This window comes from Lemur catta, chromosome 7 (assembly GCF_020740605.2).
Source record: "Lemur catta isolate mLemCat1 chromosome 7, mLemCat1.pri, whole genome shotgun sequence".
Taxonomy (NCBI): domain Eukaryota; kingdom Metazoa; phylum Chordata; class Mammalia; order Primates; family Lemuridae; genus Lemur; species Lemur catta.
In genome coordinates this window covers 68,653,113-68,765,020 of record NC_059134.1, presented here as the reverse complement: position 1 = coordinate 68,765,020, position 111,908 = coordinate 68,653,113, and the positions used below count along the sequence as shown (strand labels likewise).

At 38.8% G+C, this 111,908-nt stretch overlaps 1 protein-coding gene across 3 annotated transcripts; it reads right to left on the bottom strand.

Moving 5' to 3' along the window:
* Positions 1-51,614: 51,614 nt before the first annotated feature.
* Positions 51,615-111,131, bottom strand: FAR1 (fatty acyl-CoA reductase 1). 3 transcript variants are annotated; one of them, XR_006736460.1, is made up of 13 exons: positions 110,982-111,098; positions 88,962-89,157; positions 83,881-84,056; positions 76,940-77,119; positions 74,401-74,578; positions 73,429-73,473; positions 73,189-73,307; positions 72,181-72,248; positions 70,500-70,671; positions 63,255-63,384; positions 56,872-56,999; positions 55,844-56,038; positions 55,293-55,370 (listed from the first exon to the last, which is right to left on the bottom strand). XR_006736460.1 is itself a non-coding variant. In XM_045557578.1 (12 exons), the coding sequence occupies exons 2-12, from the start codon at positions 89,148-89,150 to the stop codon at positions 55,208-55,210; spliced, it is 1,548 nt and encodes a 515-aa protein (XP_045413534.1). In that variant the 5' UTR covers positions 89,151-89,157; positions 110,982-111,131; the 3' UTR covers positions 51,615-55,207. The 3 variants fall into 3 exon arrangements, 2 of the variants coding, with proteins under 2 accessions (XP_045413534.1, XP_045413535.1); XM_045557578.1 differs by lacking the exon at positions 55,844-56,038 and having other exon boundaries at positions 51,615-55,370; positions 110,982-111,131; XM_045557579.1 differs by lacking the exons at positions 55,844-56,038; positions 70,500-70,671 and adding an exon at positions 70,023-70,194 and having other exon boundaries at positions 51,615-55,370.
* Between the last annotated feature and the right edge of the window lie 777 nt (positions 111,132-111,908).

Below are 111,908 nucleotides of genomic sequence, written 5' to 3'. Positions count from 1 at the left end.
AAGAATTCTAAATTTGAACCTGGCCTTCTGGGTTATTATGAAGATATAATTGTCAAGATATAATAGGACATATTTTATTTTAGCTTATTAGCTTGATTTTAGCTTTTAAATACTTAGTCTTATGGTAAGTAAACCTTTATTTTTACTCTTGCCCTGGGCCCCACAGATGTTAAGAGTGATCCAGCCCACCTCTTCCAGAGTTGGCACAGGTGAAAAAACAAGAGCAGACTCACAAATACAGCATGAATAAACACATGTGAAATGTATACATGTGTATATATACTTACATGTATACATACATATATGTGATGGAGAGTGGCTATAGCAGTTAGCTGTTGCTGTACAACAAGCCCCCCCAAAAATCTCAGTGAGTTAAAACCGGAATTGTTTGTTTTTGGTCGTATCTGGAGATTGACCCAGCTTTGGCTGATTAAGACTAGGCTTTACTCCTTGTGTCTCTCATTCTCCTGAGCCAACAGGCAAGCCCAGCGTGTTCTCTTCACGAGGATGGCAAAACCTCCAGAAAGCAATTAAAAATATGTGAAGCCTCGTGTGCTGAGGCTCGAAACTAGCACACCACCATTTCCACCTCATTCCGTTGGCCAAAGCAAGCAATGAGGATGGAAACAACCCAAATGTCCATGAGGAAATGAATGGATAAACAAACTACTACATATTTGTACAATGGCATGTTATTCAATTATAAAAATGACCAAATTGCTGACATGCACCACATGGAGACTGGAAAGTGATATTTGAAAATGGACAGAAGAAAAAGTCCCCAGAACCTTCTCCCTGGAGGCAGTGCACTGAATGCAGAGCAGGACCATCATCTCAGTTTCTATTGCTTCCCCTCCTATCCTGGGCTGCCAATCCATAGAGTGGGGAACAAAACAAGGTCCACTCTCAGACAGCCCCACTAGCAACTAACTTTCTTTCCTGAATCACTTCCTCAACGCTCCAGCCCCGACACTGTTAGCTCCCCTGTGTAAAAGGGAAGTAAACTTACTCTACAACTATTTTTCCAAACTTATTGTTAAAGTTCAGACTCAGCTTTAAAGTCTCAAAGCCAAAAAAATTACTTATGATGACTGTCTTTGCATTTCTGCTACAACAATCCACCAGTTAGGGCTGAGAATGCTGAGATCTAGTTTGAGAGAGGCTTAGGGGCAAAAAAGGGAGGGGAGAGGAATTGCAGAGGGAAAACATGTCAGTTATTATTTTAAAATATTAACCCATCTTGTTTACTTCTTGGAATAAAATGGTTCTTTTAACAAGAAGTTTTAAAAATAAATACTCTTTCTTAGGGATGGAAAATGAATCTTCCTTAGGCTTTCCATCTCATGGGCAGACAATCAGGTCAGTGGGAGATCCCTGCTTAGCACTCTTTGGGTCCTTCTACAAAGTCATCAGCCCCTTCCATAAGCTGTGTTTGCCTCTCTTTCCCCCAAGAAATGGTATGATTCATTTTCAATGAGCAGCCTCATGGTAATGGAAAGAGACAACAACCAGTCGATGTTAATTGCTTCCCATAAACATCCCACCGACCCCCAATATGTCAGGTTTCTTAGGTATCCTGAGCTGTAAGTCCCTGATGGAGGGGAAGGGTGATGATATTTCAAATACTCCTCATCAAAAATACAAAAATTATTCCAGAACCAAAACAATCCAACACCTGAAACTAATTTTCTTGACACATTCATGGACTTTAATGACAGCTTCATTAATTGAATATAGTCACATGGGGGCAAAAAATCATGTTTTTCTTAATGACCTGCCAAATGATGGATTTGTGTGGTTACTTACTGTGCTCTGAAAAATTTCTAAGGAAGGAAAGAAAAAGAAGGACAAGTTCTGGGAGTCACATCATAACTGAGCTGGACCAAGGGGCCCCCTGGGGTTTCGGTGGTGAGTCAGTGTGAAAATGATGGGGCGGGCTTGGCAGATTAGGGATGCAATATGATGATATTGCCAGGAGCCTTGCTTCTCAGTGAGGCTTATGGACCAGTAGCATCAGCTCACTGGAAGCTTATTAGATAGGCAGCATTTCAGGCCCTACCCCAGATCTCCTGAATAGAAATCTGCATTTAACAAGATCCAGAAATCTGCATTTAACAAGATCCCCAGGTGATTCTCATGCACATTAAAGCTTGCCAAGCACTGGTTAGGAGAACAGCCTTTCTGATAGATTTAGGTGGGAATGCCGTCTTGACTTACCGATAGCTGTGAATAAGGCACATTATTTAGCCTTGTCTTAGCCACAGTTTTTTATCTGTAAAATATGTGTAATGGTATCTACGTCGTGGAATTTTGAGGATTAAACAAAATGAGCACTTAGCATAACTCCAGGTATGTAATACATTTTGAATAAATGGTATCAGTACTATTGGAGATACTCTTATCCATTCATTTTTGGAATCAGACAGAAGCGACTTCAAATCCAAGTTTTACAACTTAATAGCTGGGTGATCTTCATCATGCCACTTAACCTTTATGAGCTTTAATTTCTCCTTCTGTAAAATGGGCAGAATTTAAATGTCGGTTAGGGCCTCAAAGCCTTAAGATATAGACAAAATACATAAGAGAAGTCATAAAACTTCCAGAGACTTCCGCCAGCACACGGCTTGCCCTGTCTCACTCATGTGCTGCATCTACAGATGCTGCCCATTCTTCTCCCTGTGTCTCCCCTGGTGCAAAGTTTGGATCTGTTCACAGTTCCCACAAGCAATCCACTTACTCCAAACACTCTGTGAGTTGGGTAGCATTTCCTAAAGATTTGGGGAGTGGGTCACAAGGAGGGATCATGCTGCATGTGGGATAGCCTTATGCCACCTCCCTGGATCTCTCCTTTCCTCCCTCTCTCTTCCCGCATCATGGCCTCCTTCAGAAACAAGAAAGCTCCTCCCCTGTCATCCCGAAGACAGCTCAACTGTAGCAGATGCAGTGGGACAAGCAGCGAACATGATGCGAGAGGATACGTGTTCTCATTCTGGTGCCAATGCAATTATTTACTCTCTCTGGGCCTCCACTTAGTCATCCCTAAAATGGGGCAAGAGCTCCTTAACCACACGGATGGCACAAAAACTAAGAGAGTTCTGGAAACACTTATGGAGTGCCTGGTAGCCAGTGGGTTGTTGGTCATTAAGCTATTGTGTCTGGGCTCCAATTTCCCCCTCCTCCCCACTCTGCTTTCTGGGGCTGGAGCTGGCCTTTGCAAACGTTTGCCCTTTGCCAGCTGGCTCCTGGTTAGGCTCCCCTGTCAGGGGTGCCACGGGGAGCTTGAAGGCTGGAGGAGGGGAGGGAGGCCTCCTCCTTTCTGTTTGCCTCCTGTTCCTATCAGCGTTGCCCCAGCAACTGTGCCTCACCCTGGCTGCAGCAACTGATTTCAGTAGTACAGGTGGTTCCAGTCTGCAGTCGTTGCACACTCTTAGAACTTCCATACTCTTAGAACTAGCTTCATCGTGCCTTTAGGAATACAGCACCTCCTCCTCTGAAGTCAGAATCTCTGCAGGCCCCTCCTCTAAGCTTTTACATTTTAGTAATCCCATCATCTTCCCTTTGTTCCCCCAGTCCTAAAAAAGGCAGCTGCTTGGGGCAGCTACTACTTTCATGATACCTCAGCATCCTCCTTGTGTCTCTTCAGTTTCCCTCTACCTGGTAAACAGCTCTCTTTATATTAAATTCTCTCTGCTGAAATAATAACCCAGTTTCTGGCTTCTAACGGGACCCTCTCTGAGACAGAAAGTATGTAAAAGATACTTGTTTCCTTTCAGAAAATAAAATCTACCTTCTAAACACCAAGTTTTGCCACCAAGAAGGATATTCAAAAGAATATGTCAGTAGCTTTGAAAGCAATTTTCAAAGAAAATTTTCCAAACTATTTTGGGTTCTGACAGCAATGTTGGAAAAGAACCGTAATCCTGAGCATTTGGAACAAAGAGTCAAAACATGTTTCTAGAGAAAGAAATGCAGAATTAGACTTAACACACATGGCAGAGCTAATGCACAATCTAGAGAAATGCTACCTGTGTAGATGCCAGTGTAGGCGAGGACAGAAGCAAGGAGAAGTAAGGCCAAGCAAGAGCCCTGATGCACCAGGTGCAGGATGTCATATTTCCAGAGGTTCAAAGAAGTCACAGACCAAAGTCAAAATGGATGGGATTTAAAAGAATCTGGAAATAGCAGTTTGGTTAGTGATGCTGAAAAGTCTGAGTTAACCATATCTTAATGTTCATCATAACTTAAACAGAAATTAAAGTAGAACTGAAAATAATGGCTTATATTTATCTGTAAAGGTAAATTGAAAGTTGTAGCCCTTCAATGTTGGTGATCGTGCTTTAAAATTGGCACCTGCACATAGTTGTTGGTAGTGGTGTCCGTAAAGCAAGATGATAATTAATATCTTGAAAGAGCCATAGCAATAGTCACCTTTGACCCAGTCGTTCCATTACTGAATATTAATCCTAAGGAAGTAAGTCAAAAGGAGTTTTTAAAACTTGTGTTTTTTATACAGTTATATTCATTGAAGTGTTATATATAAGAGTGAGAAATAACATCATATAATTAGTAAATAAAAGGAGAATAATTAAAATATAGTCATAGTCCCTTGATGAAATTGTAATAACAATTGCTAAGATCATGTGAAAAGCATAGAAGATTTTTGAGGTGTGATATTAAGTGGAATCAAATCAGGATATAAACTATAGAGGAGATAAAAGAAGAGGATGCAAGAAGGAAGGTTCAGTAGCATTACTCTCTGTAACCACAGGGATGAGCATTTGGAGCACTCTACAAGTCTGGTACCAAGGCACCAGGCCAACAAAAGATGGCTGGAGCAAGTTAAGCAGAATAGAGGAGCCACTCGCGAACCTTTGCCACCTGTGGTATAGGATGAACTAGATATCTTGACTCTAAAATGAAGAACCATTTTAATAATCTTCAAGACTGTTTGTGTACTTGACTAAAGGTAAGACAATTTTGTTACTGTGATCCCTCCCTTCTGTAGTCAGCAGCAGAGTTTTAAGGTGACACTAAATTCTGTCTCCCATTGGATCAACACTTAAGGTGGTCTTGCTCCGGGAGGAGGAGGAAGGAAAGAGAATGAAGGGTGGAACCTAAGCCAGGCAGAGCAGACACGTGTGGAAGATTTACTATATCTCAAGTAGGGAAGGAAGTGATAGACCACTGAGTTTAACAGCTGGTCAGTGAAAAAAGCTATTAACAGTTGGCCAACCAATTAGTTCAAGAGAGAATTGGCTGCAGGTGGTAAGTTAAGAGCCGAGCCTGGCCTCTGACCAAAGGGGATTTACCAGCACTTGGTGTCTGACCTTCTAAGGGCTTTGGCTTGCTGTAGAAAAGCTTGGAGAACTGACTTCCTGTGAGCCTTAGTGACCCCCAGAGTTCTAGAAGCTGTGTCAAGTTGGACTGCTCTATATGGCATACAAGAAGTTATTCCAAATGGAAGAAGGGATGAAGTTGTGGTTACCAACGACAGAGAGAAATCTAGTTTTCCTGGTGATATTTGCTGTTGCTGCAGAAAGTCCATGAGGGTCAATTTGCTAATTGAGATTATCCATCAGCTTTTAGAGATGGAGAATAACCAAGGCTGGAGGACTCCGTGGCAATAGGCTGATTTTCTTGGTTGCAGAGGGATGAAGAGGATGAAGGGAGCCCCCTGAGTGAAGAACCTGTCAAAAACACTTACTTGTTCAGCAGGCATTGGCAGAGTCTCTGTTCTACACGAAACCCACATTATATTAGGGGAGACAAAAACTAAGACAATTCCAGTGGAAGGTAACTGCTTGCTGTGGTCTGAATGTTTGTACCCCCCGCAAAATTTCCATGCTGAAACCTAATTCCCAGTGTGATGGTATTAGGAGGTGGGTCCTTCGGTGGGTGATTAAGTTATGAAGGTGGAGTCCTTATATATGGGATTACTGCCTTTATGAGAGAGGCCCCAGAAGCTGCCCTCTTTCTTCCACCATGAGAGGTGAGAAAGTGTCATTATGAACCAGAAAGAGGGTGCTCACCAGACACTGAATCTGCCAGTGCCTTGATCTTGGACTTCCCAACCTCCAGAGCAGTAAGAAATAAATTTCTGTTGTTTATGAGCCACAAAGGCACTAATATACTCCCTTTATTGTCATGGATTCAGAAAAACAAGAGTGGCTAACTTTTTAAGGGAGAATTTCTGGGGAAACTTCCTAGACGAAGTGCCGTCTGAGCTGAGTTTTTTTGTTTTTGTTTTTGTTTTTGAGACAGAGTGTCACTTTGTTGCCCTGGCTAGAGTGAGTACCGTGGCATCAGCCTAGCTCACAGCAACCTCAGACTCCTGGGCTTAAGCGATCCCACTGCCTCAGCCTCCCGAGTAGCTGGGACTACACGTATGCGCCACCATGCCCAGCTAATTTTTTCTATATATATTTTAGTTGGCCAGATAATTTCTTTCTATTTTTAGTAGAGACAGGGTCTCGCTCTTTCTCAGGCTGGTCTCAAACTCCTGACCTCAAGCGATCCACCCACCTCAGCCTCCTAGAGTGCTAGGATTACAGGCGTGAGCCACCGCGCCCGGCCTGAGCTGAGTTTTGAAATAACAGAAGGCATTTCTCAGTGTGTTGGAGAGAACAAAAAGAGTTTTATGCAGCTGGAATGCTTCATATGAGGAGAGAAGTGTCAGGAAGTGCTGTTGGAGACGTGGCCTTGCCCAAGGTCAAGGATCTTAAATGCAGAGTTAGGGAATTAGACTCTACCTAGCTGGTGAAAAACAATAAACAGTTTTAAGCACAATAACAAGGTGGTTAGACTTGCATTTTAGAGAAAGAACTCTGTTGTCTGTTTGGGGGATGAAATGAAGTGGGACAAGGCTAGGGGCAGAGAAAGTAAGCAGAGGACTCTTCCAACAGTCAAAGCAAGAAATAGCGAACACCTGAATTAAGGCAATGCCCATGCAGCGGGCACCAAAGTCTGGCTTTTCCACTTCTCTGCCCTTCCTTCCCCATTCTGCAGATGATAATGTGTTCCTCCCAGACTCTAAGATCAGACAGCTGCCTGCTCTGGGCTTGCTGCCAGTGGTCTGGTCCTAGCTCAGGGAATGGATGCCAGTGTGTGTGTGCGTGTGTGTGTGTGTGTGTGCACGTGTGTATGTTGGGCGTGGGGAGGTGTCACATCATGGGACAGAAAGAGCAGACTTGGGAATCAGAGGAGAGGAATTCAAATCCAAGTGCTTCTATGTTATGAACTGAATTGTGTCCTCCCAAAATCCATATGCTGAAGCCCTAACCCCCAATGTGACTGTATTCAGAGAGGGCCTTTATGGATGTAATTAAGGTTAAATGAAGTCATAAGGGTGGGGTCCTAATCTGTCCTTACAAGAGGAAGAGATACCATATCTCTCTCTCTCTCTCTCTCTTCTCCCTGCCCCCTCCTCTCTCTCTCCTCCCTCCCCAACATGCATAGAAGAAAGACCATCTATAAGCCAGGAAAAGAGCACACCAACCCTGGTAGTACCTTAATCTTGAACTTCCAGCCTCCAGAACTGTGAGATAATAAATTTCTATTGTTTAAGCCACCCAGTCTGTGGTATTTTGTTATAGCAGGTCTAATACATACCAATGCAGCTAAGTCATCTTGAAAAAATCAATTAAGCTGACTGAACCTGTTTCCTTATCTCTAAAATAAATAATGGTAAAATAATAATAATCTCTACATCACAGGACTCTTGTGAGGATTAAATGAGCTACACGATTATCAAGCAAAGCTGATAGGAAAGCTCTTTGTAAATTGTGCATACACAATAAGTGCCCTGAATGAATGAAACATTAAAATATTTTCAATCATAATATTAGTTTAGTTATTATACTTAACTTTATTATCTGTCTCTTGGATATATTTAAAATGCATATAATTAGCCAATAATTAAACTCTAATTGATCACAGATGTCTAAAGAGCTTTCAGTTCAAATTCAGTGATGGTAACCAGTGCCAATAAAACCATTTGGGGAATTTCTATGTTTTCATAAAAAAGAAAATAGAGTTCCAAATATATGAAGTACCCAAAATATAACCTATATAAGAGGCTCCCTTGAAATTTTTAACATCTGTAGATACATTCTGAAACAGAAGTCTCAATATCTTTTTACTTTACTAATATTTCTGCTGAATGGTAACCTATGAATAAGTATGGACAGAAAGATAATCACATAGAAAGTATATCTGTAATTGATCTAAATATTCCTTTTGTCCTAGGACCTTAAGAGTGCTTCTCAACCTTTTTTCAATATTGTCTCCCTAAGCAGCCTTTTTAGGCATTATTTTTTTCTGTTTATCCCCACGATGAAATTTTAATACCACAGGTATACTTTATACCTGTTTACATATGACATGTATGTCTGCATTTTGTACATATAGCACATAACCAAGAGCCAATTATATTGCCCCTGAAGAGAATGCATGGCCTTAAGATGACGCATACCATAAAGCATCTGATTGGTCTTCACAGTACATCGGATGGAAAATGCGTTCAATGTCAGAAACGAACCCATTTCTCAGAGGGCACACCGGACAAAAAAAAAAACATGGCTGGGAGTCCCAGCTCGAGGCCACACTGCAGTTACTGTAGGAGCCAGGTATGACTAGACTTAGAGGGGCCAGTGTACTGAGAACCTATTTGCAAGAGAAGCCAAGGAGTCTCCTGGGAAGAAATTCACCCTATGGAGACAGAGCACAAGTTTGGTTCAGAGACAGCGGGCCAGTGGGGGAGGTGAGCAGAGGTCTGAACATAGCATGGAATATGTCCCATGGGTAGTCCCAAGGGACTCATGCTGAATCCTAAGGCAAAGGTGCTGTGGTCTGAGAGAAATAAAAGCTAAAATATCCTATGCTGCCCTCCCACCTATTGTCTCTGTGGCATACTGAGAAACAAGGCACCGCAGCCTCACTACAGCTGGTGGAAGAGCCCCCGCAGGTGCTGCAGCGAGGGCGGGGTGTGATTTGTGACTGTTACCCTAATGCTCCCCTCAGCTCTGTGGCCTGGGAGCCAGAGTCATACCCTTATGACAACGGAAGTGGAAATGCCTGCCCAATAGCGTCTCAACCTCTTAGCACATCAGTCAAAGGATCTTCAGGGGAGAGGCATGTGCCCTCTGAGCTTATCTTTTGAATGCTAGCTTTGGACTCAACTAGATCCAGATTTTCCTTCTATTTCTTCCATCACCTGGCTGTGTGATTAATGGCACATTAATTAACCTTTCTAAGTTTCAGCTTTCACCTCTGTAAAGTGGGGATGAGAATTCTATTGAGGGGATTGCATTAGATAATGCACAAGACATGCCCTTTGCAAAATGCCTAACCCATGGTAAATCCTCAATAAATGTCAGCTGTTTTCAACCTTTGTCCATGAATGTTCCACTCAATATGCAGCCACATGAAATTGAGGACAATCCTTCAAATATCACTCTGTGCCTTTGTACACGTTTCCTCTGCTTGGAATATTTTTTTAAGGGCACATCTCTCCTTAAAACATCTATCCACCCTTTAAGCCCTAACTTAAATCTCATCTCTTCTGAGGAGATTCCAGAAAAGAATCGGTGAAGCTCTCTGGAACCCTTTACTAATCCCCTCTCAGAGCCCTAATCACACCATGGGCTAATCCTCTCTCTCTTCCTCTCCTTCTGTGCCCACCAGACTATGAGTCCCTTGAGGGCAAGAGCCTGCCTCACTCACTTTCACTTCCAGGAGCCTGACACAGAGTCTAGACCAAGAAATGATGCACTGATGCATAAGCTAGTGATTATATTTCTAGAGCCATTGCTAACCCTGGATGCCCCAGCCTTGCATAGCTCACTTTTGGCCTCTCTTCCAAAGACTCATAAAGCCTAAGTCATGGGGTTTACTACCAACAGGAAGTCCTCAGCCCAACCAAAAAGTTCTTCTTCTTTCAGATCTGGATGATATGCAGATGAATGCTGCATAGATATTTTTGTGAATGTTAGACAGTCTCTATGATAAACAGGTTGTAAAAGCTGTATTTAATTTCTCTAACACTTGTTAAGCACCTACGATGTAGCAGACACGGTGCCTGTCAGCAGGGTCCAGTGCAGAGCACTGCGGCTCAGAGAGATTAAGCAACCTCCTGAGGCCACTCACAGCTGGGATTTAGACCTACATCTGACTCCCAGTTCCATGGTCTTTGGTCACAGCACAATACCGAAGCAGACTTGATGACTGAGGAATAGTTGAGACTACCTGTTTTAATGAAGGCCTTTAGGGGAAGATGGAGATGTTTCTGCTTATTGGATTGGTGTTTAAGGAGTGAAGAAGTGGTAGTGGGGGGCTCCCTTCTACACACCTAAGGGGCTGTCATCCTTCCCATAGGTGAGGGGGCTGAGGCTATCCCTATTCACCTGTATTCTCATCAATCCTTCCTTATTCCAGTCCTACACACAATTTAGGTTTAAAAAAAATACACTGTTGAGCAAACATCAACAGTCAACTAGAATGAAGCTGAACCCTATCCTAGCACAGGTCTTGGGGACCTGCTTCATGTATATCATGGAGTGTCCTGAGAGTGAAGGAAGCTGCTTGGAAATAGCTGGGTCTCTAAAGCAGGTCAAAAAATCTCCCACTTACCTCTCTTGCTGTGTTTAATGAACTCAGCTGTACCTTGATTTAGAGGACAGGCCCAGTGGAAAGCTAGTTGAGGCCTGGGCAGAGGTATTGTCACTCCTTTCTTGGCAGCGGAGTCCCAGAGTCAGGCTTCAGGGCAGGGTGCAAAAGGTGCCTTTTCCAGTGATTCTGAAAAGGCCACTGCACTGGTAAAATAGAACCAGGGAGGACTTCTGACAAGGCAGATTCACAGAGTGAAATCAACCAGCCCCACCTCAGGGTCTCCTTTGGGTGGCCTAGCTCAACCAGGTGCCTCAGGGAAGTTAAACTTTCTCTGTGGGCTTCAAGTGGAGATAGTGAATAATTCAGCCATCATTTACATCGCGGCAGATGTGGCAACTACTGAGAAGGCCTGGAATGGAGGAGAATAGGCAGACCTGGGCTCAAATCCTGACTCTGCCACTTACTAGCTCTGTGACCTTGGGCAAGATACTTTACTTCTCTGGGCCAGTTTTCTCATCCCTAAAATGGCGATATTAATAGTATCAATTACTTATAGTTACTATGAGGATGGCATAAACTTTTTTTAGGTGAAATTGCATAGCACTGAGCATGGTGCATGACAGGTGAGATTAAGTAACATTGAAACCAGTACTCAGACACTGAACACCTCTGGGCCTTCACTAACTGCCCACTCACCTCAGCCTCAACATGCTACAGAAGGCCTCAATCTCCTCTGTCGTGTGTGTGACTTTCCCCAGACCAGGGGTGGGGAACCTGCAGCCTTAAGGCCACATGTGGCCTTTTAGGTCTTTAAGTGAGGCCTTTTGATTGGATCCAAATTTTAAAGAACAAATCCTTTTATTTTTATTAATATATTTTTTGTTTGTCTTTTATATTTTTATTTTATTTTTAAAATGAACATATTTAAAATACCAAAGAATAAAATAAGTCTCAATGAAACAAGCCTCCCAGATTGACCGGCACAATTAGAACATTAGTAAGCCATAAGGGCTAAATTGACAGCTGCTATGCTCATGATTTAGTTCTAACTTCCCCCACCTGACTGGTGCCACTACTGCATGAGTCTGGTTGGCAAGAGTTTATGGGGGTCGAGTATGCCAGTCTGTTATCAGCTTTTGACAACAGTGCACTGTGTTTCTGTTTCAAGTGGAATTTGTGAATAGTTGCATGGCTCAACAGTATTTTTTTAATTCTGTCTGCTTAACAGGCCATCATGTCAAAAAAGACCAAGAGAAAACTGAAGGAAGAAAACAGATTTTTAAATGAGGATTGGGAATTGCAATATTATCTTGTTTCTGCTAAAGATAAGATGATTTGCTTGCTTTGTGACACTGCAATAGTAGCATTAAAGAAACTCAATGCTCATCAGCATTATAACAATCATAAGGACCACAAATATTTTAAATTAGAGGGAGAGGAGTGAAAGGTTGTACTGCAGAAATTAAAAGATGAAAAGCAAAAGCAATCACAATTCTTTCAAGCAGCAATAAGACCTGAAAATAATGCAACTGAAGCAACTTATAAAGTAGCTTATATACTTGGGGAAAAATTCAGTGATGTAGAAATTGTGAAAGAATGCATTGTCAAAGTTGTAGGATGCTTAGGCCTCCATAACATTTCAAAGTACAAATAACTGCCTCTTTTAAGGAGAACAATAACTGATTGGCAGCATGAATTAGTCTTCAACTTAACAAAACAACTTCATGCAATATTTCAAAAGGAAAATATATATTATTTAATTGCTTTGGATGAATCAACTAATACTGCTGACTTGGCACAGGTCTTATACTTCATTTGGGTCATAACAAAAGATTTTCTTTGCTATGAAGAGTTACTCACTTAGGGCACTCTTGTGAATAGAACGTGGGGAATAGATACCTTCAACAACTTCCAAGATAAATGTTGTGAAGTTGGACTGAATTTGGTAAATTTAGTGAGTGTATGTACAGACGATGCACCTTCCATGACAGGAAAACAGGAAGCGTTTATTACGCAGATAAAAAAAAGGGTTAACAGATCCAGATGCTCTCATTTCTTTTCATTGCATCTTGCATCAGCAAAATCTCTGTGCTAAACGTACTATTTTAAGTGACAATTTGCAACAAGTTATAAGTATTGTTAACTATATTCATGCAAATGCAACATGGCATTATCAGTTTTGTAACATGCGAAAGTTGAAGATGAGGTATTCAGTGTGGATTTGCCATATCATTCTAAAGTGTGTTGGCTATCACAGGGACAGGTGTTAGCCAAAATTTTATCTCTGTGAGAACAGATAGTTAAATTTTATGAAGAATAGAATCAGCAATGTGAATTATTGAAAGAAATTTTCTATAGGAATGCAGCATTTCTGTGTGCTATCATGTCAAATCAAAATGACTTGAATATTTCTTTGCAAGGTCTATATGTAATATGTGGCAAAAAAATCCAAGCATTTTGAAAAAAGCTATTTTTTTTTGCAAAACACTTCTTCAAGAGGAAATTTCAGATGAACATTTTCCCCAGTTAGCAAAGGTCACTGATAAGCAGGATGATATATGCAAATCATGTGAAAAAATACGTGCTGTTTTAGACCTATTAATTGGAGAATACAATGAAAGTTTCATTGACTTTGAGAATCATGATGTCACACTCAAATTAGCATTTCAGCCTCACCTAGTTGATATCACCAAGGCACCTAAAGGACTACAGATGGAATTGATTGAGCTTTCAAGATGATATTTTAAAGTCATTGTTTGATGCTAAGAAAGATCTGATTGAAATATGGAAAAATGTAGAATATCCACACCTTTGGCAACATGCCTGAAAAATGCTGTCTTGTTTTTCAACCACTTATTGCGGCCAGTCTACATTCTCCTACCTAGCTCAAATCAAGATGTTCTTAAGATCACAAATGCCTGATACCCATCTACAAGATCAGCTGAAAATGCAGATCTCCACGCTGCAACCAAATACTCAAATGCTTTCCAACAAAAAGCAGACACAACAAAGTCATTAAAAGGTCAGTTAAATTTAAAATGAACAAGTAGTTTTCGTTTTTCAAAATTTTAAGTACATAGTAGTTAGACTTTTACAAAATAGTGTACATTTTTAAGTATATCTAATTGAAGTTTCTTGAATGCAGCCTTAATTGATTACAGCTAAATCAATATGGTCTTCCAGCATGAAGAGGTTCCCCACCTCTGCCACAGACTAATACCGGATGTCATTGCTTCACAGCCTCTGGACAAATTACATAAGCAACTGACTTCTCCTCTGCTGCAGGTCAGGAGAGCTCTGCTTCTCTCAGTCCTCCACATCTGCCCTGGGGAGCCAACAACAGCCTCCACTGAGGCAGAGAACTCTGACCAGGAAGCAGTGGAGGAAGCCAGCATCACCCTGGAAGGCTACTGCCGCACCACCGCGCCCTCCGCTGGGGGGCAAGGAGTGCTCCCACACCGGGAGCTCGGCCCCACCCCGCTGCCCCACCACCCTCCAAGATCTAACTTTCAGGACTGCCTTGTTTGTGGAAAACCTGTCAGGTGTCTCTGAGTAGGCTTCCCACCTTACAAAACACGTCTTTAGCAAGGCATCTATGCTGGGATGGGTGGATGTTACTTTTTTTTTAGTTCAATGGCATTAAATACATTCAAATTGTTGTGCAACCATCACCACCAACCATCTCCAGAACTTTTTCATCTTCCCGAACTGAAACTCTGTACCCATTAAACAATAACTGCCCATTCATCCTCAGCTCATGGTAATCAACACTGTACTTTCTGCCCCTAGGAATTTGACTACTCTAGGTACGTCAAATGTCTGTGAAATCATACACTATTCGTCCTTTTGTGACTGGCTTATTTCACTTAGCATAATTTCCTCAAGGTTCATCCATGCTGTAGCATGTGTCAGAATTTTATTCCTTTGTATGGCTATTTCATTGTATGTACAGACATACAGTCAACCTTCCGTATCTTCCAGTTCTGTATTCTTGAATTCAATAGCAGATTAAAAATTTAAAAAGGATGGTTACACCTGTATTGAACATGTACAGACTTTTTTTCTTGTCATTGTTCCCTAAACAATACAACTACTTACATAGCATCTACATTGTGTTCAGTATTATAAGTAATCTGGAGATGATTTAAAGTATCTGGGAGGATGTGTGTAGAGGATATGCAAATACTACACCATTTTATATAAGGGACTTAAGCATCTATAGATTTTGGTATCCTGGCAGGGGAGGTCCTGGAACGAATTCCCCACAGATACAGGGGGACAACTGCACACACCACATTGTGTTTACTCTTTTATCTGTCGATGGATGATTGCGTTGCTTTCACCCTTTGGCTGTCGTGCATAGTGTTGCAATGGACATGGGTGTACAAATATGTCTTTGAGACTCTGTGTTCAATTCCTTTGGGGCATATATCTAGAAGTGGAATTGCTGAATCAAATGGGAATTCTAGGTTTAATTTTTCGAGGAACTGCCACGCTGTTTTCTGATGTTACTTTTTTTTCTTAATTTGGAAATCATACCATTTTATGCTGCTGATCTCTATGCTCCTCCCCACCCCAGCTGGGTTCCTTCCTGGGCAGGATCTGTCAACACGTGCAGACTCATCCTTGCTGCTTTGATACAGCCCCTTTCACTTCAAGGATCTCTAAGCCTCTATTTCTTTCCTGCTCCTAGAACACACTGCCTACCTCCTGCAAGCGAGCCCCAGCACCCCTGCTCCAGACTTCCTGTGGCAGCTACCACCCCAGCACCTTTCAATTGTTGAGGAGACAGACTGGGGGAAGCCTTGCTTAAATGAATTGCAGAAAATAAGGGTCCAATAAATGCAGCTCCAAAAAAAGCAGCCATCCTGGTTTTCTCCTTTGGGGAATGATAGACAATAATTTTTGAACTTCCTGAAGTACAGGAAAAATTGAATTTAAAGTAATCTTAATCTGTATTTTTTGGTAATATAACTAAGTTCATTTTATATTTGTACTTTGTTGTAATGATCCTTTAACTCATCTTTGAGTTAAAATTCTCTGCCCTTTTATCATTAGTAGCATCCATAGAACCAGAATCTGCCTCCAGCAGGAGCAGTGATTAATTACAAACTGACGAGAGCTCAGTGTCCTGCAAACTCAGCCTCAGTCCCACCAAGACAGAGCAAGGCAAACCAAGGAGAGGAGCATACCTGAGGGAAGAAACTTCTGACTGTGAAAGAGAAAGCGTATTTCCTAACAAATGTCATGAAATAATGACCCGAGGCAGGAAGTACTTGTACAAAGCGTGTGTTTGGGGACTCTGTAACAAATGCTGACACTGCTTTAATGCCAGCTGTAAGAATCAAAGCCCAGCAATATTTCCTCCTGGAACAATTATCTACTTTCTTTGGATTTTTAGGAGACAATTAAGCAAGAGAAGCCCAAGATGCTGTCCCCAGAATCCTCAGAGGATAAATGATGTAAAAAGACCTTCCAAGATGAGAGAAATGCTGGGGTCGAGGGAAGTCCCTGCTGGAGTTTATGTGAAATCCCTTTGAGATGGGAGAAAAATTCTTTTGACATAAACTCCAGGGGACTTTCCTCTCCCACCCCCAGTAAGAACAAAGAGGTTTCAACATCACTTCTCCCACTTTTTAATAGAATAGATATTTCTGTTTGCCCATTCTGGGCACCAGGATTGTGACCCTAAATAGAGATTGAATCACTCTTCCTGATAATACTTCTATCAGTCATTGATTCAAAAGTCACTTATAGAAAGTACTCTGAGCCCGATGCTGAGATAATAATGGCTCAGCTAACATGTTTATTAGGTGCAAGGCCCTGTGCCAACCACCTTACATGCATTACCCAATTAATCTTCACGACAATGCTAATTGGTTACCATTTTCCCCATTTCACAGATGACATCACTGAGGCTTGGTGAGTCTAAGTAATTTGCTCAAGGTCACAGTGATAGTGGCAGAGAGGATTCTAACCCAGGCACTGATTTGGAGAGCCCACATCTTTAACTACTTTACTAGAGTGAGGACAACCACTAGGGATTATTAAGGATACAATTTTTTTTTAAATTTCAGAATATTACGGGGATATAAATGCTTTGGTTACATGTATTGCCTTTGCGCTGCCCAAGTCAGAGCTACAAGCATGTCCATCCCCCAGACAGTGCACACCACACTCATTTGGTGTGAATTTACCTATCCCCTCCTCCCCCCTCCCACCTGCCTGACACCTGATGAATGTTGCTTCCATATGTGCACATAAGTGTTAATCGATTAGTACCAATTTAATGGTGAGTACATGTGGTGCTTGTTTTTCCATTTTGTGATACTTCACTTAGAAGACCAGGCTCCACCTCTACCCAGGATAATACAAAAGGTAGTTCACCATTTTTTTATGGCTGAGTAGTACTCCATGGTATACATATACCACATTTTATTAATCCACTCCTGTATTGATGGGCACTTGGGTTGTTTCTACATCTTTGCAATTGTGAATCGTGCTGCTCTAAACATTCGAGTGCAGATGTCTTTAATATAGAATGTATTTTTTTTCTATGGGTAAATACCCAGTAGTGAGATTGCTGAATCAAATAGTAGTTCTACTTTTAGTTCTTTGAGGTATCTCCATATTACTTTCCATAGAGGCTGTACTAATTTACAGTTCCACCAAGAGTGTATGAGTGTTCCTATCTCTTCACACCCATGCCGACATTTGTTGTTTTGGGACTTTTTGATAAAAGCCAATCTCACTGCAGTTAATTGATATCTCACTGTGGTTTTTATTTGCATTTACCTAATGATTAGAGATGTTGAACAATTTTCCATATGTTTATTGGCTATTTGTCTTCTTTTGAAAAATTTCTGTTCATGTCCTTTGCCCATTTTTTAATGGGGTTGTTTGATTTTTTTCTTGTTGATTTTCCTGAGTTCTATATAGATTCTAGTTATCAGCCCTTTATCAGATGGGTAGCGTGCAAACATTTTCTCCCATTCTGTTGGTTGTCTGTTTGCTCTCATGATAGTTTCCTTGGCTGTGCAGACATTTTTTAATTTGATCAGGTCCCATTTATATATTTTTATTGTTGCCGTGATTGCTTTTGGGGTCTTCCTTATAAATTCTTTGCCTAGGCTGATGTCTATAAGAGTTTTTCCAATATTTTCTTCTAGAATTCTTATGGTTTCATGCCTTAGGTTTAAGTCTGTTATCCATTGAGAGTATGGAACCAGAGAAGATCCCGTATAGCCAAAGCCACCTTAAGCAAAAAGAACAAATTGGGAGGCATCAACCTACCTGACTTCAAGCTATACTACAAAACAGCTATGGTAACCAAAACAGGATGGTACTGGCACAAGAACAGAGACATAGACCAATGGGACAGGACTGAGAACCCAGATATAAAACCATCCTTATATTGTCATCTGATCTTTGACAAAGCAGACAAAAATATACACTGGGAAAAAGAATCCCTCTTCAATAAATGGTGCTGGGAAAAGTGGATAGCCACATGTAGAAGACTGAAACAGGATCCTTACCTCTCACCTCTTACAAGGATACAAATTTAATAAAGCATGACCGATCCCCATCCTCACGCCCTCAAGGAGCTCAGCCACCAGGAAGTCAAGGTAGCGATATCCCATACTGTCTGATAAGAAGTGTGTTGGTGGTACAGTGGTGAGCATAGCTGCCTTCCATACTGTCTGGTAAGGTCTCTTATATGTTGTTCAAGATACGCCACACTGGTGTTACCAAAAGCACAAGTAACAAAAGAAAAAAATAAATTCATCAAAATTTAAAACTTTTGTGCTTCAAAGGACACCATCAACAAAGTGAAAAGACAATGCATAGAATGGGAGAAACAGTTTTGCAAATCATATATCTGGAACTCATATCTAGAATGTACAAGGTACTATTCTATAAAAAGAAGTTTAAACAGCCCACTGATAAAAAGATAAATAACCCAATTTAAAAATGGGCAGAGGAACTGAATAGTCATTTCTCCAGAGAAGATACACAAATGGCCCAATAAGCACATGAAAAGACACTCAGATTCATTAGCCTTGAAAGAAGTATAAGTCAAAGCCATAATAAGTTACCATTCACACCCATCAGGATGGCTATAATCAAAAAGATAACTACAAGTGGTGAGGAAGAGAAGTTGAAAGCCTCATACACTGATGTGGGGATGTGAAATGGTGCGGCTTCTTTGGAAAACAGTTTGGCAGTTCTTCAAAAGGTTACCATAGTAACCATAGTTACCATATGACCCAGTTTTGGAGTACACAAAATTGGTATACAAATGTTCCTAACATATGAACATTCATATACATATGCTAATATTCCTATAGCCAAAGAGTGGAAACCACACAAATTGTCATCAACTACTGGATAGAAAAATCGGGTTTAATCAATAAAATGGAATATTATTTGGCAATAGCAAGAAACAAATGACTGATACAAGCTCCAACGTGGAAGGAATTTGAAAACATTATGCTAAATAGAAGAAGCCAGTCACACATGTTGTATAATCCCATTGAAATGAAATGTCCAGAATAGGCAAATTCATAAAGACAGAAAGTAGATTAGTGGTTGCCTGGAGCTGGGGACTGTTGGGCAGAACGGAGAGTAACTGAGAATAGGTGAGGTGTTTCATTTTGGGGTGATGAAAATGTTCTAAAATTGTGACAATGATTGCACAACTCTGAATATACTAAAAGCTATTAAATTATACACTTCAAATGGGTAATTGTATGGTATGTGAATTATATATCAATCAAGCTGTTTTTTATTTTTAAAAGGAGATACTTTGGTGACAAATATAAGAGAGCCATCAGGGGAAGAAGACACTGGGAATGCTTTCATTTGGCAAAATGTCCTGGGGTGGGGATGCCAGGCATTGTGCAGGGAGATGTGGTGATGCAGAAGTGGGTCAGATGTGAGAAGATGGGTGTTTGGGCAGCACGGGGTCCCTGAGGTCTTAGGAGCCCCAGGGAGGGAGGTAAAGTCTCCTTCTGGGAGTGGAACTGCAAAAGACACACTACATAGGGGAGCAGAGAAGTGCAAAGTCTCCAGGAGCAGAATGGATCCCTGATCCCAGGGTTTAGCTAGAGCTCATGTCCAGCCCTGGAGGGCCGTATCTAAAGCAGCCATTCTCTAAGTTGATGAATTTGCCTTCCAGGGGACATTTGCAATGTCTACAGACATTTTTGATCATCAAAACTCAAGGGTCAGAGTGCTATTGGCATCTAGTGGGTAGAGAATGAGAATAGAGATGCTGCTAAACATCTTACAATGGACAGGACAGCCCCTCAACAACAGAGAATTATCTGGTCCAAAATGCCAATAGTCTCTGCTGAGGATCAGAAACCCTCACCTATCGCTGGTAGACACTGATCTGCAGAGGAATGGTCAGCACAGATAGTTTAGAAAAGGGAGAATCAACAGAAGCCAACTTCAGCAGAGACCACCTGTTATGGGTTCAATTGTGTCCTCCCAAAAAGATATGTTGATGTCTTAACCCCCAGTACCGCAGAATGTGACCTAATTTGGAAAGACTCCCTGCAGATGTAATTAGTTAAGGTCCTAACCTTAACTAGGTGTGCCCCTAATCCAATACAACCAATGTCCTTATAAAAAGAATGCCTTGGGAAGAGACATGCAGACAGGAAGGACCCCATGTGAACGTGAAGGCAGAGATCAGGGTAAGGTATCTACAAGCCAAAGGTGACCAGCAAACCACCAGAAGCTAGGAGAAGGACATGGAACAGATTCTCCCTCACAACCCTCAGAAGGAACCAACCCTGTGATCTTGGTCTTCCAGCCTCTAGAACTGTGAGACATTACATTTCTGTTGTTTAAGCCACCCACTGTGTTACTTTGTTGTACCAGCCCTAGAGACTAAGATACCATCTGTTACACTGTTTGTGGGAGTTGATGCCCTGAACAAGTGACTTTGCACATCCTGGACCCCTGGCATAAGCATCATTCAGTCTCTATTTTCCTAGGTTCTGTTCCCAGGTTTACCAACTTTTAATTATGAAACCTACCACCTACTCATGCCAAGGAAAGATGTACTGATTGGTCAGCAGAAGTGTACCATTCCCAATACCTCTTAAGGCCTGAGCTTTCCTGAACGTTGGCAAGAGAGAATTTCTGTCCTCCGATCAGAGAACCAGATCAAGCTGGTCTTAGCTTATGGCCGATGGTTTCCAAAGTGTGCACAGCAAGGGATGAGTAAGATCTTCCACTGGAATGCAGAAAGGAAATATTAGACATTATTTAGAATGTATTTAAAATTAGAAATAAATTAAGATTTGATAATATTTAATGCATGGATTGATGATAGAACCTATAATTAATTTATGAATGAACATTCACATATTGTGAGTGCATGCTCCACAACAACTTGAGTGATGGCAATTGGTGGTCACTGCCTTAGACATGGCCTCAAATAACATCACTGCCATTTCTCTGATCTGCTCTTGCTTGAAACTGATTCGTAAGAGACCTTTAGTGTCAGCCTAAGGGATCTGGCCTTTATCCTGTAGACTGTGAAAGCCTCAAAATGTTTTAAGTACAGCATAGTAATTAACAGTATGGGTTCTGAAGCCAGCTGAGTAATGTACTTGCTGTAGTACTTACTGCCTATTTGACCTTGGGCAAGTTATTTAGCCCCTTTAAGACTCTGTTCCTCATCTGTAAAACAGGATACTAAGAGTAACCACCTCCTGATGTGAGAATTAAAAGAGATAACACATTCAGAACACCTCCCACAGAGCCTGGCCCTCTGCAAGCCATCAATAAGTGTTTGTTATGATTCTGTTTTAGGATATCACTCTCTTGGACCGACATCTCAATGTAAGAGTCAGACCTCAAGCCACCACATTCTAGAACTAGCTTTTCGAATATAGGTGGAAACTGTCTAAAAAGCAGTAATTGAAGATGTAAATTCTTTGGTTTAACACCTCTTCTTCCATTACTCATTCCTGGGAATTAGGGCTTTAAAGGCCTCTGATAATATGCAAAGTCATGTCTGGAAGGTGTAAGCCATTATATTTGGCATTTGTCTTCAAGATTTAAATCCAGGTACCTCACTGTCTTTATTCTAACATGATAAGCTCTAAAACTAGTTCCTTCTCAAATGCCTTTTTTAAACTTCAAGTATTATTACTTCCTGGTTTAACATCACAGTACTGGGGCTGCACTTGCCCCCACCACTAATCAGCATTAATTGGATTTTTAAATCCAAATGAAAAATGACAGCTGGTGTTATTATGTTCTCAGCCACTTGGCTTCTAGCTGGTTTTAAAATTGAATTCCTCTCCCCCTTGGAAAATCCAAGTCATTTTCTCAGTTTAAGAAGGAAGTATTTGCAGGTGCTGAATTTGTTTTTGTAGCTCTGAGGGGTCCTCTGCCAAATTACATTCAAGAGCGCCATCTCCTGGCCAAAGTTTAAAATGAAAAGAAAACGAACAAATAAGCAGGTGCCTAAATAGTCTTGTGCCTTTAATCAGCCGCTTAACTACTTAACCATGAAAATGAGCTTCCTAAGGCTAATGAGAGTTGCCCAATTTGCAGAAACTGGGTGTTTATTTTTGTAGCATAATTTTCCAGCTGCCTGCATCCTGCATCCTTTACAGGGTGTAGCATCTGCTTATGCAGCATTGTTGATTATATTATGGTTTTGCTCACAGGCCTCTCCTGGATGCTAAGGAGCATGGCATGTGCTAGGTGTCCCAGGTTAAAACTCAGATTCAGAAACTCAGACAGCCTTCGGGGTTCTGCCCATTAGGACCCAGGAATCAGATACAAGTTCCTTACATTTAAATATTAAACAAGAAAATTCTAAGAAGGCAGGTTGAATTTTGATGATACTGTATAAAAGCAAGGAAATGAATGAGAATTAAAGCAACATGGTCCACGGTCAGCACATCTGTGGCTGCCTATAATTCTCTTCTTTTTTAAAAAAATTCAGGTGCTTCTGTAATAATGAAATATATATGTTCCTGGGGGAGGAGAGAAACACACTTTCTGCAAAATTGCAAACTAAAAATAATGGGAAAAATAAGATCAAGGCAGACAATTCAAAAAACATATGCAACTTTGTAATCTTAATAAAAATACCATCATAGTTTTAAAAGAGTTCCTAAGAAGAAATTCTACAGAAAAGAAAAAAAAAGAGCAATCTGATGGAAGGCAGTGTAAGAGGACCCATAGTCTTCTGAGTCATGCAGATAAGGCAAAACTGCACAGCATCAGGTAGAACTGGGCCCTGAGCCCTCCTAAGACGGAGATTATGGCTCCCCTAAGGCCAAAGGGAGAGGAGGCAATTGAGAACTGTGGACACCACTGCTCCCTTCTCATCCGGCTGCACTCGGCTATGTTTGTGCACGCTGCCTTCCTCTTCTGACATTTGCCAGTGCAAGACGCTGACAGGCTGGGAGCATTAGAGATGAACCAATGCAACTTCCACATTTTACTGACATTATTCCACCATTTATCAACCACATTTGAGCTAAGTTATGTTAAAGTCACACACAAACACACAAGTGTTATAGGAAAACAGACTGAGCATGGGATGCTTTCCTAACACACAAGTTGACACTGACCCTTGCTAAAAGGATGGTCTCCATCAGCCCTGACTCTTCCCCTGGTCTGTCTCCCTTCCACCTCAATGCTGGGTTCATGGATGTCCCTACATCTCTGCCAAGGGGGGCCAATCATCGTGTTGGGCTCCAAGCCTCCTAGTAAGTCCAGGGGCTGTGCTATAATAGTTAGCAAGACAATGAGTATTTGCCAAAGTTATTTGGTTACAAGTGACAGAATCCCAACTAAAACTGTCTTAAGAAAGTGACAAAATTGTTGCTAACCTAGTAAAAAGTCCAGATGTAGATGTGGCTTCAGGCTTAGCTGAAGTCAGGGGTGCAACTTTGGTCCCCGTGTGTGTCTCTCTTTCCTGCCTCACCCTCCCCTATTCTCTGCTTCCCTTGGTGGTGGCATCATTCTTTTCCAAACTGTCTCCTATTGATGGCACCTGGACTCTCCAGATTTGTAATCCTCATAACTAGCAAGCCTAGAGGAAAGACTAGCTTCTCTTCTCTAATAATTTTTGCCAAAAAAAAAAAAAATCCAGGAATTGTCTCAGTGACATGCTGTGATATGTGTGGTCCCCAACCCTGACACAGTCTGCTGTAATCTGAGGATGGTTTCTGATTGGCCAGGCCAGGGTATGGACCGACCCTTAGATTCAGGGCTTGATTCAGCCCTACCCAAACCACACATACAAAGACAGGGAGAAGTCTGCCTCCAAAGGGAAAATAAGCGCAGTACCTGGAAAAGGGGAACCGATCAGCCCAGACACCTATCACCGTCAAGTAACTCACGAGATTTGGGGAATTTGGTTTCAGATGAACATGATATCTGAGAAAGAGTATCTTGGACTTAAACAAAGGAACAGAAAAAGATGGCTCAGAAATAATCTCCTCACACCATTCATGAATTTATGAGATTTACTGCAGAGGTAAATAAATAATTATGCACTATATAGCAGAGGTCTAAAAACTCCGAGCTGACCTGGCCTGCTTGTATGTTTTGTTTAGCTCAATGGTGCCATTTTTTGGTTTGTGGTTTTTATTTTTTAAATTAGTTGCCAACATTTAGAACTTGCAAAATTCAGGGCTTCCCTGAAGCTGGGGCCCCACTGGGCCCATTTTCCCACATGGCAACAATAGTCAGAGCTGAGCAGTGGCTGCCATTTCTGAACCATCCTCTTCTGTCCACAAGAGTCCCCACTCCTCCCTGTGTGCCTCTGTCTCCCCCAGGTCACTCTTACCTACCTAGCCCTGGAGGCATTCGAATTTGCAATCTACCTTGTGAGTTCAGCTCTGGCCACCCATCTTTCCAACAGGCAGTTGGCAAGAGTTCTCTGGTCAGGGAAGCCTGGGCCAGGTGCCTGCTGTCTTCCTCTGCTGGCCTATTCTCTGGTGTTTCAAACATGCCTGAAGGTGAGTTGATGGTCAGGTGCTCTATTACTAAGACTTGGCTGCCTCAACTTTACATCTTTAAAGTTAATTAACAGATAATTTATTGAGATATTTATTCTAGCTTAATCCCCCAGCTGTAGGCAATGAAAAGGTAAAATGTCCCTCCTCCATCACTGGAAGAACAGCTAAGCATTTGTGTCCTAGAGATCTAAGTGACCTTTCCCTTATGGGAGAATTAACAGGCTGTTGTTTTCAAAGGCCTGGTCACATAGAACCCATAAAGCCGGATTGTTTCAGAGTGGAAAGTATTCCAAGGGTTGACAAAGAGGGAAAACACCCAGAAAAGAATTACATTCTTTGAGACTTGGACAATAGAGGAGAGATGCTGAATTCATCAATGGCCATGACCTTTGCCTCACATAAAGTCCCCCGGGGGCAGGGGCAAGATTCAGTATCTGTTAGGATTTATTCTTTCATAATGACAGAAAACACAGCTAAACAGGCTTAAGGGAGAAAAAAGGCAAAGGGAGTTGGGTAAATGATTGGTTTATGTTACTGAAAAGTCCAGAGGTAACTATCTTCAGGTATGGCTTGATCCAGTGATTCAAAAGATATCATGAAAACTAATTTTATCCATCTCTCAATATCGTCTTTCGCTCTGTTGGCTTCATTATCAGGATCCACGTAGTGGTCCCCAGCAGCTGTCTCAGACCAAAAAAAAAGACCCATTGACTTCTCAGTAGAATATATGTCACTTACTGAGCCAATCACTAATCACTAAAGCCATGAGATACAATACAAATTGGCCAGTCACATGTTTCTTGCCTGAAACTGGAGGAATTGGGATAAGCAAGGAGGTAGATGCTGAGAAGCAAAAAACTACTAGAGATTCTAAACTGATGGCTAAGAACACTGGGCACCGGGCACTGGGGCTTAGGAATCTTGGCAAAGATCTCTGTCCCAGCTTGCTAATGTGCCTGGGCTATGGCTCCTGCGTGGATCCACCATAGGCAAGGAGTACCAAGAGCTGAACCTACCTGCAAAGAAAATGCTTTTGGAAATACTGGTAAGTCCCTGGGGCTCTTGTACAATCTCTAAGCAGGCAGGTTGCGCATGGGTGCACGGGTGCACACACAGGCACACACAATGGTACACTGCCATCTCACTGTCATGGCAGATAAAGCACTAAGCCAAATCTGTTTGTTTAGGAATGTGATGTCTCTAACACTCAAATAATCACAGTAGATTCCTGTTTGTCTTACAAACTTTCTACTTTCCATCTACCGTCTCTTTCCTGGGGTTTCTGAGCAGATGTCACTGTATTCCACTGTATTCTACTCCACTCTTCTCTTACTTCTCTCATCCTCTCTAAGTTAACGCTCTCTGCACGGCTCCTTTATCATGAGGTGCTACTTTCACTGGCCACACTCCGTCCTTGTTCTGCTAACACTGAAGCTGTGTACTCCATGCAGTCCTGGCTGATGCTATAATCTAATCCTGACCTACACTGAAGAAGGGAATAGTTACCTCCTCCGTTTGAGTAGCTTCATCATTTATGTTAGGAAGCACTGGCTCCCTGACCAACCAGAGATTTTTTAAATAATTAAATTAAAATATATAAAAGACAAAGCCCTTCATTATGGTGCTCGCTGGTTTCCTCACTTTAGAACAAAAATTTTCAACCATTTTTAACCTCTGTCCTCTTTTGCTAAACATAAAAATCCCATACCCTCGTCTTTTAAGGTAATTTGATGTTTCAAGCTAGTTTGACTAAATATTAAATCAAAGCAATGATACTTTTAGATCACACACACTCCCCAAAAGGATTCTGATAAAACCCTGAAGGGTGGGGGTACATGCCCACCGCCATAGGAAATCACTGCCTTGCAGCACCTCTTAGCCAGGGTAAAGGAGGCAAGGACTTCATAACATAGCACATAAGGGTTTTACGGGGTTAATTACCTTTCTAAGTCCTTTCTGCCCTTCAATAAAATTTTGCTGGCTATTGTTACATTTGAAAACCAAGTGTGGTGACAGAGACTCTGTGCATGGCCACACTTTAATCGAGCTCTGGAACCTTCTCCTAGGCCCATCTGTGCACTTCTTTGTAAAATCCTGTTTTAGCAAAAAGCTCTGCTAAGTCAGTTTAGCAAGACCCCCCCTACCCCTGATATCTGATCACCCTAGATATCTGATCAGGTTCCTCATCTTCCACCATCCCCCAGGTGATGTCTGATCCCTCTGGCCCATCTTCAGAAAGAATCCTGCTAGATCGGTTTAGCCAGAGTCCCCCCACCCCTGATATTTCCTTGGAGTAATTTTCCATTCACTGACCCTCACCTTTCTCCTTGGCTATAAACTTCCACTTGCCCATTGGAGCTGAGCCCAATCTCTCTCCCCCACTAGCAAGACCCCACTGCAGCTGTCCCTATACCTATGGTGATAGTCCTGAATAAAGTCTTCCTTACTGTGCTTTAACAAGTGTCATTGAATATTTTTTTCTTTAACAGTAGACATTAACCAAACTGAAGTCTCAACCTTCTACATATTAATATATACACACATACCTATACACACATGTACACATGTTACATGTATAATTGTAAATCTATACCTTTACCTGTATGTGTGTGCACATATATATGTATACACACAATTTGTTCATTCATTTATTCCACAGGCACGCAGCAAGCATTTGCTATGTGTTTGACCTACTGAGTCACACAAACAGCAAAAGCCAGAACCAGTCCTGTCCTCACAGAGCACACAGTCTAGTTGGGGAGACAGACATTAATCAATCTCACAAATGTGACAGTAGAGCTATTTCACTCCTATCCCAGCTCAGTGGCAATTACAAACTGGTTCTATCCAGCCCTCCCTTGGACAGGGCAAGGCTTTTCATTGGCACCAACCCCCACCCCCATCACACCTCACATTCTGAGGGGTAATTGAGTGTGCTGGGCCATAGAAACGGGACATGTCCACAGGGGCTGTTGGGTTTTTCACCTGTTCCTGCCTTTATCTTCTCCCCAGGGCAGGACATGGCCTCTTTTTAACTAATCTCTTGAGGAGAAAGAAAAAAAACACTCACCCTGCAAGTCTGCACTGGAATATTCAGTCCTGTGCTTAGAGTAGCAACATTTTCTCCTTTGCCTCCAGTTGAATATCTGCAGGCTTTTTTCTAGTTCCACAGTGGGGGGTACGGAGTGTCTATTTAGCTGTTCAGAACCAGCAAGGAAGAGGCCCTCATTGTCCAGCACAAAGGGAGTCAGTGAGCACAGGCTGGGGTGGAGAGAAATACACTCATGAATATTTTGAAATGTGATCAACAAACACAAGGGAGGCCACCATGGTGTGAGAGACCCTGTAGTGGGGATTTGTCTTCTAGAGAATTAAGTGGAAGGGGCTAAGCCTGGAAGTGAGGAGACCAATTAGGAGGTTACTAATAGTAGACCCCAGAGCGGTTTGGACCAGAGTGGGGACAGTGGCAATGAGATGGATCGGAGCTACATTTTCTAAGTAGCACTGATAGACTTGCTGAGGGGTAAGAGAGGGAACAGGATGGAGAATCAGTCCCAGATTTCCAGTGGCAAGCTGACTGGGCAGTGGCATCATTTACTGAGACAAATACACAGGGAGGAATGAGTTTGGGAACAGGAGGGAATAAGGAGTCTTAACTTGAAACAGCTAATTTCTGTATTTAATTTTTATCTTAATAGGGTCAGAAGTTGCTCTGCAACAGCATTATGTGCTACTAGGGTAAAGGGCAAAGGCAGGCAAGGATTTAAATCCTCTACCGCCCACTACTTGTTTGACCTTGGGCAACGTTAGTGACCTTGTGGTATGACAACTGCTTAAATGGAATATTGAAAGTGCACAGGATTTCTTGGCTGGGTCCGTGGCTGGTACTTAGCAAGTAAAATGTGCTAACACTGCCCAAGTATTCATTTGCTGGAGTGAATAATCCTGACAGCATGTGAGAGAGTGTGGATGGGGTATAGAGGCCCCTGATGGGGCAAAGGGGCAGATGAGGACCAAAGTGGGGAGAAGAAAATTCTGACAGATCCCTGGCCTACTTTGAAGGGCCACTTTTGAGCCATCCCCAATCAAGGGTGAGGGATGGGGCAGGAGTAGCGTGTGTAGGGGTGTGGAAGGGAAGAATAGAGTCAGCCTGGAACGGGGAGCGGAGCGAGGGTGGGAAAAGGCAGGGAATAGGGTCTTTTTTTTTTTTTTTTTTTTGAGACAGAGTCTCGTGTTACCGGGGCTAGAGTGAGTGCTGTGGCGTCAGCCTAGCTCAAAGCAACCTCAAACTTCTGGGATTAAGCGATCCTACTGCCTCAGCCTCCTGAGTAGCTGGGACTACAGGCATGCGTCACCATGCCCGGCTAATTTTTTTCTATATATATATTTTTAGTTGGCCAGACAATTTCTTTCTTTTTTTTTTTTTTAGTAGAGACGGGGTCTCGTTCTTGCTGAGGCTGGTCTCAAACTCCTGACCTTGAGCAATCCACCCGCCTCGGCCTCCCAGAGTGCTAGGATTACAGGCGTGAGCCACCGAGCCCGGCCGGGAATAGGGTCTTAAGCTAAGAACGTTGTCTGTGAAGTCCTCTGTGCTGCTGCTTTAAAAGCCAGGTGACCCAACACGACTCAGAGTTGGGGATGGAGTTTCATACCACACTGGACCCCTAGTGAGGGCTTACGGGACCACCAGTAGAGGACAGACAGTTGTATCTGACCGCCGTATAAAAAACCAAGGGCACGATAGCAGACACAGGATAGTTTGCAGGCATCGGCCTGCACAGTGGAGTAGAAAAGCATGAATGGACTCATGCCTGAGCACAAGTAGGCAGAAATACCTGGGGGTAACTTTGAGAGCACCTGGAACTCCTTCATGAGCAGACACGACTCATAGCTCTCAAGATGTGAGATTCAAAGTTAATTCAAACATATTGCAGACTCTCAGCTGGGGAAGCCAGGAGGATTTGAGGTTGCATAGGTGAGGTGAAGAATGACCAGCAAATAAGTGTGGCTTATATGGGCCCCACCCCCTTACCCCTTTTACAATAAAAGGCCCTGCTAGCCCAGATTGCACGCTTTTGTATTTCGATAACAACCCTATCGTTTCACTTTATTGGCATCATCTTGCATGTAGCTCAGCTTCTCCATATCATACTAAGCATAAAGCAAACATACATTCTCTGTTGCCTGGCAACATAAGAAAAAGGTGATATATGAGGCTAAGTGAATAAGCCAGAGATGATGAAATTCATTCCTTTGCGCAACAAATATGTAGCTTAATATGTGCCAGGCATTGTGTTGAATCCAAAACAAATTGTATATTTATTTCAAGATAAACTTAACAGTATATATAGCACATCTAGGAGATACATTTTTCCTTTTGCATTATGCCTTTTACCTCTTGTACAAGATTTTAAAAACTAGCATTTGAAAAAAACTAGCATTTACCATTGGAAAAAAAAAAAACCACACCAAAACCTTAGCAACTGCTGGCTAAACAGCACAACATACAGCACACTTTCCTGTTTTCATCTGTCATTTACTCTTAAAATTGTGGTTGGACAAGCTGCCTCTCAAGTAGGTAATTGTATGATCTGTGACCAGACATAAGCTATAAAGAAGCAGTACAAAAAATCTCTGCCCCAAAATAGCTTATAACCTAGTTGGAAAGTAAGAGACATACCTGAAATAATTACATTCCCCCCAAAGGGACAAGCACCTCCCAGGCACTCAGTAGACTACCTTACCATCCTCCTGTTTGGAGGATGGAGCCATATGACAAGTTCAGTGTCACTTTCAGGCCAAGCATTTAATTGTCTATGCAAGACCCTCCAGAGCTTTCTTTCCTTTTGGCACAGAAATCAGCACCATTTGAGTTGTAGCAGCTCCATCATTTTGGGTCCCTGAGTGTTTGCCATGAGCAGAGCCACTGCTAGCCCATGGTAGACACATAACAGAAATGTTTTAAGCCATTGAATGTTGGGGATGGTTTGCTATCACAGCATAACCTATTCTGATTGAAATACTAAGAGAATGAAATAGCCAAATCTCTAGGGCATTTTAGACAATAGAGGATCTTGAAGAACTGAGACCAGCAAATGCAGTTTTTGTTTTTGTTTTTTTAAGAAGTGATCTAAAAACAACAGGCTGCCAAGCTGGACTTTTACTCTCTGTAAGAGTCTAGAAAAATAGGTAAAAAGAATGGTTTGTGAGACCTTAGAAAAGAAAGCATAGGAAGCAATGTGCTTTGCCAATGACAATCACTGCTTTTCATTTGCTTTGCAGACAGGTTTTATGTCAGGGTCTTGGCAGGTACCAGATGGTGTACTCAAATTAGGGTGATGTTAAAAGAGAGTTTTATAGAAGGACTATATACAAAGAAGAGCAGGATGTGGGAAAACCACAGGCAGTAGCACAGTATCCTGGGCTAGTAACAGTGGGGATGTTATCGCCCCTGAGCACAGAGGAATGAGGGCCAGCCTGAACCCTGAAACTAGCAAACCTGGAGACAGAGGAACTGTAAGCAGAGATGCACATCTTTGGGGGAGGACCTGCCTAGCCTGAAGTGACCTTGCATTACGGGAGTTTGGAGAACAAATATCCCAACTCACCCTGCTCTTTCCCTCCAATCTCTTGTCCCCACTGTCCAAAAACAACTGGAAATCCAACTGGAGAGCCAGGAGCCATAGATGTAGTCCATGCAGTCAGACTGCTGGGGTGCGGAGCAGGGTGGACAGGGTGGACAGCACACCTGGAGGGGCAGATAGAAGAGAGCCAGCTGAGCACTGTTAGAGAAATGAAATATTCAAAATATATCTGGACATGAGTGAAATATTTGACAAGGGCTGTTAGGAACTGCTTGAGGAAAAGATGAAAAAATCCATGCCGGGTGTATTCATATCTTGTTGAACAAAGCACATGTCATTGACGTGATAAAAATATGGGAGAATAACTTGTAGAAAGTAAACTACTGATTTACAGATTGCAAAGGTCAGATTTATTATCATTTTTTTGTTATAGTACGACTACTAAAAGATGCTACATAAGAAAGCAATATTGGTCACGCCCTCTTCTGTGCTCCGATGGCACTTTGCACCCATTCCCTGGCATGGGTGGTGGACAGTGCAGTTTTATCTCCTCAGCATGCTCCTCCACCTCACTTCAGGCAATGGCCCCCTCATACTTTCCAAGGAAAGGACCCCCAATCCTTGGGTTTTGGATGTGGTTAATTGCCATACCATGTCTTCCCTTAATCTCTAACTCCAAAGGGCGGGCACCTTAATGAGTCAGGCCAATTAGAGTCCTAGGAACATTCTAACAGAAACTAGCAAGAACAGTGTTATCTTGCCTTTGGGGTACAGTGGTGGAAAAATGCAAGTTTGGAGCAATAAACAGGCATCTTCTCTAACTCAGCAGAAGCCATTTATAGTAAGAGAGTTAGTGATTCTCACACGAAGAGAAGCAGTAGGAAAAAATCTAAAAGATGAAGAAAGATATTCCTAATAATATTGCCTGAGTTCCTAGATCAAACTGTTCCTGAAGTCAATATCTCTAAATTTTCAGTTATATGAGCCACTCCATTACCTTTTTCACTTTTGCTAGTTTGAGTTGGATTTCTTTTGTTTGCAATAAAGATATCTCATTAATCTACATGTATTATAGATCTTTTGACATTAACCTCATAGTGTTATCAAGATTCATTATAATAAATTTTAATCCAAATAATAAAAGCTAGTATAGTGATAATAACAGCTATTACTGTTAGGCGCTCAGTAAATGTTCATGGGATGAATGTCACCAAAGTAAACGAGAGCCTTCTCAAGTGGCAGAGTAGGGCCCAGCTGAGGCTATATAGTCTTGTGTCCTTCTCTAGGAATTTCAGTTCTTCCCTTCCCCAGCCCTGTTATAGCGTCTGCCACTATTGGAGAAGCCGCAAGAGGAAAGGAAGGTCCTGGTCAGTGTTTTCCCTTCCTTGCTCCACTGCCTTCCCCTAACTCAAGCTGCCATTTGGGGCCTTCTCTTGGGTCCCATGCAGGAAGGGGCAGGAGATTTGAGGAAAAGGGCAAGGCCTTCCACAGATAACACTGTAATCCAGCTTTAGGACCCTCTGGATGGCAGGTGCCAAAGTACTGGCTCTCTCTTTCATGGAGTACTTCATGAGTTCCTCAGAGATCCCCTTCCTTGGGGCTCCCCTACTGCACCACCTGCTGCTATGAGTGGTGCAAACTCTGGAGGACCACTCACAACTGCTCCCTCAACCCCTGCAGTCCCTGCAGCTCCTTTGTACTAGCAAGAAGTCTTCTGGGTCAGGTCCCTCAAGGTGATTAATGTCCCATAGAGAACATGGCCCTCACCTTGCCATCAGCATAACCCACCTCACTCGCCGTGTAGTCCTCTCTCCTTGTTCCGACATCAGAGTCAACTCCAGCCAGCCAGGCTCACCCGTCGGCTTCTCCAGGCATGAGTCAGGCATCAGCTTCTGTTCTGCACAAACTCCTGAAACCCTCCTTACTTGGCTCAAACTGGAGGAAGGGCACTACCCTCCTCTCCACCATGGGTGAGGAAGGAAATCACACAGCATTCCAACAACTCTTTTCAAAGAAATTCCCACCCCTGCCCCCAGCTCTCTTCCTCTAGTCGTTACCTCCTCTTACAAAGAGTCTGAATGGTGGGTTAAGGCTCACAATCAGGTTGGAGACTTCCAGTTAGCAAGGCCTGCCTAGATGGCCCAATTCCTGTCTTTACAACTGTCCCATCCAGTATGGCAGCCACTAGCCACATAAGGCTACTGAGCATTTGAAGAATGGCTGATGCACTGAGTGTAACAGCCAGAGCAGCTTTCAGAGGCTTAGGACAAATAAAGGAATGTAAAATATCCCACTGATATTTTTTATATCAATTAGGTGTTGAAATAATGTTTTGGGTTAGTAAAAATATCTCATTAAAATTGATTTCGTATTTTTTCATTTTTTTAATGTGGCTACTAAAAATGTTAAACTACTATGTGGTTTATATTTCTGTTGGAGAGCACTGCCTTAAAATGTACGGGCACATGGCTGTAGGGCCCGAACCAAAACTCCAAGACAAGAAAATACCAATGCAAGGGTCTGTTATGTGACATTTGCAAATCCCTTTGCCTGCTGCCTAGTGTGCAATAATTAGGATAAGGGAGAGACCAGAAGTGGAAGAAAAGGAGATGTTATTTTTGTGGTGGTAGACGATGTTGTTAGTGATATTATTCATCTCTATTTACTCATCTATAACATAAGAATAACAATTGCTGCTTTGCTGATTTCACAAGGTTGCAACGTGGTTTGAGTGTAATAAAAGCTATTTAAACTGTAAATAGCTTCATAAATAGCGGTTGTCATGGTACTAATAATCATGATGGCTGCTGTCATACCCTGGCTCATGCCAGGAGTGATGCCTAACTGGGCCTTACTAGCTCAGCTGCTCTTGGTGAGTTGGCCTGGGGCCCAGCTGCTCTTTCTGTTGCACAAAAACCCACGTGGTGGATCTGCCACCAGGTGGCAGTGGAAGCCACACCGAGGTCCTGCCTGGTCCCAGAGCGCAGGCCTCCCCTGCTGAGGAAGATGTGTTGGTTCCCTGAGGACTCCTGGGTTAAGCGCCTTTTGCATCTCAAGCTTGCTGCTAGACACTGTGAGGAATACAAAAACGCTTGTAACACGTGGTCGAGCTCTGCAGTAGCTGCAGTGTGTTACGCAAAATTACTGCAGCCCGTTGTTTTGGACTGTGCTCCTGCAGCAGGCCCCAATAAACCAGTCCAAACCAAAATAGAGTCACTGATGCTAAATGCCATGTAATTGAACAGAAATTTTAAAGAAGTGGATATACCCCTAAACAGACCAGTTTTCTTTGAAAATAGGACATTCTAGTCTACCTGAGTCAGCGTAATAAGGAAGTCCTCTAGGCTGTAACCTGTACAAAAAAGTGACCTGAAGTAACCTGGTGTTAACCAATCAGCTTTTCCCCCTGTTGTTCTGTTCCCTTGTTCCCACCTTACAAAGCCACTGTTCTGCCATCACCTGGTGGGAGCCCTTACTCTATCTTACTGAATGGAGGCTGCCCCAATTCGTGAATGGTGAATGAAAGCCAACTGATCTACAAATTTGTTGTAATTTTGTCTTTTGGCAAATGTAACAAAGGCAATTGACTCCCAAACAGCCCGCCCAATAGAGGAGACTCCAGCTAGGTCAGAGGGAGTGGCGGCCACTGAGGGGGCCCTGGGGAGGCCTGCGGGAAGTGGAGGGGTGTACAGGAGGAGCTTCCCAAGATGTGACATTTGAGCTGGGTTTCAAGAAGTATGCCTTCACTTGGTGGAAAAGGGGACAAGAAGAGGAACACACAGGTGCAAAGGGCATCTGGCACATGTGGAAAGGGGCATGTGCACTTGGAAATGAATGGTGAGAGCGTGGGTGCTACAGGTACTTACTGGGTGGAAGCCAATGAAGAAAAATGTCCAGAAATGTGCAGGACAGTCCTGTACAATGAAGTGTCCTGCCTAATAGCAGCCCCATGGAGAAACTGATAGTCTGGATGGGGAAGGGGAGGCTTCAGTGTGAAATACTCAGTGGAAAGATAAACTAGGACCAATCTGAGAAGGATCTCATGGCCAGACTATGAACTTTGGGCATGCTTACAGGTGGCACAGTGCCTCTGAATTCCATCCCCATCTGCAGGAAAATGGCTCCCGTTTCTAAAAACCTAGCAGGTGTCCCTGCAGGGCCCTGGAGGGAGACTTGTGCAGCAGCAGATGTACTCACACAGTGCCCAGCTCTGCTCCCCGGGGCTTCCCCCTCTCCCCAGGGTTCTTGCTTGGATTTCTAGTCGTCCTGTCCCTGTTCGCAGAATGATACCATCCTCCCTTTGAAATGCCAGACTAAACGTGGACACAAATAGGCATGTAAAAAACATTTGCCACATAGAATTCACTTCCCAGACCTAGTCCACTAGTGCAGGGAAAGAAAACCCTGTTTTATGTTGCTCGTGTGTGTTTAGATTGAGTAAAGGGGTCACCACTGGGCTGCCTGAGTCTTTGCTGAGGCTGTAGGAGGGTCTACATCCCATGAGGAGCCAAAGAACGTGCTCTGCTGTGCTTGCCTTTTTTTTTTTTTTTTTGAGACAGAGTCTCACTCTGTTGCCTGGGCTAGAGTGCCATGGCGTCAGCCTAGCTCACAGCAACCTCAAACTCCTGGGCTCAAGCAATCCTCCTGCCTCAGCCTCCCCAGTTGCTGGGGCTACAGGCATGTGCCACCATGCCCAGATAATTTTTTCTATATATATTTTTTAGCTGTCCAGATCATTTCTTTCTGTTTTTAGTAGAGACAGGGTCTTGCTCTTGCTCAGGCTGGTCTCAAACTCCTGACCTTGAGCTATCCTCCCGCCTCGGCCTCCCAGAGTGCTAGGATTACAGGCGTGAGCCACCGCGCCGGGCCCTGTGCTTGCCTTTTAATGATTACTAGAGCTAGCGTTTATTAAGCAGCCACCCTGAGTCAGGCACTGCTCTGGGTACTTTACACCCATGATCACATTTCATCTTCACAGCAACTCATTTTACAGGTGAGAAAACTGAGGTTCAGAGAGGTTAAATGAGTTGCCTACAGTGCCCAAATGGCAGTGCTAAGCCCTGAACTTGGATCTCTCTGCTCCGAAGGCCTTTGCTCTTTCCCAGACTGTTCCTCTTGGTTATGGGGGAATGGTGGTTTCTTGAAGGAGAAGAAAGGACCCAAAGCCAGGTGGCCACTAGGCAATAAAGATAGGCATCTTCTTCCCACTCCTTTGGCAGGATGGTCTGTAGAGGGCTGTGATGGGTTCCCTGAGAGATGGTGGTGAGGGCTCCAGCCTACTATTCTCCTGGCCCTCAATTCAGAGAGGGGCTCAGGAGGGCTGTGTACCGGAAGCAGGATGGGGAACAGAGCTCGGGCAGGACAGCTGTCTTCCACGACAGCCCAAAGCTTTGCTGGCACCTTTGCTTTGGGCTGGCACCTTGACACAGGAATGTACTGATCGAGTGGCCTTTTCATGGGGGAAAAGGAGCCTTTGCCTGTGGAGGCAGCCCCTCTAGGGCCACTCCTCTCTCCCCAGGGCACCACGAAGGCCCATGCCTCCCAGCCACCAGGGCCATTGCACAAACCAGATCCACCAGTGGTTGTTTTTCTTTGCATCTTCCTGGGTGAGGGCCAAGTCTCTCACTATCAGAGGGCTATTATCATGCAGGAAGAAACAAGAGAGACTAATTGCTATTGGAATTGGCCTGTGCAGGGCTGCTGTGATCTCCCTAAATCCCTTGACTCAAGGCAAGGAATCAACAGAATAGTCTTTTAATGCATCCATCCATCTATCTATCCATCTATCATCTATGGGGTCCAGACCCTGTTCTTAGCTCCAGGGACAAGAATATGAATAACAACAGGCCCAGTCCTCAGAGCTTGGGGTGCAGTTGTGGGAAGACTGACAAACTCAGTGCCCCCAGTCCTCGTCAGCCTGTGAATATAAATGGAAGTCCATTAATTCAAATCACTCCCTCAGAGCCATTTAATTCCCTGCAACTGTCCCTCAAATACTTCTTGGAGTTCCCAAGGAAGGTCTGACATACAATCATGCACCAATCCGTCAGTTTTGACCAACACTTGGCCTCCATGCTCCAGCTGGCCCTGGTTCTCCCTCATCAATGTCCTCTGTTGTCACATCTGCATAAGGGAGTCTCTGTACACCCAGACATGGCTGTGCCCCGTCTGCTTGAGCCCAGAGCCTCACAATGTCTACAACTCATCTCTCCACCAAAACTATAACATTTCAAGGGGCTTGGTAGAGATTATACACATCCATTGTCCTCCTATCTCCCATCTTTCAGTCTTTTATTCCCACACGTAATGTTTCTCCCAAAAATACCCCTTATGCATACCAGTTCATTAGGGTCCAAGAGGGTGCCCAGCCCCCCAGTTCTAACTCCCAGTTTGGGCTTCGCTGGAACACTCTTTTACATAAGTAATGACAATGTAGTAGTGACAAAAGCTATCATAGTTGCAAACCCAGGAAAGGAGCATGTAAATCAAAGTGTGGAGGAGGAGCATATGAATTGAGCCTTAAACAGTGAATAGGAAAAGTTGAAGGGAAAACATGGGGATGACATTCCAGACAGGGGAACAGCTTGAGAAAAGCTGCAGGGGCAGCAGCGTGGTGTTTCTGGAACATAAAATGCAAGGCAGAGAGGGAGGAGGGGCCAACAGGACCCAGATGAAAGATGGCTTTATAGACTATATTGAGGAGATTGTACTTTATTTTAAGGCAATGGGGGAGCCATTGATGGTGTCTAACAGAGGAAAGAGATTCAGTTGTGTGCTTTAAAAAGATTGTTCTTGTCACACAGAATGCATTTGAGGAGTGTCAGAGAGGAGCAGTGGCTCTACTAGGGAAGCTGTTGGGATGACTAGGGTAAGAGGTTACAGGGACCAGAGCTAGGCAGTGGTAAAGGAGAAGAGGCAGAGAGGAGGAGGGAATTGAGGCAAGTTCCCAAGTAGAGGGGGCGGGGCAGCTTGAGCAACCACATATATTGAGGCCATTGACTAAGACAGATAACACAGGAGGAGGGAGAATCGGAAGGTGGGAAGTTCCTTTTCGAAGGTGTCTATGATACATCTTTGGGATATGACAGGTAGACCTCTGGAAGCATGGATCAGAAGCTCAGGAGAGACGTCAGAGCTGAAGATAGGTACTTAGGATCACTAGAGAAGAACTCAAGTTTGTGGATGGGTTGCTGCCAGAGAGCATCTAAAGAACAGGAGAATGCCAAAGGCAGAGCTTTGTAGGACACTAACATGTAAAGAACAGGCCAAAACAAAAACAAAATCAAAAAAAGAGACTAGGGAAAATCCAGGATATAATTGTGCTAGAGACAGCCGAGGGTGGGGAGAGATTCAAGGAGAATAGATCGGCCAACAGCGCCAATTGGTACAGAGAGGTCTAACGTGATACAGACTTGCTGGAAAGTGTCCATCAGATGTGACTAGCCAGACAGCAATGTGCTGAAGTGTGGATGGCACAGGAGGGAGTTGAGATAGAAAAGTTAGACTACTCTTTCAAGATCTGAGGGGAAAGGAGAGAAAAAAAGAAGGCATTAGTGTGAGGAGTAGCCAGTGCAGGGAGCGCGTGTCAATGGAGTATATTTGTGAAGGTTGCTAGGCCAAAGGGAAGTTACTTCCCTGACTCCTTAAAATTAAATCTAAATGGCCCTGACCATGTAGGTAAGTAAAGAAGTGGAAACTGATAGAGAGCAATGATCTGGCTGGGTGGCAGAAAAAGAAATTGGGAGTCTGGAGCTGTTGAAGTGGCTGGAAATTGAAGGTCAGGATACCAGAAAGAAGGGAGCTATGTAGGGAAGGAGCTCCCAAAATCTGCAAATAGGTCCCTTGGATCTTTGGCCAAATACTAAGCAGAAGCTGCACAGAGCAAGACATAACAGGCCTGTCTACAAACAGTTAGGTATTGGGGTCCATCAGCTAAATGAAGATTCTGAAGGTTTTACACTGCTGGGAGATATTGGTGTTCCCACTAGCCAGAATAAAGTGACCTCATGGAATACCCCGGGCATTCAGTTGAGAGCTCAGAGGGGCTGTACCTCAGGATTAGGTCCACTCCACCCTTAGAATAAGGGTTATTCTAGTCCCACACTAATGAAAGCCCCAATTGAATTAGGCTGATCTGCCAATAAATTAACTCTCTAAAGAAAAAAAACTCAACTTGCTTTAAAGGAAGAAAAAAAATTCAGACTCTCAATACTGTTAATATACACAAGGTTCAGCAAGCAATAAAAATTACCAGACATGAGAAGGAGCAGGAAAATGCAATCCATAACCAAGAACAGCAACAACAAAAAACAAACAAACAAACCAAAAATAGTCCAAAGAAACAGACCCAGAGAAGACACAGATGTTGAAATTAGCAGTCAAGGACTTTAAGACAGCTATTATAGGCTGGGCGCGGTGGCTCATGCCTGTAATCCTAGCACTCTGGGAGGCTGAGGTGGGAGGACTGCTTGAGCTCAGGAGTTCAAGACCAGCCTGAGAAAGAGAAAGACCCTGTCTCTACTAAAAATAGAAAAAAATTAGCCAGTCAACTAAAAATAGAAACAAAAAATTAGCCAGGTGTGTGGCTCATGCCTGTAGTCCCAGCTACTTGGGAGGCTGAAGCAGGAGGATCACTTGAGCCCAGGAGTTTGAGGTTGCTGTGAGCTAGGCTGACGCCATGGCACTCACTCTAGCCCAGACAACAAAGCTAGACTCTGTCTCAAAAAAAAAAAAAAAAAAAAAAAGACAGCTATTATAAATATATTCAAGATTTAAAGGGAAAGATGGACATGCAGAATCTCAGTAGATGAATGGAAAATGTATAAAAAAAGAACTAAATGAAAATTCTAGGACTAAAAATTATAATATTTGAAATGAAATTTTACTGATGGGCTTAATAGAAAATTGGACACTACAAAAAAAATCAATAACCTTGAACACAGGTCAGTAGAAGCTATCCAAACTGAAGCACAGATAGAAAAAGAACTAAAACATTAAACACAACCTCAATAACCTATGAGGTAACATTAAGCGGTCTTATATATGTACATGCAGAGTCTCAGAGGAAAAGAGAGTAAGAATGGCACAGAAAAGAGGTTTAAAAAATAATGGCCAAAATTTTCTAAATTTAATGAAAACTATAAGCTCATAGACCCCAGAAGCAGCTCAATAAAACTTAATCAGTATAAACATTTTTTAAAAACCCTTAACACATCCATTATAGTCAAATTGCTGAAAACAAAGTAGTCAGAAAAAAAAAAAGCACATTACATATAGGGGACCAACAATAAAAATGATCACTAACATCTTATGGGAAGCAATAGAGATCAAAAGACAACAGAATGATGTATCTAAAGTGCCAAAGAAAAAAAACTGTCAACCTAGAATTTTTTTTTCAGGAAAAAATGAAAATGAGATGAAATAAAGACATCTCCAGATAAATAAAAGCTGATGAAATTCATCACCAGCAGACCTATACTACAAGAAACATTAATGTTTTCAGGCTTAAGGGAAATGATGCCACTTGGAAATATGAATCCACTATGGCAGTGATCCCCCACCCTTTTGCACCAGAGACAGGTTTCATGGCAGACAATTTTTCCACATACAGGGGTGGGGAGGGTGGTTTCAGGATGATTTACGTGCATTACATTTATTGAGCAGGCAAACCTCTCTGCTAATGATAATCTGTATTTGCAGCCACTCCCCAGCACTAGCATCACTGCCTCAGCTCCACCTCAGATCATCAGGCATTAGATTCTCATAAGCGGCATGTAACCTAGATCCCTCACATGCACAGTTTATAGTAGGGTTTGCCCTCCTATGAGAATCTAATGCCGCCACTGATCTGACAGGAAGCAGAGCTTATGTGGTAATGGGAGAGATGGGAAGCAGCTGTAGATACAGATGAAGCTTCACCCCTCACCTGCCATGCTGTGTGGCCCAGTTCCTAACAGGCCACGGACAGGCAGTGGTCCGTGGTGCAGAGGTTGGGGACTGCAGTACTATGGAGTTCTGGAATGAAGAACTCCAGAAACATTTTTATTGTTTCTTAAGTTCATTACAAGAAAAACAATTGACTATTTCAAGCAAAAAATATTAATTATGTATTGCAGTTTTATATGCCATTTTGAAAAGTAAAGGAAAAAAAATGTTTGACAACATAGTGCACAAAATGGGAGGGAGATAAATGGAAATACACTGTTGTTGAAGTCCTTATATGTTAAGTGTTATAACATTAATTAAAAGTGTAATATGATAAGTTAAAATATTAGCAAATTGAATTTAGTAGTATGTGCAAAATACAATACACCATGACTAAGTTTTATCCTAGAAATGTGAGGTTGTTTTATCATTTAAAGTGGAATAATTCACCATGTCCACAGATCAAAGGAGAAAAGACAACCATAATGTTTTTCCTATTCTAGAGCTGTTCTTTTCCATCCTGACAAGCTAACTGTGAAAGTGTTTTTAACACCAGGCCACTTAGATGCATAAGTTTGACAAAGATGGCAGATACATAGCACACATTGTCATGTGTTTTCTGCACCCATGACAGACATCACTAAATGATCGCACATGGCATTCTCTTCTGCTGAGCCCCTATTGGGCCTCAAACTTTTTCTCAACACAGATGCCAGCTATTAACTGATTTGCAATAATACCCAGGACAAAATCTGGTTGTGATCCCTGGTTTAGGCAGGAGAATGAAAATGTGGAATAGAGTTTTATCAGAACTATCAGCAGCATATGGAGCTCCATAGAGACAGCACCAGGGGAAGTGAGAGCTGGAGAGGTACTGGGTGACTATGCCTCGCTGAGGAAAAGTAACTAAAGATGGGCAAAGGAGATCCTAGGAAGCTCAGAGGCAAAATCTCATCATATGCATTCTCTGTGCTAACTTGCTGGGAGAAGCATAAGAAAAAGCACCTAGATACCTTAGTCAACTTCTGAGAGTTTTCTAAGAAGTGCTCAGGGGGGGTAGAAGACCATGTCTGCTAAAGAGAAAGAAAAATTTGAAGACATGGCAAAGGTGGGCAAGACCCACTATGAAAGTGAAATGAAAACCTATGTCCCTCCTAAAGGGGAAACAATAAAGAAGTTCGAGGATCTCAATGCACTCAAGAGGCCTCCTTTGGCCTTTTTCTTGTTCTGTTCTATCACCCAAATATCACAGGAGAACATCCAGCCTATCCATTGGTGATTTGCAAAGAAACTGGGAGAGAGATGGAACAACACTGCTGCAGATGACAAGCAGACTTGTGAAAAGAAGTCTGCAAAGCTAAGTAAAAATATGAAAAGGATATTGCTGCATACCAAGCTAAAGGAAAGCCTGATGCAGCAAAACAGGGAATCATCAGGCTGAAAAAAGCCAGAAAAAGGAGGAGAAGGAGGAAGATGAAAAAGATAATGATGATGAATAAATTGGTTCTCCTGCAGTATTTTTGTCCATAAAGCATTTAAACCCCCTGTACACAATTCACTCCTTTTAAAGAAAAAAATAATTGAGGCCAGGCGCGGTGGCTCATGCCTGTAATCCTAGCACTCTGGGAGGCCGAGGCAGGAGGATTGCTCAAGGTCAGAAGTTTGACAACAGCTCTGAGCAAGACCGAGACACCGTCTCTACCGAAATATAGAAAGAAATGAACTGGACAACTAAAAATATATAGAAAAAATTAGCCAGGCATGGTGGCACATGCCTGTAGTCCCAGCTACTCGGGAGGCTGAGGCAGGAGGATTGCTTGAGCCCAGGAGTTTGAGGTTGCTGTGAGCTAGGCTGACGCCACGGCACTCTAGCCTGGGCAACACAGTGAGACTCTGTCTCAAAAAAAACAAAAATTGAAATGTTATTAAAAGAAAAAAAGAACTGCAGGAGCTACAGCTTGGAGGACTAATATTATGAATAAATAACTACTATTATAAATAATAGTAATACAAATAATGAATCAATGCTAGAAACTGCCTCTTCCCAGACTTCTTACATTTAAAAAAAATTAACTGCAACTTAGGTGTTTACATATTTGCAGTGGAAAGCATTCTTGATACAGACTTCATACCTAAACTGAAACTTGAAAGATGGGTGAAAGCAGACAGAAATGCAGGTAGAGGGACTTCACGAAGAAGGCAAGAGAAAGATCAGAACTTTGGCAGAACAAGAAGTGCTTGGGGCATGAGGAGTGGGGAAGAGAGATGAGAAGCTGTTGTCCAGACCATAATGAGCCATAGAAACTGTGTTTTGAAGTACAGACTTGATCCTGGAGGCAGTGTACAAATGGGATGATCAGATTTATGACCCAGGTAGAGTGCAGTGGCATCACCATAGCTCACTACCTCAAATTCCTGGGCTCAAAGGATTCTGCTGCCTCAGCCTCCCAAGTCGCTGGGACTATGCGCCACTATGCCTGGCTAGTTTTTCTATTTTTGGTAGAGACAGGGTCTTGCTCTTGCTCAGGCTGGTCTCAAATTCTGGACCTCAAGTGATGCTCCTGCCTTGGCCTCCTAGAGTGCTAGGATTACAGGTGTGAGCCACCGTGCCCAGGTAGAATGATTATTCTAACTGCTGAAAAGAACATGCTTTGGAGAGGAACCAGACTAGAGGCATGGAGACCAGTTAGAAAAATGTCATAACCCAAGTAAGAGAAGTGTTAGTCTTCTGGACCACAGTGATGGTGGTGAAGACGGAAGGAAGTTAACATATCCCCAATCTTAAAGACGTAGATGGAGAATATTTGGTGACTGATGCAATACTTAGTATAAGGAGAGAACAGATTCAAGAATGATTCCCAAGTTTCTAGCTTACCTGGGTGAATGATAGGTTTCTACAGATAAACCACAAAAAGAATTCTAGGAGAAACAGGGGTACAGATGTAAAAGAGAATTCTATTTGGGGTAGCCTTCCTTGAGCAGTTTCTTCCAGAGCTGAGTTGATCTCAGGGAAGGCATGAAGGGCAGTATATTGAAGTGCTATGACTTTTAGACCGGGTAGTAAGCAAGGAAAGAGTTTTCGAAGGCAAAGACTTTGTTTTCTGGATGTTAGTGGGCTGACCGAATCTGTGGACTCAGTGATCTGCTGTATAGTGATGTATGTGAAAGAGCAGGACTGATTCTCATATAATGATGGTGCCCCCACATCAGGTACTAACAAGGGAAGTAGCAGCCAACTTGAAAAATAGAAAAGGCAGTGAAAATTTTTTTCAGGACTGGTCCATAGGTTTTGTGATACCACATTTGGGCACGTGAACCCTACCAGTAGAAGGAACCAACACTGTCAAGATGTGTACAAGGAGCTGTATCTGAATCCAGGCAGGAAAGAGCATATTCAGAATAGTCATACAGTTTAAGGAAGGGACTATCTACAGAAGTATGAGCAGGTTTATGGCACGTGGCAAGCAATGGTGTAGCACAGCGACTAGCAACAGTGGAGAGAGCTGCCAGGCAAGGGGAGAAGGCAATTATTGGAACCCAGAGAAAAGCGTAGCTGCGTGACAGAGGCCACCCTACAGAAGCACGAGAATTAGGTAGAGGAAGGCAACCACCGCCAAGCCAGAGCCCAGAAGACTGAGGAAAAAGAACCCTGTCCTCTCTCCCCTCTGGTCCTCTTTTGCCAATGCCTCTCATTATCTGAACCCAAATGGAAGCCAGAGGGCAAGGGAACCCAAATATGTCACCCACAAAGGTCAGCCTGATGTGGCAAAGACCAGTGTGGAAAAGAGGAGAAGGGGTCTCCTTCTCAGCACAGGAACCTTCCTCTCAGGGAAAAGAGGATAGGGTGGGGAGAGGGACCTCCAAAGTGGGGACTGAATCAGAATTAGAAAACTCAACTCCACTGAAATAACTAGAAAGTTCTAGCCAAGGCAAAAAGGTAAAAGTAACCAGATTTATGCTATTAATAAATTTAAACTGCAATGGAAAAAAAGAGCAATTTAAGCCCCCCAGAAAACCCTGGCAACTGACTGTAAAAACATTGTACATACTCCTTTGAAAATCAGAAAGGGTGGGAATGCTGTATGGAATGCCTGGAGCAAAAAGACCCAAATGTGGAACTAAGTACCTGTGATTTAACAATTTCTAACCACATGCACTATGCAATTTCTAGTTGTAAGTAAAACCATTCTGGTGAAGATTTTTGATTCTGAGGAAGGAACCTAGTTCAATTGGAAGATTTTCAATCTATGTGCATGTAGGCAGGGTGATTTCCCTTCTGTTTCAGTTAACTGGGAGTTTGTTTCTGGACAGCTTAAAGCTTTTACTAATTATATGGCACTGATCGCCTTTAATTTTTCAGCACTGAAGATTACCAGGCTAACGTAATGTGAAATGCTCTTAGGAACCAAGTGCTACGATTACAAAAAACTGATAGTTTTGCACTACAGGTTTATTTCTTTCCAATACAAGCAATAGGAGGGAAACTCCCCAGATGTTCTTGGAACACAAACAGGGCCCAAGTCACTTGCTATATAAATCTCTCGAAGGGAAGGGAAGGGAAGGGAAGCTATTGTTTGCTCCGCAACTGGCTGACTACAGATCACTTGGAGGTGGGAAAGAGTGAGTTGTCTCAAGGTGTGGCTAATAAAAAATCTGTGGGAATGGATGATTTGGGAACTGGCCAACTTTAAGGAATTCTTCTGCTTTTGGGTGAAGTGGGAATTTAGTCTTTGGATGGGGAAGATTTGAAGGATCCTCACTCTATCCCAGTGGGCAAGAACTGTTGGTTGCAGAAAAGCCACAGTGAAGAAGGGTGCTCAATTAAAGTGATACTAAGATTGGCACTGCAAAAAGAAAACACAACTAATTTTTTATACTTTCACTCAAAATATTTGTAATTTGCATTCCTTAAAGAAAATGTGATAGAAATTAAATGTCAGAAATGGGAAAATCATAGTGTAAAAGTAGAGTATATAAGTTAGGTTGCATTAATATAATTCTAAGATAATTCCTTTCATAGTTTGGGATTTTTGGTGATTCCACAAGAGTAGTTACTGAACACGTCTAGGTACCACCCATTTATATTCATTGTACCACGTAATTCTTACAACTACCCTCCCAGTGGGTATTTTACAGATGTGGAAACTGAAGCTGAGAGGTTAATGACGTGTTCATGACCACACAGCTGGTAAATGGCAGTGAATTCACACAGTCTGAGCAAACTAATGCTCTACTATACAATTGTGCATCTCTGTCCTTAGGGAGAGTTTTATTGTGACAGTTTTTAAACTTTAGAAGTGACTAGTATTTGTGCGCTGCAGTTACCATGGAACAGTATGTTAGAGATGCAGATATGGTGTATTCATTTACAAAAACAATGTTTGTACTGAAACGGCAGTGGAATTTGCTGAAAAGTGATAAAGAACTACAATTTTGCACACTGCTGTCTTCTGCTTTTGTCTTATTTAGAAAAAATGCTGGAATTTTTTCCCCAAGAGTTGCATGACATTTCTAGAAAAGGTTTGGGTGGTTCTTGAATGCTCTAAGCACATCAGATCACCCATAAGGATTGTTATAAATGTCTGGTCCCTGTCCCAGTTTTCTGGGATAAAAGGCCCAGACACTTCCATGTCTACGGAGCTGGTCAGATGATCCCGTTGTACACCACTGGCTCAGGGCAAAGAAAATCGACCTGGGATCATCATCATCAGAATCGCTGAGAGAGAATTTAAAAAATTAAGATCCCTGGGCTTCTCTCTAAAACTAACTAATCAGAAACTCTAAGGGTCGGTTCAGGGAACCTCTATATTTGAAAAGTTAGCATGGTAATTTTGATCACTGGCCAGGTGGGATCCTGGTTTGCGGGTTAGCTGGAATTAACTCCAGGCTTGTGGTGGTTTGTAAGTTGCAAAGTGAACTATCTGCATCATCCAGGAAGAGATGGCATTTGCAGCTGGGGCTTCATGAACTTATGACCTGATTCCTCAAGAACCCTAGCAATAATGTGGAGTATGAACTCAGAGAAATCCAACTCAAGAATTAAATAAGCATAATGTTTGACAAATCTTTTCTATTTTTTTTAACTATTATTTATTTGTATTTCAGGACCCCCTCGCCCCAAATTCTGTCTCTGTTAGCAACTTTTACTTGTTGAGTTATCTGGCTAAGAAAAGGAAGAACGGGAGTATGCATATACAAGGGTCAGTGACAAAATTGGAGTCAGGTTAGTAAGTTAGCAATGGATAGTCAATGCTCTTTAAGAATCCCTTTCAACATTAATCTTTAACTGTTTGGTTATTTCCAAAAGCAGCAAATCCTTCTTGTGTGTGGACCTTATAGGATCAGTCTCCTAGGACAGTTAGCCCAATCCCCTGCCAAGAATGCCAGATGATCCTGGAAGGCTCATTGCAGCTGGAAAGGGAGCTTTCAAATGGGAAATAGAGAAGGCAATAGCAGACAGAAGATCAATCAAGAAAACTGTAATAAAGAGCAGAGTAGCAATGGGACCAGGGCAGGCAAACAAAGCAATAAGTGGTGCTCAAATAGATGAGGCTATGTTTATACTATTATATACCAGGCTGTGTGAAAAAGTCCCAGAACTGGAGTTTTAGAATACCTCAAAGTCAACATTTTCTCCTTGCATTTATTTTTGTCCACTAAAAGATTTCCTTTCTGCTATAAGGGGCTCCTCCATTTTCCTAAGGGATTGTTTTTGTTTTTTTTGAGATTATGCTAATGTCTACCTAGTGTCAAGGAAGATCTCTGGATATTCCAGCACCCAAGCACTGACATTTCTTCAAGAACTGTCCATTTGCTCTGTGATGACCTAGAATCCAGTGGCCTGTTAAACTAACACAGTATGCATATATACAATGTGCTTGTAGGTAAAGTGTATGACATCATAGGAGAGATAGTGAGTGCTCATAATATGGTGTGAGCTAGAACAATACTGAATTATACACTGAGGAAACTGAAGTTTGGTGACTGTCAGTGCAGGGCGGGCAGTTCTTACAGTGCACTAAATACTATCTCTTATACCAAAGGAGGAAAAAGATTAAAAAAATTGGCCCAGGCCTATGAGATGCATTCTGGCACACTGGGAGAGAAGGAAGATGATGTGGGCAGGTCAGTGTTCCATTACACCATTCCACTGTACTTGGTCAGGTGTCACACGCACAGCCCACCTTCCTGATCACTTTAGCACTACGGAGCTAAGCAGATTCATAAAGCTTAACACCAGGAGTAAAGTTGCCCTTCAATATAAACAACTAGATTGCTTTGGATAAAAGTTTTCATAAAGAAAAACTCTGGAGGTTTACAGGCATTAGTTAGTACTTTGATTAGGATCTGTCAAGAATTCAGAAAGTAGGATTTAGCATAATTTTACATTAACAGGTAACAAACAGCTAATCAATGCTTACTGCATAAAAAAGTTAGTAAAGTTTGTCAATTGTGGAGTTTCTAACTTGGAGCATTTGCATATGTGTTTTGTTAACATCTCTATATGAGCAGTAACAAAAAGAGGTTAATAGTGTTAACTTTTACACCCCTCTTGGCAGTCTTCCTGATTACAAAATCGTATTTACAAGCAGGAAGCTTAACAATTCTGTGACTGATACAAGGAAGGACAAACTTCCTGCTACTAGTTGAAATGTTCATTGAGTAACTGCTATATGCCAGGTGCCTTAAATAAATAGACCCTGACCTCTAGGAGAGCTCATAAATCAAGAGGAAACAATGAAAATAGGTACTTTCAATCTAATGGGGTAGGTCCTGTTTTCATGGAGGTTAAGACAGAAGAATCCTGATTATTTCAGATTTCCTCCCATAAGACATCTGAAAATCAGCAGTACTTTCAACTGCCTGTGACATGCTATGGTAGTTAGAGGTTCTCATCCCACGGGCTCTAGATCTCAGCTTTAAGGACCAGAAATACCTTTTCAGTCTACCATGAGTACAGCAGTCTCTGTGGGGAGCTGATTTTCTACAAACTCACAATTGATTTACAAATGAGAATGCCAATAGAGCAATATAATGGGAATTACAAAAAAAAAAAAAAAACCCACAAAACTATGCTAGCTGAAGGAGTGATAACTTGGCTCCACAGATAGGACATATACTCGATTGGCAAGGTCCTCAGAGAAAGATCAGAAACCGATAAGCAAAGAAATATTTACCAGGTACAACAAAAACTTAATGAAAAAGACCTTGACAATTGCAAGGGCTATGGCAGCCTAGTAAGTTGTTCCTTACAAGACAAAAATACTGTCTCAAGCTAAAACTCCAGAATAGATGGACCCTGACCTTTTATTGGAGAAAAGACACATTTTTGCACTTCTGTTGTTTTTCTAGATTCAAGCACCCTCAACCTTAAGTTATTTTAAAATAAAAACTTAGCTTTGGTTAAAAACACCGAGGCTCATTGCAGAAAATGAGAAAATATAAAAGAATACGGGGCATAAAGCTAGATTATCCATTGCTATCTCACGATGACTGCCTATACAGACCAGTGGTTCTCCAACTTTAGTGTGTATCAGACTCACCTGAAGGACTTGTTAGACCAGATTGCTGACACCTACCCCAGAGTTTCTGATTCTGCTGACCTGGGTTGGGGGTCAAAATCTGCATTTCTAATGAGTTCCCATGTGATGCCATGCTGACACTGCTGATCTGGGGACTGCACTTTGAGAGTCATAGAAAACTGAAAAACAAAGAGACTGGTTGTTTAAACATCGGTGCACTTTATATTCTCAAAAAATTCAGCGACACTATACCAGTACTTTTTTTCTCTTGTCTTCATTTAGAAAAGATAATAGGTCAGTTCATTTAAAGTACAAAATCTACTGATACTTAAGAGGAATTGGATGTGCTTTGGCTAGGGAAACCTTAGTGTGAGTTTCTTTTGAAGCCATTCCACAGCCTACAGTGAATTCTGAGCATGCAAAGGCCCTCAGTTGGCCCAACTACCTCCCCAGCTTCCTATTTCCTAGCCATCTTATGCTTTGGCACCAAAATATTTCCTGCTTCCCACACGTCTCAGCCTTGGTACATGCTCTTCCCCATGCCTGGATGCTCCTCCATACCAGCAATCTGTAAATCAGACTTAAAATCACAACTCAAAAGTCCTATGTTTGTATAAGTTCTTCCTTGAAACAATAAGCAAATCACTCTTCTGTGCTTTTAAGTATTTTGTTCTCATCTGTCATTGCATATTAAAATTATCTGTTTACTTAACTATATCAAATTATAAAATCCGTAAGGGAAGGCAGTATGTCACATTCAGGTCTGGGCCACTGAGAAGCTTACATAAAGTCTGGTGTGAGATACAGATAACTGCAATATAAAACATAGTGCCTAAACTATAACGGGCACTCAAAATTTGTCGCAAGGATGAATGCTGGGTTTTTGAAATGAAGAAGTCAATAAAGACATTTAGGACATGTCAGAGAACCTCTTTGAATAGTTCAGAAATATTTGCATTCCTATAGTGAGAGATAGTATAGTGTAGTGGACTGAGTGTGGGCTTTGGAGCTAGGCTGAGTTCAAGTCTCAGCTCTGCCACTAGCAGTGTAACGAGGGTAAGTTATTAACATAATATGCCTTAGTTATTACACTTACACAACATGGGTAATAGAGGTGCCCTCCTCAACAGAGGGCATAAATGGGTTATAACATGTAAAATGCTTCGAGTAGTGCCCAGCAGCTAGTAAGTACTCAATAAATGTTAGCTAGTGTAATTTTTACAATGTAAAAGGTACAAAGTTGGTTTTGCTATCAAGAAACCAATGACCAACCTGGGAGAAATAAAAGGGACCTATGAAAGATGTAACATAAAGGAAAAAATTAGGTATTAAATGTCAAAATATTAAGTATTAATGAAATAAACAATTTCCCTGGATGACTATTTTAATAAAACTATACTCATCTGTATGTTAAGGTTCAGGTGTATTTATTAAAATCCAAACCAAAAAAAAAAAGGCAGCTATAATACTATTAATAGATTGAGTCATATGAAACTGTCTTTATAGGTCAAAGACATATTAGCATTTTTATATGGTTCAACTTAACACTTTCTAGTTCATCTTGCTCATGACAAGATCTCTCTCTATGAGAGAGAGAAAGTTAAATTTCCTGTGCAACAGCAGAAAATAAAGAAATTCTCCAAAGCATCTTTGGAAGACACCTAATTCAACTTCATGGAACTATAAAATAAAATTAAATACCTAGATAAGAATATTAAATATCTGAAGAGGTAACTAGGAATGTTCATGTATTTTAATGAATTAAGAAAAATCTTGATTGCCTTTCTTCTCCTTGTATAAAATTATAGGTACTATAGGTATTGTCTGTGGCCAAAAAAAATCCCCAAAAGGCAATGATAGCCTTATTCCTTTGAGTTTAGGCCCACAGTAAAAATATTAAACTCATACTTACCAGACTGTGTTTTTCTAAATAAATGTATTTTAGAGACATCAACTTACAAAGCAGCACATCAAACTTAATGTTACTCAAATTTTTCTTTAATAAAGAAAACTCAAAGGAATTACTTAACAATTTTGCACAACTACATTTAACAGACAAAGATGATCTGTTTAGGAATCTTAAGGGTAGCAAAGATGTATGCTAGGAGGGTACCACCATGAGAAAAGACAAATACATTCTGTCACTAGAAAATGCTTCAAGACAAAAATATTAATTCAATAAGAAAATATTTCATATATCTTTTATCACAGAGACTGTTAATTTAATTAACTCATTTCTGTATTAAGTTACGTGGCATACATTCCTTTTCTGGTTACTCATGCAAAAAGTTAGAAAGTTTTCTCAAAACAGAGCAAGTCAGTGCTAACAGTTTCAAGTCAGTGCTGGGAGCCAGCCTAGAAGAGCATGCTTAGAAGCCATTTACACTTACCGGCACCCCAGCCTTGACGCTCTCCCCCACCTCCCCCAAAAGGTTCAGTTAATTTCTATTACTAGTGAATGATCCCTTATACTTATTCAACAGACATCGGACTACAAATGTACCTATAAATTAATAATATATCATTCAATGCGGAGGAGAGCAGCTGGAGCCTAATGACACTCTGGTGGTCTCTTGGTGCTGTTTTTAGAAGACAGAAAAAACGCACCTCATTCCAACTAATACATAAGAATAATACTTTAACAAAAAGTGTTCCTCCCGCCTGTATGCTTCCTCTAAAATGTTGTGTGAGTGACTCGGAATTAAATAAAATTAGGGTAGAAGAATTAATGAGTACATCTTAAAAAAGACAAAAAGTATAAGGGCTGTCTCCTGTAATCCTAAGCACATTATCTCATGAATCATTCCCAGAACATAAAAATACAATAAATACTATAATGGAAATATAGGGATTCATTTATTACTTTTTGGTTTACAAACAAAGGCACCCAATAATGCTTCTATTTACTTTATAAAATATTATCAATTTACATTTTAAAAAAACCCCACAAAACAAAAAATCCCAAATCAGCTCCTATAGACAAACACAAAAAAGGGGAAAAATGAGATTTTCTTTCTCCCTGCTTTCAAGCTTCACTACACAGATTCAAAGAATGTTTAATTTATGCCATCCTGAAGTTAAAGAATGTATTGCCATGCTTCTCTGCATTGAGTTTTAGGACATTAATGTTGCCAAGTCAAATTTAAATATGGTCACAATGATATCACAATTTACAAATGCATATGCCAGTGAATCGGGGAAAAACTCAAATGTTTTAGAAAACAGCTTTAACAAATAAGTTAAATGAAATATGAAACTTATTTAATTTAGAAGGCTATCCTGTTAAATGAGTTTATGTAGAAAATATAATCAAACAGAACTAAAAGTCATGTCTAGTAAGTGACATAAATGATTTCCAAAATCTTTAAATTTCATTTAAGTTCAAAGTCTAGTTGGTAGGGATTAATAATCTATATACTCTTCATACTAATTTTAGAACTTTAAATTCCAAAATAACATACTTGGTTAATTTACTCATTACTTTTTTTTCATAACAGCAGAATTCTAAACAAGCACACAAAATTAATGCAGTGGCCTCAGCACCCTCCCTGTTAGCATTTCTTTAAGTTAGATTACAGGAACGATGAAGCAGTTCAGAAGACATACACTCCCTATGCACTTCACAGGCCTGCCCAAGTTGTACCCGACTCTTTTGCAAGAAACAAAGACAGTTCATATATTTGGCAGAAGTATAAAAATTATACAAATGTTAACATGTTTTCAGCACATTATGGAAATGTATTTGGAGAGATGGAGTACTCAACATATATTATGTGGGCCACTTTAAATCAAAGACATCATCATTTATTCCATTTTCAGACACTGTCGTGGTCTCTCACACCTTATACAAGGTATGGTCCTAGACCAGAGACTTTAGTGTCATTCTAAAGAATATATAGATATTTATATACACATTTCTTTTAAAATAATGTTTAAAAGTTTTACTAAAGAAAATCTGGCTTCAACATGGAAGCAATTTTCCTTTTCAAGATTATACACCTGCATGGAGGAAGATGATTTCATTTACATTTAGTTTTTTCACAATAACAAAATAAATTTCTTGTACATTGTATTTAAATTGACAAGAAAATTAAGATGTAAAGTTCTATGTAACTTTTTGTATTGTGAACTGTCCTCTTTAAACATATTCCAGATACATTACTAATGATTTAAATACAGTACAACTTGATCAGCTTAATTAGAACAGTGTTATGCTGAACAATCTGTTAAACCAAATGCATGTTAAAACAGTAAGTAGATTTAACTACTATTAAGATTTAAAGGGATTATAATGTATCATTAAAGTATACATCAATTTTCTTGCTATTACTTGTTTCTATAATGCATTTCTTTCTAAAGCTAAAACTACATGCAGAAAAAAATAAATGATATCTTCAAACTCATTCAACAGTTTGCTACTTTATGTGGTATGTAAATAAAGTCCTTTATTTAATTTTATACATACTATCTTATGCATTATTTTATTGTTCTTGAAGGAATTCAGCTTTCAAGGTCAAAATTAGTATGTGTTTACACACAAGGATATTTTCTTAATGTTACTACTACCTGCAAATACATTCTGCCATTATAATGCACTTTCAGTTTTCAGGAAAGATAGTCCAACCCTTTTAAAAAGTCCTATGAATAAAATTTATAAAGGGAGGAGAACACAAGCAGGGTGAATCACTCCCCACTCCCACCTCCAACAAAGTCTCAAGAGACCCTCCTGCACCAAAACATGAACACAATCTCTCAGGATTGATTTTTATTTGATCATACTGTGGACAAGAAAGATGTATTCCTATTCTTTTTGATACTAACAGTTTTATTAAATTTATTTTCACTTTTCCTTCAAAAAGCACACAGCATATGTTGATATGGATTCTCAAACCCATTTAGAACCAGCAGGGTCTTTAGAATAATATATAGCCTTCTGATTATAAAAGCAACTGGTTGCTTATAGAAAAATGATATGCATCAGACATTTAATCAGAAAAAGGAAAATAAGAACATGTCTTTCATGTTTGATATCACTCAATAAATAGCTTACAGGATGATGTGAAAATAGTGTGGTTATAATTCGAACAAGATTAAAACCCACTTCAACTGATGAAAAAAAATCAAACACTGAAGAATCAAATATTTACCAACTTAGCTAGCACTCCCATCCAAATAAATGCTTTCCATTGCACTGAATATTAGAATTAGAAATTCACTATATGTTAAGGCATATTTTAATTAATATGTTCCAGAATTGCACAGTTATACTGGTCAGTATTCCTATTTACCCACCCCTGCCCTCACCCCACCCTTTTTGTCCAGGGATCAAAATGTTAAGTCATGGTTTTGGTGGCTATTATAGATTTGAGCTGGCATACCACAGTGTATTCACTAGGTTTTATGAGCATAAACATTAAAATGTTACACAAAATGTACCATAATTTACTCCACACTCCGATCTAAGATGGTTTAATGTCTTGACAAAAGGTGAGATGACTTAAGTACATTTTACATTTTGTGCATTTAGACCACCGTATGCATAGATGTTCTAATGCTAAATTCTTGGTCTTCAGTATCTCATAGTGCTGGATGCTCGGAAGTATGACAGAAACTTGTAACACAGACTAACCACAAAGTACCAGATGTTTCTTGCCATTTGCGACCTCGCAATAAAAATGCGCCAGATGAGGATCACAAGGATAGTATTAAAACCATAACGTATGTTCCGCAACCTGGAAAGCAAATCAAGAGATGTGTCAGACAGTATTTTCTAGAATAAAATCTTGTTGGATGACAGCTAATTAATACTTAGTTTTTAATCTAATCAAAGCTTAAATCCATATTAATTTGAAACTTGTTTAAAAACTAAACTAGAAGCCCTTAAATTAGAAAGTTAGCAAAATCCAAACAAACCTGACTGTATACTCTGGGCAGCAGTACATCAAACAATATAGTACCTCTTTTAACAATGAACACAGTAATGTCTTTCCTATCAGTATATTTGCTATACAAACTTCAACGAATATTACTGAGTATCCTCTGTGAGCCCACTACTGTGCTAGGCATCAAGTATACTATAGGTAAAACAGATATGTCCCTTGAACTTTTGGAGCTTCCTATTTAATCTAAAAAGGTTTTATTCATTATGTACATCACAGTACAGACAAAATATAATAAACATTTTTTGACACCTTTAGTTGCTTACAAGTTGTCAGACAAGTGAAATTACTCTTGCAGTTATAGGTGACAGACACACGATCAAAGACCAACTGGACAAGTCTTCATCCAAGAATAAAACATAGCATTAGCTTTATAGAGGAGGACCTTCTCATTCTCAATGAGTAACATTCACATGTTACCCAGTTCATGTTTCAAACATTTTCATGGTTTTTGATAGTGTCTGAAAGGAATACAAACCTTTAAACATATAATGTCACATAAATTCCATTAAATTCAGATAGGAACGATATGTAGAGAAAAGAGCTTTGAACAGAAGTCAAAAGATCAATATTCCTGTTTGCTCTCCCACTTAATACAATATGGCTTAGGCAAATACAACTTCCCTAAGCCTCAACTTCCTCATCTGTACATCTGCCTGCCCTGCAAAGTCTTAAGACATAAGAGGCATAATAATGTGAAAGCCTTAAAAACTGTTATAAATATGTTATGAAACAGCACAAATAAAAGAGATCATCATTAAAATTATCTGTATCTCTGAATGATGGATTATCAGTGATTTTTCCTCTTCTGTTTTCTGAGATTAAAAAAAAACCAGCATGTATTACTTTTATGAAGAGACTAAGGAAATTATAACTCTATTTTACAAACAAAGAAAAATTCTATGCTGAATGATGTATTGTTATATCTCTTCTTTCAAAGATTATTTGAGTAGGATAAAAAAAGCTTTAAATAAATTACCTACAGCTTAAAATACATATTTATTTTCTCCCAAGACCTTTGCTTTTTCAGTAGCAATATAAGAAAAGGTAATAGTAATTTTTAAAACTCAATTCCACCTGAATTTTATACTAAGGAATAGATGAAGACATTAACTTTCAACAATCTTGGGCTAAATCAATACTACCACAGTTCCAGTCCAAAGGTAAGTACTTTTCCCAAATATAAAAGATCGTTAGCAATATCTTTTATTCAATATACCAGTTTACCTCCCCAAAATTACATAATACTTAATACAGAAGATAAGATACAATCAAATCTATGCATCAAACTCACTTGTTCAGATGTTTTCTAGCTGCTGGGAGGCCAGACATTTCTTCATTCAATACATATTTCTTAGTTCCCATACAGTAGTTCTCTATATATTCTGCCCAGTGTAACTGTCGTACATCAATATTGAAGGTCTACATTAACAAAAGAATTATTGGTTACTTTCCTAATTTTTTTCACACCCAGTAAGAATTCATATTTTTTCTAAAGGCCAATTAAAATGACATGATTATAAAATATTAAATACAGAATTAACTTTTAAAATCTTACTGCTACTCATAAAAAAGTTCTTATTCCTATTTCATACCTTCCATTAAACACAAAAACATTTGAGAAGATAATCTGGAAACTCATGTCAGCATTTAAAGAGAATTAGGTTAAATGTAAGGAGAAAGAAGCCTTTGCCATTTTTTAATAAAAGACAAAATTCTATTGTCCAAATAGATCTATACATTTCTCTCTACTTTATGCACGTATTGATGTTTGCTTCCACTTCCTATTTATCTACAGTCTCTCCTCTCTTCCTGTATAATCTGCATACCACACAGACCAATTTTCCTAGGGAATACTTTTGACATGGAGAGAAAATATGTTACTGAAAGCTGGCTTAGGGGTTTAGATAACAGTTACTAGACCATTTGATGAAAATGTAGGTGAATCCAGTAGAGAAAGACTTCAGAAATGCTACTTTATGGAAAAATAAGAGGACTATGCACTGTTCAGTGCTCCTTAGCACACAGATACTTTTATTTGGAGTAACAAAGAGATTATTCACTATATACTTTCACTTACCTAAAAACAGTAAATCCTAGAGTGAAAAAAATGCTATTATAAATAAATCATTAAAATATGAAAATACAATAACCCTGCATTAAAATGGAAATTTGACTGGAATTAACATAGGAGATATTATGAGAAGGTATACATGCGTATTATTGGGAGTCCCATAGCAAGAGTGAACAAAAATGGGACAGAAGCAGCATCTGAGAAGACAATGCCTGGAAATTTTTCAAAAATATTGAGACATCAAGCCACAAATTCAAAGCACACATAGTTCACACACAAACACATATCTAGACATATGAGAATAAGTCAGAAAAAGGTCATATAAATTGCTTCCGAAAGAACAACTATTAGACCCTCAACTTCTCAACAGAAACAAATGGTAGCCGAAAGACTACGAGATGTCTTCCAAGTACTCAATGAAAATAACTGCTAACATAAAATTCTGTACCAGTGTAAATATCTTTGAAAAATAAAGATGTTTCCAGAAGAATAAAAACTGAGAATATCTGATATTAGCAGAAAATCCACACTAAAGGGTATTTAGGCAGAAGGAGATTGATTCCAGGCTGAAGTTGGGAGATGGAGGAAGAAATGACAAGTAATAAAAGGACAATTATGCTGGTAAATCTGTACAAATTATATATTGCAAAGATTGCAATAAAAATAATAGCGTGTGAGGTTTAACATATATATAGAATTAAAATATATAACAATAATAACAGATAGGTGCTGGTCCTTCATTATCTGGGAAAAGATGAAAGTATCAATTTATATTAAACCTTGCTAAATTAAAGAAGGATACTATAATCTCTAGAGTAAGCTACTGAAATAATTGAAAAAGAATATATTTCTAGGCACTTAATATAGACGGTAAAACATGACATAAAAAAAATCTAAAAGAAAGCCAAGAAGAAAGAAAAAAGAAGTAAAAACAAGTGTGACTAACAGATTGAAATTCAAAAATTAACAGGAATTACATTATCGATTAATTCCCCAATTAAGGGTAAAAACAGTCAGACTGGGAAAAAAAAACTACATGCTACTTATAAGACACATATCTTCTCTAAAAGATAAGATACAGAATGGTTGAAAATAAAAGGACAGAGAAACACACCATACCTTTTTTTTTTTTTTTTTTTTTTTGAGACAGAATGTTGCTCTGTTGCTGGGGCTAGAGTATAGTGGTGTCATCATAGCTCACTGCAACCTCAAACTCCTGGGCTCAAGTGATCCTCCTGCCTCAGCCTCCCAAGTAGCTGGGACTATAGGCATGCACCACCATGCCCAGCTAAGTTTTTCAATTTTCTTGTAGAGAAGGGGTCTCACTCGTGCTCAGGCTGGTCTCAAACTCCTGACCTCAAGCAATCCTCCTGCCTCGGCCTCCCAAAGTGCTAGGATTATAGGCATAAGCCACTACGCCTGACCCACACCATACATTTCTATCAGCAATGTATGAAGATGCCCATTGCCCAGGGTTAGCATTTTTGAAATTTGGTAAGTTGTAAATAATATCTCAGTCTAATTTTATTTTACATTTCTGTTTTTATAAGGCTGAATCTTTTTGAATGGTTAAGAATCATTTTCTGTAAACTGTTATCTGTCTAGTCTACTTTTCAATAGGTTTATTGACTTTTCCCACTATTTTTACATAAGAATTTTATATAGTAGGGAATGTATACTAAAATCATATTGAGATACCATTATATACTACCAAAGTGGCAAAAATTAAAATTAAAATGCCAAGTGCTGTGGAGGATGTAGATTAACAGGAACTCTCATACACTGACACTTGGAATATAAACTGATACAACCACTTTGGAAAACTGTTTGGCATTTTCTACTAAATTGAACGTATGAATACCCTATGTTATTCTATTTCTAGGTATATAGCCTACACAAACGTGTGCATATGGGCACAAAAAATGTTCATAGAAGAATTATCTCTAATAGCCAAAAACTGGAAATAACTCAAATGTCTATCAACAGAAGAATGAAAAAATACCATATGATACCATTTGTGTAAAGTTACGAATGAATGAAACTAATACTTAGTGTTAGAATTCAAGATAGCTGCTACTTTTGGGAAGACAGAGGAGGTGGGATTGGAAAAGGGCATGAGGAAGACTTCTGAGGGTAATAATATTCTACTTCTTCACCTGGTTGTTCACTTTCTATTAATAGTAATCCATTGAGCAGTATGTGTTATGTATGGGGGGAGATAGGAAAGGAGAAAGTAAGGAATCAGCAGAAGCCACAAATCTTTCACCTGAGAGTATCTGTATGATCCTGGTGGCTTAGTTCTTCTGTGAAGGCTGCAGGCAGAGAGCAACACTGACTATAAAGCCTGTGGCCCATAAGTTAAGGACTCTTATGGAATATCTCTGCAAAAAGATAAGAACCTAAAAAGCTGTTAATAGATTCTCAGAGGAAGGGTGAAAAAAGTAAACTCACCACACACAGAAGTGGGCAGAGAAACAGCTCACTTGAGGACTTTTGTCATTCAGAATCAGTAGGTAGAATGGACTAGATCTGCACTGTCCAATATGGTGGCCACAAGCCAAATGTGCCTCTCTGGCACTTAATATGTGGCTAGTCCAAACTGAGATATGCTGTGAGTGTAAAATGCATACTGTGTTTCTAAGGCTCAGTATGAAAAGTAGAAAGTAAAATATCCTTTAAATAATTTTAGATTTTTTTTATATGCTCAAATAATATATTTGATATATTGGGTTAAATAAAACATATTATCGGCCGGGCGTGGTGGCTCATGCCTGTAATCCTAGCACTCAGGGATCGTTTGAGCTCAGGAGTTCTCGACTAGCCTGAGCAAGAGCCAGACCTAGTCTCTACTAAAAATAGAAAGAAATTAGCTGGACAACTAAAAGTATATATAGAAAAAATTAGCCGGGCATAGTACTGCATGTCTGTAGTCCCAGCTACTCGGGAGGCTGAGGCAGAAGGATTGCTTAAGCCCAGGAGTTTGAGGTTGCTGTGAGCTAGGCTAATGCCACGGCACTCTAGCCTGGGCAACAGAGCGACATTCTGTCTCAAAAAAAAAAAAAAAAAAATATTATCAAAATAAAAAGATTAAGTGGGAAGAGAAAGGAAGATGGCATTGGGAGGATAAAAAAAAAAAAAACAACTCCTTTGAGAAACTGTAATCATGAACCAGATCTAGTCTATTTAAGGCCTACATTAACCTGAATTATGCTAAAAACCGAATCATATTTTAAATGGTCCTGGCTTGTTAATGCCATTTGGCTGGTTAACTAGACTACTGGTAGAAGAAAAGGCAAATCTTTATTGAAAAACTACAATTTCAACCTAGTCCTTAAAAAACTTCCCAAAGAAATCCTCAAGGAATATGAGTTTACAGTCAAACAAGTAATAATAAAAAACAAAGAAATAAAGAAATAAGGTACCATGAGTGAGACCCAGCTCAAACAACAGACAGCAGAAACAGATGCTGCAAATCCTTTAGAAATTTAAATTATTGGAAACAGAATTTAAGAAAAGAAATTCTAGAGACTATTTAAGAAATATCTATAAGATCTGAAGAATAAAGTTTCTAAAAATGAAAATATAATAACTGAAAGTCTAAATTCAATTGGATGGTTTAGACATCTATCAATTGGCTGATAGATTGCCACAGAATCATAAATCATCTAGATTTTAGCCCAGAAACAAAGAGATACAAAATATGAAATTAAGGTTAGAAACCTGGAGAATAGAATGATCTAATATATGCTAGGAATTTTTGAAGTAGATAACAGAATGATGAATGACGAAGAAGCAATATTTGAATAAACAATGGCTATTTCCCCTAAATTGCTAAAAGACATCAAACTTCAGATTCAGAAAGCCCAACCCAAGCAAGGTAAATTTTTAAAAATTACATCCAGACACTTTCATAGTAAAACTGCAGAACACCAAACATAAAGAAAAAATTGAAAAGGAGTCAGGAATAATATATCATCTAGATAAGAAGGGCAAATTACTGACTTCTTAACAGCAACAACATAAGACAGAATATATATAAAGAACACTATTTTTTTTTTTTTAGACAGGGTCTCACTCTGTCACCCAGGCTGGAGTACAGCGGCATGATCATAGCTCACTGCAGCCTCAACTCCTGGGCTCAAGTGATCCTCCTATCTCAGCCTCCCAAGTAGCTGGGACTACAGGCACGTACCATTACTCTTGGCTAATTTTTCTTTTTTGTAGAGACAGGGTTTTGCTATGTTGCTCAGACTGGCCTCTAACCCCTGGCTTTAAGCAATCCTCCTGCTTCAAGCAATTCTCCCACTTCAGCCTCCCAAAGTCCTCACAGGCATGAGCCACCGCACCCAGCCTAAAAAGAACACTATTTTTAATGTGCTAAAACCATGTTCTAAAACCAAGGGTGGGCCAGGTGCGGTGGCTCACACCTGTAATCCTAGCGCTCTGGGAGGCCGAGGCGGGAGGATTGCTTGAGCTCAGGAGTTCGAGACCAGCGTGAGCAAGAGCCAGACTCCATCTCTACTAAAAATAGAAACAAATTAGCTGGACAACTAAAACATATATAGAAAAAATTACCCGGGCATGGTGGCACATGCCTGTAGTCCCAGCTACTTGGGAGGCTGAGGCAGAAGGATTGCTTAAGCCCAGGAGTTTGAGGTTGCTGTGAGCTAGGCTGATGCCACAGCACTCTAGCCCAGGCAACAGAGCGAGACTGTCTCAAAAAAATAAAAATAAATAAATAAATAAATAAAACCAAGGGTGAAATAAAGACATGTCAGACCATCAAAAACTGAGAGTTCACTATGAACAGACCCCCTACTAAAGCATATTCTGGTATTCTGGATATATTTCGGGCAGAAAGAAAATGATCATAAGGAGAAAATACGACAGTAATCATATATATATATATCATATTTTCATATATATATTTTCTCCTTATGATTTAACTATATGTATAGTTAAATCTAAATAAAAACTGGATAGACTAAAAAAAATAATAATCTCTAATGATAGAGTTTAAATAGGGAAATAAAGTATTGTACAACCAAATAAGTTACTGAGAGTGGTAATCATAGCTAAAACATTTAAAGCTTCTAAATATTACATCATTAAGAAGGAGGCTATAGACATTGCATAACTTAGTCTGTGTTAAGTATACATGTTAAAATATCAAGGATAACTTCAAAAAGAATACACACGAAGAGTTTAAGTTTCAAACTAGCAGAGGCTGAAATACGGAATGACAAAAAAGAGTTTATGAAAAACAATTTCTTAGAGGAGGTTTTTCTCAAAACTCAGAGAAAACAAAATGTTTGAAGGCAAAACATGAAGTTAAAGTTTCCTTTGAACCCTACGTTGAGGGAAAAAGGAATCAACATTTCAATCATACTTTGAAAATACCTTTGCTATTCTAAAATACTTAAAGTATAAATTTTAAGATAATTTTATCACCAATTATCATTGAAGCTTTAATGAGAGATTATAAATAGATCAATGACTTTCTTATTACACAATGGTTGTAGAAAATATCCATTTCTCCGGTTGCTAATGGTTCTCTAATAAGTATGCTACTTATTTCCTAATACAAAACAGAAAATGCTTACCTTTTTATCTTCAGGGTTTAATTGATTCATTAACATATTGACATTATCAGTATTCCAAACCCAAGAATTACTTGTGAAATATTCAAGAAACACCATAGCTTTGTGAAGACGAGTTATTGTTTTCATCATCCTGTATTGTAAGAAAAATTGACAGATTCATATTTTATACAGATTAGAAAAAAATTCCATTACCACCCAGGGTACCAGGTTCCCCCAATATAGACATCAACATTAAAATTATAATACATAATTCAATAAGTATAACAAATCAGCAGGGAATAAGAATATTTCTGCATCTTGGAAGAACATTTTATAAATCCAAAATTAAAAGAAAATTTTTTGGAAGCAGCAGCCAATGAACTTAATACTGTCTAAACAGAGCTCCACTGATACATGGAATTAATTCTCAAAGGATATGCAATACTCTCAAGGCCACTTCTATGTAAAATACTAAATAAGCAAATAAATGGATACAATTTATATTTCCTTGCTTTTTGTTCCTTTAACTACATTTTAGTTCATAGCTGCATTTACTAAGATTTTCTGTGAATTCATTACATACTGTGTTATATTATAATCCCAACTCTTCAGCATCACTGAAGCAAAGTGCATACAGAAATATTCGTTTGCCATTTAATCAACTCTAATTTTAAAAGAAAACTTTCTCTAACACTGATGGGTACTACTCTTGATCATCTGGATGTGCTGTGAAATCAATGACTCATGATGAAAACTTTCCAAAACAGATACTCATATTCCCATACCCCACAATATCCATCTTTATAGAAATAAGGGAGTGTAGGACGTTTTGTTTCTTTTTAAAAGAGTAAAGAGCTTAAATCTTTAAATTTGCCATTTTATACATCATGGCTTGCTGTAAGTCATTGATATCATAACACTAACCCAAGCAGTAACATCTATAAAATAATAACTACCTATGATAAGTAGGAAAAGGGAAGAAAGAATTTTTTGAAACAAAACACACAACCCAAACTCCCAACTTCTGAAAACAGAAAAATAATTTGTGGAGAATACTTTAAAGAATTTCATTTATGGCCGGGGGTGGTGGCTCGCGCCTGTAATTCTAGCACTCTGGGAGGCCGAGGTGGGAGAATCGCTCCAGGTCAGGAGTTCGAGACCAGCCTGAGCAAGAGGAAGACTCCTTCTCTACTAAAAATAGAAAGAAATTAGCTGGACAACCAAAAAAATATATATAGAAAAAAATTAGCAGGGCATGGTGGCACATGCCTGTAGTCCCAGCTACTTGGGAGGCTGAGGCAAAAGGATTGCTTGAGCCCAGGAGTTTGAGGTTGCTGTGAACTAGGCTGACGCCATGGCACTCTAGCCCAGGCAACAGAGAAAGACTCTGGCTCAAAAAAAAGAAAAAAAAAAAAATTCACTTATATTCCCACAGTAAGGATTAGCATTGTACGTAGTTTAGAAACCCCCAAATTAGGGGCTTTAAAAATGGGGGACATGGAAAAAAATTAGAACATGACAAATAGGGGAAAAATCAAAACCCTATTATTAGCTAGGCAATTCTGATAACACATTCAATACATTTAGAAAGAAACTCTGAATCAAGAATACTGGAGAAAATGAAGCAGTATAGACTATGTAAAGAAAAAATATAGTTCATCCAATAAAGTAATTTCAAAATAAAAGCTCCATTAAACATAAAAAGAATTATCACCATCAAAGGCTATTTCTGGACAGGAATAGTTCATACAGATAAAAAGCACTTGGGGGGAAAAAAGATGTGCTGATTTTAGAAAAGAAGAGACTAGGCAATTTTTTTGCCCTAAAAAACAAAAAGATACAACAATTTGTAAATAAATCAATATACACTATCACAGCCAGTATAGTATACTTGAATCTCTCTCTCTCAAACACATAGTTAACAAGGTTTTCCAACATATTTCTTATTAAAAAGCTTTTCTTCTTAACTCCTTTTGCACTGACAATTCTCACCTAATCTTATTTTCAGATTAATTCAAATAAGAGAATTATCCTAAAATCCATCACTGGTTTAGCCATTCAAAAAATAATTGGGGGGAAGAAATTTGAAAGGCCATATATTTGTGTGAAATTTATAGAATATTTAAAAAGCAACAAAAGTACTGGATTGAATACTATGCAGGAGTAAAAAGAAACACAAACCTTTGCACCATTACTCCTTGGTTAAACATGCCATGGAGCAGATACTTGTGCCTACATTGCCATGCATGTTCAGAGTATTTTATTTATTCTCTATTATGGCAACCTTCAAAAACTAATCACTCACAGTCTTTTAGAGTAGGGCAAGATCTTAATGATGATCTAGTCCAGGGCTTCTCAACCTTGGCACTACAGATATTTTGGGTCAGATAATTCTTTGTTGTGGAGGGCTGTCTTGTGCACTGTAAGTTGTTCGACACCATGCCTGGTCTCTACCCACCAGATTCCAGTAGCACCTCCCCACCCAGTTGTGGTAACTAAAAAATACCTCCAAACATTGTCAAATGCCTCCAGTTGAGAATCACACAGATGAAAAATATCAGGTTCAGAGAAGGTAAGTTAGAGAGAATTATGCTAAATAACGGAAACACAAACCATGAAGCCATTTTTTTCGATGTTTTTAACAGGGATAAAATGTCTACTGTATTTTAAGAGCTGAGTGAATAATTTATACTGCTTCTGCATGCAATAACATCATGCATCCTTGATCCCAATGACTACTAACCAAGAATCCATATGATGTATATCTATCTGTGTTGTCCTTTTTATAATTATGTCAAGACAAACAGCGAGTCAGATTTTTATCTAGCTGACACTCAGAATAATGTAAATAAGTAAAATGGACACCATAAATGACATTACTGACATCAGTTTCATGTAGAATTAGGCATTATATTGAGGCCAATATAAAGTGTACAGCCCAGAACCTTGCTCAGTAGATATTGGAACAAATTAAATAATATAAATTTTAAGACTTTGGTATATAACATTCATAAAATTGCCTAAATAAAAAATCTTTATGTCCCTTGTTACTTTTGGACTATAAGCTCCCAGCTGTCAAGGATTAGTCCTGCTCTGATATTTAGAAAGCCTTACACAGGGCAACCTCAGGTAATATGCCCTATTTGAAATGGGGAAGATTTTAATTTCCACAGGTGCCTATGATATTATCTCCCATCCTACATACTCACCTATAATGCTACCCTATCTTCCCATCGATAGGTGTAGATGATTTATACCCAACAGAATGAAGTGAAAGTGACATGGTGTGACTTCTGAAGCTAGGTCAGAAAAGGTGACAGAGGTTTCTGCCTTGCTCCTGTGCTACTCACACTTGGAGCCTCAGTCACCTTGCATACCGTTCTGAGGCTGCAAGGCTGCCAGGCAACTCAAACTAGTCCACGTGTGGAGAGACCACATGGAGAGACTCTGAGACAATGTGAAGAGAGAAAGATGCCCGGCCACCTCTGCTGCTCCGTCCCCTTCCTCCCCTTGACACTCCCCTCCACAGTGTACCTGCTCCAATCCCTGTCTGATGGCAGCTACTTGAAAGACCCCGAACCAGAACCACCCAGCCATGCCTTTTGAGAATTTCTAACCCACAAAAATAGTGACACACAAAATGATTGTTGTTTTAAGACACTAAATTTGAGGTGATTTGTTATGAAGCAGGTAACAGTAACAGATCTTAATACTGGGAGTGAGGAGCTACTGTAATAAAAACCTAAAACGTGGTGTTGGCTTTAGGATCAGGTAGTAGACAAAATCTGTAAGGCCCTTGAGACCATCATTAGTGAAACCTGAAAGGACCAGGAAAATATTGTTAGCCAAAGCCTTAAAAGGGCTTTGAGGAAGCTGTTGGTGAGGTGTGTCTCTCTCTCTCCCCCTACCCCCAGCCCCTTGAAGGGAAGAAAATATTTTTGGAAGTGGAAGTAGCATGGAAGCTAGAAAGTGTACCTAATAAACTTAATGATCTAGCCAAGATTTCCTGAAAGAGGACAAAGATGATCTTATGAAATGAACTATTTGTTTGAGTGGCATTTGGAGGAAATGTAAAATGACAGCCTTAAGAAATTGTTTCTGTGCATAGATCAGATCCAGGTGGGGATGTTGTTAAGACCTTAGAAAGATCTAAAGCAGTGCCTCATAAGATCTTTCAGACAAAAGGCTCTCTCTCTTCTGTGACATGAAACTTCACAGGGGACCCAAGATGGAGAAGGGCCTGTTTCAAAGATATGTGTGCATATAGCTTTGGTCTAATGGAGTAGAATCTTTTAAAATAGATACACTAGAAACAATTTCTAAAGTGACTGTGTCAGTTTACATGTAAAAGGACAGAGAGAATACAAAATAAAGAGAGGCTTCTATATCAAGGGTCAGCAAAACAGAGCCTACACACCAAATCCAGCCCGCCACCTGTTCCTGTAAATAAAATTTCACTAGAACATAGTCATGCTCATTTATTTACCTATTATCTATGTCTGCTTTCATTCTTTAACAGCAGAGTTGAGTAGTTGCAGGAGAAACCATAAGGCCTGCAAAACCTAAAATGTTTACTATATGGCCCTAATTTACAAGAAAAGTTTGTCAATCCCTGCCCTGGGCTCCCAACCTTTTACGGGTAGGAAACAGGATAAGAAGGCTATTCAGCTGCACATATAGGCCACTTTTTATGGAAAAAGCAGGATAACTCAGAGGGCAGAGCCAAGAGCCTCAGGGAACTTCTGGAGAGTAAGACTGAGCCCTAATCAAGAAATCATCAACGCATACCTGACTGGAATTCAGAACTGTTATGGACCAGTGTTTGCTATATGCCTCCCATTTTCTCTCTTTTTGAACAAGACTGTTTAAAGCCATTATCCTGTGCTTGTCTCACCATCATATGATGGGAGTATGGGCAGCCAGTAACTTGTTGCTTTAGTTCACAGGTTTCCAGATCAATACTTGAGGAACTATACTTGAAGAGCTATGCCTGCAAAACCATTCCTAAAGAGCCTCATCTGCAAGTGGACCAGATTTACATGACAAAACCCTGGCTTCGAACTGATGCCACAGGGATCTTGGGGGAAAGAAGCAACTGTATTTTCCATGTGAGAGGAACTGTTTTAGCCAGAAGATTGACTGTAACAGATTGCACTTTTCAAAATTGACTGCAACAACACCTTTCATCTCACTTGTTCATTTATAACGTGATATTGACCATTCTCTAAATCCCCTTTCCTTAAATCTAGGAAGATCTGTGACTCCCTTGTGACTAGAAGAATGAGGCAAAAGTGATGCTGCATGACTTTCATGGATAGGTGAAAAAAAGGCAATGTAGCTTCCACCTTACTTGGTAATATACTTTCCCTTAAAGCCTCCAGCTGCCATGTACTAAATCTAATTTCTCTAAGACTACCAGTAGTCCTAGCAAAGAACCTATATGGAGAGATCTTGACATGATATGAAGAGACAGTGACACCTGGCCCCTCACTGCTCCACTGCCCCCTGCCTGACTGACCCGTCTCTTTCTGCTCCATTTGACCACAATCATATGAAAAACCCCAAGCCAAAACCTCCCAGCTGACTCCTTCCCAAATTCCTGATCCAGAGAGAATAATAAATTGAAATAAGTAACAAAATGACTGTTGTTGTTTTAAGCCACTAAGTTTGAGATGATTTGTTATGCAGCACCATCTACTCTGAACCATTCAGTAAACCTTGGCTATTTAATCACTTTTTTTTAAGTTTATTAAGCCCCCTTTCTCTGTATAAGGCATTGTAATATATTTAATCTGTTTTCCTTTTTTGACCCAGTTTTGACTTTTCTACCCTAAATTGTGACAAGTAGTGCATTTTGTAGATCATTCTTGAAAAACCGGAAAATACTTCTCCTGTTCTAGAATTGTTCAATTCAATAGCTCTCACATACTTCAGTCAATTAACATATCTGGTTAGGAACACCATGGACAAGTGAATCCACAGAAAATCCCTACAAGTAACTCAGATCCTGATACACTGTAACTGGCAGATACCTCACTTTTATTTTTTGAGCAGTTGATGGAAGTTCTGGAATCAGCATCTTCTTTATACATTAATACTCAAATCCTGAACTCTCCAAAGACTCCACTGTAATGCCAATGTAGTTAAAAAATAAATAAATATTTGTATAGTACATTTCACTGTAACTGTGTGGTAAAGACAGTAGGAGAACTTTAAGTTTGGGGGGTTTCAATGAAAAAACAGAAAGAGGAAAGGCTATGACAACTATAAGAAAATAGAAAGTTTTCCATTTGTTATTAATTTTTCTTAATTATGCCATTCCCAACTTGGAAAATTAGTCAAAAACTGTAATAACCATATTATAAGCTGAATGGGCAGCTGAGATATTTCAAGTAATTTTCTAGAAGCATCCTATATTTTTCATATAAAACTGCACCATCCATTGAAAGTAAAATATTTTACCCTTAATCCCCTGTAAAAATTCATCCCTAGGTTTTTAAGAACAGGAGAAGGGCTCAATTTCAGCTTATAATAACAATAACAACCTTGATGTAGGACATTTCCTATATTATGGGATTTTGGAGGATCAATGACCCAATAAGATGAGATCCACAGTTAGTTTCCCCAAATATCTCCAATTTCTAAGAAATGCCCTGGCATCCTGATTGTGATTGTGACTAATTAGGTTAGTAATTCTAAAGGTAAAGCTCATGCTAGAGACTTTTTGTCTCTCCAGCAAGCTTCCACCACCTTACCAATACATAGTGTATTTACTGCTATTCTTCTTACCACGGTTTCTGACCTGTCAACCTGAGTGCAAGATCGAGCAATAATGCAGGTACTGTATGTCTGACACCCTTCCAATAATGACGCAATAGGTTGTTGGAATAAAACTTAATATTGGGGCGCCTGAATACTTGGTTTAAAGGATTCATCTTGAAGGAATGAGTTAGATAATATCCTGTAGGAAAAATAAGCGTCAGAGCATTTTGAATATTATTTGTTATTCAGAAAAACACCTAAAGTTAGACCTAGAGTTCAATACATGACAGTAACTTATCATCCAAACGTCAGAATAAATTAGAATGACTTACAACACTACCTTTGCTTTTCTGACAAAGTCTTAAATTCAAGTCTTCTCATTCACAAAAGGCCATTAAGCCTTATCATAAGCATAAACAAATACAGAGTTAATATGCATTTTAGTGTAAGCATGGGTTGTTTAACAGTCAGAGGAACAGATAAGACAGAGCTAGTCACCATTACCTTGGGCTTCTTCCAGTCATCCTGAGGTAGATATCATACAGGAATGCTGGGGCCTTATGGCTTACAGCAATCCAGTAATGATATAAAAGGTGATTGGAGGTTAGATTTACATTGGGCCGTCTGAAGGCCTGTTCGAGAGGATTCCTCTTGAAAGTGGAAATTACATGGTATTCTGAGGAAGAAAAGTTGTGTAACAGCTTTGATAATAACCATGTAATGAAGTTTTGAAAAAAAAAATCATGTCTTTACAAAGCAAAATATTTCACCAAAGATGTCAGAGTTCGTTCATTTAAAAAACAAACTTTTCTACTCTCTATAGTAGCTAATAGAATATGGGTGTTAGACTGCTGAACTCAAGTGGTTTTAAAACTGCCAGTATTTATGAATTTTAATTAGATGAATGAATTTTTGCTAAAATTCACTCTTGAAATCCTTTTAATGTTTTACCTACATCAGTTTACAATGTCACTTTCTATATTTCACCTCTCATGATAGCTTCTTTCTTTCTGTTCCTCTTTCCAGATTCTTATTACTGTACTTATTTAAAAAAGAAAAGGAAAATCATCATCCTTTGTTTAAGCTGCTCAAATTAACACACATCAACAAGCTTAAAACAACCCCAAATTAACTTCTGCTATAATTTCTTTGGGTTATGCAATGTCAACACAATCAAACCTAATATCATCTCTGGTAATACTTTAACGGAAAAGTATATTGAGATATTCACTAAAAATAATGCCCAACCTGATTTTTCAATAAACTTTACAACATAATAAAAAGATTATAAAAAAAGCTAACTTATTTAAAGTGTTTAAATATCCTTTAAAAATATTACTTAAAATAATTATCATAAAATTAAAATCACTCTAGATTTTATTTTTTTCTTATATGTTCTAGCAGTCAATCTTTAAATTAATATAAAAATGGCATAGAAAAACCTTAGGACAAATGGCATAAAAAATATACTTTAAAATCAAAATTGTTCTGTGGGGGGTAACAAAAATTATTCAATTAGAGGTAAAATAAGACCTATCACTAAATCAATACCATAAATAAATTTTACTTAAAATTTACATAAATTTTATTTTAAATTTGAAAGAATCAACAATTTAAAAATGATTCAATTTCAATAGGTTTTAAATTTTACTATTCCTATTTTAGAACTAAGAACATACACACAGTACCTGCTGTGAGTCTGTGAATTTAAATAGATTTATAAAGGTTAACAGAAAATATTCTGGCAAACTGTATTCCATTTCCTAACTCCTTCATTTCTTACTCTGGGGACCACGTGACATACCAACTCTTGTGGTCAGAAATGATAGTGCCTACGGACAGGCAACATCAGGACTGAGGTGCTCATCAGGGAGAAAAAAAGCACTATTCCTATGCTGCAGGCATCTATGAGGGCTGCTGCAGATGGCAGCCGAAAAAGTGCAAGGGTCAGAGAAGGATAGGGTGGACTGGGAATACACAGCACGATATTTTTAAATTTGTGAAACATCACTAAGGACCACAAGGCAGTATTAGTAGATATTACTTCTAAGATGCCAATTAAAATAAGAACAAATTGGTAACTCAGTGTCCTTAATGTCTCATGGGTATTCTAACATTAAAACTTCAGTGAATTTAAGTTCTTTAAGATTTATTCTAACATTCAAAAACACAGGTAAAATCGTACCAACTTCACCCCAGTGGAAAGGATTAGTGCTGCCTGTTGTGCAATTATACACCATGATGTTTCTTGGTCTGTAAAGACAAAGATGAAAACAATGAAACATAAAAAGAGACCAAACTTAACCAATCTAAATCTTACATAATATCCAAGTAGGAAGACATTAGGATGATGGGTACATTTCCTATACTGATTATTTTTTTAAAATTATCCTTAAAGGATTACTTTTTATATTAATGACTATTTACAACTACCCTTTCTCCCTCCCATACCAAAAAAAATTATTTATTAAAAAATGCAGATTTTTTTTTCCTTTTTACATTTTTCTTCCTTGTATTAGCAGGAGTGTCTGTTTTTAAACGTGAGTGAAATAACAATCTCAGCTCTTCCTGTTTCCTCGTTTTCAGAGGCTCTAGTCAAAAAAAATTAAAGACTAAGCTCCCTTTTACCAGAAACAACATATTCAGATAATTATATCCCTCCTTTTTTAGGACATAAAATATGGACTTCAAAAATAAGGGTAGTTTATTAGTTAGAAAAAAAGTTATTGGGAAGCTTAAAGTTTAGGTGTTAGCTATAAATGCTACGATTACCTTTTAAAATAAGTATGCTCATGGGTTGATTAAAGCTGCTCTAGTGTGCCACATTTAATATATGTAAACCATGCTCTGTGAATTTCAGCTCTTTACATATGCCAAGTTTATACCAAGTTTTGCTTTGAATTAAAAATCATCCTTGGGGAGGGCTTTTTAAAAAATTTTTTTCATTTTTAATCCCTGCTGAATTTGTCCATCCTGTAGGTAGTACATGAGAATTAACATTATTTCTTCCTTACTACTGACGGGACTGCTTGCTATTGCCTATGATATAACAACTCTTGCAGTTGGCAGGGATATTGCCTATGTATTGGTACAACAATATCAGGACTGAGGGATTAATTAACATTAGTCAGTAGCTCTGTTTTCCCTTCTCAGTTACTAGATATTTAATAAGCAACATTGTCACCTCATATACCTATTAACTCCGGAATACCAGGCTGCCGCAAGACTCGTGTTGACAACTACATCTACAGGAACAAGATCTGCAAGGGCATTGTTGGAGGCACGCATTGTTCGAAGAATTCCTTTCCCTGCCTTTGTTGAAATTAAAAACAACACCTTAAGATATATAAGCTGTAGTATATATATATTTATATACAAAGATACACAGAAAACAGAAAAATGTATAGATTAAATAAATAAAAGGTTTACTTACCGCAATAAAGAGACCACTTGGTCCATTAAAGTTATCAATCCATCCCTAATACCAAAAATTAAAAAGGGGGGAAGCTTAGAAATATTATGAAAATAGAGAGTCATTATTTGAAATCTACAACCCCAAATATATACTTGGTAGCTTTCTCCTAAAAGCTAAAAAATAGACTAGATTCAGGCCAGACTATTTCTACCAGTACCAAATAGAAGCAATTTTCCTTTGGGATCATAAATGATTGAATAAAAACATTTTCAAGGGGTAACCTACTCTTCCATTAATTATCTGCAAAGAGAGTATTATAAAAAGGAATTTATACTGGCAAATATTTTTGTTAAATTAAGCCCCTGTTTGATTTTATGCTATTTACAAATGCAGCACTCATGATTGGGAAAAATGGTAAATCCTCTTCAAAATTACTGAATAGAGGAAAACAGAGTAATTGTCAAAGCAACAAAAAAGGTGCTATCATTTACTAGGTTTTTCCTAAATCATTTTACCCATTGGTTTATATTTCTGTTTTCTCTCATTCCAGGGATTCACAAATACCATAAAATCCTGTTTGTTGCTATTTTTTTTTTTTAACAGCAAGTTATCACAGAAATCCCTTATAACTTTCTTAGCTTTGTGATATACACAGGGAGGGGTCTACCCTCTTGGAAGGCCTGCCTCTTTTTGGTACTAAAAAGTACATAAAATCATGGTCTCCTTTGACTCAAGACAATGCCATAGCTTTTGATTTAATTTTTAATTAGAATTTTTAAAATACAGATCTGCATTTCTATATACCCAGCATCACATTAGAAATAAAGTACCAATAAAACTATTTCTTCCTATGAATGAAGAACAGCTATGCTATGGTTAAGCCACGTTCAGCAAATAATACCTGCTATTAAATAACTGCCAATTCTTTTTATATGGTTATGATTTAAAATTCTCAATTCCAATTATTTATAAAGATTTCTAGTAACTTACTGGAAAAGGTTCTTTCCAACTCGCACCAACAATTGATGGCCTTACAATTGCCACATTTAGCTTTGCTCCTTCTTGCTGTATAACGTATTCTGCCAATGCTTTCGTGTATATGTATGTATTAGGTCTGTCTCCTATCAATTTTGGCGTGATATCATTTACTAAGCCATCATCCATCCACCTGGTAAACAGAAAAATTGCATATAAAAATATTTCCAGAGTTTTAATGTAAAGGAGAAACCACTTAACTTTGCATATTCAAACATGTCTGTTGCTGACTCAAAAGACTTGACAATTTTTACTAAAAAAATGCAAGTTAGTCTTGTTTTCATTATACATCAACTATAGGCCATAATCCCTTATCTGCAATTTCTATATCAAAAAAGGTCTGAAAACCGAGAGTTCTTTCATAAATCATATGGCACATGGCAAAACCTAATTTGAAGTGATTTACGGTCTTTTTTTAAATACCACTTAAGTTTACATATTCATATACTTCATATGTGTTTGTTCAGAGATGCTTACCCCACATCAAGTTGGAGTTTTTTCATATTGCACAGTACATAAATTATTTTTCCTTTCTAACGTCCAAATAAATTTCAAAACATATCTGGCTCCAAAAGTTTCAGATTAGAAATTGTAGATCTGTATATGACCATCTTACATGTTGATTATATACATTTGCAATTAATATAAAAATTCTAATAATCTAAATATTTAAGGTGAAGCACTGCAAACTGTATGCTCTGCGATTAACAAATACTAGGATAAACAATAAAAATAAATTGAGCCATGTTATAAAAATTCAATTAGCAACCTACTATAAGGTCACAAAATTCCTCCAACTCTCTGTCTCTCTGAAGAAATGGTGTACTCTTATCATTTGTAAAAGCAGGGTCATATACTAGGTGATGTCTATGGTCCTTCCTCATCTAAATTTCAGATTCTGATGTTACATACTTGTTTTCAGATACTTTTTCCTTCTTATCTATAATGCTAGGCATACAAGCAGACGCAGTGTACTGTCACACTCTAATGATACTCATACTAACTGATACAGAAGCATAAAATGGAGATTATCAAGATAAATTTCCTTCTGTATAGGGAAGTACTTTTTGTACATGGAAGGACAAGAACATTAATTAAACTGAAGGGAGACTGCTACCAAACTTAGGAAAAATTCCACAGTCCAGATGAGTTTTGAAAAATGGAAGGGACAGTTGATACATGGGGCAGAAAAAAAACCTGCCTAAACTGAAGAGAGACTTTAGCCAATAAGCCTTATCAGTAGTTACCCTATCATGAGTTACCCTAAAACCATCTACTAGCTAGAATAGTTTGTAAGCAAGAAAAGGACATATAGCAGTAGGTTACAAGCTCTTTCTCGGTTCCTTAGATGTTTGCAGATACCAATGTTAATGAGAAAAAAAGTACATTACTTCATTAACTTCCACACTCAACTTTTCCCAGAAATATTAAACACTTCTGTCTATTGACCTACAAGAAAATGAAGTAGATTTGGGGATCACACAAGAAACTGAGTCAGAACATTGAAATCAGGGAATTTCCTGATTAACAGGAAAGCCTTAAAGAAAGGACTGCGTGCTTATTTTAGAAGAAACTAGCAGATGATAACTAAGGAATCAAAAGTGGATGGAATCTCTGGGACAAAAGGAGATTTAAGGGAGACAGAAAAGAATAAAGGAGGAAATGGCCCAAAGATATTATATGAGAATTAACAAATATATGAAGATATAGTAGACACTGGAATGCCTGTATTAATTGTAGTCTATGAAAGAAAAAAGACCCCTCTTTTTCTTTTCTTTTTTCTTTTTGCTCTGATTCTTGTTTCTTAGATGAGAAAGCACAGGCTAAAGCAAACAAGAACTGGGCCATGGTATATGTATACTTCACTCAATTTCCATCCAACAATACTCATAAATATTTTTCATGTAATAATTGCTGACAGGATCCTAGGCCTCAGAAAGATTATAAATAGTAACACTAAGAGTATGAATAATACTCCGACTAATGACTACTCTGATTCCCTAATAAGTAAAAGCTCCTCTATAGATATACTTCATTGGGCAAGGGGGGAGAGTAATTCTGTAATAAACTAGAACCTTGCTGTTAAACAGGCAGTCATTGTCTCCACAGGTATTGGCTATTAGCACTGATTCCCTGAAAAACAGAGCTCCTAATATAACGGGTAAGTTGTTCTGAGGCCTTCCTCCAACCATCACCATTACACTTGGTCAAAAGTGAAAACCTCCCACTGAGTTCACTAATTAGGTAAAAATCAATACAATATAAAAAGAATATAGCAGATATGCAATAACTTGTTGAAGAAAAGAAGAGATAAAGGTATGCATTTGGAGGTATATGTGGAGAGAAGAAGAAAGGAGAGGGCTGAAGTGAGGAAAGAAGGAGAGGGAGAGCAGAAGAAGGGAGAAAGGAGGGAGAGAAATAAAGATAAACAGCTAAACTTGGATCCAAAGTTTGGGGATCAAAGCAAATGTACATGAATTTCAAACAAACATACTCTAAAGAATCAATCAGCTTCTTGGGATCCACAGGGGGTGGATAGACTACTTCATCAATATGCTTTCGATTGCAGTAGGCATATGCTGTTGATACATGCATGAACACTTCCAGATTCTTCATTTGCTGTGCAAGGAGAATAAGCTGTCGTGTAGCAATCACATTTAACTGAACAGCATCTCTATTAAAAAAGAAAAGTGACAATATTAAAACTTAGAAGCTGTTGTTTATTTGACCTGTTTAAAAAAAAAAATCTTATTTTCATTAGAGGGGTATAGAGTGACAGAGACAGAAATTTGTTTCTTTACAACTTATCCTTTAGCTCTAATTTTGTATATTTTATTTCAGCATCAAGCATCTCTATCAGCTATGTTTAAAAAGAAATTTTCTGTTTATAAAATATATTTCATTGCAACACTTAAAAAAATAAAAGTATAAATTAAAAAATTTTAATTACCCAGAAATAAACACAGAGAATTCAGTCTTTAGCTTTTATGCATACATTGTGAAGTCATGCTAGATTGCTTCTGCATTTTGGTTTTTCTTTCTTTCTTTCTTCTTTTTATTTTTTTAGAGACAGGGTCTCACTCTATTGCCTAGGCTGGAGTGCATTAGTGTGATTATAGCCCACTATAGCTTCAAACTCCTGGGCTCAAGAGATCCTCCCACCTCAGCCACCCTAGTGCCTGGAACTATAGGCAATACACCACCATACCCAGCTTGCATCTTGATTTTTGTAAGTATAATCTTTCCTGATATAGAGATGCCACAAGAAAAAATAGAATGGTTAAGTAATTTTAAAATGCTATGGTAGAGTCACAAATAAGGGTGATACAGCCAAAGAAAACTCATCAACATTAAACTATATTAACATTTAATCAAGTTAAGAATATGTTTCCTTCTTTGTAGCAATTAATCCAAACATCTTTTTAAGACTTCCTTACAAAATTCAAAGGGATATTATAATAAAACTGGTACATTTGTTATAAGATGCATAGGCAAGACCCCAAAATGATCTACATACTCCCTTCTTGGAATTTATTTGAAGTAATTCTACAAAAACAAAAGTACATATGCAGAAAAGCAATCAATGAAGCATCATCTAATAATATTAATATCAAAGGCCAAGAGAGCTCAAATATTCACTATGAATGGAATGGTTTAATAAAGTAGGTATTTTATCACAATGAAAGAATATGGCCAATAAAATAGTCATGTGAAGACTATAAAACCATGAAAAAATCTGTATGAATACTGAAAAAAAAATGCATACATTATATGATGTGAAGCAAGATTAAAAACAAGGCTCTAGAATCAGACCTAATGCTGGCTTGGCCTGCCTATCAGCTAGAATGTAAAGTTACTGAAGCACTCAGGCCTCAGTTTCCTCACCTGTAAATGAGAACAATAAAGGAATCTACCTACTAAGACTTGTATAAAACTAAATGAAATAAATAGTTTGCAAGTATTTAGCATTATTCCTAACATAGTCCCGAAACAGGAAGTCAATAAATACTACTTAAGGTAAGGACTGTGGGTAGTTTTTACTTTCTATTAAACTCTTGTTTATAGTTTGTTACTTTTTAAAAAAAACAGTTGACCAAGAGATCTACTGTACAACACAGTGACTACAATTAATAACAATGTATTGTATAGTCGAAAATTGCTAAGAGAGTTCAGGTGTTGCCACTACAAAAAATGATACGTGAGGTAATACATGTTAATTAGCTCAATTTAGCAATTCCATAATGTATACATATTTCAAAACATCATGTTGCACATGATAAATATATACAATTATTTGTCAATTAAAAAACAAAAAAAGGGAAAAAGTTTGAAACACTCAATACCAGTAACAAAAATAACAAAGAAATACACTGCTGGTGACACTATAAACTGATAGAACTGATCTGAAAGAAACTAGAACAAAGTATGAGAAATTACAGAAATGATACAATTATTAATCTAGTTTACTGAAATTAACTCAGAGGAAAAACTTGTTCTAACCCTAATTTTTCAAACAAAAAGAAATTAAAGTTCCCTAAAGTTTGTTACTCTAAGTGAATATTACATAAATTGTAGCATATCAACATGATGGAATGTCATCAAATCCCTAAAATCATAACTGAAAAAAATTTGAAATATGGAAATTATTTCTATATTAAATTTCAAACATAAAATTAGAAAGTCTATGTTCACAATTATGTAAAGCAACATAGACAAATTATATTCAACAAAGACAAAGAAAATTTTTTTAAGAAAACAGTTTTGAGTACTTTCCAAAAATCTTATATTTTCAGTATTTAAGATGAAAAATATCCAACTACTGTTTTAAAAGGTCAGGATGTGTCACAGATAGAATCCAGTCCACTTGACTGTGAAGCAGTGCTTTGATGTCTATTGCATTTGCAAAACAATGGGGATATGGAGGGTACTATTTGGAAGAGGTATACAGAGAATATTCTGTTACAGGTTCCTGAGGACAGGACAAAAAGTTCTGGGTCACCAGAAACAAGGTATAACTCCGTCAGAGAAAAAAGCTTCCGTGCTTTATTTTTTCTTTTAATTTAATAGTATCTGAAACTATGAAAACATACTAGGGGGAAATTTTTTTTAATGAAATAATTGAGTTGGTCTTATAAAATTATAGGTGCATCTTTTTTTCTTCCTTATCTCAATTGAGGGAGAAAATCTGTTAAAGTGGAAATCCAGCAAGAAAGACATCTCACAGAGAGGACACTGTCCACTAGACTATAAGGGAATGTGCTATTTTTTCATTTGCTAAACAATAGGGGTAGGGAGAGTAATGTTTTGGAAAAAGTACACAAAGGATATTCTGTTACATGTTACTCAGGATGGTGACAGAGTTTCTGGGTCACTGAAAATAGGGAATTACTTGAGAAGAACACTTTTGTGCCTTGCCTCCCCACCCTCCACCCAATCTGTATCTAAAAGCCCAAACCTGAAGCCATTTTGTACCCACGTAAGTAACTCTTAGTGTCTCTGCCAGGTTTTACTGCAATCCAATTTCTATTCCATTGAACTTTAGAGGCTGAGACCCTGACGTGTTAGATCACAAAAACATTTAGTACTAAACAAAAATAATGTTCTAATTATGTTTTGGTTATACGAAGTCATAAATGCATCTTAAATAAGATACGCTTTTGGGAGAAGGGTGCAAAATGAGCAAATCTTTGTAATTGTGGCCCTTCACTGATGTAAACATAGAAACCACTTCCACAGAAAGGAAGGAAGGGGGAGAGGAAGAGAGGGAGGGAAAGGAAGGGAAGAAGGAAAGAAGGCAGGCAAGCAAGCTCACTCAACTACTTAGAATGCCAATAAATTTTCTTGTTCATCTGTCTTCTTACAAACATCTGGGTTCTTCAAAATGTATGTTGATAATACTTCTAAAGATTTTAAATCAGAGCTCTCATACTTGGCATAACATACACCTTGGAGTTTATTAAAAATGTAGACTCCTGGAACTCATCCTCAGATACTCTTAATGTCTGAAATGAGGCCTTGAAAACTGCATTTTAATAAGTTCCCCAGGCCATTTTGACACAAGTCTCTTATACACTCTCCTCACCCCTGAGAAAACACTACCTAGATAAGATCTCATCACTATTATGGCCACTTTTTTCAACCTCAATGAAAATACAGACAGATACTTGGGGACAAATGAATCAATCTTAGGGTAGGGGACTCAGGTACCTGTAATTTTAAAAATGTCTTCAAAGCTGATTCTGAGCACACTAGTTCTCAAAGTGCACTACAAGCTTCAACAGTGACTAAATCACACACAAAGGCTCTTGCTAAATGAGGATTCTGGGGTATTATTCCAAAACTACAGGGTCAGAATTTGGCAAGTATAGTCTAGGGACCTGCATTTTTTAACACATTCCAGTAATTCTTAAGATTCATGATACATTCCTAATGTTTGAGAATCAGTGTCCAAGAAACTGAATAGTTTCTTAATCTTTTATAATAATTAATCTTTATTTCTATTCCTTTCTTGAAAGACTTTCATTTTCATACCTTATCACCCAGAATTGCCCCATTTCTAAATTCTTGTACTATGAGCTTTCCCCAAGCTATATCATCTGTCCATCCATTCTCCTCTTAAGCCTGCTTTCTGTCCTCACCATGGTCTTCGGTTTCTTGGTTCTTCTTTACTCCCAACTCCATTGGCTCTGACATACGTTCATTCCCCTTGCTGCCACCTTCCCTTACACCAGACCTCATGATCAACTATTTGAGTAACTTGCTTTATTATCCTTACTTCTCCCCTCACCTTTTGTCAATATTTCTTTAAAATTCCTATTTTTGATATCCTTTCTTTCTCATCTCAAGATTTAGGAACTACTGTATCTGAAAATAAATGAGATCTACTTCTCAACTCTCACAGCACTTAATGTATGCTCCTTAATAACTCCTTATTTTCTGTCTTACATTATGGTTCTTTAAGCATATCCTATCTACTCTATTAGACTATGTGGACTTTGCAAATAGGAACATTCATTAAAATTGCGTCACAGAAATAATAATTTCAATGTAATGACTAGGGCTAGGTCAGTGAACATACATGGCCTTGACAAAGAGAAGAATACAGTATCTATCCCTTCTGCTATACTATTGCTAGTAAAAAAAAGAAAGGATAAAAAAAAAAAGATGTCCTTTTCATTAATGGTAGCCTTGCTTATCCTAAGGAGAACAAACAGAGAGAAAGTTACCTGAAAATACTGTACACTTTGGTTCTCCTTGTAAAGGTTACTTTGATGAGTTTCACCCTAATTAATTTTACCTGTTCACAAATCAATTTCCTCTTTAAAATTATCTAATTTCCCCCTTTAAGTCAATAAGAATGATACAATTAGCCAGTATCTATACCCATTTTCTTCTTGAAAGCATGCTATGCTTCATAAGGCTGTGTGAACCCTATTTTTGGTTATGAGGAAAATAATAAAAGCCAGAACTATGGGGAAAAAATATCTGTTACACTGACCATTTCATACTAATGAATTTCAGGGAAGATAAAGCCTTAACTAAAAATTGGAGACCACATTCACAATCTTGGAAATATTAGTTAAAAATGAATTGTTAAACCTATATGCAAAAATATATACATGCAAGGAAAATTTTAAATGTAAAAAAAAAATTGTTAGTTGATAAGGGTTATCAGTTCCTTTAAGATTTATGTGTTATTTTTAAAAATAATTTTTAAGAGTTATTTGCATATATCTTTATTTGAAGATTAATTCATGCTCATGGTAGAAAAATACACAAATAAAACTAAAAACCTACCTGTAATTGCACCATCCAAAGACAATTATTATAGAAAGATATAAGATATTATTATAGAAAGATATACATAAATACATATTTTATGAAAATGAGATATTATAGTTCTAATAACATTTTTGTCACTCTTGAATCATGAATACATAATAACTGCACAGTATTTTGCTTGGCTGCATAGAAAGAACTAAAAGGTAAATAAACAAAACAATTGCTACAGATTCAGATTTTCTGTGGAGGACAAGCAAACTAAGATGTCATTTAAACTTCTTGAAGGAAAAAACATCTTTTGAGAAATGCTATTTCAATTTTATAGATATGGAAACTGAGGCTCAAATTCACCAGTTAATAAGTGATAAACGTCAAGATTAGAACTAAGGTATGTGATTCCAAAGCTCATGCCCTTTCCATTACAATGTTGCCTCAGCTTAAGAATGGACTTGCCTGTAATATTACAGTATGTAAGGCGAGCATGGAATAAAATAATGAGAAATACCTTGAAAACTATAAAGCACTACTGCAGAAATAAGAGAGACTACCGCCCTCACCTGGAATACAGGCAAAACATACTGTAATGCTTTGGCATTGAACTGTCACATTATATAATGTTGATTAAGGTTTATACTTCTATTTATATTATTAGATAAAGACAGTATAAGAGATAATATGAAAACCTTTTGTAATCAATTTTAAAACATTTATTTTAATTGACATAATTGTACATATTTATGAGGTACATGGTGATATTTCAATAGGTACTTAGCATGACCATCACTCTCAAACTCATCATTCTCAAACATTTACCATTTCTTTGTGTTGGGAACATTCAATATCCTCCTTGTAGCTATTTAATTTTAAAACATTTTAAAGAGAAGGCCTTCAGGTAGTTTGGAAACCTTAAAAAAGTCTATACTATGTTAACTAGCATATGACCATACAATTAGATTAATATTATAAAAACTATTTTTGGATATACCATCAAAAAGTATGCTCTAAATTAAGAATCACTATTTTAAATAAATATTCATTAGTTTTTTTAAAATAGTGAACATTTAGAATGTTAACTTTTTCTTGAAACAAGAATCTTGAAGGAGGTCCAAATTATTTTTTAAATTAAACTTATGTCCAGTGTACCTTGCCCCAACACTGCTACAAGTTTTAAGAAAAAAAAAAAAAGTGTGATTTAAATTTATGAGCCATTTTATCTTATTCTGTAAAACCTGAACCTAATTTTGTTTAATTTTCAGATGGATACAACGGGCAGTAAAAGAATAAAGCTCCTGGGGTAGCGGTTTCTGAAAGAATTGTGGGAGGAGAAGATATAATAAACACTATTAGTTGTTCAGACTAATACTCCTAACCCAAGGTAAACTTCTCTTTATTCTACTCCATTTCTTGCCTCTTCCCTGTCACATGTTTAAACTCATGGCAACTTCTTCTAATAAACAAATACTAGTTATCCAGTGTTTTTAAACTGATAACAAGAAGAAGGAAATTCTTTTAACACCCCAGGACACTGAAAGCCACAGTTAACATATGGCAAACAGTTTCAAATCACTTTCAAAACAACTTGACTAAAAAGTAGAATTAAAATTAGATCTTTTAACTAGGCTGAAGTTAGATTATATAAATACCTGTACTTACCTTAAATTTTCATTAAACCTTACTGTAGCTGCACAGTGGAATATAATATTGGTAGAATCTATGATGACCTCTTTATCTTCTTCACTAAGAGCCAGTTTAGGTTGGGTGAGTTCACTGTTGATTGCTATAATTTTCTCTCTAAAATCTGGATTTTCATCTCTCAATCTGTCAAAGAGCTATCAAAGGGGAAAAAATATTTATTTTAGAGCAATATTTTTCCACTTTCTAAAACCCATTATCACCATTTTTCCCCATCAAGGATGACTATTTTAAAAACTTAAACTATGCAATTCCTAAGATTGCTATTCTTGTTTTTAATTCTAATTCTCATGAGATATTCCTAAAATTACTATTCTTAATTGCTATTATTTATATAGAAAACACCCTATGAGGTCCACACTATTATCCTCATTTTATGGATAAGGAATCTGAGACTCAGGTTAAGTAGTTTGCCAAGGACACAAGAGCTGGCAGTTAGCAGAGATGAAATTGAGATGTCTGTGTCTTAGCTGATTAGGTTATGTCAGCCCTCGGAATAGGCTTAAGCAATACAGACAATATGTAAAATGATCATTCATATTTCTAAAATGCAGACATTAATTTATCGCTTCATTTCACTTTTATTTTATTTCCTTTCAGTAGATTTGAGTAAAACATTATCATTCACATTCTACCTAACAGAATAAATTTTTTAAAAGGTGGGAAAAAAAGGTGGCAACAAATAAGCAGACCAGAAACTGGACAAACTAAGTATCATAATGGAAACACTCAAATGGAAAATTCAACATTCTTTAAGTAAAACCAAAGGAATAAATTTTGCTAGACAATCAAATCATAAGATGATTATAGTTTAAAGGAAATTCAGTTGTAAGTTTAATTTTTTTAACCCAGATTATACAAAGGAACACTCCAGGTCACTGCTCTATCACACTTTGACTCTCCACTTCATTTAAAGTCCATACTTGCAGTTTGAGCAGGATTCTCAACCTGGGAACAAAGTCTATGTAATACATATGATGCTCACTTTTACCTTCCTACATGACTTTAGTATATAACAATCTTCCCCTCTACCACTGCTAGCCTGTGACTTGAATATTAACGTGTCTTATATTAATTTAAAAAAATATTTACTAAGCAACATTTCATATGAGCCAGGTACCTTCTACATACTGAGAAAACAAGGAAATGTCCTTTGCCCTCAAGTTGTTTAAAGTATAACAGTAAAGACTACACAAGAGATAATTAAAATAGTATTGTAAGTAATAAATAGGAGTAACAGTACAGTGTTACAGGACCGCACAGGAGAAACAATGAACCCAGCTCTGGAAGACCACAGATGGCTTCTCAGAGAAAATGACTTTTAAGCTGAGACCTGAAGGATAAACAGAATGTGTGTGTGTGTGTGTCTGTGTCTGTGTGTGTGTGTGTGTGTGTGTGTGTGTCTGTGTCTGTGTGTGTGTGTGTGTGTGTGTGTGTGTGTGAGAGAGAGAGAGAGAGAGAGACAGAATTGAGGGGGCAAGGTCCTGAGATTATAAAGTAGAAGAATAGTGTTCCAGGCAGAGTAAGTAGCATGTATAACCCTCAAGAAGTGAGAGTGCATGAGAAATTAAAAATAATTCATTAGGCCCATAACATAGAGTATAAAGGAAAAAGTGGTTAGAGCTGTGTGGAGATGAGAAGGGCCAAATACTTGTGTCTTGTAAGCCACATTTAAATAGATTAATTTTACTGAGAGCAATGGTGAGCTACTGAGATATTAAGCAGGAAAGTAATGCAAGTATGTTTATAATTATAAAGAACTCATTAGCTATAATGAGTTTTAGAACCCTCTTGCAGTTTACCTATATCAAGAAATTTCCTGGTCTAAACCAACATAATGACAATAGAGAAGAAAAAACAGATACATTTTAGAGATATTTAGGATGTAACGTCAACAGGACATGGCCAGTGACTGAATTTGAGGGATAAGGAATGCAAACTCCATGAGGTCAGGGGCCACATCTATTTTGCTCAATGCACAGGCCCTAGATAGCAGATCTTGCCTGTCAAGAAAGATTTGATAAATGTTTATTAAGTGAATAAATTCACTAGACTGAGAACAATGGAAGAGAAAGAAGTACAATTTTAGAGATACAAGTTCAGTCTTGTGAATGCTGGGTGTAAAGTACCTACATGACACCCCAAAAGACAAGTCTTGTAGAGGTGATTGGCTTAGTGGGTCTGGAGTTCAGGGGAGAGGGAACATGATTACTGATACGGATTTTATTAACCACACACAGGTAGTAACCAAAGCCCTGCGAGAAGAGACTATCCAGGTAGCAGCAATGATAAGCACCTGAGATCCAAACTATTAATATACGAAGCTCATTCCAAATCTAATTTAAAGTACAACCATTCATCTCACATAAAACAGAGGGTAACCACTTCACTGGACCTAGTAAGAAGAGATAAGGCCTAAGATAGAAAAACGAAGCATATCAATATTTAACGGGAAAGAAAAAAGAACCTATAGAATAAGCAGAAAAGTACTTTTAACACCTTGAATTCATACTTTTTCATTCTCCTGATTGCTGATGACCTTTAATTCCCCTTAATACCAGCTAACTACACCACTGCCACCAGAACATCATGCTGCTTAGTAAGCTAGCTCTCAAATTTGATACTTTCCTCTAGCCATCATCTCTTTATTCAATATTGTCTTTTCCAGTGCTTTCAACCCACCAATACCCAATTAGTTCCTACTTTACTAAGTTTACTAATGCCTTTTTAATATTCTTTATTCTCTTTCCAGAATTTACTTCATGTTAAACTATTTTAATTCAATCCTTACCATCCATTACAGTCTTTTTCCTGAGACATTTCCATAGTTGGTGGTGATTTAGGGGCGATTTAGGTCCTCAGAGGGCATTTGGTGACGTTTGGAAACGTTTTTGGTTGTCACAACAGGGAGAGGGAGGGCAGAGTGCTACCAGCACCTAGTGAGTAGAAGCCAGGAAGGCTGCTAATCACCCTAAAATGCATAGGACAGACACCTACAACAAAGAATTATCCAGCCCAAAATGTCAATAGTGCTAAAGTTGAGAAACCCTGCTATAAGTCAATATCCCATTATGGTATATGCTCTTTGCCTATGCTCTTTATTCCTATTTCAAAATTATGGTAGACTTCACCTAAAGTTTCTTACTAACTTCAAGTGTACACTCACTGCTACCTGACATAAAAAGGGCTCATTTTTATTGATTCACCAGCATTACTATACATAAGGGGGAATGAGTGGCCTAGGATTGAGTGGTGGGGTGTGCCAGGAGGAAATTGAGGGCACAAGATAAAATGACATAATTTTATGGAGTGTAATTTTAGTCAAATATTTGGGGACAAAACACTTTTGTAATGAAAATAATAGTCATATATTTAGGCTAAACCATAAAGTTCAATGAAATTTCAGGCTTTAAGTAGAAAATATTCCTTTTCTTTACAAATCAGACTTACTGTGGAGGAAATTTTAGAAGCACTACTCTCAAGACCCCACAGGAGAAACCCAAGTCTTTTACATTTTACTCAGGCCCTCAATTCCAACCAAAGATATCAACTTCAATAACTGTTTCCATCTAGTCTCTTCTTTTAACACCTCTATACTTACTCTCCCCTCTTCCCTCTTCCCTCTTAAAAACTCTCTAGAAGGCAGGAACTCTACAGTGTTTATCCCTGAATTCAATACCCTATGTTAAGTCAAATGCCTAGGACTAAGTAGGCACAAAAAAGATTTTCTGAAATATTAAAAATGATAAAAAATGAATAAGCATAAATAATCCCTCACTGCGGGAAGGATGATATTGGAAGGGAAATTTACAATATATCAATTACAAGTGCTCATAATAAAATGCCATGACGAGTAAACAAAAGGCAGAGATGGCAACAAAACATACATGCAGGCATTCTATTTAGAACAAGCCTTGTGGTCTTTTATAGCACCATCGATAACTCCTTTTTCACAGGTTTTAACGGAAGCAAAGAATCAAAAAGAGAAAAAATAGCTAAGGGAGACTAATGTAGACTAATTTGAATAGTTAAAAAGCATAAGGATAATTTCTAAATTTCCAAGAAAAAAATCTTACATCCCAGAGTTAAAAAAAAATAAAAGCAAGGTTAAGGAGGACTATCTGTTTCACAGTGTCAAAGAAAAGCTAATGTGGTAGGACAATTAGTTTCAATACAAAGAATTATCATAAAGGTCTATGAAGTTCACTCAAATTCAAAAGTCTGGTTGGCTGCTGTGGAGGGATTTGCTACAGTTTTGGGTATTTTAACAGGCCTATAAGAATTTAAATACTCATAAGTGAGTGTCAATCTCATTATAAAATAAACAATTGTAATTGAAATTCCTTTTTGAGATATGCCTGCAGAGTCAGATTCCTTATGTGTACCAAAGTTGAGCTTATTGTTTTCCAACTCAAACTTACTATCAACGGATAGCAGATAAATTCATTCATTTTGAGAAAATTCACAAGTTTATGATTATGAAATAATTTTACTTCAGCTCATTTCCATTTTTCTTAGCAGTATTTTTCTAAAGGTTCAAAATGTATGACCTATTCTTATATTCTATATGACCCCTCTGTCATCTGTCAAATGGGAACATGTGACTTTTCTATCTCCTAAAACTGCTGTGGGGAGCAATTGGTGCTTACAAATTTTACAGTGTTACCAAAGCATCGTGTCTCACAGCATAACAGGTAGTTCAAATCTACCTACTAATTATTATTATCTGAAGGCTATTTAAGATATCTAGTAGTTACAAATAACATGCCTCAAATATCTTAAAATCATACTTTAAATATCTACCATAAAGGTAATTTAGAACTTGTTATACAATTTTGCCTGTGATGGAGGAAAGCTTTGCTCTTCTTCTGATTCACAAATCATATCCAGTTTATTGCCATCCTATAAGAGCTTATTAAATTTATTTTAACAATTTTTTTCAGAATACTGAAGAAATATACTAAGCTATTGATGATTACAATAATTATACACAGAATCACATCCCTTTTTTTCCCCTCCAAACGATCATTTTCCACACTTACCTTGCCACTAAGGACTTCTTCCACTCGCTCTTGTGGTGTCTGCCCAGCTTTCTGCCTCACCAAAACATACACTGAATTCACTTTAGGACAAGACCTCAGCAATTTTTCCAGAAGCACTTTCCCTAGGAAACCAGTAGCTCCTGTGAGGAGGACATTCTTGCCTTCATAGTATTCTGGGATTGAAACCATTTTAACCCTAAGAAAAACACGACAAATAAGCATTAGTTCAAGGATTTATATTTGTTTTTACACACTAAAAATTTCTTTATATTCAAATAAGTATTTTAAAGGTTAGGGAAAAGTAAAAATTGAACTAACAAGAGAGGACTCTAACCTCTGGTTCATTGTAGTAAAGTAGAAAGAACAACAAACTGCAGCTCATTTTAACCCTGTGTTTTTCCCCTGGATCACCTCAGACAAGTCACTTACCTCCAGTGGGCCTTAGTTTCTCTAGTACAATTTGTACTAAACAATCTCTAAAAATTCCTTCCAGCAGTAAGAACCCAAATCTTCATTCAACCTCAGCTAAACCCTAAACACAATTGAATGGTATTTCTCTGTCTCCAAAGGGATTTATAACACCAAATAGAGGTCAGCAGCAAGACTCAATTACCTAGCTTGTGTAACATGGCCAGGTATCATATTCACCTATCATCACCAGTTGAAACAAGAAGAGGTAACACCAAGTCCTTTCTACTACATGTCTCTTAGTGATAGTATATCCAAAAGGTGTTTACATTTCCCTTTTTAAAAAGTCACAGTAAGAAATACATGGGCTGACTTACCCTCCCTACCCAAATTCCACTGAAACAACAGAAAAGATATACTAAGAAAGTGAACAAACAAAAGAACCATAATGAATGAAAAATAAAAACAAGGTACAGAAGAATTTATGCATTATATCACCACATAAAGATCAATCACATTCAAAACAATGCTCTGTATTGTTTATAAATGCACACACACAGGATAAAATATTAACAGATGTATGAGAGAGAATGCAATGTAGTCAGAGAAGAAAATAAGGAGTTTCAATTGTGCTTATGTTTTATTTAACCTAGGGGGCATACACATGTGTTTTATGTTAAAATTTTTCATAATTACAATCTGAAAACAAAAAATAGCTCCATTGACAAGCACAAAAAAAAAAAAATCAAGAGAAGAAATAGCAGAATTTCTATTAATAGAAGAAACAAATGAAACTGAATTGATACAAAATCCATAGAAGAAATAGCAACCCAAGCAAAGGAAAGGACCATAGTGAAGTAAGAGATGTCTTTACCAATCCCCTAAATACAACCTGGGAGAACACGCCAAGCTGAGGATCAAGAAGCTGGATTAAAACAGAAGGAAATCAAGGTAATTAAAAGATTGCTCACAGAACAGCAGAGCCACTCATGACAGTCTTACTTCCTATATATAAACTTTGGCTTCCAGGCTTATTATCCAGATCTGCTTGAGAAAAGCATCCAGCTTGGGTGCTAGGGAAAAAAGAGAAGTAAGGCTGACCCTGAGGTTGCTCCAAACATCCACAAATGGAGGTGGGGGAAGCAGGGGAATCAAGAGAGAGGAAACAAAAACCACCAAAAGAAAGTCTTTACAGCACTCAATCCCCAGAAAAAATGTTAGGTCCTCACCCTAATCTCTCTGCTGCTGGCCCTTAAACTCATGCAGAACTCTCTAAATCCCATCTGGGGAAAAGCTCTTTTGGGAAAAGAGACGTCAACAGAGAATAAGCCAATACCAGCTATCAAAACCAACCACCCTAGTCTTTCACAAATACGAGTAGATAACCAAGATCACCAGACAGTTAAGAAATACTTACAAAACCAATAAGGACCAAAATGAAAAGCTATGTAACTAATTACAAAGGAAACTAAGGTAATGATTTAAAGAGAATTTAAATTCTTAAAAATATATTCTAAGACATTCACAAGAATATTGCATTCATAAAATTACTACGAAAAAGAACAAAGAATATGAAAGCATTTGGAAGTTAGAAAATCAAGTGCACATAGAAAATCCAATAAATAAAGAGACTTTTAGAATTAGTAGCCCTCATATGAATTTAACAAGGTCACTGGATACAAGGTTTATATGGCAGGGAAAAATGTATTTCTAATATGCCAATGACAACCAAAAAAATGAAGGGGGGGGAGGGGATGGGTGCATACATTCATAATGAGTTGCGATGCGCACCATCTGGGGGATGGACACGCTTGAAGCTCTGACTGGGGGGCGGAGGAGGGGCAAGGGCAATATACATAACCTAAACTTTTGTACCCTCATAATATGCTGAAATTTAAAAAAAAAAAAAAAAAAGAAGTAAAAAAAAAACCCCAAACTATGCTACTTATAATATGATCAAAAACACCAAAATCATATAAAATAACAAGTGTTGGCGAAGATGTAGAAAAATAAGAACCCTCATACACTGCTGGTGAGAATGTAAAATGGTTCAGCTGCTGTGGAAAACAGTTTGGCAGTTCCTTAAAAAGTTAAACAGAGAATTTTCTGACCCAGCAATTCCACTCCTAAGTACACACCCAAAAGAACTGAAAACAGATACTCACAGGTTTATACAGGTTGAGTGAGTATCTCTCATCCAAAATGCTTGGAATCAGAACTGTTTTGGATTTCAGTTTTTTTTTTTTAATTTTAGAATATTTGCATTATATAATACTTAGTGGTTTAAGCATTCCTAATCCAAACACCTGAAATCCAAAATGCTCCAATGACCATTTCCTTTGAGCATCATGAAGGCACTAAAAAAGTTTCAAATTTTAGATTTCAAATTTTTGGGTTAGAGATGCTCAACCTGTAGTAGCACCGTTCATAATAGCCAAACAGAGCAAACAGCCTACATACTAATCAACAGATGAATGAATTGTGGTATATACATAAATGGAATACTATTCATCCATAAAAAATAATGGAGTACTGATACTACGATATAGGTGAATCTCAAAAATATCAAGTGAAAGAAGTCAGATACAAAAGGTCACATACTGTATGACTTCATTCATAAGAAATATCCAGAACAGATAAATCCATAGTGGCAAACTGGTGGTTGCCAGGGGCTGTGGCATAGGGCAGTAGGGATTGCAAAGAAACTGCTTAAGGGGTTTTACTTTGGAGCGATGGAAATGTTTTGGAACTAGACAGGAGGTGGTGGCTGCACAACGTTGTGAATGTACTAAATACCACTGAATTGTTCACTTCAATGGTGCTATGATTGGAATGTGTCCCCTCCAAAATGCAGCTATTGCCAATGTGACACCATTGAGAAGAGAGGCCTTTAAAGAGGTGATAAGGGGGTATGAGAGCGCCTTCCTCATTAATGGGATTAAAGCCCTTATTTATAAATAAGAGGCTTCAGGCAGCATTTGGCTAGCTTGCTTTCTTGCCCTTCCACTTTCCACCATGTAAGGAACACAATGTTTCTCCTCTCCAGAAGATTCAACAACAAGGCATCATCTTGGAAGCAGAGAACAGCCCTCACCAGACAACTGAACCTACCATCACCTTGATCTTAGACTTCTCAACCTCCAGGACGGTGAGCAATGAATTTCTGTTCTTTGTAAATTACCCAGTCTAAGGTATCTTGTCACAGCAGCACAAAACAGACTAAAACAAATGTTTATTTTACATTATATGAATTTTACCTCAATAAATTATTTTTTTAAATGCCAACAATTAAAAATAAATATAAAAGATATATAAGACCTGTATTCTTAAAACTATAAAACATTAAGGGAAATTAAACAATATCTAAATAAATGGAGATATATATGCTATATTCCTAGATTGGAAGACTTGATATTATAAAGATGACAATTACCATCCTTAGATTCAATATAATCCCAATCAAAATCTAAGCTGTTTTTGTTTTTGTATACAGAAACTGAGATTCTAAAATGTTTATGAAAGTGCAAAGGGCCAAGAATAGCCAAGACAAATATGAAGAATAAAACACTAGAGAACTTACATTACCATATGCCAAGATGTATTATAAAGCTACAGGAATGTGCTATTGGGACAAGGAAAGAATAGTGCAATTAACCATATAGAAAAAGCTCATTTTGACCTGTACCTCCTACTATAAACAGAAATGCATTCCAGATAAACTGGAGATCTAAATGTGAAAAGTAAAACAATTATGTTTCTGGTAGGCAAACATTTCCTAAATAACAAATTGCTAAACAAAAAGGAAAACATTGGCTGGGCATGGTGGCTCATACCTGTGATCCCAGCACCTTGGAAGGTAGAGGTGGGAGGATCCCTTGAGGCCAGGAGTTCAAGACTAGCCTGGGCAACATAGTGAGACTTTGTCTCTATAAAAAATAAAAAAATTAGCCAGGTGTGTTGCCCACCTGTAGTCCTTGCTACCTGGGAGACTTAGCCAGGAGGAGTGCTTGAGCCAGGGAGTGGGAGACTACAAGGAGCCTGTAATCACTAATCACGCCACTGGCCACTGTACTCTACGCGCCCTGGGCAACAAAGCAAGACCCTATCTCAAAAAAAAAAAAAAAAAAAAGAGAAAGAAAAATACTGATAAATTGATGATCCTAGAATTAAGTTCATCCTAATACATTATCAATAAAAAAACACAAACCAGAGTAAAAGATATTTGTAATATACATAATGAAAACAGATTAATATCCAGAATATGTAAAGAACTCCAAATCAATAGAAGAGATAAACCAAAAGAAAAATGGGCAAGGTTTATATATGCTATCCCAGCTTAATTTTGAACAGAGCTCACCCTTTCTCAAAAGTATCCTAGTTTACACAATAAACTATATGGTTACCCTAGTATAACCTGATTCAGGTGTGAGACTATTTCAAGATTTCAATGACTGAAAGTCGAACTGAAACAATAGAGCACAGCAGTTCAAATGCTAAACCAGGCACTGTGGTGTGTGCCTGTAGTCAGTCCCAGAGACTTGGGAGGCTGAGGCAGAAGCACTACTTGAGCCCAGGAATTTGAGATCAGCCTGGGCAACACGGTGAGACCCTGTCTCTTTAAAAAAAAGTCCAAATGTTAATAACTTCATATGGGAGATATGAAGAATTCTGCATCAATATACCTAACAAATCTGGTATATGTTAAATAGTGTACTGAGAACATAACCTAAAACCAGCTATCTAATTTATCTGAGATTCTTCCTCTTACATAAAAATTTATTCAACAAATATTCATTAAGCTACTTACTAGATACAGTACCAGAAAGTTTTCCATAGGTATACATATACATTTAAGACAGAAGATGTTAAGCAGTTTCCCCTCTAATAATTGAGGACTTATAGCCTGAATATATGATGGTTCAACCCTAAAAAAAAAAAATCACAACTCTGTACTTAACTTCCTTCATTTATCAGGACATCTGCCCTACCAAAACTTAACCAGCAAATCTGTTAATACCAAACAGAAAATTTTTAGCAAACTTAATTCTCTCTCTTCAAATGTAACAGTATAAAGTTTGCTAGTTAATCTTTATGCTGTTAAATATAACAGTACACATCACAGTGCCTGGCTTAACATTTGAATATCTATGCTCTATAATTTTAGTTAGACTTTCAGTCATTGAAATCTTGAAATAGTCTCAGACCTGAATCAGGTTATGCAAGGATAACTCATTGTACTGAGAGGTATAGAATGAAACTGCTTCTTATCAGTCTCAGGCAACTATTTCAAAGCAATTTACATGTGATTTTATACTACTGTAATGACTTACCATAGTTTTCTTCATGGAAGAAAGAACAGAATTCCCACAACTTAGCATATTACCACCAAAAACCTTACTGCAATGCCACCAAAAACTTTATAAGCACTAAAGTATTTTTAAACACTGTCTAGGTATTCTTGGCTTCCCCATCCAACCAATACACTTCACCCCACTAACTTATTGATAAAGACAGTAAAAATGAGAATTCTTTTAAGGGAAGTCCAGACCTTGTCCCATCTTCCACATAGTTCTGGCCAAGGTGGCCAGAAGCAACTAGAAAAGCAAAAGGAATGATGCCAATCCTTTTAGATATGCTGTTTAAATTCCTACTACACAGCAAGATATCTAAAAGCTCCTATCATCTGTTAAAAAATAACTGTAGCACTGCAATACTGACAAAAGCAGCAGCAATATCCTTTCTGTGCACTTGGGGAGGGGACAGACAGGACTGTGAAAAGTGATTCGTATTGCTTTTCACTGTTCTTGAGCTGCCTTAGGAAACATCACCTAGCAGTGGCAGTAGGTATTTTCTTTTAAAAACACCTTATCTTTTGATTCAAAAGTTAAAAAGGCAGAAATCTTTCTGAAGATCAGAAAAATGCTGAGAACCAAATATAACCATTACTTTCAATGAATTCACTTAGGTTTACTTGCCAAAGTCGGTTTTCCCAATAGCTGTAAAAGACAATGTTTTCATATACTTGCATTTATAATTACGTTAAAAGAAATATATTATAAAGCTGCATAAAATATATTTACTTGCTAGGAATTCAAGTCCAAATTCTGCTACATAGAAGCTATAAAATCCTAAGATAAAACTACTCCTCTGAACCTGTTTATTTGTAAAAGAACATGCAGATCTTGTGGGCAAAAAGAGTTAGAAATGGCCACAAATGGAGACCCACAGAGAACTTTTAAGGTAGCACCCCACCCAATATAGATCTGTACTTTTGTAACATAATTGTATTCTCTTAACAAATATCCTAATACTAATGGAAGGCTAATTTGTGTCTCATTAGTTTTAGAAACTTAAGGAAGTGATTAAAGACAAGATTCTCTCTCTCATTTTCAACTTTTTAAAAGAGTTCTTTAAATAGATAAAGTAATTAAAGTGAGGGATTGGGGTATTCCAATAATCAGAAAAGTACATAGCTGATCCAAAGGTAGTGAGTTATCTCAATTAATTGTTCACAGTCACAGTCAGTTACAGATCGAACTCCTTGTTCTACTCTTTCCTCCTTCTCACTACTGTATTGACTAGTCTTTAAAAGAAAAAACAAGAAAAAAAAAAGCATAAAAATCAACGTTTAAAAGGCAGCTTTTCAGTGCCCCAAAATGAGAATCCCTTGCCTGTATTAGATCTAAAAACAACCCAAACCAATTATTAATATAACTTTTAATATAACATCAGCTGGTTGTTTCAGATACTTGCTAAGTAGTAAGACAAATGTGAACAAGTATATGTAGGAGTAGGATATGGGGAAAAGAATGAGAGACAATTTCATGGGCCAGCCAGGTAGAATAAGAACAGTTTTAAAGACTCACTGGTGATGAGAAAAATATATAGTAAAGGGAAGAAAAAAAAAAGACATATTTACTAAGCACAAACTCTTATCTTTCATGCCTTCAGATACTATTTGCAACAAGTCTCCTTAATAACTTTTCATGCCTAAGGTCACTTAGCACACATATATAGGCAGAGTCAAATTTGAACCAGTATTGTTTAAGCAAATCCCATGTTTATAGAAGGCATAAAAAGTTTCTACTTGCTCTTTAGTGAGGTAAAGGCATCAACTCACAAGGACTGAATGTACAACACTAGAAGACAAGTTCAGAGAAAGTGAACAGGTTAGAATAAATGGTCTCAAAGGTCCTATCCAGTTCTAAAGGTTTATGATTCACCACTGGAGGACAGAACAGCAGTTTTCATTACAAGGCCTACTCAGCTTTTACTAATTGCATATAATGGACAAGAATCTGCTCCACACAAAATTTTAACACATGAAATAAGGGAAATTCTAACTGAAGAATCCTTAAAAATCCCACATTAAAAGTTCATGGACCAAACTGGTAACACATATAGAAGTTTAACTGTTAACTATTAACTAGTTCAGGCAGATGGTTAAACAGTTAAAATTCAAAGGCAATTAGACTTTACCATGATTTCCCTGAGGGCCATTTCCAGAGGCAGACAACAAGAAACAGAAAATACAAGAGGTCTATTGTCAAACTTAGGACAAGACTCAGAAGACCATCTAGGGGCACTTAATTACTGTTGCTATCAATTTGAATAAAAAGGTATCATTCTCAGGTTAAGAAATAAGTACATATCAAAGATCAGTGGATTTATTTCCAACTCCACCCTACCTGACCCACTGCAAGAGCTTACCTAGACAGAATCACCTATTGGAATACTAGAAACAAAAAACTCCGGGGCAGTGGAGGTAATAAGGTAAGGTAGAAGACAAGAAGCTCTGGGGTCTTGCATAAGACTAATAACAAATTCAAACATGTTTCTACAAATATTCATATCAAGGTAACACTATGGATCATGGAATTTTGAAAATACATATTAGACTTAACTGCCTTGGAAAAACATGGTGAGCTATTAGGAAACTAAATCTTTAATGAAGTCATTTTCAGTACTGAATGAAATCAGGCCCTGCTTTATAAATTGCTTCTTGGTAAATTAGGTAGGCCCTTTGTGGAAACAAACCTTTCAGATAACCCAGTGCCAAGATGCAGTGGGAAGCCTGGAGCTCTGAGACTAGCAGGCCTGGAAAGGAATCCAAATTCATCCATTTACCTTGGGGGTGATATAACAGGGAATGGCCTGAAACACCCCCTCCCCCAAAACATTTTCTGTCCCTTTAACACATCTTGCACTCCTTTTTGAGAACTAAAGCCTGCATCCCTGCCTCAGGCCAGTGGTTAGGAGGAGCAGAATAAGTCTTTTGTTATTTGTGCAACAGGAGATGGCCCAACTCTGACCTGGTAAAGGGAGGTTGTGGGTGGAGGTCACCCGATTGTCTTCAGGATGGGACTGTTTTCAGTGATGATCAGACTCATCAACTGTGGTTGAACCACAGGGAGGTCACTATAAAACAAGAACCAGACCATAACCAAGGTCTCTTTTGCTACGTACAACAAGGGTCCAGTCATCACCTGTGGCTTATGTATCTTGCTTGTGCTCTATAATCCTGTCTTGTCCCCCCTCAAATTTCACCTCGTGCTTGCCTTACTTTGGTGTGTCTGGTCATTCTTCAGCCAAGGGGCACATGAGGAACTGAGAACACAGAACAAGACAGCCAAACCTGACACTCCCACTTCAGCCTCCCCAATAGCTGGGATTACAGGTGCAAGCCACTCCCAGCTCAAAAATCTGCATTTCTAAAAGGAAATCCCATTAAGATGTTCGGAGATGAGGCTTGGGCAGTATTATTTTGAAGAAAATGTTACAAGTAAAGAAAAGCACAGAATATAATCCTGTCATAGAAACTTTTGCCCACTTGCTGAAAAACTCCTTGATACAATAATCAAAAAACACCACAAAATTTAGAAAGTATGGATGGAAAAGTAGTATTCTGGTTATCACAATGTCTATGAGTTAAGAATTTCAAAAGGGCTCAGCTAAGCAATCTGACTGAACAGTTCTAGTTTCTGGACTTAGAGCCTCTTCAATTCTCCCATTGAAGAAGTCTGGGCTTCCTCATAGCACAGGAACCTCAGGCTAGTCAAATGCTTATAAAGGTGCTAATGGCTTAAAAGACCAGTATTCTAGTGAGCTCTCTCACCTTTTCTGACCTGGCCTCCTTAGTCACAAAGTATAACTTTTTGTTTGGGATTTAAACCCCACCTCAAGATGAAAGGACAGTTAAGATCCACACAAGCTCACACACGTGAGATGGGAAATACTGTTGCAGTCACGTTTAGAAAATACAACCTGTCAAAAAGAGCATCAAGTGAAGTAACTGCTTGTTACTCTAGTCAACCATTAACCCATGTTGGACCTATTTCATGGGACCAGGGTACAACAAAGAGTTGTTCCTTACTACATATTTTTTTAGCCACCCAAAACTTTTAAAAATATGGCCCCATGGACCTCATACTTTGAAATATTATATCTAACCAACAACCTCATTTACCGAATAATAATTTCATGTCTCCATGTTCAATTAACTGTGAACCAGTAGATTACTTCTTGGAGTTGATACACTTCTAGTCAAAAGCAAGCAACTTATTTCATAGTAATTAGACTATGAAGAAGCCTTTAGGTAAGTACATCCTTTAAGATTTTTCTGATAGACTCCCTTCTGGAGGCATATTGGAAACTAATGGTCCAGTGTCTTTTCTATTATAATTTGGTAACTCTGAAATCTAAACACTAAATAGTGTTTTGATTAAGACTCAACATAAAACCTCCCCTGAAAGTAAGCTATAAGCAACAAATAATGAACCAAAACACAAACTCAGGACACAAGCTATTTACTGTAGTCAAGCTGATAAGAATAGTGGGCTCCTTTTTCCTTTTTCAAAAATTAAGGCTTATCAAGCATTTTTCCACAAACAAAAGAACAGCTCTAGCATCTTGGTTAACATTTCTTTTTTCAATAAAAGATGCTAGTGTCCAACCCTATTGTAAGTACCAGTTGAAGCAGATATAATGGCCACTCTGTTTGCCTACACAAGCACTGATTTACCAATATTTAACTCTCTGTATCCTATTTTCCCCAATACTTCCCTGAGGTACTGCTTGGCAGTTGCAATCTCAATAGGTTCATTAGTTCTTAGTCCACTACACAACTGTTTTGTACACTGATGTTGCTCCATAAGCATGGCACTTTGACAAGTGTTAAAATGCTTCTAGGATCTTATTATCCCGGAAAATTTTAGATACTGAGAAAAATCACTTGGAATTCCTTTGAGTGATATAAAAATCACACACAAAGAAAGACACCTTTAAAAAGCCAAGTTCTACTCTATCAAAGAGGAAATGTCAATTTTATAGCACTAAAATCTGCTGACCAGAAAATTTAAATTTTTCAATAATATTCATTTTCCTTTGTTTCTGTTTCTGTCTTCAAGGCCTGTGCCAGTAGGGTAACTTCTCTACTGTAAAGCCTACAGAAGGGCTGTGTTCTTGTTACATAGCTTGGTAATACTGAATAATAAATAGGAAGAGGCATCCAAAATAAGAAAAAAGTAAACAGTTCTAACAATTAGTTAAGTTACTGACATTGGAAGGGGGAAAAAAATCAATCTACTGCTTACAAAAATACATGTTCAATTCCACTGTAGGGGAAAACAAATTTTTTAAAAAAAAGTAATTCCCATAAGGCACACATTATTCTTTTTGATAAACTATTATGCTATGGTCACCCTTTACCTTAAGAAAGTTTTCACATTAAGACATAAAATTTCTATCCTAATATATTCAGACTCAGAGAAGTGAAATGTATTCCAATATACAAAGTTACACTATTTTAAATGGACTACCAAAGATAGGGCTTTTCAAACTTTTCTAGCACAACACAGGAAATTGAAATATCCTGTTTTGCTTAAAAATTCATGAAAGTTGTACACTGAACTCCATAATCTACCTAAGAATTTATCCCAAAATATTTCAAATTACTGAGTAAAACTGATGTTTCAGGAAAATGTACCATGTTTACTGAACACTACATGTAGACTACACACAGGTTTACCCAAAAATTGACTCAGACAAATTATGTATGTTTCATATGCATGCTGTATTTTCTCTTTTCTTCTCTTGTGTCACTTTCTTTCACTGCCTTCTGCCTATATTCTCAAGGCTGAACCTAAAAACAGGCTCCTATCCTCCAAGGCAGCATTTGTGGTAAATGGGGCTAGGAAACCATACACTTTATCCCCAACCAGATTAAAGAAGTATATTAGCATATCAAAGACTACAAAATGTCCTGAGGTAATGAAACGCATTGAACTCTATTTCAGTCCAGCCCTTCACAAATTTCCCAACACAGCAAGGAAAACAATGCCCATGAGAAGCTCATGATTACCATATCAGCCTTCTAAGGTAATGATTTTCCAAAAATGGGCCTAACTTCCCAGTAGACTACAAATGATTTATAAAGCATGACCTTCCTTTGATTCATAGAGCTACTTATGAATAAACTATTAAGCTACTTATCAAAAACTGCAAAAACGCACTTTATTAGCATGTACCACAGACTTCAATTTGTATTCAACTAGTAAGTCTGGATGCTGCAACTGGCAGTGCTGCAAACTCCTACCCCATATGCATATTGAAAACCTGGAATTCTGTAATTTTCAGGAGGGACACTGGCCATCAGTAAAGCTATGCTGTCTTTTGTTGGTCATCAGTTTCTATTGTCATTATTCTTGCTTTTTAATCAAAAATTACCATTAGTAGGCCGGGCGCGGTGGCTCACGCCTGTAATCCTAGCCCTCTGGGAGGCCGAGGCGGGTAGATCGCTGGAGGTCAGGAGTTCGAGACCAGCCTGAGCGAAACCCCGTCTCTACTAAAAATAGAAATAAAAATTATCTGGACAACTAAAAATATATATAGAAAAAATTAGCCAGGCATGGTGGCGCATCCCTGTAGTCCCAGCTACTCGGGAGGCTGAGGCAGTAGGATGGCTTAAGCCCAGGAGTTTGAGGTTGCTGTGAGCTAGGCTGACGCCCATGGCACTCACTCTAGCCCGGGCAACAAAGTGAGACTCTGTCTCAAAAAAAAAAAAAAAAAAAAAATTACCATTAGTTTGGCTTCACCATTATCAATTTAGTTTTTAGTTGTTTTATTAAACTGTAGAGAATGCATTGTACCATTGCATCACTAGGACTTGAGGCCTACGTAACAGTGGGAATGGCCTGAAAAAAAAAAACGGCAAAAATATTTTCTATCTCTTTAAAACATCCTCCACTCCTTTTCTAGAACTAAAACCTGCATCCCTGCTTCAGGCCAGTGGTTGGGACTGGCAGGGTGAGTCTTTTGTTATTTGCGCAACAGGAGATGGCCCAGCTCTGACCAGGTAAAGGGAAGTCATGGGTAGAGGTCACCGGATTGTCTTCAGGAGGGTATTGTCTTCAGTGGAGATCAGAATCATCAACGGTGGTTGAACAGTAATTGCCTGAAGCTGAGAACTCATCCTTTAAAAGCTCTGTATTTCTGCTTATTAGGAGGTCCATGGCATTTCAGACAGGAGTCTCCATCCTCCTTCTTTGCCAGCAAAGTAATAAACCTCTTCCCTTCCTCCTCAAAACACTCGTCCTCTTTCTTATTCGGCCTTGAGCTTTTGGTAACAGTTGTGCTTATTATTTTGGCTGTCTTTTCATTCTGGATCTCAGTACCTGGAGCTAGAAGTATCTTAATATTAGGCTTTTTTTAAGCATTGTGACTTTTGATAAATTAACTCAGAATTCCCTGAATTTTTATACTGTAATATTTTTACTTTGTCATACCTACAACTCCCCCCATCTTTAGCATATAACGTACGGAACAAGGCTTGCTGATGTAGACTTTTTAAGAGCTTAATTCAATTCCACAGTTGGGAACAGATATTTTGAATCCAGAAATTCATGAAACATTTCCCTCATGTTTTTTATACTTTTCTGGGTTCGATTCTTGACTGACAACATTTAGTTGCAAACTATGTCTATGAACGTGGCAAAGTTTTAATGATAAACTAAGAAAAGATTTTTGAGAAGAGCGTGTTTTATGGGATTTAGTCCTTTCAGTACATTCCTGTAAGCTATTCCTTCCCATTCAAACAGGACTCTGGGAGGATCACTGCATCCAACTTCCAAGAAGTTACTACTGCTTATATGACTGATCCTGATTCTGAGTTCTTTTACCACACATGGTTAGTGTGGACAGGGTGGCTGGGGAGAATACTCCCTCCCACATTAGTGACCCCATAGCTAGGGTGAGGATTCTTAGACCAGTAACTATGTCAAGCTTTTTAAATCCTGGCCCTTTACCTGGGTCATCCTTTGGCTCAGTAATTTCTACTTTCTAGCAGAACAATAATAATTAATTGTCAAGTTACAAGCATTTTGGGGGGAAAAGGGACATGGATGGTTCCTAACTGAATTACAAAAAGTGTACTTGTCTCAAAGTCTAGACTAGCTGGAAAACTGTAGGTGTCACTGAAAACTCGGCACTTGTCCTTGAGGCCGAGTCAGAAGAATGAGAACAAGTATTTCTGGGGGACCACAAAATTTTTATTACTTTGCTGGCAAAGGAGGATGATGGAAACTCCTGTCTGAAATGCCATCATCCTCCTAATAACCAGAAATACAGAGCTTTTTAAAGGATGAGGTCTCAGCTTCAGGCAATTACTGTTCAACTACAGTTGCTGATTCCAATTGCCCCATCTCTGCTGAAGACAATCCGTGACCTCTACCCAGGACTCACCTTTACCCAGTCAGAGGTGGACCATCTCCTACTGCACAAATAACAAAAGACTCAACCTGCTCCTCCCAACCACTGGCCTGAGGCAGGGATGCAGGTTTTAGTTCTAAAAGGAGTGGAGGATGTTTTAAAGAGACAGAAAATATTTTTACCATTTTTTCAGGCCATTCCCTCTGTTACATATTCCCCACTTTCAATTTTATGCTTCAGTATCTATGAGAGGAGGGGTGACTACTCTGTTACACAACAGACCTAACAAAAATCAGGTAATGAATAACTACACTATTGGGACTGCCATAACCAACTGACCTTGGGCAAGTCAATTAACCTCTATGGTCCGTCTTTAAATTCATGGAAGGAGAGGCCAGATCACTGTTTAAATCCCTTTTGGCTCTCAGAGTCTATATTTCTATTCCTATGTATTAGAATAAGTTGTTCCCTAGTAGTACATTAGATACTTGGAAAATTATTAACTCCAACAGGTCACAAGGGTTATCACTTTGAAGTAATTCACTTCATATTCACAGGTCTTGGATTGTCTATATACGCTGCTCTGCAGGGTCAGATGTCCTATTACTAGCTAAATCACCTGTTCCTGTCTCCTGAGGATTCTGCTTATGCTAATAACCATTATCATGATTACATTTTAAGTGCAATCAACAAGTTTCTAAAACCATATTTCTTTTTCTTTTTTTTTTGGAGACAAAGTCTCGCTCTGTTGCCCAGGCTAGAGTGCTGTAGTGTCAGCCTAGCTCACAGCAACCTCAAACTCCTGGGCTCAAGTGAATCTCTTGCCTCAGCCTCCCAAGTAGCTGGGACTACAGGGGCATGCCATCATGCCCAGCTAATTTTTTCTATTTTTAGTAGAGATGGGGTCTCACTCTTGCTCAGGCTGGTCTCAAACTCCTGACCTTGAGCAATCCAGCCGCCTCGGCCTCCCAGAGTGCTAGGATTACAGGCATGAGCCACCATGCCCGGCCTAAAATCATATATTTCTAAGAAACTTATTTAGGGCCATCCCTCAAATAAAGCAGATGATGAATACTTATGATCTTAGGGCTCCACTGAGAATCAATTCTTTGTCAGCCCAAAACACATTCTTAAGCTCCTGCATTACTTCTAAGAGTTGTTTCAACAGATGTGAACCTCAGAACACTTTAACAGATCCTTTTCCTCCATAGATATTAACTGTCTGAGGGCAAGGTAAGTCAAAGAAGTTTCTTCTTTTATCTCTGAAAAAAGGTATTTGTGATTTATTCATTCTTATGTCATATGTTCTACTTCCTGTTAATTCAGGATGGACAGCAGCCATTATATAAAGTACCATGCATCTATTCCAAAATCTTCAGTCAAGTCATTCCTACATATTTATTAAACTAGCTACAGCTTGTTTTTCCCCAAGAATCCAATTAAGAATTAGTCTAATTTTTGAATTAGGTATTAGCATAATAAGCTTTCTAATTATCACTCCTAATACTTAAAAACACTTGTTTGAAAAGGTGAGCAGAACACACAGAAATATAACTGAGTTAAATTATATCATTTGCTTTCTGTCTACACATTAAAGAATGAATTATTAAACCAGAACCCACAGACCCCTCAAAGACATTTGAATGAGTCAGGAGTCTTATTAATACCCAGAAATTATATGAAAAATTAAGTGTATATGCATGTTTTTCTAAGGAGATAGCACAATGCTTTGAGGAGATGCTCAGTAAGGTTCATGACCTTACATTAGGAATTTCTGCAAGAAGGAACATACTGTAAGATTTCATTCTCAGAATACTTCAAAAGAATAAAATAAAATAGTATGAATTCCCTAAATCCAAGGATTTCTCATTAATTATCATGCCAACATTTCTGGCAGGAATTTTATGGAAGAATGATCTAAACTAGATATTTCAAAATAATCTTAAAATTGTCAAATGGTTAACGCTTGCGCGCGCACACACACACACACACACACAAAAAGCCATTCAAAATCTCAAAGACTTATACCTGAAAGCTGATGGCACACACCCACAAACATTCTAGCAACAATGGATCCATTAATACAGGTGGTATTAAGATATTTAAAAGGGTTTTAATAGACTGTGCCATAACAGTGATACATTCAGAAATAGTATGTCCTAATTTGTATTATAGCAATTGGCTTTGTTCAAGTTATGATGAAAGACCTACACTCTGCCAATAACATCTTATAAGGATCTAATAGATATAGACTTAGATATAACTTATTCTACAAAGCCAAAGTTAGATTTTCTAACTACATGCTTTATCCTTGTGATCACCTTCACCCACACCCTAAATGTTTTTTCTCCCTATCTCCACCTGTCTAAATCCTACTTTCATTCCAAAATGTCAGTTCCTACTTAAAAGAGTTTCTACCACCAATTTTGGCACATCATCCAGTCTTAGTACATTCTGTTTCATGTATGTGTATTCAATCTCCCCAATTACATTATCCCTACCCTATAGTAGCTTGTTAGATCTAATCTCTCTTGCCCAGAACAGTATAATGTACAAGTCTCCAAATATATTCATATGAACAAATTTTTACCTTACTTGGATTAACCTATCCATTGTGATACTTATGCTATACAGTAATAATTGGAAAAATGTCTAGAGATTTGCTTCAAAATAAAGAGGAACTGAGTGGAAGTATAGATGAAGCAAGATTGACTACAAGTTGATAAATGGTAAAGTTGGTGATGTGTATATTATTATTGGCAATTTTCCATAATACCAAGTTTACAGAAGTTTGCCTGTCCTACTTGTAACAGAAAGCTTCTTAAAGACCAGTCCAGGAGTTTTCCTCTTTCACTAGTACAGAGCAAGTGAATGTAACTTTACTAAACACATTTCATTTAGGTAGAACTACCTTTCAATGAAACTTCAACGGTTTTTTTGGTATTGTTAGAGACAGGGTCTCACTCTGTCACCCAGGCTGAAGTACAGTGGCACCATCATAGCTCACTGCAACCTTGAACTCTTAGATTCAAGAGATCTTCGTGCTCAGCCTCCCATGCAACCACCACATCCAGCTAATTTTTTTTTTCTGTTTTTTGTAGAGATGGGGTCTTGCTATGTTGCCCAGACTGGTCTCAAACTCTTGGCCTCAAGCAAACCATCCTCAACCTCCCCAAGTGCTGGCCTTCAATATATTTTGATGGCACTTTATTTAAATGATTTTGTTAACTCAGATAAAACATTCATTCATTCATTCAGTATTTTCTGGGCACCTACTTTCTAAGATATACTGTCTTGTAAATGTAGGATATTAAAAATAACTCATCCTCTCTAATAAATTAAGAATCTGACCATAAGGATCCATGACAAAAAAGGCAGAGAGGGAAGACAGGAAGATGAAGAAAAAAGAAGGGTACAGAGGAAGGACTGAGGAAAGGTCCAGAAGGGCAGGAAATTATATGTCTGGTCCTGAACAGCAGAGTCTCCCATATTATGGGATTCCTGAGACAGTAAAAGAGCTCCCAGCTTATGAATACCCTTCTCACCAGGTCACTGATGTCTGGAATTTCACTCTTTGGAACTCCAACACTTTGATCACTTGGGGAAATAGTCACATTCCATCATCCTATTATTGATCAGTACCTCAACATGAATTCATTTACCAGAGTGTTTAATTCAATAAGTGTTAATTGATTTGCTCATTCAACAAATGGTTATTAAATACATACCATGTGGCAGACATTTTGATGAAGGCAAGAGTACGAAAGAGGACACACATGGCCCCTACTCTCCCCAGGCTTAAAGTACAGCAAAGCACACTGATCGAATTCCAGGTTTTCATGGTAGAGAGTGAGAAAGAAGGAAGCCTCTGCAAGCCACCTGGGCAACTACCCCTTCCTCCTTCAGGTCCTCTTGCAGAGCATTTACTCATGTTTCTTTGGCGACAACATTTAATAACTTCTAACCTCTTAAAGTTATTTATATGTTAGATTTAACTCACTGACTAGAATATAAATGCCTTAAAAAAAAAAAAGAAAGAAAAAAGAAGGGTAAAAAGCAATAATACAATTTTTAAGAAAGGTATCTAAAGCATCCATGTTTTTAATTAGAAAGAGGGCATACAGCTTGCTCAAGGCAGACAGGCTTAAAAGTTCTCCTCTCCACTCCATTTTACAGATGAGGAAACTAAAGTCCAGAGAGGGGAAGTGAAAATTAAAACTCAAATCTGCTTGTTCGCAGTTCAACATGAATTTTCTACTTTGTAACACTTTTTTCTACACTGTATTGTTAACTAAAGAAAATGAGCTATTATTAATATATACATCAGTTCTTGATATCATATTTAAAAAGTAATGAATAAAAGGGAGAGGCTTTTGAAGGCTATATGCATATACCACACCACACTACCTCAATTCTGAGCCATTTGACTTTAAGATATAGTACCCATGTCACAAACATTTTGAAGTAAATGTAGACACTGTAAAACACATCATTTCAAAAAATACTAAAATATGAAAACATACATCTCTAAAGCAAGAAAATGTAATATAATTTACCCTGAAAGACACACAATAATCACTATCATTTGTTTAGAGGCAGTGTCACAAGGCACAAACACTGGGAACAAGGGTCCCACCTTTTAAGGTAACAGTTACTAAATACCTAAGGTTACGTGGAATTTTTTTCAATTGTAGGTTATTAATATAAATCAGTCCTTCTTGCTATTTGTCTCATATGCATGAGTTCTGGAGTTAGACAAAGCAAGGTTTCAATCTGCCACTTAGCTCTGCAACCTTTACAGAGTTACTAACTTCTCAGCCTGATTCTTATCTGTAAAATAGGATACATACACTAGAGGATTATATGAGAATGAAATGCGATAATTTATTTAAGGAATATGGTACAGTACCTAGATGAAATAAGAATCACATTAATGTTGTTTCCTCCCACACTCCCTATGGGCCAAATGAAAGTACACTAAATACTAGATTAATTTACCATACTCCTCCCTGTCCATTTAGGAGACTGGAAGAAATCTGTACTGATGCTATGGCACATACTACTAGTTTGCTTGGGAATAATTATTTGATAAGAGAAGTTTATTGTCTTGAAACAACAAACTAAGGGTATAAGGCCAAAAGAAACAGTTAAAAATGACTCAATTCTATGAGTGTTTTGTTGTGGGTTTTTTTTTTTTTACCCTTAAATTCAATTATTAAACTCTAAGAAAACAAATGTTCAGGAGAGCCAAGACTGTATCTCCGTGATTCATAATAGTACGTTAGTAACCTGATCTCTCAAATTAAGCAAATGCCATCTTTCAGTACGTGCAGTTTCAGTTTCTACCAGTCATTTCCAAGACGGGATCATGTCTACCAAGGCAGTTCTTATGGAGCAGGTACTGAAATAAGACCAGCTTTTCTCACACCTCAAGTTCAGCCTAGCTTACACATACTCCCTCAACTCATTTCAGCTGAATGGTTACCCTCTCAATTATAAAAATCATGCTCATTTAAAATATAGGTAATCAAAAGAATGAAATCAAGGTATCAGCTAAAAGAAAATTTAAAAAAAGGAAGATGATACTTGGAAAGCTCAAAACAGTATCTGGCACAAAGCAGCACTAAATAAATTTTGCTATTATTATCAATACAATCTAGTACAGGACTCAAAAATGTTTCTGATTACTATATATGGTTGACCATCAAATCTGCCTCTCAATAACCCAACTTACTTTGACTACATTCTCTTACCATAATTATCAAAAAATGTTTTTGTGCTTTTTCCTTTATTACCTATCTCCAATCCGTTATCAACTGTTCTAATTCTTCCCTCCTAGCCACCATACAGAATTATCATTTATCAGCTAAGCTGCAACAGGCTTAGTTGATTTCCACACCGCTAAATCTTCATTCAAATCCTCAATTCTCCTTAAAAACCATTTTTAATTTGTCACTCTTGTCCATAATTGTCTATACCATGTCCAAACTACTGGAATGTCATCCTCATGTCTTCTAATAACCCATATCCCAACTCCTAGTTCAGATGATGGCTCAAAACTCAACTCTTTCAGGAAACCTTCCCTGATTAACTCCACACCACTCAGATTACTACTTCTCCGAGTCGCCTCAGGACTTAGGTATTCTGTTATACTAAAGGTAAAATGCAATCACAGTGAACAGCATTACCAAGAAATAACTTCCACAAAATTGTTTCTACATCCTAAAGAATGATCTGTTACTTACAATGCTTTGCTGATCCGGTTAACAAGGAAACATCCTACACCACAAATGCTCTCTTGGGTTTCTGTCCTTGACACTATAACTTTTCACAATCCTTTTGTACTATGCTGAAACAGAAATTGTATCTCCCGTTTAAATCCACTGGAAATGTTATAGTGGGCCACCTTCTTCCCTATTACCTCTTCTCTGCCTCAAAACTCTGCCCACACCTCACAAATAAAAATTCCAAAAGCTTCAAACTGAAAGGCAGTGGCAGTGATACAAACATACCATGTGTTTCTTTCCTCTGAGTGAAAAGAACTTTGAATCTATTTCGCTACAAAACTCTTCCCAAGGCTGAAAATTTTCCCAACAAACAATACATAATCAAACTCCACTACATCAAAATAGTTGATCCTACAGAATAACAGGATCATACTTACACATTACTTCTCACTTGTGCTACTGTAAGAGATCTTGCATCATTTTTATGCTATATCATCACACATGCCCAACAAGGTAACTGAGAAACTTCCCTGCAGGGCAGATTTTCTGAGAGTATCTTCTGATGTTGCCTTAAAGCAACACATTCTACTTTTGTTTTTTAATGTAAAGAATTCAGCGATGTCTCCCTGCCCTCCTATCAAAAGCAAACAATACTTATACCATTACTTCTGAAAGGGTGAGTTTGTGTGCTGCTGAGGCAAAACAATGAGATGAACTGTCACGGAGGTAGCAGGAGGGATAGGGAATGAGAAGGATGGTCAGCCTCAGAAGTGAGAATTAACAAGTCCAACTGTTTAGCCCTCAGTGAGTAGTGAATGAAGCTAGGAATCTGGCTGACTAACCCCTACCTCAGACTTTAGACTCTCCCGGCACTGCCGAAAAGGACAGTTGTTCTTGCTTAACTACTCTTAAGAGTCATAGCCTTTGGCTACCATACATAAATCTACCTCGTTTGTTCCTTGTATACTTTACTCTTAACAGGCCACACAACTCCTTCTAGTCAGTCTCCATTCACATCTCACCTAAAACACCTCTCAGTCACCTTCCGGTTTCAGTATGTGCCTCTTACTCCAGATCCACATGTCCCCATCTGCCCACAGACCTTAACCTTCAGAACTCAAGCCCGTCCTCCCTTCTCTCCCAGCTGATTTCCCCCCGACCCCTATCCATGCCTTACTTCCAGAGGCCAATCACACTCCCCGGCGCCGCGCCTTCTCCCTGGGCACCCTTTTCTGAGCATCACCCATTTCCCATCACTTTCTTCCTCCCCAGACCCAGAATCCTTCAATCACAGGCCTCCTTTCGCTACCACCCCCCCTCGAGCACGCGAACCTGCTCCTCCGTTAACCACCCCGCCCCACCTCCGCCACCTCTACGCGGCCTCCCACCCCTGGCTGCGCCCCCGGGCTCCGCGGCTGCAAACCAGGCCCCTCCCTCCTTCCCCCTCGCGGTCCCGACCCCCAGAGGGCAGTGGCCCGGTCAAGCCGCGCACCGACCACCAGGGCTGTAGCGGGCGCCCCCAGCTCTGGGCAGAACATGGCAAGGGCGGGGGCGGGCGGGGCGGCGGGTCGTCACCCCCGCCTCGGCCAGGCCTGCTGCCCCGGCTCCCGCAGCCGCTGACCCGGCCAGGCGAGGAAGCGCCTGCAGCCCGGCCTCTATCGCCGGCGCCCCAACCTCTCACCTCGACGCAGACGCTCGGGCCTCGCTCTCCCCCTGGCCGTCCAGCGATGGCTGCGCCGCCGCCGCCGCCGCCGCCGCCGCCGTCGCGCTCTCCTCACTCGCTTTTCCACCGCCCCCGCCGGCTGCTGAAGAGCGGACGGGCAGAGGCACGCCCATTGGCTGAGGCCTACACCCGCGTCAGCGGCCCCGACCGCACCTCAGGATATGACTGGCTGGCTTGGCGCCTCTTTTCCATGTCTGCTTCTGATTGGCTCTCTCTTGCACCCTTACCAGGAGGATCCCTGAGCCTCCTCCCGGCTCCAGCTTCCCACCCCTCAACCGGGTTTCCATCCAGGCGGGAGGAGGGCGGGAGCGGCCAATGGGGGCGCGGAGAGAGGGCCAGGAGGTGGGCGCTGAGTGCAGCCGCTGGCGGGGGAAAGCTCAGCCAATGGGCGCGCGTCCCACATCCTGGGTCCAGGAGCGCCCCCGCTGGCCGCTCGCGTCCCGCCGGGTCTCGCCCAGGGCCACGCCCGGCTGCCCGTAGCGCGGGAGGGGCGCCCGCTCCAAAGGTAGGGGGCGTGAGGCGAGGCCCTCGCGGGAGACCGCGGGGCAGCCATTGTGGCGTGCTTAGACACTGCCTAGGAGGGGCCCGGGGCCCCCCCCCGGCTATTGCTGGGTGTGCGGGATCCGCTTCGGAGAACTACCAGCTTGGCGGTTCTGGTTCGGGTCGGCGAGAGCGAGGCCATGGTTCTGTGGAAGCTCCGCGGGGTCCCCAGTAGGGAGAGAACTGAGCCTGGGTCTCCTCCAGCCCTGCGGGACTGTGGGCCAAGGCATTCCACCTTCCGCTTCCTCCAGAATAATTCTGCAAAAAAGTTATCGATGGTGAGAGAAGTTAGCATGATGTTTATCTCTAGGGAGTGAGGGGAATGTTAGGTGGGGAAGGGCACGA

Bases quoted from the DNA above. Each gene is read 5' to 3' on its own strand.
- FAR1 (XM_045557578.1), bottom strand. From the start codon at position 89,150: ATGGTTTCAATCCCAGAATACTATGAAGGCAAGAATGTCCTCCTCACA. The intron at 73,474-74,400 runs GTAAGTTACTAG...TTTTGGTATTAG, and splicing joins GTTGGAAAGAACCTTTTCCA to GGATGGATTGATAACTTTAA. The intron at 72,249-73,188 runs GTATATGAGGTG...TTGTCTTTACAG, and splicing joins TGGTATTCCGGAGTTAATAG to ACCAAGAAACATCATGGTGT.